General features: G+C 39.4%; 1 protein-coding gene across 3 annotated transcripts; it reads left to right on the forward strand.

The window, feature by feature from the left end:
- Positions 1–32419: 32419 nt before the first annotated feature.
- HERPUD2 (HERPUD family member 2) lies at positions 32420–74871 on the forward strand (the record flags this gene model as incomplete). Of its 3 annotated transcripts, none has more annotated exons than XM_082661478.1 (9): positions 32420–32741; positions 32951–33371; positions 55653–55730; positions 58307–58420; positions 60908–61062; positions 69507–69629; positions 72408–72731; positions 73438–73555; positions 74013–74871. In XM_082661478.1, the coding sequence occupies 8 exons, from the start codon at positions 33225–33227 to the stop codon at positions 74172–74174; spliced, it is 1221 nt and encodes a 406-aa protein (XP_082517604.1). In that variant the 3' UTR covers positions 74175–74871. The 3 variants fall into 3 exon arrangements, with proteins under 3 accessions (XP_082517604.1, XP_082517605.1, XP_082517603.1); XM_082661479.1 differs by having other exon boundaries at positions 72408–72668; XM_082661477.1 differs by lacking the exons at positions 32420–32741; positions 32951–33371 and adding an exon at positions 54552–54710.
- Between the last annotated feature and the right edge of the window lie 69308 nt (positions 74872–144179).

Here is a 144179-nt window from a genome sequence, read left to right on the forward strand (position 1 = left end):
AGATGTATAAGCATTTTAAAGAACCAGATTGTAGTAACTACATGTTATTTCTCTAAATTTGATAATATAGAAATCTATTTCTAATAAAATAATGACAATAGTGAGTGATTGTTTCCCTTCAGGGAAACTTTTAAAAAAGGCATGGCAAAGCTCTGGTCACTACAGGACAGGTTTAAAGTTCTACTAGGAGTTGGGGTTGTTAGATGTTGATGATGTTGACGGGTTGTTAGGTGCTATACTAAGACTCATGCTAGGTGATAAGAGACAGCACAGCACAGTGGTTAAGAGCATGATGCTGAAGTTCAGATCCCAGTGTTACCTTTTACTACCTTTGTGACCTTAGGCAAATTACTCAACCTGTCTGAACCTCAATTTACTATTCTGAAAAATGGGGAGAACATTACCTACTATTATGGATTGCATGTTTGTGTTACCCCCAAATTAACCTATTGAAGTCCTAACCCCCAGAGTGGTTGTATTTAGACATGGGGCCTCTAAGGACATAATTAAGGTTAAATGAAGTCCTAAGGATGTGGCCCTGATTGGACAGGATTAGTGTCTTTTAAGAAAAGACACCAGAAAGCTTGCTCCCTTTCCTTCTCTGCACAGGCACAGAGGAAAGGCCATGTGCGCACAGTGAGAAGGTGGCCGTCTGCCACCTAAGGGGAGAGCTCCCACCAGACACCAACCTTGCTGCTGGCACCTTGATCTTTGGACTTCCAGTCTCTAGAACTGTGAAAAAGTAAATGTCTGCTGTTTAAGCCAGTCTATAGTATTTTGTTATGGCAGCCAGAGCAGACGAAGACACTTACCTTGTAAGGTTGTTGAAGGATTAAATGAGTTGATACACTTAAAGAGCTTCCCACAGTGCCTAGCATGTGAGAAGTCCTGTGTGAGGGTTAACTAGAGTTGCTGGCCTCAGATCTGTGGGTTTGGGTTTTGAGAATGGTGATGTTGTGCACAAATGTGGCATACATAATTGTACATGGGCACACTCAGTTCTGAAAAACAAATTTGAGAAATTAATTTTAAATTAATTAAGTGGGAAGACATTTACATTCTAAAGTGAACTTAGGCAAAATTAAATGTGCCAGCCTAGGTTAGGGCCGATATCTCATGCCTTCCTCCACCCCTCCTCAAAAGTTTAGATTCATGTTAGTTTAAAACTTCTTGCCCCTCTCCCTCCCCAATAAAACCTCAAACCAACTATAAGTAAATTGTTATGGGTCTCTGGGGAAAAAGAAAACGGAACAGGAAATATCTGGATAGATAAGGGAAGCCTGTAAAACATAGATGATGGTTGTAATTTTAGGAATTCCAATATGAATGGCATCAAGTCAAATTTTCATTTTAAAATAATAGAGGCCAGAATGCTTAAATGTTAGTCTTTAAATATATTTTTCCTTTTAATGTACTAAATTCACATATATATGATTCTTTAGTCTTCAGGTAATTATTATGAAAGTCAACTTAGGATAGAAGAATCATTTTCTATGAAGGATCAGAAAACACTATGAAAAAGAAACAACTGCTTTCAATAAACATTAAAATATACTTTCAGTTCCAAAGTATCATTCTTTACAAGGGAGGAGGAAGAAGAGTTGGGAAAGCAGGAGAAAAAGAGGGAGGGACAAAGAGAAATAGAGAGGAAGGGAAAGGGAGAGAAGAAATGGAAAAACAAGAGAAAGGAGGAAAAGGAGCAAAGAGAAGGAGAGGAGTGAAGAGGACTGTAAAAAAAATTGGTTATGAAAAAAAATTGGTTCTGTAGCTTTGAGGGGGCTGTTTGTTAAGGTCCTTTGTAAAGTTCGGGGGTAGGCGGGGGTGGGCTGGGGAGGTGGAGAGGAACAACATTCTCTTCCAACCTTTTGAAATTTAGATGAGCTCATTAATCAGTTCTCTCAGCTTCCACTGCCCAGACCCTGGGAAGAACAACCTTTGGCCTGTGGACACCAGGCTCTCCAGGCTTGGAGATGTAGCACTCAGGTCTAATTTTAGCAGTAAGATTTAGACCAGTGAATAATAGTTGTACCCTCCAACCCCAGCCCCTCCACACTCATCCAAGCTTAAGGATGAAGAAGGCCTTTCCTGAGCTTGCCCACCATTTGCGGCCCTGGGACTGGAGTTCTGTGAGCTACTGTCTCCATAGGGCTTAGGTCCTGATAGAGGACCACACAGGTGGCGAGTATGACAGACAGAAAGAATGAGAGCGATATCTTCAGCTTCCTTCCTTTCTTCTTGAGGCTATGGTTCAGCAAGAATATACCCTTCTAGGTTTTTATAATTTGGGAGTAGAGACAGAAAATTTTAATTTACATGTACAAAGTGTTAAGCATTAGGGATACAGATAGGCACGGGAGAAATGTCAGAGTTCCTGCCTCCTTAGGTTGATATTACAGTGGGGGAGGCAGTAATAAGCCCCTCCTCTGCACCGTATTTTGCACCCCTCCATCCTAACCAGATATGTTCACACCTTCCAATACACACTCTTACTCTTGCTCCCTCCTGGACTCTCCCTCTCCTGGCACCAGGGCAAGAGGCTTTCCTTGTCCCTGGTCTGGTCTTCAAATCCCTAAATTGTAATTGTAGATTCATATGCAGTTGGAAGGTGGATCCTTTCGTGCTCATCACATGTCATGCAACAGGATTTGTGATGAATTCCATGAAATCTCATAGGCTTTAATGGAAAAATTTACAAAGCAAGAATGAACAAGAAAAGAGAAAAGATGGGCCAAGGTTCTCTGCTGGACACACCATGGGTGGACATTTCAGGGAAGAGAACTTGCCCCCTTGCTGTTCTCCTTATAGAGCAAGAGTGAGAACGTCTTAGTCAGCTGGGAGATAATCCGACTTCTTGTGTATCATCCAATCTGGGGTTAGATACCAGCTCTTAACTGGAGTCACCTAGCAAAGCCGACTGTCCAGCACCTGAGGACCTTGAGTTCTATGGAGGGGAGAAACTTGTCCCTCGAGAGGTTTGGGGGCAACCCCTCCTGCAGGGAAGAGGTGAAGAGCCCAGGTCCCAGCTGGCTTATTGTTCAGACAACCCAGAATAACCAACCTAGGTCAGTTTTGGCCAATCCTGACTGTGGCACCACGAATCTTTTTCATCTTTATACCTCTAGCACTTAGCATAGAGCCCGGCATATGAAAGGTACACGAGCAATGCCTGATGATCTAATAAGTAAATGTGCTTTTGTGCCAGCTGAAAACAAGTGATTTTGTTCTTGCTGATGAAATGATAGCAAGACTAATAATACACGTCGGTGCTTACATTTCTTGAATCTGTGGAAGTCTATGTGCATGCTCTGACTCTGTTTTGGTGAAATGTCTTTGAAGGATCCACAACTGTATGAGAAGTCACCCTGGCTTAAGCAAGAACTACTTTTACTGAATTTCTACCATTTCCTTGCAGCTCTGGCAAATAAGGCAGTGTCTGGGCTCTGAGACACTCAGTAAAGGAAGTCTCTGCAGGTGGCAGCTGCTCTGGAATTTCCCACAGCCAGTCCTCTAACAATCCTCTAAAATCTTTAGTACTTTGATTGAATTAGATGCAGGGTATAATGGGAAGTTAGCTACTGTTTGCAATTTTTTAATGAAAACAATTTGAAAAATTACATCCCTTAAACAATTTTCACGGGGACAGTGATTCCTAATCTCTTCCTCTCAGAAAACCCCTTTTAATATGATTTCCCCCACAAAAATCTCTGTTTTGAAATAATTTGTTTATAAGCAAACACATTTGTTAAATAATAATGAATTTATCTTCCCAAGAGGAGACCAAGGAGTCAAGTTTTGTTTTTTTTTCCTAACTAAAAGTCATCCTTGAGGCTTGATTTTGAGTAAACAATTACTTTAAGCTTCCTGACAAACTGAAAATAGCTAAAGAAATTCTCCCCTGCCCCCTTAGACGGTGGTTATTATTTTCCTAAACTGGTAGGATTCTAGGTTTGAAACTAGGTTCCAGAGGGCACCAAGAAAATATCACCCATTTAACAAAGGCCTGTGACTTCTCCTAGGTCTTTTGCTATCGATTTACCCTCCTTACTGGTAATAAATGCTCTACTGCGGCAGTTATTCCTGCCTAAGTCTAGGTGTCCTGCTGAGTGATGAGATTTTTGTCTGCCAGGCAGGTAGAGGCCAGACTTTAGTCCGAGCCTTCTGTTAAAAAGACATCGCTGGATGGTCAACAGGCAAGCTGGTCTATCCAGAGCCCTCACCTAGCCCTCACTGTCCCTTTGAGTTGTAGAAAAAGTCACATGTCTTCCTTGAACCTTTCCACCAGGGTTTTGCTTGATCTGTGGTATGAAGCTGTTACTTCAGGATGGGGAAAAAATTCTCAAGCAAGAGCATAATACAACTGTAAGTAACATTATTTTCTAAAAGGAAAAAAGAACATTTTCATTACTTTCATAAATTGCAATAGCACTTTTTTGGGGAAAGATTAGAATAAATAGGAGCTTGGAAATCTGACCTTGGCTGGTGTAAGAATAGAGAGAATCTGGTACTTCTTAATTTCCCATTCAGGTTCTCAGTGTTCCAGGAAGCAGTGTGTTCAAGTTTCTTTTCTCCATTTAGTTCTCCTGAATGCCCAGCTTCAGTGCCCAGGCATTGCTGCCAAAGATCCTGCTGGCACATTCAGCTGCCATTCAAGGAAACAGCCCTCCACACCGCCTCGCACTTGGAAGTCTGTCTTACAGCATAAAACAGGTGGAAGGACATTGTGCCTTTAGAGTTCTACAGGCATGTCTTGCTACTGCTATTGCCCAATGCCAAGAATGACAAAAATCTTTTGTGTATGTTTGGGGGTGGGAAAGACCAGATATTACTGTGAATAGCAGTTAACTTGCTATTTGGACAAGATTCCCCAGGGCAGCTGTTGTAACTCAGGCAGCAATAACTCTAACACTTGGCTCTGTTGCTAGGATGGATTGACAGAAACTGTGGACAAACCATTTAAAAAATTATGCTCCCATGACACAGTTGAATATATCACAGATCGACTTAAAGACTGAATATTTGCTAGTATCATAATAAGGAAGTACAATGAGCATATTACTCAACTAGGGTTATATTTACACTTCCATTTTCATTCTAATTATCTTGTGCTTTCAGTAAAGTCATTAGTATCTGTTGACAAAAATGTGAACTGACACAAGATTTTCACTCTATAGCTACAACTGAGACAGGATTACCTTTCTTATATGCTGACAATCTTATTTACACTAACAAGTTAGTCAACTTCACAATGGAATTATAAATTCTAACTTGTGAATTTGCCAATTATTTGTTCTTAGACAAAGACTTGAACCCATGTTTAATTTTCAGTCTTGACACATACATGTACACATACATAAATAATTTTTTTATGTTTTGTATAAAGAAAAAGATTATATTAGTATTGATATTTAAATGGTAGTTTTCATTAAATTAAATTTATACTTTAGTGGAAGATTAAAATGACCGTTTGAAATAAATTATTCCTAGAAAATGAATTCGCAACATAAAGTTACATAAATCTCAACATTGTCAGTTAGATCTCCTCAAGATTCCCTAGACCTTATTAATGTGTATCAGTTTTTAAAAAATAGTTGCGTGGTTTTGCCTTCATCCTTTCCTTTTTTGTTGAACATATCCACACCAATAATAGAGGATACGATTGCCCCCATTTCAAAATGCGTTTAGCATGGGCTAAACCCATTAACTGTATCAACCCATTATTGATACAGTTAATGATCCTGTATTACCAGTAAAGCATAGAATTAAAATTGACCTTGGCTTAAATGGACTTATTTTAATTTGGTTATTTGATCGCAGCTGGAAAGTTGGACACACAGTAAGAGCCATCTGGCCTGCCCTGTCTCTGTTCATCCTGACCACTCACTACTTTGGCTTATCTACTGCGTCTCTTCTACTTTCTCATAAGTGCCCCATCCTCCCTGAGTCAAAGCCCACATGGCCTCAGCTATGGTACTGGCCAATCTGGTCTGTCATGCCCAGCATCTGGCATTCACCTGTGCCAGCCTCTCTGTCAGTCCTGGTGCCTGATCAGGCCCAGCCGTCTCTGCCAGTTTTGTTGTCTACTTCCTAACCCATGCCTCAACAACTCCGGTGGTGTCTTCTTCTGCCATCATATTTTCCCCAGCACCCTTGCTTTCTGCCTCTCCTGGCAGCGATCGGCTTAGCTGATGGCACTGGCATACACCCACACACCGATAAAGCCGGAGCACAAGATAGACTCTTGACCCTACCGCACTGACTTTGGTCCTTCCTCTTTGGACATACCGCTGGAACTCCATCTTCCTGGGATTTCAATCTTGGCTTTCTACTTTTTCTTTGAGAATTCTTTCCCCCTTGGTGCCCAAGGAGGGGCACCCTCCTCGTTCCTGCTCTAGGAACTTACAGTAAAGGTGATGTCTCCTGCTTCATGTTGCCTTCTCGTTACTGCCTCTGAGCTGTGCCAGCTCAGTAGGTCCCCAGGCTTGGCCCAGATTCACTTGGATGCTCTTGTTACCACCTGCTTATCTACCCTCCACAACTGTTGTGTTCTTGGACAGGTTGACAGTGTTGCCTCTGTTCATCTGCCTAGGGTTTAAGGCAAAATACATCTACAGATCAGAGCAGATGTGACTAAATGTAAGTGGGAAAAATGAAACTTACTGTGAGGAAAGAGTTATGGGAAAGGAGGTGGGATGAGAGGATCTAAGTGGAGTTACTAGTAGGAGCAAGTAAGAACAAATAGTGAAATGAAAGACTTTGGTGGTGGGGAATGTGAGAACAAGATCGTGAGTATTAAGAAAGCTATACTTGATCATGAAATCCTACCTACTCAGAGCCCTGACATTTGACTAGTAACAAGCCTTACACAATTAATGGACATAGTTTAACAACACATCCTACTTAATGAATAAATTTCCTAGAAGAATTAATGAGAATAAAATTAAGAAAGGAAGTTCCCTAATTCCTTAAATATAATTTGCAAAGTCTGTGGGGATAGGGCTGTTATACAGAGCATTAATGGAAGTCTATAGCTTTAATGTGAGTTTTAAACATCATTTTATCATATCCCCAAGAGATGATATAATTGGTGCTTACAAGTTCAAAAATCTTGAGAAAAAAAGGACTAAAAGGTTACAGGATGAGGATGATTTTCCACAAAAGCAGATGGTTTTTTTCTGAAATAAGGCAAAATAGTGCAATTCCCCATAGCAATAAATTAGGGGAAAACAGGCTGTTCAAAGGCAAATCATAATAATAATTCATTATTCATGTAAATTTATATACATATATATATATATATATATATTTTTTTTTTTTTTTTCTTTTTGCAGTACGCGGGCCTCTCACTGTTGTGGCCTCTCCCGTTGCGGAGCAACAGGCTCCGGATGCGCAGGCTCAGCGGCCACGGCTCACGGGCCCAGCCGCTCTGCGGCATGTGGGATCTTCCCGGACCGGGGCACGAACCCACGTCCTCTGCATCGGCAAGCGGACTCTCAAACACTGTGCCACCAGAGAAGCCCTAAATTTATAATTTTTAAGCAGAGTATTGACACAAAAGCTACTAGATACTTGGGCAATCATCAAAATTTACTTTCACAGCTTTTAAGCACTTATATTGTTTCTATTCCTGATCACACTTTTAAGTTTACTTCTAGCTAAATGACGGTTTAAAAGGATTTTCTATTGCCTCCTTTGAATTGTGGACAGGAGTTAGTAGGAGGAGGAGGAGGAGGGAGGTAGAGGGGCAGCATCTCTGGTTACCACAAAACTTCCAATGTTATAAGGAAGACGATATTTTTGATTACACTCAGCCACTTTCCAAACCGATAGTTATTTATATCTGCAATTAGGAATTTAGAAATCCTCTAAAATAAATGTTTTTATTTTTCTGATAAAAAATCGAGGGAGGTTGCTTCCCTGGTGGCGCAGTGGTTGAGAGTCCGCCTGCCGATGCAGGGGACACGGGTTCGTGCCCCGGTCTGGGAAGATCCCACATGCAGCGGAGCGACTAGGCCCATGAGCCATGGCCACTGAGGCCACAACAGTGAGAGGCCCGCGTACCGAAAAAAAAAAAAAAAAAAAAAAATCGAGGGAGGATTCTGCAGATTGCAGCTTTAATAAAAGAGCCCTATCCTTGTATTTGAAGGGCCCAGGAATACTAAACGAAACTGCCAAACAATCTGAGGGTGATTCTAACACCATATGCTCACATCCATAGTCCTTATAATTTGCCTATGTAGAGAGTCCCTACAATGTGCTCCTGAATCCACATGATGAAATGGATCATGGAAGTGGATCCTATTTCCCCATAAGAGCAATGTCATAATTGGGGTAGGGGCTATCACCAAGGACTCAGAAATAAATAGATTATAGATGTGAACAAAATGTGTTATGAAGGCAAAATTATAACTATATACATATGTATGAATTTAAATAGTTAAATACAGTCCATGTCCTTAAAGAATGGGTATTCATACATTATGTACTTTCCTTATCAAAGTATTGTAATAAAAATTTGTTTCATACAGAAAATGAAATTCTAGTGAAGGATATGACTTAAATTTTAAGCCTTTATAATTTTTATTTAAATATTCCATAGATCATTGAAAATTAGCACCAAGATGCACTGGTCCAACTGATTCATTTTATATATGAGGAAAACTAGAGTCCAGAGAAGTTAAATAAATTGCCAAAAATACCAGAGTCAGGACTAGACTGGAGGACCACTCACTAACTCCTAGGATGAGATCTCTCCACCTTATCCAAGTCAAACAGCTCAGTGATATGTTTATTGGTCTTCATAGCAAATAGAAGAACTGTTGGGAAATTACTTGAATAGCTCAGGTCATCTTTAAAAACTACATGAGAAAGTGTGAAAATATACATTTTTTTCTTAGTCAGTTTCTCCACGGTAAACAGATGGGATTAAAATCATAGCTATGTTTCAAAAGATTTGTCTGTTTCAAAATATTCTTCCCTCTTTCCACTAGATGGTAAATTTCTATATGGACAAATTGTCCAACAATTTAAGCAAAAGCAGAGAAAACTGAGCTATGGCTCTAAATTAAAACAAGTAAAGATTGATGGTGAATGTACCAAAATGGATAAATCTTAAAAATATGAGATTAAGTAAAAAAAGCAAATTGTAGAAGGCACACACAGTGTGGTGCTATTTTTATAAAAGGTTAAAACATTCATTTATCTATATATTTTTTGTTTGTTTTGTTTAGGAATACATACTTACATTGCAAAATATAAGAACATACATGGGATGATAAACACCAAATTCATGGTAGTGGTTACTTTTAGGGCAGGATGATAGAGAGTGGGGTCGGGAGAGATGTTACAAGGGATTTCATTTGTACCTGAAATGTTTTAAATGTTTTTTTAAAAAATTCTAGGTAAAGAGATCAGGCAAATAAGGAAAATGTTAAAATTTGAAATGGCTGGGCTTCGCTGGTAGCACGGTGGTTGAGAATCCGCCTGCCAATGCAGAGACACAGGTTCGAGCCCTGGTCCAGGAAGATCCCACATGCCACAGAGCAAATAAGTCCATGCACCACAACTACTGAGCCCACGTGCCACAACTACTGAAGCCTGCACGCCTACAGCCCGTGCTCCACAACAAGAGAAGCCACAACAATGAGAAGCCCATGCACCGCAACGAAGAGTGGCCCCTGCTCAAGGGAACTAGAGAAAGTCTGTGCGCAGCAACGAAGACCCAATGCAGCCAAAAATAAATAAATATATAAAACGTCTTAAAAAAAAATGTGAAAGAAAAAAAAATTAACTTGGCTGGATACTGGGTACCTGGAAGTTCATTATATGATTCTTTATAGTTTTCTGTATTTTGGAAACATCTCATTCTTAAAATAAAAAGGAAAAAATGATGGACTCAAATGAAAGAGGGGATAACATATCTGTACCAATACATTAGACATTTAGGAATATTTAAATAAGTTTTTAATCTAAATCTTTATACAAGTCTAGTTATAGATGAAGAATATTAAGATTTAGCCCCATTCAAGAGTTATGTAACTCAAATATAAACTGGTGTTCCATGGAGCTCAGCCACTGCAGAGCCTGATTCAACAAAACCTAAGTCTAATCCCAGAAGCCTTGGGAGATAATGAAGCCTCTGGGGTGGAAGTGGCTGCTGCCATTTGGCTCCCACACTCTGTAAATACTCTTTTTTCAACAGGAGAGATAGTGCAATTGATGTATGTGATAGCCACAAAAGGGCTTTGACCCGTGACTGGGCTTGTAGGGTTTTGTGTGGATTTGTCTTCCAGTAGGAGGATAGCTGAGATTCATCCTCTCTCCCCGATCAGCAGTCAGATTCTTTACTCCTCTCCCCTTCTGCAGAGAACTCTGAATTCCATGATTTTAATTCTCTAACTTAGGATCCAAGACCCTACCTTACTTCTTACTCATCTATTTGAACATATTTTATTTTATTATTAAAAAAATATTTATTTATTTATTTGGCTGTGCCAAGTCTTAGTTGCAGCATGTGGGATCTTTGCTGCAGCTTGTGGAATTTTTAGTTGCAGCACATGGGATCTTTAGTTGCTTGCGGCATGTGGGATCTAGTTCCCTGACCAGGGATCAAACCCGGGCCTCCTGCATTGGGAGCGTAGAGTCTCAGCCACTGTACCACCAGGGAAGTTCCCTATTTGAATATATTCTAAATGATGTATTCTCTAACTCATGACTGTATTTTTTCCTGATAAGGTGAATTTGATACTTAAATTCTACTTTCCCACTTGGAGTTCTGTAATCTACACCAAGTTCTGTTTTTAGTTACTCTATTTATAGTTTAGAATCAAAAACATGTTCTCTCTCTAATTCACTGTTGTTTGAATTCAAATGTTTTTCATCTGATTCCACCATTCATTAGTTTCCCCCAAGGACATAAGGAAATTAGTTATACAGCTAATTTATTAAAAAACAGTGATTACTAGCTCAAGTATTTAATTGTATTCACATTTAGGGGCACCTCAATCTCTCAACCATTTGTTGGATTTCTGGAATTTCTTTCCTCTGATGGAATGATTCAGGGCTAAAGTAGAATTTTTAAAACAATGACTGTCATTCAGAAATTATACGTTCAACCTAGCAAATGAAAAGGGACAGGAAAAAAAAAAAGATAAAAATAGGGATAGGAGATTGCAAAAGGAACCCAAAACACAGAAGTAATAGGTATAGGGTAGAAAAATTAGAATAAAAGAAGTCAGGATGGAGAAAAAGTTTATCATAAATGCACAAAATGCAAATGTAATGGCATCTAGAAATACAAATTGAGGTCAAGTTTCTAAATTGTGATCAGTCCCAAGGTGTGGCTCTGTGACCCCAGGGAGAGTTAGCTTTAGAGATCCCTTATCCAGAATCCACTTCTATATCTTTGTGGGTTATTTTTATCTCTTTCTTCTATTCACCAGCCCTTACCAGAATACAATGACATCTCTTAGAGATAGAAGCTACCAGCAATGTAGCTTTCTACATTTCCAAAAGGCGAACATATGATATTCCTGACTAGTGGTAATTTCTTGTTTTTCCTCGAGTCATTTTATTAGAGGACTCTGAAAATAATAGCTATCAAAATAGACAAGATGTCATAAGTGAAGAATTTTTGGTTCTGATTAAAAAATTAGAATAGGAAATGATGTGATATAAAGGAAAAAAATACAGCTTTGCCTTCCCCTCCCTGGCAAGTCAAATGCCCAGTTATCAAAGAACACAAGAAAATATTCCATACATGAGCAGAACTGTTTCTAAATAAAATGTCTAGAATGTAAATGCTGCATCAGTTCCCAATTAAGCATTCTGTAAATAAAGCCTCCTTCATCTCCTGTTTTCATTGGAAACTTCCATCACCAGATAGTGAATGCAGTGAAAAGGTGGAGCCACCCAGTGGCTAACGTAGTTAACCACAGCAATAGTGCATTTCACGGAGCATTTTGTCCATTTCCTGTTTTACAGATGAGTGTATTTCCTCTTGAAAATATGACACTACGTATCTCTAAGAAAATTTAATAATGTAATAGTAAAGATGAAGTTCATAACTTGAATATCACTCCTAAATTAAGTCTTTGTCTAAAAGATTGAAGAATCTGTGAACAAGCAATTTTAAAAAATAGAGTAAAAGAAAAATATCATCCAATCCTGCCAAAATTAGTTTTTTTTAAACTATAGTTTTTAAAACCATCAAGTAGGTTTCTTTTTTTCAGTATCAATTTTCATTTCAGAAAATAGTCTTTAAAGAGATTAAAACTTAAAATATGGAGTTACCTTAACACTTGAAAATGTCTACTTCCACTCCAATTGTCAATAAATACATTAATATTTCAAAATATAAGGGCTTGTGAAGAGAACTGATCATCCTTGTAAAATGTATATTTTATTAAAAAAATAAAAAGATCAAAACTGAGATAATGCCAACAGGGATTTCTGCTGACTCAAGGATGAGATTTTAAAAATTAAAAATAATTTTTTTCATATCAAAATAGTAAAGTTCATTTAGAAAAATTAGAAAATACAAGTAAGCAAAAAGAAATAAAACCCTCACCAAAATTCCAATTCCACTATTTTTTTTGATTTTATTTTATTTTTTTATACAGCAGGTTCTTATTAGTTATCCATTTTATACATATTAGTGTATACATGTCAATCCCAATCTCCCAATTAATCACAGCACCACCCTCCCCCCCACCTGCCACTTTCCCCCCTTGGTGTCCGTACGTTTGTTCTCTACATCTGTGTCTCTATTTCTGTCCTACATACCAGTTCATCTGTACCATTTTTCTAGGTTCCACACATATGTGTTAATATATGATATTTTTCTCTTTCTGATTTACATCACTCTGTATCACAGTCTCCAGATCCATCCATGTCTCTACAAATGACCCAATTTCGTTCCTTTTTATGGCTGAGTAATATTCCATTGTATATATGTAGCACAACTTCTTTATCCATTTGTCTGTCGATGAGCATTTAGGTTGCTTCCATGATTTGGCTATTGTAAATAGTGCTGCAATGAACATTGGGGTGCATGTGTCTTTTTGAATTATGGTTTTCTCTGGGTATATGCCCAGTAGTGGGATTGCTGGGTCATATGGTAGTTCTAGTTTTAGTTTTTTAAGGAACCTCCATACTATTCTCCATAGTGGCTGTATCAATTTACATTCCCACCAACAGTGCAAGAGGGTTCCCTTTTCTCCACACCCTCTTCAGCATTTGTTGTTTGTAGATTTTCTGATGATGCCCATTCTAACTGGTGTGAGGTGATACCTCACTGTAGTTTTGATTTGCATTTCTCTAATAATTAGTGATGTTGAGCAGCTTTTCATGTGCTTCTTGGCCATCTGTATGTCTTCTTTGGAGAAATGCCTATTTAGGTCTTCTGCCCATTTTTGGATAGGGTTCTTTGTTTTTTTAATATTGAGCTGCATGAGCTGTTTATATATTTTGGACATTAATCCTTTGTCCGTTGATTAGTTTGCAAATATTTTCTCCTATTCTAAGGGTTGTCCTTTCGTCTTGTTTGTAGTTTCCTTCGCTTTGCAAAAGCTTTGAAGTTTCACTAGGTCCCATTTGTTTATTTTTGTTTTTATTTCCACTACTCTAGGAGGTGGATCAAAAAAGATCTTGCTGTGATTTATGTCAAAGAGTGTTCTTCCTATGTTTTCCCCTAAGAGTTTTATAGTGTCTGGTCTTACATTTAGTTCTTGAATCCATTTTGAGTATATTTTTGTGTATGGTGTTAGGAAGTGTTCTAATTTCATTCTTTTACATGTAGCTGTCCAGTTTTCCCAGCAACACTTATTGAAGAGACTGTCTTTTCTCCATTGTATATCCTTGCCTCCTTTGTCATAGATTAGTTGACCATAGGTGCATGGGTTTATCTCTGGGCTTTCTATCCTGTTCCATTGATCTAAATTTCTGTTTTTGTGCCAGTACCATACTGCCTTGATTATGGTAGCTTTGTAGTATACTCTGAAGTCAGGGAGCCTGATTCCTCCAGCTGTTTTTTCCCTCAAGACTGCTTTGGCTATTCGGGGTCTTTTGTTTCTCCATACAAATTTTAAGATATTTTATTCTAGTTCTTTAAAAAATGCCATTGGTAATTTGATGGGGATTGCATTGAATCTGTAGATTGCTTTGGGTAGTATAGTCATTTTCACAATATTGATTCTTCCAATCCAAGAATATGGTATATCTCTCCATCTGTTGGCATCATCTTCAATTTCTTTCATCAGTGTCTTATAGTTTCCTGAATACAGGTCTTTTGTCTTCCTAGGTAGGTTTATTCCCAGATATTTTCTTGTTTTTGTTGCAATAGTAAATGGGAGTGTTTCCTTAATTTCTCTTTCAGATTTTTTATCATTAGTGTATAGGAATGCAAGAGATTTCTGTGCATTAATTTTGTATCCTGCAACTTTACCAAATTCATTGATCAGCTCTAGTAGTTTTCTGGTGTCATCCTTAGGATTCTCTATGTATAGTATCATGTCATCTGCAAACAGTAACAGCTTTACTTCTTCTTTTCCAATTTGTATTCCTTTGATTTCTTTTTCTTAACTTATTGCCATGGCTAGGACTTCCAAAACTATGTTGAATAATAGTGGTGAGAGTGGACATCCTTGTCTTGTTCCTGATCTTAGAGAAAAGGCTTTCCGTTTTTCACCATTGAGAATGATGTTGGCTGTGGGTTGGTCATATATGGCCTTTACTATGTTGAGGTAGGTTCCCTCTATGCCCACTTTATGGAGAGTTTTTATCAGAAATGGGTGTTGAATTTTGTCAAAAGCTTTTTCTGCATCTATTGAGATGATCATATGGTTTTTCTTCTTCACTTTGTTAATATGGTGTATCACATTGATTGATTTGCATATATTGAAGAATCCTTGCATCCCTGGGATAAACCTCACTTGATCATGGTGTATGATCTTTTTAATGTGTTGTTGGATTCTGTTTGCTAGTATTTTGTTGAGGATTTTTGTATCTATAAGCATCAGTGATATTGGTGTGTAATTTTCTTTTTTTGTAGTATCTTTGTCTGGTTTTGGTATCAGGGTGATGATGGCCTCATAGAATGAGTTTGGGAGTGTTCCTTCCTCTGCAAATTTTTGGAAGAGTTTGAGAAGGATGGGTGTTAGCTCTTCTCTAAATGTTTGATAGAATTCACCTGTGAAGCCATCTGGTCCTGGACTTTTGTTTGTTGCAAGATTTTTAATCACAGTTTCAGTTTCATTACTTGTGATTGGTTTGTTCATATTTTCTATTTCTTCCTGGTTCAGTCTTGGAAGGTTATACCTTTCTAAGAATTTGTCCATTTCTTCCAGGTTGTCCATTTTATTGGCATAGAGTTGCTTGTAGTAGTGTCTTAGGATGCTTTGTATTTCTGCGGTGTCTGTTGTAACTTCTCCTTTTTCATTTCTAATTTTATTGATTTGAGTCCTCTCTTTCTTTTTCTTGATGGTTTGTCTAATGGTTGTCTAATGGTTTACCAATTTTGTTTATCTTGTCTAATGGTTTACCAATTTTATTTATCTTCTCAAAGAACCAGCTTCTAGTTTTATTGATCTTTGCTATTGTTTTCTTTGTTTCTATTTCACTTATTTCTGCTCTGATCTTTACGATTTCTTTCCTTCTACTAACTTTGGGTTTTGTTTGTTCTTCTTTCTCTAGTTCCTTTAGGTGTAAGGTTAGTTTGTTTATTTGAGATTTTTCTTTTCTTGACGTAGACTTGTACTGCTATAAACTTCCCTTTTAGAACTGCTTTTGCTGCATCCCATAGGTTTTGGATCATCGTGTTTTCACTGTCATTTGTCTGTAGGTATTTTTTGATTTCCTCTTTGATTTCTTCAGTGATCTCTTGGTTATTTAGTAACGTATTGTTTAGCCTCCATGTGTTTGTGTTTTTTTACAGTTTTTCCCTGTAATTCATTTCTAATCTCATAGTGTTGTGGTCAGAAAAGATGCTTGATATGATTTAAATTTTCTTAAATTTACTGAGACTTGATTTGTGACCCAATATGTGATCTCTTCTGGAGAATGTTCCGTGCGCACTTGAGAAGAAAGTGTAATCTGTTGTTTTTGGATGGAATGTGCTATAAATATCAATTAAATCTAACTGGTCTATTGTGTTATTTAAAGCTTGTGTTTCCTTAGTAATTTTCTGTTTGGATGATCTCGCCATTGTTGTAAGTGAGGTGTTAAAGTCCCCCCCTATTATTGTGTTACTGTCGATTTCCTCTTTTATAGCTGTTAGTATTTGCCTTATGTATTGAGGTGCTCCTATGTTGGCAGCATATATATTTATAATTGTTATATCGTCTTCTTGGATGATCCCTTGATCACTATGCAGTGTCCTTCCCTGTTTCTTGTGACATTTTTTATTTTAAAGTCTATTTTATCTGATATGTGTATTGCTACTCCAGTTTTCTTTTGATTTCCATTTGCATGGAATATCTTTTTCCATCCCCTCACTTTCAGTTTGTATGTGTCCCTAGGTCTGAAGTGGGTCTCTTGTAGACAGCATAAATATGGGTCCTGTTTTTGTATCCATTCATCGAGCCTGTGTCTTTTGGTTGGAGCATTTAATCCACTCACATTTAAGGTAATTATTGATATGTATGTTCCTGTTACCATTTTCTTAATTGTTATGGGTTTGTTTTTGTAGGTCGTTTTCTTCTCTTGTGTTTCCCACTTGGAGAAGTTCCTTTAGCTTTTGTTGTAGAGCTGGTTTGGTGGTGCTGAATTTTCTTAGCTTTTACTTGTCTGTAAGGCTTTTGACTTCTCCATCAAATCTGAATGAGATCCTTGCCGGGTAGAGTAATCTTGGTTGTAGGTTCTTCCCTTTCATCACTTTAAGTATATCATGCCACTCCCTTCTGGCCTGTAGAGTTTCTGCTGAGAAATCAGCTGTTAATCTTATGGGAGTTCCCTTGTATGTTATTTTTCATTTTTCCCTTGCTGTTTTCATAATTCTTCTTTGTCTTTAATTTTTGCCAGTTTGATTACTATGTGTCTCGGTGTGTTTCTCCTTGGGTTTATCCTGTATGGGACTCTCTGTGCTTCCTGGACTTGGGTGGCTATTTCCTTTCCCATGTTAGGGTAGTTTTCAACTATGATCTCTTCAAATATTTTCTTGGGTCCTTTCTCTCTCTCTTCTCCTTCTGGGACCCCTATAATGTGAATGTTGTTATGTTTAATGTTGTTTCAGAGGTCTCTTAGGCTGTCTTCATTTCTTTTCATTCTTTTTTCTTTATTCTGTTCCACAGCAGTGAATTCAACCATTCTGTGTTCCAGGTCACTTATCCATTCTTCTGCCTCAGTTATTCTGCTATTGATTCCTTCTAGTGTATTTTTCATTTCAGTTATTGCATTGTTCATCTGTTTGTTTGTTCTTTAATTCTTCCAGGTCTTTGTTAAACATTTCTTGCACCTTTTCAGTCTTTGCCTCCATTCTTTTTTCGACGCCCTGGATCATCTTCACTATCATTATTCTGAATTCTTTTTCTGGAAGGTTGCCTATCTCCACTTCATTTATTTGTTTTTCTGGGGTTTTATCTTGTTCCTTCATCTGGTACATAGCCCTCTGCCTTTTCATCTTGTCTATCTTTCTGTGAATGTGGTTTTTGTTCCACAGGCTGCAGGATTGTGGTTCTTCTTGCTTCTGCTGTCTGTCCTCTGGTGGATGAGGCTATCTAAGAGGCTTGAGCAAGTTTCCTCCAATTCCACTATTAATACTTTGGTTGGGACTTCCCTGGTGGGAAGCCCTGAAAATAGTTTTTGCAATTTGCCTTTCACCTTATGTATGAACAACTTCTATTTTAGTACTTATTTATCTATACATACTTTTCAAAAAGCTGCATAGTGTTCCAATGTATGTCTATACTATGCTTTATTTAACCAAACCTTCACTATCAGATTTTTAGTTTTCATTTTTTACTGTTATATACAATGAGCTAAAATCATTCCTATATCTTGTTTAAATTTGGGGGAAACTATTTAAAGTGCATAACTGAGTAGGTATATTTTGCAACAGTTCTGAAATTGTGCAATATACTTACATGAGTACTTTAACAGTTATAAAGTACAGTGTATCCACCACCCTCCAAGTCAAGAAATAAAACATTACTGACCCCCCAGAATACATCCTCATCCCTTCCCAATTACAGTCCTCTTTTAAGATTTTGACATGCATTATCAAATCGTCCCTTTCCCACAGGTGTCCTTCTGAGAGAAGGATCATGAAATAACTGAAATCTGTTGGTTCATGGACTTAATAACAAAATATCAAATTGAATTACATCAAATGACACGTTGGCAGTAGTAAAATTGTACCTTTTATTCCTAGACAGTAGTTGAAAATATAATTTAGTTTTGAATTTCAGTTCTCTGTGACTGATATTTCACACAGTTGTAGGCATTTTGGCCTATACTGCCATGTAAGGGAAGCCTCACCTGCCCAAGTAGGTGTCCAACACAAGTGAGACACTGTTTGTGTCTCATTAGTACCGGAATGGGTTGTTTTCTCAGTTTCTTGTCCTTGTCTTTGAGTTGATCATCTCAGTGTCAGATCGATACTGTGCTGGACTTTGATGCAGGTTTAAGAGGAAAGGGGGGAAAAAAGAGGAAAGGGGCCTGAGAGCCAAACGCAGTACAGCCTACTTTTATTGGTATGGGACTTGGTTCTCCAAACTATGAATGTATTGTCCAACTGACCCTTGAACAAGGTGGGAAGGTGGTTTAGGGTGTAGCCCCCCCCACCCCGGAGTGGAAAATCCATGTATAACTTTACAATTGGTCCTCAGTAACTGCACTTCCGCACCCTTGGATTCAACCAACCAGGGATTGGGGATCATGTATTATTGTAGTGCGCAGTTACTGAAAAAAATCCACGTGTGAGTGGACCTGCAGTCCAAACCCACGTTGTTCAAGGGTCAACTGTCTATAGATATGTGACGTATGTGTATGTGTGCATGTATATGTCATATACTCAGAATTCATTTCCCGTCATTAGCCTGTATACATCAATTAAAAAGGATATTAGTCTTTTTTTTTTTTTTTTTTTGGGTACGTGGGCCTCTCACTGCTGTGGCCTCTCCCATTGCGGAGCACAGGCTCCGGACGTGCAGGCTCAGTGGCCATGGCTCACGGGCCCAGCTGCTCCACGGCACGTGGCATCTTCCCGGACCGGGGCAGGAACCCATGTCCCCTGCATTGGCAGGTGGACTCTCAACCACTGCACCACCAGGGAAGCCCTAGTCCTTTTTCTATAGAAAAAATTATCTGATTGGCAATAAGGGCTGGCTTTGGTAATTAAATTAAGTAACAGATATGTGCCGCGAAATAAATGAGTGAAATCTGTAGCTCTGAGATTTTCATGACATTATATTTTAAGCATATGGTAATGGCAAAGGCGTATTAAAATTAACAAATTTAAAATTTCCCTCCCTGAGTCTAGTAGATTAAATAAGTTGCTTCCAAGTAAAAGAAAAAGAGGTGTAATTAATAATTATTTGTTATTTTGGTATAGGCTTGGGAACCCTGGACATTAAGAGAGTGAATGACACTAACAACTGGGTAGCTAAAAGTGACATAAAAATTGTATTTGAAAATGCCAGTATTTAAAATGCCAGGAATATCATTTCATAACTATTTAAATTCAGAATGAAAACCTTTAGACGTTAACTTAAAAATGCATGAGAGGGTTCATAGTTTAAAAAATTATTTTGGAGGTATAAGGACAGCAATTTTTGATGACCATTATTTTAGGTCCTAAGACCAACTTGCAGCCAAGTGAAAAGGAGGTTTCTATGTGCTTTGGCCTTTCAGGTAAGAAGGTGATGCCTTCTTCTTTCTCCTCCTCCTTCCTCTTTCTTCTGTTCTCTTCCCCCTCCCTTTCTTCTCCTCCTCCTCCTCCTCCTCTTCTTCCTCTTCCTCCTTCTCATCCTTCATCATCATCAACATCATCAAACGACTATCACTTATTAAGGGCTTAGGGCTTGGTGGCGCAGTGGTTGAGAGTCCGCCTGCCGATGCAGGGGACACGGGTTTGTGCCCCGGTCCGGGAAGATCCCACATGCCGCGGAGCGGCTGGGCCTGTGAGCCATGGCTGCTGAGCCTGCGCGTCCAGAGCCTGTGCTCCGCAGCGGGAGAGGCCACAGCAGTGAGAGGCCCGCATATCGCAAAAAAAAAAAAAAAAAGGTCAATATAAGGGCTTACTCTGTGCCAGGCACTGAACTAAGCAGTCTGTATGCATTATTTATTTATTTTTAATCCTCACAGCACCCCATAAGGTAGAAATTACTATCCCCATTTTATAGTCAAGGTACTAAGACTCCAGGTAATAAATGATAGAGCCACTTTTGAGCAAAGGTTGGGCTGATTCCAGAGCCTATGCTCTTGACCACTTTTGTCTGCTTTGTTAAATAGTGGGGTTTGGGCAAAAGCCTCACGGTAATAAAGAGCATGCACTGGCTAGCCTTGTCTTCTACATGTGTGTTTCCTCTGGGAATCTAGCTGAATGGACAGGATTCAAGTTAGTGATCCTGAGTTCTATTCATCTCTTACATTCTTTTCACTAAAGATATTACTAGCAATCTAAAGGGGGAAAAAATGAATTCCTAGTAGAAGGGGAGTATTTGAAGGTGCTCAAGTGTCCCCCTTCCCCTTCAAATTCTACCTTTCTTAGTCTTGTATGATTGTCCTCGATTAAAAACTAACCAACTCTATGGAGGAAAGTAATTTGAGTCCTGGGTCTTAATTTGATTTTTTTGGATTCTTTTCAACTCCTGTTAACTGAAAGTAGGTTTTGATAGAAAACAGATTAGCGAGAACATTAGGTCACTGGACAGTGGTGGTAGGTCTGGGAGAAAGGAGAAGGATGCAGAAAGGGCAGATAAGGGAGCAAGAAAGTAAAACTTCTTACTTCACAATCTTAAAGAGGGGCAAGTCTACGTTTACATTTATAGATATGAAGAAGTTTAGAAACAATATAAGAAATGGATATGTTGGTTTTGTCTGCCAATAGCCCCTCTAAGCCCCTCAGCTCTTTCCAAGTCCATGGTTCTAGTAGGGCTGTCAGTCATGGTGCCTTGCCCTCCACCTCCCCACCCCCCTAGGGTCAGTATTTGACCAAGATGGGCCAATCTGAGTACAGTACTACGTCTTCACGGACAAAATGATTAATAGGCATTAGAGTCAAGCAAGGGTAATCAGAATCCTTCAATGAGATCTGATATATGGAAGCCATAGTCTTAAATAACTAGGCTTGAGATCTCCAGTGGCCATTTTCCTACTATGAAGAAAGCCCAACAAGGAATGATACCAATAATATCATTGGGAAATAAATGAAGAATGAGAAAGAAAACTCCTGAATCCAGCCATGCCTTTTTGATGGTTAGCTGATTATCACTTGCAACAAAATAAACTAAATGACATATTTTCAGCATATTTTAAAATATTTGATGACATAATATATTAACAGCTGGACTAAAGCAAGTTAAAATAAATAATGCCAAATATTTAAATTTATTTTCAGTTGATTTAAAATATAATGGACAATGTATATCAAGAGTTCAGATCCTCTGACTTAGTAATCATTCTTCTGGGAATATATTTCAAGTATAAGGGCTAAGCAAACCAAGATGTTTATAGAAGCATTATTTTTAAAAATAAAAAACTGTGAACTCACATATCTAAGACTTGAGAAATGGTTAAATAAAATTATGGCATGTTGATATAGTATTTCATTTTGAAACTTCAGCACTGATAAATACGACTATGTAGAAATAAAAAATAACCAAAGAGAAATAAAAATAATTTATAAAAACACTTTTACGTGAAAAAAGGAATTTCTAAAATTGTGTGTGCATACTATTACAACATTATAAAACTATATACATATGAATTTCATTATAAATATGCATACAGATATAATGAAAATCAGAAGAAATAAAAAATAATGATAGTTGCTAACTTAGGATGGTTAGGCTATACAAATTAGACTAGAATTTCTTATGAAGTTAAAAATGTTTTAAATAAAAGAAAATCATAGCTGATAAAAAAATCCTATGAAATAATAAGAAAAATGGTTTCTATTGATAATAAGTCAAAATGAGACCCCCTATCCAAAACGGAGGTTTCTAAATGAATTTTGAAACAAAAAACCAAAAATACAAAAAAAACCCTGGAGAAGCAATACATAAATGGTGGGGAGCAAAGAAGACCATCTCTCACATGAATCTGAGAAAAAGTATTAATTTATGCTGAGCTTTCTTTTCCTTCTTTAAGCTTATTTTCTTTCATAGGTTTCTTGGCATCCTCACAAACACAGGTTGTTATAAGGAGAGTGCCTCAAATATTTCCCTTCCTGAAGTGTTACTCTATAAGCTGCAATTTGGGGTGAGAGTGAATAAGAGTGAATAAAAATGGTTGTGTTAACAAAGAATAACTTTCATAGACACAAAATAAAAAGCTGCAAGTGTATAATTATAGGAGATTCTAGTCATATGTGCAATAAAATATAATAGATTAAAATACTGAGTTTGGCAGAGGAGTCAGCAGGAAAATGCATGTGGTATAGCTAATCATTAAATGTCAGAGGAAAGTATATAAGAGATAAGAATTAGGTACAATGCTGAAATTCCTGTATTTTTTTTCCTCTGCTTTTCTGTGTAGTTAACGAGCAAGTTTATAGTTAATCAGGGATGTTGCTTTTGGCTACCTGAGATTCCTAGCAGATGTCTGAAGAGGGATGTCCCCCCATCACTTCTGAACTTCGTCCCTGTGACGCTTTTGCTGACCTCATGGTATTCCTCAATTTGGCCCAGATTTCTGTCCTGTAGTTTTCCCAGACACTCTACTGTCTGCTATTGCATACATGAAAGAGGACATAGATGGTTACCCCAAATCCTACAGGTACGGAAGTTAGAAGTGGTGTTAAACACAGACAAATAGGAAATGCCATAAAATTCAGAGGCTTTCGTATCAACAGCTCTATCAATTATTAACTGACTCACCTTGGGCAAATTACTTATCTCATTTACCTTCTCTGTAAAATGAGTATTATCATTTAGTCAATAATATTCATTGTTATTAAGAAAAAGGGATTGTCCTGGGCAACAGTGATAAAAAATTTGTTTAAGGTATGATATCTAGCCTCAGGGAGCTCACAGACTTATCAAGAGATAATTATCACATGGTAAATGAAATAGATTTCACATAGAAGTACAGACAAAACATCTAAGGATGGGGCAGGGAAAGTTTGCAAGTGAGGGCTCAGGGTTTATCTTGAAGGGATTCAAAGAGATCACTACATAAACACACCTAGCACACTCCACATCTGTAATAAGTACTCGATTAATGTTAAATTGCTTTGTCTTCATTCTGGAATGATCTTAGTTACGAATTCTTGCAACAGAGCTGAGCATTTTGCACTGGGCAACATCAAAGTTGTGAAACATAAATTCCTTCAGGGAGATAAAATCCTGCATTCTTTAAGAATGAGTGTTACAAATACTATACTCAAGAAGCTGTCCTATTACTCTCTAAAGCCTGGAATTTAACAAATTTTCTTAGTCAAAGCTAGTTTGCTGTTTCAAAGATTCAGCCTAGTTTACAAACCCTAGGGAGTCACGACACAAAGAAAGAAACTAAGAAGACAAGATTTTACTCAAGAACTTTGGCCTTTTCTATTGACCAGTTATGAAACTACTTAATTGTTATGCATGTTTTTGGCAATATTTTTCGAGATAAGATAGAAAGTACAAAACCTTTGAAATGTGAAATACTTTGAATGAATGAAGTGGGTTTCTAGTGCACGGTATTTGCAGCACTTGACTTAGTTGTCATTCCCTTTCCTTAATCCATGTCAGTTAAATCAATCAATTATCCTGCTGATCCCAGATCTGGCCTCAGAATCTTAACACAACTAATTAGGAAGCCACCACCAACATAAAGAAATTGCTGCAGTTACTGGAAGTGAAATGGGAGGGATGGTGGAGAGTGTAATAAAAAAGGATGAGGCTTGTCCTTAAGAATGGCACAGTGAAAAATAGGCCTTAAGAAGGGGGAGGTAGACATGCATGCCTGGTAGTGTGAGGTCCATCTTATCTCCTGTGGCATAGCTAGACCTCTCTGAACTTACAGTGTCGGCTGGGCTTGTGGAAAGGCAGTGGATTGGTTTTAATGAGCATATAATCTGGGGGAAATGTGAGAAAAAGTTGGAAAAAGCTGAGGAAAGGAAGAGTCAAGTCAAATTACTGTTTGCCTTTTGCAAATTGCCCCCAGTCCACTTCGATACAGCAGATCCCTCACTTTCCTCTTCTGCTTTTGGCTGAGACATAAACTGGCTGGGTTGCAGAAGGGCCTGGGATACTGCCCTTACTCTATTTTGTCTTACAGTCATTTGTGGGCTTGTCTTATTTTCTCCTAAGTTGGAAACCCCTTGAAGGCAAGTATATCTTACTGTTCTTTGTGTCCTCTGTTATAGTGAGTAGCACAAATATTATTATTGTAAATGGTGAACATTAAGTATTGTTGCAGTTGAGCTAAGAACTGACATTCCTCTGCATATAATGGTCTCTGATCCAAAGGATATATTGCATCCTATGAAACAGATTCTCATCCTTTCAGGGTGCTGTCTTCCAAATGGCACTATAACTAGGGAGTTTATCTCAGTGGCAGCATCCCCTTCAGTCATGCCTGGTCTACAAATGAGAGCAACACAGAGCTTTACAAGGATGTGGGAGCTCCCCTCACTCATGTATTTCTCAATGCCTTAGTGAAGTGAGTGTCTTCTGGGCCTTCTCATGGAACGTTGAAGGGGACAGGTGGGTGTGCAGGTAACACACAATACATTTAACATACCTATTTCCCTAGGCCCTTGGATTCCTTTATCTACATGATGTAGATAGCTCTGGTATCTCAGCTATATTAAATGTAGGCCACGGTTGAGTCCAAGTTTCAGTCGACCAATCAATCGTGAGAGCTACCTTCAGCTTCCTGAACTAACACATCAAGCCTGGAATCTACTAAGTGCACTATATCCATTAATTTGGCTCAATCTAGTGCTGTATTTCACCCTCCGAGGTCTAACACTCTTAGAATATACTTCCTATTTCTGCTGATATAGATTAGTAAAGTCTTGCAATTATCTTGGTGTGTAAGCTATTTCTTCCTGGGTCACTGTGTGTACCTGTCGCCGTGGAGAATGCTGAGATTTAACCCTAGTTTTAGGTCTAGGGGCAGTAGTGGGTGGTTATAGTGTGTCTTGTGGAGAATAAATATTCCCTTTTAAGGCATCTTCCCTGGTGAGGTTCTCACAGAGTTTTTAAGCAAAGGAAGGCTAGTCTCCAGAGGGCAAACTTCTTTCTTTAATAGAGGTAGCTTGGAGTGACTTGTAGTTTCAAGATGATTAGCTTCATCTGTGTTCAAGCAGCTGTCCCCATTCCAATTTTCAGGATCCCATTCTTTCTCATTCAATGCTTTAACTTTTATGTAAAAAATGAAAAAAAATTTAGCCATTTTATTTTAGAAATAATGATGATGATAATAATGTTTAAAAATGCAGGCTGCATCCTACTTTGGGTTTCCGTTTTTCTTTCTTGGCACACTTTTTCTTTTTGCCTAGTACACTTTGTTTTTTTCTGTAACCCTGGTCTTTCTTCTCTGCCCATTCTTTTCTGTTTTTTCCTTTTAAAAATGTTTAAAGGTTACACTCCATTTTTTAAAGGTTACACTCCATTTACAGTTATTACAAAACATTAGTTACATTCCCCATGTTGTATAATACATCCTTGTAGCCAATCTTATGCCCAATAGTTTGTACCTCTCACTCCCCCACCTGTATACCACTCGCCCCCGCCACTGATAACCGCTAGTTTGTTGTGTGAAAAATTTGATGGAACTGCGAATACAACTATTGCTACAATTCAGCAATCCATATAATAAAATTTTGTGCTTGATTTTTGACAATATCACCCCTGTGTCTGAAAGAACTAAAAGATTCTTTTATAGTTATCATGGAAGCTTTCTGGTCTTAGACTGTGGCTTGAGCTGAGAGTTGAAAGAAACAAGCTTGTGATTTCCTTTCGATAAGTGCTAAAGGACACTCAGAAGACTCTATGCCATACTATTGTCCTTAGAGACATCTTAACTGCCATAATGGTCAAGTGCAGCATGGAGCTGGGCAATCTCTTGCTTCAGCTGACATGTCATCACGATCAACCACAGATGACAGTTTGCTTACTTTAATGCCCTCATCTCACTTCTCAATGGGGAGGAACCCAGCCAAAGGGCATGACCAAGGCAATCCTCAAATTCTTTGTGTGTTTCTCTCCTGGGATCACTACTGATACCAATTCTGTATCAGTTAGGGTCCAATCAAGAGACAGAAATCAAACAATATTTTGAACATGGAAGGTTAAATATAAAGAATTACCATTTATAACAAGGAATTGGAGTGATAAGGAGATGGATAGCAAAGAACTAAGAAAATGCTAAAGAATATAGGAAAATCAGATATAGTGATCATCTACTGCCCTAAGGGCTCAGATAGACCCTCCTTGAAGAAGTCCAGTGACTGTGGCTCATTTGATGTCAGAGAAGTTTGCTGAGGGAGAAAAGCTGGCTAAGGGGTGTGAGGGGAAGCTATTCATGAACAGTGTTGTACTGGTGGTACTCCATGTGAAGCCATTTGATGGGGTTCCAGGGAAAGATGCTCATGGGTGTTGCCTGCAAAGTTGCCTGTTCACGGGAGGTGCTACACACTGCTGGACACTGGCCACTGCTGGAACTGAGAGCTGCAGAAGCCACATGTGCTGTAAGAGCCTGCCTAAGGGAGCACACTACATTACACAGGTAGAGAATTCTATTCTTCCTCTAGTGTCCCTCCAGTGCTCTTTACTGACAAAGCTTAATATCATGAAAGCTGGAAAAGGAGAAGTATTGATATTTACAGGATTTATTTCTATTATCACAAAGCAGGCAATGAACAGTGTTTTGGGGCCCTTGAGGCAGTAACTTGGTAAATGGCTCAAAAACCCATTTCCTTTAACTGGAAAAACCTTACAATGAGGACTAAATTTTGTTGCTGCTCTGAAAGGCATTACAAATGGCCCCTTCAAGAAGCTGATAAAGGGCTTCCCTGGTAGCGCAGTGGTTAAGAACCCGCCTGCCAACGCAGGGGACACGGGTTCAAGCCCTGGTCCAGAAAGATCCCACACGTCATGGAGCAACTAAGCCCGTGCACCACAACTACTGAGCCTGCGCTCTAGAGCCCACGAGCCACAACTACTGAAGCCCGTGCACCTAGAGCCCATGCTCCGCAACAAGAGAAGCCACCGCAATGAGAAGCCCGTGCACCGCAACGAAGAGTAGCCCCGGCTCGCTGCAACTAGAGAAAGCCCGCGCACAGCAACGAAGACCCAACGCAGCCAAAAATAAATAAATAAATAAATAGCTGATAAAAACCATGGACTCTCCCTCCAGATAAATGCACAGTCCTATAGATAATTCAGGGTATGTCTCTGGATCCAGATTAAGAACCCCTGAGTTAGGCCCATGACTACTCTCCATGTTCAATTTAGTGATTATTCTTACCTTTATTTGAATGCAGTGTAGCAAATTTAATATTCCCAAACTCAGCTAAACTATATTTACTTTTAGCAAAAAAGATAAACATTTATAAACATTTGAGAAATATAGCCAATAGAGTTAGATAGTTCTAATTTTGGGGGGAGGAACTTGGTGAAACAGCTCTGGGAAGAGAGGCTAAATGCCAGAGGAAGGGCATGCAGTTGTGAACCAACTGCAAGGTTACTATTGGGATTTGGACTTGGATAGCTGCATACAGAAGGAACAGGGTATCCATTATGACCTGCTATGCTTTGGTAAGGTACATTATGGTAACTGGCCTCCAGTATGACAGGAGGTCCTTACCTCCTAGTATTCATGCTCATACTACTCTCCTCCTACAATGACTCAGGGCTGGCCTATGTGACCAAAGAGCGCACCATGTAGGTGACAATGTAAGATTTCAGAAACTAAGTCATGAAAGGCATTGCTGCTTCAGCCTTGGTCTCTAGGATTCCCTCATTCTGGGGGAATCCAGCTGTCTGGTTGTAAGGACATTCAAAAGCAGTCCTGTGGAGGGACCCACATGGGGAGGAACAGAGACTTCACACCAACAACCAGCCCAACTTGCCAGCCTTAGGAGTAAGCCATCTTGGAAGTAGATCCTCCAGTTCCAATCAAGCCTTCCGATAACCAAATGCCAGCTGAAATCCTGACTGCAATTGCAAGAGAGACTCAAAACCAGAACCAACAGCAAAGACTCCCAAAATTCTGACCCAGTTTTAGGGGCAATTTGTTTTGCAGAAATAAATAACTAGTACATATATTTAGGTCAAAATTCTTTAGAGGATGAAAAATATAAGGGATTTCCCCTTCCCCCCCTTCCTCTGGTCACCTAAAGGAGGTCAGTGAGATGCTATTTGCTACAATTTTCTCCAAGTGTTATGATAAATAAGTCAGTGGATTAACTCATCAGAGAAATTAGACTTCTGTCTTACCCAAATGGTCGCTCTAAGAACTGACTAGATACATAGTTTCTGAAAAGCAGGAAATCCAACTGCTAAACTACCTTATGAAGATTTATATTAATACAGAAATAGAAATATAGACGTGTCCTTATGAAGACTATTCTAGGGAAATCATGTGTCGAAATGTTCATTATGGTCACCATAATTGAGGAGGGCTATGCAAAGTAGTGTGTTCAAAGGTGAGTCACTGTTTTGAGTGATCTGGAAACTATTCTTAAGAATGGTTGAAGAATCTGGGGATGTTTAGTTTGGATAAGATGTAGACAGCATTTAACCATTTGAAGGGCAGACGTGGAATAAAAGTAAACATATTTTGAATTAATCAAGAGGAGAAAAGTGGCCTAATGACAAATTATAGCAATGCAGATTTTAATTCACTTATAATAACCATGGCTGTTTAACAATAGGTCATGCTGTAGTGAAAACTATGGTGCTCCCTTTCCCTGGAAGAGTTTAAGCCAAAGTTGGCTGATTGCCTTTCAGAGATGTCCTAAGAGTGATTCTGGCAGTACTTGGAAAGCTGATCTAGATGACCTCTAAGATGTTGTTCCTGAAAGCCTTTTCCTCCTGAATGTGTCTTGTTATGAATGAATATCTTTAAGTTCAGTGTAGTGGAAAGAGTGTGTATTACAGAGGAATCAGAATTCTATTTGGAAGTTACTAGCTGTGTGACTTGGGGCAAGACATTTAGCCTTTCTGAGCTTCACTGACCTCACTACCTCTCAGGGCTGTTCTGAAAATTCATTAAATGACACATCACTTAAATCACCCACTTGGCACTCAATGCATGTGTGGTTTTCTTCATTCCATTTTCTACAATATGGTTTATAATCAAACATCTGGGACCAATTAAGATTTTGAAAGTGCAGTGTTGAAATGAGCTAATTTTCCTAGGCTTGAAATGTAGGATTTCACTTGTTTTTAAACAATAAATTTGATTGAGATTTGATTAGATGCTTTGTGGCACAGCATCTTAAAAAAAAAAGACAAGTTTGGTGTAAATAGAAATAGAAGGAATCAATCAGAAGCCAGATGGCTATCATCATCTTTGAAATTTGCAACTGCAAGATCATCACTTGACTAAAGTCTTTCTTCCCAAGAGAGTTATCATAAAAACAAAAACAAAAAACCCAAAACACTGAAAACTATATTATTCAACATCATAAAGTATTTTACCTTCCTGGAAGGTATTCCAAATTTTAGTAAGAAAAGCTCAGTAATAAGCACTTTATTTTCTTTAAAATTTTAAAAGAAACTGGAATCTCACAGAAGGAGTCAATATAAGCTTTTCTAGCTGTCCTCCTTCCCAATTAAAAGAATTAGAAGTAAATATCCCCCAAATACTGGAAATCAGTTTTATTATTTACAAATAATTTTCTTTACATATTTTACTTTGTCAACAAAGAAAGTTACTCCATTGGCAGAAATCACCCTGAATTACTGAACTAGCTACTAAAATTATGTGTATTGAACAGTTAATATTGTTAAAGTAGATTTGGCCTTAACAATCACAAATCCTTTATTATCTATTAGCATCCTCCCCTTAAGCATTCTCATTAGAGGCTGTCTTTAAGTAGCAAATGGTAACTGAGATGTGTAGTTGTTCTTTCACATTTCCCCTTCTTATGTGCAACACGGACAAAGAACAACAAACAGCTCACAGCAGCCTCTAAGTAACTATGCTATCTTGCATCCCCTCCATGCTGTTTTTCCTACTCCAAATTCCAAGTTAAACACTATCAATAGTCTAGGGACTACCCTTTCATACATTTTTCTATAAACACATACACGTAATTTAACAAAAATGGGATCATATTTACATACTGTTTTTATTGTGGGCAAGTTCCACAGCATCAAAAGCATTTTTAGGTTGTTAATTCAGGTGGCTGTAAAGCAAAAAAAAAAAAAAAAAATCATTTCTATCAGATACTCTATCATCTTTATACTCATATATTTCAAATTCTTGAATGTTCATTACATTTTAAAATGATTTTGTCCATGTTAGTGAACCTCTGATGAACTCTACTTTAAGTAGTGTCTATCCAGTGAAATGCACATTCTGTCAATATTAATTAATATATATCTCATTAATAATGTACATTTCAGAGTGCCAAGGGGGATGACCACATTACTCTAAGGGGTTCCCGGAAGTGTGAGTCACAGGCATAAGTGACAGGAGCCGCAGGCTTGGGTGGTGGTGCTTGTGGCAGTTGCGGTTGGGGAGACTTCCTCCTGCCTTAAACAGGAATTGGACATGAAAGAATTCTTAGAGCAGACAGCTTGGGACTTATATGGTGGCACACTTATGCTATAAAGGATTCAGCCTCTTTCAATTGTTCTGTTTTGCCATCCTTGTAATACAGGCCTTTGTTCTCCTGTTTGTTGCTTCAGGACTGAGCTGTGGCTGCCCCACTGCCAGCATCACATTCCTCCAGTAAGAAAGACAGGTGTAGAGGGCAAGGATGAGCTCTGGTCTGCAGAACATGTTCATCTGAAAGCTCCCCTGGAAGCCCCAGTAGCAACTTCACCTTTCATCTTATGGGCTACAGGTGTGTCGAATGGCTGCTGCTAGATGTAAGGGAGCTAGAAAAAGTACTTGTAGCTAGAATTAAGTTAAGGTTCTATTAAGATGACTAGATACTAGGTAGAAAAAGGGTCTGCTACAGGAAATCCAAGTCATAGTAAACTGTTCTCATTCCATGACAAGAAATAAAGGAAACTTCACTCTTATTTTAGAAGAGCATTGAGAGGGTATGGCTAAGATATGGTAGGTGTCCTATCACAATGAAAGAGGTGAAGGAGGAGAGGGTGTAAGGGATCCTGGGGCACTAGCTGTTGAGAGGAAGAATTTCCTCTTGGTCTCTAACTTTCACTAACTCCTCTGCAGCTGAGAGGGGAAGAGACCAGGTCTCCAAAGCCCCCTACATTATCTGCTTGTATTCACCTATAAGTGGAAGCCTGGACCTGTGCAAATGCACATCTCAACTTACTGCACTGACTCCTAAACCTGTGCAGAAAATGGAGAGTAAGTCGGCTTTGGGCAATAGCCTGAAACTTCGCGTTCCCACGTGTAAACCATAAACCAGAAAATAACACTGCCAACCGTCTTCATCTCCCACTGTGCTGAACACACAGTAGGTGCTCAGTAAACAAACACTTGCCAACTTTTGAGAAAACGGAGAGGAAATACATGGAAATTAATATTTAGTTGAGAGACTGATATACGCCAGAACTGTACCAGATGGCTTACCTACATAGCTCATTTAATCAACAGCACACAGTCAGGTGGCCATTACCGTCCCCATTTACAGAAGTAAACTGAGGCTCAGGAAGGTTAGCCAGGGTCACACGGAAAGTAGAGGTAGACTGAAAGCCTTCTCCTTATGCAATGTACCCCCAGTCTCTCCTTCCTCAAAGCTCCAGGTACCGTGCTTTGCAGACAGTCGACACAAGAAATTATGGTCAGAAGTCTGATTGAGCATCAGCAAGGACACTAACTTTTGAAGAGACAGCTCTAAGGATGAGGAACACTTCCCAAGTCTTCTGGGTGTGGTCAAAACAGAATGTGCTAACGCCAGCGAAGCGAGTGGAGGCCCGAGTACCGCTGGGGAGGCAATGCGGAGCGAACGGCCTGGCCTGGCGGGCTCGACACGCCCGACTAACTTCGAGGCGACGCAGAACTCGGCACCGGCCGCCCTGGGCCGCCAGGGGCGGTCGGCGGCGGGACCTGGAGGGCAGCGCGCGGGGGCGAGCCGCCCCTGACGCACTTCCGCCCTGCGTTTTCCGGCTTAAAGGGGACCCGGACTTTCTTCACAACAACAACAAAACAGGCGCGCTCGCGGCCGGCGCCCCTATTCTAGTCCCCGCCTTCCTGCCACCTGTCGCCGTCTCGGCCGCGCCCCGCCTTGCGCTCCAGCTGCCCTGCCGGAGGGGTCAGGCGGAGAGCCCTTCGGCCAACTTCTGCCGCTGCCGCCGCGCCGCCTCGCGAGATCCAGGGCCGGGCCGTGGGCGCCGCCGAGCAGTAGGAAGGGAGCGGCCGCCGCGGAGGACGCTCGGCCGTACTGTGTGATCGGTGGCCGTGCCCGGGGGAGGAGGGCGGCGGTGGCGGGCCCCGCAGCCATCTCTCAGGTAGCCCTGCCTGTCGCGGCTGGCCGCCCTGAGCGGCCCGTCCCTTTCTCCAGCCCGCGTGGCGGGGCCGTCGCGTCGGGGCCTTGTTGCGTTTCAGCTTAGGGGTCGCGGCGGGGCGGGGCGGGGCGGGGCGGTGGCTCGGGCTGTCGCGCCCTCACCCCTCTCTACCTTCTCACCGCTTTCTCTCTCCCCTTGGCTTCCCTCTGCAGTCCGGAGCCCGGCGGAGCCCGAACCTGGCGGGGAAAACTGCACCCCCGGCCGGGCCCCCAGACCCCGCCGCCGCCGCCGCCGCCTCCGCCCCTGGCCATCATCCTTGGCACCGGCAATGGCCTTTGTATCGCCCGATGCACTTGTGACTGACTTGGACAAGGAATAAGAACCCATTCGCTTCCGTCCCCATCCCAGCCGCGCCGGCAGTAACCACCTCGGCTCATTTGGGCTTAACTGCTGCTCCTCTTGACTCTGTTCGACCTTGGAGGCACCATGGACCAAAATGGGATGGAGATTCCTGTGACCCTCATCATTAAAGCACCGAATCAGAAATACAGTGACCAGACTATTAGCTGCTTCTTGAACTGGACCGTGGGGAAACTAAAAACGCATCTGTCTAACGTGTACCCTAGCAAACCAGTAAGTGTCTAAAACCTGGGCGCAGGTGCTCTGGCCAGATTTTCGTGTCATATACTCCCTTACTCCCTGCTTATCCCCACCCCTCTTGAGTCAGATAGGTCTCTTTGACTGCAAAGTATTTTGACTGCGAAGTATTTTGCGTTCGGAGGTTATGCGACTCTCTTGAGTGTCTGAACCATCATTAATATCTTCCTGATGAGGTCCAGTTAATTAGTAAGTGTAATTAGTAAGTGAAATATCAAGGCACATGAGAATTGGCAGGCATACAATAGGACCGTTTTCCTTGGACTCAAAGTCATCAACCTAAAATGGGAATGACAGGTGCATCCTTTAAAAAAAAGATAAACACTGCAATCCATACTCAAGCTTTTATTGCTTATTAGACTAAAATTCCTTTTTACTTTCAACATCTGGCCCAGAAATTTGCTCATTGCTGAAGAGCGAATTTTGAAATAAGTATGTGACCCCTATGAAAGTTATACTTTACACACTAGTATATATGTTTCAAGAAGCAAAGAGTTATACGTTTTAGATTCACTTTCTTCTGCCCCTTCCTCTCTCATTTTCCTCCTGTAGAGGACACAGAAATTTTCTTCATTTAGAGGAGAACAGTCCTTCCACACCCCCACCATTTGGTGCATCATTTTATTCCTTTCATAAAGCCATTTGTAAATTACTGCAGCAGTGTTTTTCATTCTGAATCACATCTGGATATTGCAAAGGTAATAAATAAAATAGACAGTATGGCTCTATCTGTCCCCAAAGTTAGATTTGAAAGTTATCAACACAGTTGATAACTAAATCTTGGAATAATTTAGAAAAGTATAATGTTGTGTAGTGTGTATGAAAGTTAGGCTTTCATGTTCTCCATTGTGTAAAAATTTCATTCCTGAATAAGTAGTTTTCAGTGATTACTAAACCTTTTTTTTTAATTAATGAAGAAGCTTGGATTTTTAGGGTGGGAAATATTTTTGGCATCTGGCAAATTTAAGCCAGCAGCAAGGATGTGTTGGAAGGCAACTGTGCTTTCTAGGTTTTACTTAACACTTGTTTTGTGCAAATAAGTAAGGAAGGCACTTGATCTATATTAAGGCAACTGTGCTTTCTAGGTTTTACTTAACACTTGTTTTATGCAAATAAGTAAGGAAGGCATTTGATCTATATTAAGATGTTAATGAATTAGGACTGTTTCAGTGTTACAGTATTAAGTTTAGTTAGGCATTTAGGCTTCTAGAATAGCTATAGAAATAGGGTGGTTATTGCAAAAACAGGTGGTTTAGAAAAACAACTCTTAGTCGGCAGTAGCTATGTTTGTCAGTACTTTTTGATTACAAATATTTTTAGTAGGAGAAATAAAAACCCTGAAGTATTTAAGTACTTGGAACAAAATAGTTGGAACTCTCATTCAAATCTTTTCTTGAAAGGTAAGATTTACACAGGGGTAACAATTTCTCTTTAAAACTTTCTGCTTTACAAAAGATTTCCTATTGCATATGACTCATTTTACACATTTTTAAAGTAGAAAATAGCTTTTCAGGATAGGCAGAATTGAAAGCTTTAGACTTCCATAGTAGTGTTCATAACATAGCCATTCCTAAGTACATTATTGAGCATATATCTAAGTACTTAGTTATATGTTCAAGTGTATACTTATGTGAGGATCTTTTACATTATATGATTAAACCAAAAGGGACTTGGTTCGCACTGTGATAGAACAAGAGTTATCACTTTTCTGAAACTTTTTCTTTTTTAAAAAGTAAGAGAGGAGTGTGAACCCTATTTGTCTTACCTGCTCCTGGGATAAGCCTGTTTTTGGCAGGAGTTCTGCCATCTTAGCACTTATCTCAGTGGAGTGCTATCAGTGCCCATGTGGATCAGTCAGCTGCTGGAGGACAGATCAGTTGCAAACTTCACTACACCCGGCCCTCCTAAGCTGCTTGCTTCTAGTACACACCGGAGGCACTTTTGGAAGGTATACCAAATAATTTGCAGCCTATTAATTACCTAACCTTGTGGCAAACCTTTTTTCCTCTTCCAGCAAGTTTTCTCCAAGTGAATTGTAATATCTGAAGTTTATTTCTAGGTTAATGAAGGTGGGGATGGTGTACATGTGTTTTTCTTTTCTTTTCTTTCTTTTAAAAATAAATTTATTTATTTATTTATTTAATTTTTGGCTGCATTGGGTCTTCGTTGCTGTGTGAGGGCTTTCTCTACTTGTGGCGAGCGGGGGCTACTGTTCGTTGCGGTGCGCAGGCTTCTCATTGCGGTGCCTTCTCTTGTTGCGGAGCACCGGCTCTAGGCGCACAGGCTTCAGTAGTTGTGGCTCGCGGGCTCTAGGGTGCGGGCTCAGTAGTTGTGTCGCACGGGCTTAGTTGCCCCGTGGCATGTGGGATCTTCCCAGGCTAGGGATCAAACCCATGTCCCCTGCATTGGCAGGCTGGTTCTTAACCACTGCGCCACCAGTGAAGCGCACATGTGTTTATTTTCATAGAACTTCACTGAAAACTTTGAAAGGTTATTCACACACTCACATTCTAGCTTTTTTTATCACTTAGAACTGATTTGAAGTATCACAGTTGTTTAACAGACCAACTGTTTACTGATACTCCAAAGCCATAGGTAGTCCTCAGCATAGGAATTGGAGTCCTTAAAGTTTACTTGTGAAGTTGTTATTTAGAATGGAGAAATTTAACAATATAAGCAATATTATATTGTTGATTTAATATAAAGGAAGCTTAGATTCTTATGACCCCCCACAATGACTACTTAACATTGATTCTGTTTTTAAGTGTCTCAAGTGCTGTTTGGTGTTTAACAGATCATTTCTTATGCCTGATTCCTTGCGCATAAGAAAGGTGGAGGTGGGTGGACTTGGGAGCAGAGAAGGGTTTAGTGCCTGGTAGAAGCAAGTGTTCCCCAGCGTGAAGTAGAACAGTTCGTAGACACTGCTCTTATTGCATCTGATGGGTCAGGGGAGGTAGAGGGCCTTGATCCCTGTGGACAGTGGCTTCTAGGAAAATAAATGAGAGCTGCTGGAGGGAGAAGAATGGAGATTTGAAGTTGTTCTTTTAGGATCTCTACAAGGATAGGTCACATGCCTACATGCTGTTAATGGAATTCTGGCTAAACTCTGCAACAGTGTGTAAAATCTTAAGATTTTAGCTTTATGGTCAGATATTGACTTCATTTAATCACAGATAATCTCCATTTGCATGGATATTTTAAATTCAACCTCCCCTCCCCTCAATAAACCCACCACAAATATACCCCTCCTTCCAAAGCACACTTTCTTGGGCTTCATTTATTTATTTAATTAGGAATTTATTGACCTGGCATTTGAAGGTCTATGTACATACTAAGCAAAAAGGTGGTAAGAGTCCTTTGCTCTTAAAAAGCTCAGGTCTAGTGGGGGATACAGACGTATAAGTAAATAACTACAATATTATGTACTAGTGTTATATAAGAGGGATATACTGAGTGCTGTAGGAGCACTGGAAGGGAATGGTCCACTCTCGAGTGAGGGTAAGGGAATGTGTAGCTGTTTTAAGAAGAGATTCACAGGGACATTCTTCTTAAAGAGTTAATAAGTTTTAATCAGATTAGATCATAGTTTCTTTTTCTTTTTTTTAACTGTTCTTTCACAGCTGTTGTTGCACTGATGATTCTAAATGCTTTATATTATTATAGTACTTAGTAGTATAGTACTATGTTAAAGGATTATAGCTCCATAATGGGCTAAAAGGGGAAAGTGTTTTCTAGTTAGGAAGCAAGGCAATTGCCACATTTACACAGAAGATTACAAAGTCATTATTAAAAACCTCAGGTGTGAAACTGAGCTCTGGTGGAGTTTTGTTTAACTTTGAATGGTATTGATAATTGGTTTGGTACTTGGTTTAAGAACTGGGGAGTGCACCAGTTCATGTTGATAGTGTATATAATTGTGAATCATATTCTAATATGACATTTGTCATCACTTCATGACTTTACGTTTTCAGTTCCTAAAATTGGCCTGTAGTGTGAAATAATTATTCTGAAATTTAGGTAATTACTGCTAGTGGGTGAAGATATCAAGAGGGCCACTTTTACTTGACTAGTTTCAGACTTTGGTCTAGTTTAGACTTATTTACTAGGTATGTAAAAATCAAAATGGTTGAACTTAATGTTATCCAGTAGAATGGACTATCTTAGAGAAAACTTTATAAATAAGAAATAAAATAAAAAATAAGGACCTCTAAATCCAGTTAGGCACCTTTTTCATTATCTTGTTTCTTACTATTTGTTCTTATACACAAACAATAACTACGATGGACCTGACTCACCCTGACTTCAGTTTTGAAGGCAAACCTTTCTGGGGCTTGTATCCTTTTGCTTCCCATTTTTGTCTTGAGGTCAAAATGACCGTTGAACATGTCCCTCAGTTCTGGATAGACCTCCTCTCTCTTGGCACCTTTTCAAATAGTGCCCTTGCTCTGAGATTTGTTAGAATTAAAGAAATAGGAATAGAACCAATTGCATAGATTCTATTCTGAGAATATAACATTCTATAACCAAATTGCCTACAGTTCAGATGGAAGTCTTACTTTCATTGTCAGTGGAAGTAGCTTTCATAATATAATTTGAGGTTTATATCTGTCTTATTTTTGTAATTCTCTATTACCTTATTTAGGAAGGTCATTTTTTAAAAATTTGTAAAATATTGGCTATATTCCCTGTGTTGTACAATATACCCGTTATAACTTATTTTATACCTAATAGTTTGTACCTCTTAATCTTCTACTTGTTTATTACCCCTCCCCCTTCCATCTCTTCACTAATAACCACAGTTTGTTTTCTGTATCTGTGAGTCTGCTTCTTTTTTGTTATATTCACTAGTTTTATTTTTTAGATTCCACATATAAGTGATATCATACAGTATTTATCTCTGTCTGACTTACTTCACTTAGCATAAGTAAGCAGGTCAGTTTTAAAATTTGCTTGCTTAACCACCTCAGAACTGTTGACTTAAAGGGGCTATAATCCACACACACAAATAATTTTTGTTTTATAAGACTCTTGTCAAAGGTTGATGGAGAGTTAAAATGAGTGCTGACTGAAATTTGTTTTGTTTAACTCCTTGCCTTTTTCTAATGTGTTTTTTGGAAAATAACAGTACTGCGAAGGTAATGTTTTGTTTAATCATGCATCAGTGCTTTTAAAAATAGGATTTTTTTAGAACTTTAAGTTTCTCTCCTTTACATAATAATTTTGTTTTTGGCTGCGCTGCGCTGCTTGTGGGAACTTAGTTCCCCCATCAGGGATTGAACTCAGGTCCTCAACAGTGAGAGCATGGAGTCCTAACCACTGGACCACCAGGGAATTCCCACACATAATAGATATTGATTTGATGGTCTTAAATGCTTTTTTTAAAAATGATTTTTTAAAAAAATTATTTATTTACTTTTGGCTGTGTTGGGTCTTTGTTGCTGCACATGGACTTTCTCTAGTTGCGGCGAGCGGGGGCTACTCTTCATTGCGGTGCGTGGGCTTCTCATTGCAGTGGCTTCTCTTGTTGCGGAGCACGGACTCTAGGCGCACGGGTTTCAGTAGTTGTGGCTCGCGGGCTCTAGAGCACAGGCTCAGTAGTTGTGGCTCGCGGGCTCTAGAGCACAGGCTCAGTAGTTGTGGCGCATGGACTTAGTTGCTCCGCGACAAGTGGGATCTTCCTGGACCAGGACTCGAACCCATGTTCCCTGCATTGGCAGGAGGATTCTCAACCACTCTGCCACCAGGGAAGCCCCTAAATGCTTTTACTTAACTGTCATATTTGGTGCTGTGATTTTAAACTGCCGTTTACTAAAAGGTTGCTATGTATACCAGGCATTCTGGTAAGCACTTTATATGTTTATCATACTTATTCTTCATAGACAGCTTACGCTGTGAGTTCTGTTATCAGCTCTGTTTTATAGATGAGGAAACTGAGGCTTGGTGATTTTTTTGCCCAAGGTCATAGAACTTTAGGTAGTAGAATCGGAATTTGTACCCAGGTTGGTCTGACTTGGCAAGCCTCAGGTCTTAACCATATGATGGTTATATATAATAAGATGAAGAAAGGCATTTAGGGATTTGGCCAGCTCAGTTATATACTTGCAAATTAAAAAGAAGTAAGTGGACTGTAAAAAGGCGTGTGTGTTTAGATGGGTTGTCATCTAAAGGCTACAGATGAATGGGTAACACAGTCTTAATACCATTCTAATGCATGTCAGCTTAGTGTGTGGTTATTTTTATTTTGATAAATTATAGGGAAGGTATGGGAACATAATATCTTAAGACTTCCAAGTACATTGCTTTGCCCTATCTTTTCACATTTCCTGCTTGTTTGTATGAACCATAGCAGTCATGTATTTTGGCATCTCTGTTGTATGTATACCTGATTTGGCCTGTCAGTAGAAACAGCTAAGCAGGGAATGTCCCTTTGGAGTTCCAGAGGAAATTGTTGTGTAAGCTCTGTAAGCTGGTTTTGTTTACTGTTGTTGCAAGGGCATAAGAGGTAGAGGCAGTCTGGGTAAGCTCTGCTTGCATTTACATGTTTCTGAATTTCCTGAGGCTTTAGATTGGGTGGATTTAGGTGGGAGTGGGAGGGAGATATGTTCAGTACAAATTCACTGGATTAATTTCCCACAGAAACGATATGTTGTGCACAGAACCAGGTCTTTAAAGCTGTTTGACACTTATGGCTGAACTGTATATAAGAACTGAAATGTTAATAATTACCACTTTAAAAGAAATTGGGCTGTAGTTCTTTGCACTAATATGTAAGTTAACCGTTGCTTTTACTGAGCTATTTAATTATGTTGAAGTTGGATATACTAAGGACATGATTTTTTTAAGCCATTCATAATTATGAAAGACCCATTTAGTCCTTCACGTAAAAAATCTAATCTTTTGATAACAACTAGGTGACTTTCCAGAAATATAAGAGTATTGTTCGGTTTGTAAACTCATCTATTAGACTCTTGTGAATATTTTAAGTGCATTAGGGATACATGGTATTTTATCTGTTTTTGCTGTCTAGTTAAATAAACATTAAAAAGTCAGACACTTTAGATAAAATATATGTAAACCTTTTAGAAAGAAAACATCTTTCCCCAGTTTAGGATTTATTTTTGCATATTATACTAGCAGGTGAGCTTTCCTCACCTTGGTTTTTAGCAACCTCTGTTAAGTGGGTAGCAGAGTTTTTGGGCCAGCTGGTTAAGCAGCTGTTTATTTGGAGTGGTATAGTTTTGTCTCTGGGCTACTCAGTGCCAACAGAATGTTTCCAACTTGGTAATTTAGCTGCCTCTGCTCTACCATATATCACCAGGCTTCGTCTAGGGTGGAGCAGGGGAGATGGTAAAGTACTGTACCTATTAAGATTTGCTGACTGGGCTTCCCTGGTGGCGCAGTGGTTGGGAGTCCGCCTGCCGATGCAGGGGACATGGGTTCGTGCCCCGGTCCGCGAGGATCCCACATGCCGCGGAGCGGCTGGGCCTGTGAACCGTGGCTGCTGGGCCTGCGTGTCCGGAGCCTGCGCTCCACAACGGGAGAGGCCACAGCAGTGAGAGGCCCTCGTACCGCAAGAAAAAAAAAAAAAAAAAAAAGATTTGCTGACTATTGGATGTAGGATGTGAGCAACAGGAAGAATGGTGGTGTTGTTAACAGAGGTAGTCAAGTATATTTATATGTTAATCTGTGTAGCCAGTATCTTAACAGAAGAAAATTTTCATTGACAATTTAATTAGTACTTCATTTTAGATTTTCCAATCCTGAGTCTTCTGAATTCTTATATTTAAAGGATACCATGTAACATTTTTTATTGAGAGAAAAATGAACTTTTATTGTGTTAAGCTACTGAGATCTTGAGGTTCATTATAGCAGCTAGCATTACTACCCTAACTAATACAGAAATGGATTTTTCATCAAGGTAAAAAATACTGTTAGGGGCTTCCCTGGTGGCGCAGTGGTTGAGAGTCCGCCTGCCGATGCAGGGGACACGGGTTCATGCCCTGGTCCGGGAAGATCCCACATGCCGCGGAGCGGCTGGGCCCGTGAGCCATGGCTGCTGACCCAGCGCATCCGGAGCCTGTGCTCCGCAACGGGAGAGGCCACAACAGTGAGAGGCCCGCGTACCGCAAAAAAATATAAAATAAAATACTGTTAGTAGGTCTGGATAAATAAAATTGTGTCACTTTTACAAGTTAAACTGAATTTGAATTTAGATCTCAAAATCTGTTATTTTCCTAATATTGTAGATTATAATCCAAACCACTTGAAAATTCAGTTGATTATTGTGTGGTTTGTTATCATGTCTAACCACTGGTTTTCCAGATATTTAAATTAAATTCACTGATATTTAAACTGAATTTTTTCACTAATTTTTTTAGTAGAAAAAATTTCAAATTTTCTTACTTAATTTATGCACATGAAAACTTTTTCTCTGTTTTCACCCAAAGTAAAATTAAAGAATTCTTTTTCCTTTTACTTCTGATTATCTGAAGATATTTGAATATTCAATTTAAAGCAACAATTTTTAAAATTAAGGTATAATTCACATACTATAAAGTTTGCCCTTTAATGTGTACAACTCAGTGGTTTTTAGTAGTTCACAAATTTGTACAATCATCACCACTGTCTAATTCCAGAACATTTTTATCACCCCATACTCATTAGCAGTCACTCCCCATTCTCTGTCCCCCAGTCCTTGGTAACCAGTGATCTACTTTTCGTCTATATGTATTCACCTATTCTGAAAATTTCACATAAATCTAACTGTAATATATATGGCCTTTTATGTCTGGCTTCTTTCACTTAGCATAATGTTTACAAGGTTCATTCGTGTTATAACATGTATCAGTTCGTCATTACTTTTTATGGCCCAATAATATTCCATTATATGTAAATGTCACATTTTGTTTATCCGTTCATCAAAGCATATGAGTTGTTTCGACTATTTGGCTATTATGAATAATGCTGCTGTGCACATTCCTTTACAGGTTTTTGTGTGGATTTGTTGTTTTCAGTTCTCTTTGGTATATACCTAGGAATGGAATTGGATGTATACTGAGTCATATGGTGGCTTTCTGAGGAACTCCCAAGCTTTTCCAGAGGCTGTTCCATTTTACATTCCCACCAGCAATGTATGAGAGTTCTACTTTCTTCACATCCTCATCCACACTTGTTTTTGCTTCACGTATTTTCGGGGAGTACCATGTAATTTTGTTATATTCTGCTTTTTTGAAAATTGATGTCCCCTTGCTGTGAAAAGATATAAGTTTACTTGAAGTTGACTATTAATTTAGAGTAAAGTTAATACTAAGATACTAACATATGATTGCTCCTTCAATAGTATAATAATATGCTAATATCAGTACCATTTGCAGAAATGAACCAAATGAATTTAGCACCAGCAAGTGTTTTAAACTAGTATTATGGTTCACAGACTAAATACTTCATTTCCATTCTTAATGATTACATGTAAAATAACTGATATAATGAACTTCAAGTAAGTGTGTCTTCCAAATCTGTGTAAGCCCTTTTGGACTCATAACACTTCATTTAATAAATTGGCATTTAGCATCTACTCTGCAGGACACAGTGCTAGGCTCCGGGAGTAAGGGGATGAGCTAGACAGATATGGACCCTCATTTATTCTTGGCACTCATATACCACTTAGGGAAATAAACGTGCAGGTAATTACAGATTATGGCTTGTGTTATGAAGGAAACTAACCGGGTGTGTGAAAGGAAATACTCTACTTTAAATTTGTAAATCAGATAAGACCTCTCTGAGGAGGTCACTTTAAAGCTAAGACCCAAAAGATGGTTAAGAGCTAGCCCTGCGAGAGCTGGGAGAGACTGTTGCAGGTAGGATGTCTGAGTTGGGGAGGAACTTGGCATATTTGGGGATCTAAGTGAATGCCAGTTTGGCTAGTGAGTGAGGAGGAAAGATTATGATCAGAGGAGGTTGGAAAGAGAGAGAAACCAGATCTGCTGGGACCATCTGGTTATGGTGTGGAATTAGAATTCAATCCAGAGTGGTGGGAATCCATTAGAGAGTCACAGGAGTGATTCACATTTTTAAAAGATCACTCTATTTACTGACTGTAGAACACAGTGTGAAGACCAGTTAAGAAGCTATTACAGAAGTTCAGGAAAGGTGGTGTTAGGTTAGGGTAATGGCAATAGAGATGGAAAGAAATGGACTGAGAGGGACTTCTGGAGATAGAGTCCGTAAGATTTGCTGGTGGTTAGATATGTTAGACAAGGTGAGAGAAAAATTGAGGATAATGCCCAGATTTTTGGCTTAAACAACTGGTGGCAAGTTGTTACGGAATAGGGAACAAGCAAGAGGAAAGATCTGGGTAACCAAGAATTGAGAACCACTGTAGATGTTTTGATATTGAGTTGCCTATTAAGATATCTGAAGGTGGAGATTCCCTGGTGGTCCAATGGTTAAGACTACGTGTTTCCACTGCAAGGGGCCTGGGTATGATCCCCGGTCCAAGAACTAAGATCCCGCATGCTGCCTGGCGCGGCCGAAAAAAAAAAAAAGATATTTGAAAGTGTAAGATATCTAACAAGCAGTTGGATATCTGGATCTGGGTCTGAGAGGGAGCGAAAGGCCTTGGATAGAAAAGCAAATTTGCATCTTAGCTGAAGAAGCTTCCTTAAATTCTAGAATTGGATGGAAAAGTTAGCAAAAGACACTGGAGAGGGACAGTGGCTAAAGATATGAATGAAATGTACAAATGCCTCTTAATGGATTTTCTAAACCTTGATTGCTCTTCCAGAGGTGCAAATGGTGAATGCTGTGGTCTTTTCTTCTTGCAAACCTTTTGCAGGGTGCTGTTGGTCATGCTGTTTCCTCATCCTGCTGAGGGACTTGCTTAGCCATTGCCCAGCTTTTCTGTTGAGTGGGTATAGGCTTTAAAAAACTAGGACATGGGGAAAAGGGATTATCAGCCTCTGGGCTTGTAGTAATGCTATTTCAATTGGCTATATTTTGGGTTAAATAGATTATGTGCTATTAGGTTTAAAGGTTTGATGAGTATTTGTATTTCTGAAACTGGGATTCATAGTTTTAGGACTAGGAATTTTCAAAATCTTTAATTTTTTTTAAAATTTATTTTCTTATACAGCAGGTTCTTATTAGTCATCCATTATATACACATCAGTGTATACATGTCAATCCCAATCTCCCAGTTCATCACACCACCCCTGCCACTTTCCCCCCTTGGTGTCCATACATTTGTTCTCTACATCTGTGTCTCTGTTTCTGCCCTGCAAACCGGTTCATCTGTACCATTTTTCTAGGTTCCACATATATGTGTTAATATACAATATTTGTTTTTCTCTTTCTGACTTACTTCACTCTGTATGACAGTCTCTAGATCCATCCACGTCTCTACAAATGACCTAATTTCGTTCCATTTTATGGCTGAGTAATATTCCATTGAATAATGTACCACATCTTCATTATCCATTCGTCTGTCGATGGGCATTTAGGTTGCTTCCATGACCTGGCTATTGTAAATAGTGCTGCAGTGAACACTGGGGTGCATGTGTCTTTTTGAATTATGGTTTTCTCTGGGTATATGCCCAGTAGTGGGATTGCTGGGTCATATGGTAGTTCTAGTTGTAGTTTTTTAAGGAACCTCCATACTATTCTCCATAGTGGCTGCATCAATTTACATTCCTGCCAACAGTGCAAGAGGGTTCCCTTTTCTCCACACCCCCTCCAGCATTTGTTGTTTGTAGATTTTCTGAGGATGCCCATTCTAACTGGTGTGAGGTGATACCTCACTGTAGTTTTTTTTTTTTTTTTTTTTTTTTAAATATGGAACACTTCACGAATTTGCGTGTCATCCTTGCGCAGGGGCCATGCTAATCTTCTCTGTATCGTTCCAATTTTAGTATATGTGCTGCCGAAGCGAGCACCTCACTGTAGTTTTGATTTGCTTTTCTCTAATAATTAGTGATGTTGAGCAGCTATTCATGTGCTTCTTGGCCATCTGTATGGCTTCTTTGGAGAAATGTGTATTTAGGTAGGTCTTTTGCCCATTTTTTGATTGGTTTGTTTGTTTTTTTAACACTGAGCTGCATGAACTGTTTATATATTTTGGAGATTAATCCTTTGTCCGTTGATTCATTTGCAAATATTTTCTCCCATTCTGAGGGCTGTCTTTTCCTCTTGTTTGTAGTTTCCTTGGCTTTGCAAAAGCTTTTAAGTTGCATAAGGTCCCATTTGTTTATTTTTGTTTTTATTTCCATCACTCTAGAGGGTGGATCAAGAAAGATCTTGCTGTGATTTATGTCAGAGTGTTCTTCCTATGTTATCCTCTAAGTTTTAGAGTGTCCTGTCTTACATTTAGGTCTCTAATCCATTTTGAGTTTATTTTTGTGTATGGTGTTAGGGAGTGTTCTAATTTCATTCTTTTACATATAGCAGTCCAGCTTTCCCAGCACCGCTTATTGAAGTGACTGTCTTTTCTCCATTGTATATCCTTGCCTCTTTTGTCATAGATTAGTTGACCATAGGTGCATGGGTTTATCTCTGGGCTTTCTATCCTGTTCCATTGACCTACATTTCTTTTTTTGTGCCAGTACCATACTGTCTTGATTACTGTAGCTTTGTAGTTTACTCTGAAGTCAGGGAGTCTGATTCCTCCAGCTACGTTTTTTTCCCTCAAGACTGCTTTGGCTATTCGGGGTCTTTTGTGACTCCATACAAATTTTAAGACTTTTTGTTCTAGTTCTGTAAAAATGCCATTGGTAATTTGATAGGGATTGCATTGAATCTGTAGATTGCTTTGAGTAGTAGAGTCATTTTCACAATATTGATTCTTCCAATCCAAGAACATGGTATATCTCTCCATCTGTTTGCATCATCTTCAATTTCTTTCATCAGTGTCTTATAGTTTTCTACATATAGGTCTTTTGTCTCCTTAGGTAGGTTTATTCCTAGGTATTTTATTGTTTTTGTTGCAGTGGTAAATGGGAGTGTATCCTTAATTTCTCTTTCAGATTTTTCGTCATTAGTGTATAGGAATGCAAGAGATTTCTGTGCATTAATTTTGTATCCTGCAACTTTACCAAATTCATTGATCAGCTCTAGTAGTTTTCTGGTGTCATCCTTAGGATTCTCTATGTATAGTATCATGTCATCTGCAAACACTGACAGTTTTTCTTCTTTTCCAATTTGTATTCCTTTTATTTCTTTTTCTTATCTGATTGCCGTGGCTAGGACTTCCAAAACTATGTTGAATAAGTGGCAAGAGTGGACATCCTTGTCTTGTTCCTGATCTTAGAGGAAATGCTTTCAGTTTTTCACCATTGAAAATGATGTTGGCAGTGGGTTGGTTGTATATGGCCTTTATTATGTTGAAGTAGGTTCCCTCTGTGCCCACTTTCTGGAGAGTTTTTATCATAAATGGGTGTTGAATTTTGTCAAAAGCTTTTTCTGCATCCATTGAGATGATCATATGGTTTTTCTTCTTCATTTTGTTAATATGGTGTATCACATTGATTGATTTGCATATATTGAAGAATCCTTGCATCCCTGGCACAAATCCTACTTGATCATGGTGTATGATCTTTTTAATGTGTGTTGAATTCTGTTTGCTAGTATTTTGTTGAGGATTTTTGATTCTATATTCATCAGTGATATTGGTCTGTAATTTTCTTTTTTGAGGTATCTTTGTCTGGTTTTGGTATCAGGGTGATAGTGACCTCATAGAATGAGTTTGGGAGTGTTCCTTCCTTTGCAATTTTTTGGAAGAGTTTGAGAAGGATGGGTGTTAACTCTTCTCTAAATGTTTGATAGAATTCACCTGTGAAGCCATCTGGTCCTGGACTTTTGTTTGTTGGAAGATTTTTAATCACAGTTTCAATTTCATTACTTGTGATTGGTCTGTTCATGTTTTCTATTTCTTCCTGGTTCAGTCTCGGAAGGTTATACCTTTCTAAGAATTTGTTCATTTCTTCCAGGTTGTCCATTTTATTGGCATAGAGTTGCTTGTAGTAGTCTCTTAGAATGCTTTGTATTTCTGCAGTGTCCATTGTAACTCTTCCTTTTTCATTTCTAATTTTATTGATTTGAGTCCTCTCCCTCTTTTTCTTGGTGAGACTGTCTAAAGGTTTATCAATTTTGTTTATCTACTCAAAGAACCAGCTTCTAGTTTTATTGATCTTCGATCTTTGCTCTTATTTTTTGGTTTCTATTTCATTTATTTCTGCTCTGATCTTTATGATTTCTTTCTTTCTACTAACTGTGGGTTTTGTTTGTTCTTTCTCTAGTTCCTTTAGGTGTAAGGTTAGATTGTTTGAGATTTTTCTTGTTTCTTTAGGCTTGTTGCTCTAAACTTCCCTCTTACAACTGCTTTTGCTGCATCCCATAGGTTTTGGATTGTCATGTTTTCGTTGTCATTTGTCTCTAGGTATTTTTTGGTTTCCTCTTTGATTTCTTCAGTGATTTCTTGGTTATTTAGTAACGTACTGTTTAGCCTCTACGTGTTTGTGTTTTTTACGTTTGTTTCTCCTGTAATTGATGTCTAATCTCATAGCGTGTGGTCGGTAAAGATGCTTGATATGATTTCAGTTTTCTTAAATTTACCGAGGCTTAATTTGTGACCCAAGATGTGTTCTATCTTGGAGAATGCTCCATGTGCACTTGAGAAGAAAGTGTAATCTGTTGTGTTTTGATGGAATGTCCTATAAATATCAATTAAATCTGTCTGGTCTGTTGTGTCATTTAAAGCTTGTGTTTTCTTAGTAATTTTCAGTTTCACTGATCTGTCCATTGGTTTTAAGTGAGGTGTTAAAAGTCCCCCACTATTATTGTGTTACTGTCGATTTCCTCTTTTATAGCTGTTAGCAGTTGCCTTATGTATTGAGGTGCTCCTATGTTGGGTGCATATATATTTGTTATATCTTCTTCTTGGATTGATCCCTTGATCATTATATAGTGTCCTTCCTTGTCTCTTGTAACATTCTTTTTTCTAAAGTCTATTTTACCTGATAGGAGTATTGCCACTCCAGCTTTCTTTTGATTTCCATTTGCATGGAATATCTTTTTCCATCCCCTCACTTTCAGTCTGTATGTGTCCCTAGGTCTGAAGTCGGTCTCTTGTAGACAGCTTATATATGGGTCTTGTTTTTGTATCCATTCAGCGAGACTGTGTCTTTTGGTTGGAGCATTTAATCCATTCACATTTAAGGTAATTATCGATATATATGTTCCTGTTACCATTTTCTTAATTGTTATGGGTTTGTTTTTGTAGGTCGTTTTCTTCTCTTGTGTTTCCCACTTAGAAAAGTTCCTTTAGCATTTGTTGTAGAGCTGGTTTGGTGGTGCTGAATTCTCTTAGCTTTTGCTTGTCAGTAAAGCTGTTGATTTCTCTGTTGACTGAATGAGATCCTTGCCGGTAGAGTGTTGTTGGTTGTAGGTTCTTCCCTTTCATCACTTTAAATATACTGTGCCACTCCCTTCCGGCTTGTAGAGTTTCTGCTGAGAAATAAGCTGTTAACCTTATGGGAGTTCCCTTGATGTTATTTGTCATTTTTCCCTTGTTGCTTTCAGTAATTTTTCTTTGTCTTTAATTTTTGTCAATTTGATTACTGTGTGTCTCAGCGTGTTTCTCCTTGGGTTTATCCTGCCTGGGACTCTCAGTGCCTCCTGAATTTGGCTGGCTATTTCCATTCCCATGTTAGGGAAGTTTTCGACTATAATCTCTTCAGATATTTTATCGCGTCCTTTCTCTTTCTCTTCTCCTTCTGGGACCCCTCTAATGTGAATGTTCTTGCGTTTAATGTAGTCCCAGAGGTCTCATAGGCTTTCTTCATTTCTTTTTATTCTTTTTTCTTTATTCTGTTCCATGGCAGTGAATTCCACCATTCTGTCTTCCAGGTCACTCATCCGTTCTTCCGCCTCAGTTATTCTGCTATTGATTCCTTCGAGTGTATTTTTCATTTCAGTTATTGTATTGTTCATCTCTGTTTGTTTGTTCTTTAATTCTTCTAGGTCTTTGTTAAACATTTCTTGCATCTTCTGGTCTTTGCCTCCATTCTTTTCCTGAGGTCCTGGATCATCTTCACTATCATTACTCTGAATTCTTTTTCTGGAAGGTTGCCTATCTCCACTTCATTTAGTTGTTTTTCTGGGGTTTTGTCTTGTTCCTTCATCTTTTTCCTTCATCTTGTTCCTTCATCATTGGTACAAAGTCCTCTGCCTTTTCATTTTGTTTATCTTTCTGTGCATGTGGTTTTGCTTCCACAGGCTGCAGAATTGTAGTTCTTCTTCTTTCTGCTGTCTGTCCTCTGGTGTCTGAGGCTATCTAAGAGGCTTATGCAAGCTTCCTGATGGGAGGGACTGGTGGTGGGTAGAGGTGATTGTTGCTTTGGTGGGCAGAGGTCAGTAAAACTTGTCTGTAAAGACAAGTAAAACTTGTCTGCTGATGGGTGGGGCTGGGTTCCCTCCCTGTTGGTTGTTTGGCTTGAGGCGACCCAGCCCTGGAGCCTTCCTGGCTCTTTGGTGGGGCTAATGGCAGACTCTGGGTGGGCTCACGCCAAGGAGTACTTCCCAGAACTTCTGCTGCCCATGTCCTTGTCTTCATGGCGAGCCACAGCCACCCCCACCTCTGCAGGAGACCCTCCTACACTAGCAGGTAGGTCTGGTTCTGTCTTCTCTGGGGTCACTGCCCCTTCCCCTGGGTCCCGATGCGCACACTATTTTGTGTGTGCCCTCCAAGAGTGGAGTCTTTGTTTCCCCCAGTCCTGTTAAGTCCTGCAATCAAATCCTCCTAGCCTTCAAAGTCTGATTCTGTAGGAATTCCTACCCCCATTGCCGGACCCTCAGCTTCGGAAGCCTGACATGGGACTCAGAACCTTCACTCCAGTGGGTGGACTTCTGTGTTTTAAGTGTTCTCCAGTCTGTGAGTCACCCACCCAGCAGTCACGGGGTTTGATTTTATTGTGGTTGCGCCCTTCCTACCATCTCATTGTGGCTTCTCCTTTGTCTTTGGATGTGGGGTGTCTTTTTTGGTGAGTTCCCAGTGTCTTCCTGTGGATGATTGTTCAGCAGTTAGTTGTGATTCCAGTGCTCTCGTAAGAGGGAGTGAGCATGCGTCCTTCTACTCTGCCATCCTGAACCAATCTCCAACATCTTTAATTTTATCTTGATGTAAAAATTATCAATATAAATAACAGGATGATTACTTTGTAGCTGACTCTCGTGAGATTTAGTACCTGCATTTTAAACTAAGTGATCATACTAAATATGTTTAATTTGTATGGTTAAGTTTTTCAAGCATGGGCTTCTGGAATCTGTGAGGTTGCTGACTGATGGTGATCTGTATTGTTTCTGTGAAAAAAAAATTGTTTTAAACTTACCTACTAAATAATTACGGGAGTAAACTGTCTAAGTTGATTGCCATTGTACTTAATTTATATATATATATATATATATATATATATATATATATATATATATATTTGTCAATAGTCCAAAATAATGAGTGTTATAGCATATTTTTATGCCCCATGTTGTTTAAAAGTGATACTTGTGATAAAGTACATGATTAATTCCATTACCATTACAGTTTAATAGTAAAATGGAAGTTACCTATGTAGAAAGCAGGTAATATATATAGATTTCTTACATTTTGAAGCAGTAGTTGGTAAATACTTCTTTCATCTTAGCACCCAATACATCCTTTCACTAAAAATCTGAAGGTAAGTAACTTATGTTTTGGACATGGACTTCTTTTTACCAATGTCAAATTACTTTTCTCTCTGTTTAGAGAAGCTAAAATTAATTAAAAGCTTTCCTTTTGTTATTTATAAATGTCATTTTAAACTGATTTTTGAAAGCTCTTCAAACATGGATTAGGGCTTGCTTTTTTAGTCATTAAAACTGATAGTTATTGCAACTTTAACCAAACCTATTTAGTAGTGTCCTAATCATGTTCTTATACATAATGAAGATAGTCTGCTATTAGTCATACAACTTATCAATACTTTCACATAATCTCTCATTAGATCCTCAGGAAACAGCATGATGTAAGAGAAGCAGGTATTAGAGATTAGTATCACATGCTAATTGAATGTTTACTAGGTGTTCTGCCCTGTTCTTAGAGGTTTGTGTGCATTTTCAGTGTTGTGAAAATTCATCCCTGTGAAATAGGTACTATTATTGCCCTCACTTTTCAGTTAAGAAAACTGAGACACAAACAGGTGGTAGTGGGATCATGTACAAGTTTCTCAACATTTCTTCACCTATCTGCCATATTCTTCTCTAAGTCCAGCTCCTTCACATGAGATTCTACCCCTTAATAGCTACTCAAGGACATTGCTCTTGAAATTCTCTATTTTTCTCTCCTGCATCTGCAGTTTTTCCTTTCTACTGGATTATTCCTGTTGGCATACAAACATGTTTTTTTTCTCTTCTTAAAAAAACAAAAACATGAAACAGTAAAACAAACAAGACCCTCTTTGATTCCACTTCCCTTCTAGCTGTTGCTTTATTTCTTTCCTGTCTTTAGTGCACAACTCCTTATAAATTATGAATATTCACTGTATCTGTACTCCTCTCCTGTTCTCTTGAATCCATTCCACTTAAGTTTTTACCCTACTCTTCCACCAAGATTGCTTTTATGAAGATCACCAGGGAGCTCCATGTTCCAGGATATAGTGGGGGAATAGAGAAATAAGTAGAATAGTATGAAAGAAGGACACTATGATTAATAACAAAAGCCTGGAAACACTCAAATATCCATATTGTAAACTTTAGTATTTCTGTGTAATGGAGCATTATGCATCTGTCAAAAAGAATGGGGAAGACATCTTTATACTGCTAAGGAGTAATCTCCAGGGCACAGTAAGTGAGAAAACAAGGTACAAAGGAGTATCTTGTACTATCTTTTATGTGAGAAAAGAAGGGAAATACAAGTGTATTTGTATTCAGGTTTGTTATGTTGTTAAAAAATGACAGAAGGGTAATTCAGAATTATAGAGAAAGAGGGTAGGGACAGAAGCTAAACCTCTTTGTACCTTGTTCTATAATTTTTACTTTGTTTCCATGTATGTTATATATAATTTTAAAAAGTTAAATAGAAAAAAATTCCTAAATGGTAACAAAACAGTTTAACAATGTCAGGATGGTGACAAAACTGTAAGAAGAATTATTCCAAGTAATTTCAAAACTGTATTTTGACTGCATATCCCTAATGGGATATATCTAAGGACGGAAAAAAGTGACAAGAAATCTTAAACCTCATCCAATATTGTTATTATTATTTGAGATTATACATAGTAGGATAAAGCATATAAATACTTTTGCTAATGGCATACGTTTGTTAATATCATTAGCACGAAAGATTTTCAGGGTGATAGAGATACAAATAAAAAACCATATACTGTTTAATTAAAATTGGAAATATGAATATATACTCAGGGTTTAAGTTTCTCTTTCTCAAAAATACATATTTTCTTGCTCTCCTCAATGAAGAATCTTAGAAATAATAGCAAGTAACAATAAGCACTCTTAGACCCCAGATTTTGTCTCTAGATGCCATTTCCCATTAAAAGGAATCAAGGCCCCTGGAACAGTGGCTGATTCCAGGCCTGGGGAAAGAAATGTGGAAGATGAACCTGGTGTGCCCGAAAGCAAGGAAGCTCTTAGAGGTCATGTCAAAGTGACATAGGATCCAACCTGAAGGGACTCCTACTGGCCAAAGATGGTGCAATTTGAGGATTAACAAAAACAACCAGGTGGCAGTACATTGAAAAACAAAATTCCACAAGCTCACAATGATACTTAAACCAAAACTTTTTGGTCACTTCTGGAGGTTGCTTGGGCACTCATTCTGAAAACTGATAAAGGGAATAAATTGAGCATTTTTGCTGTCTTTCTTGTGTAATCTAGGTAAGCAAATGGTCGATGAGGTAAAGTTCTTTTAGAAGAAGCACAGCTAATACAGAAAGAATTAGAGAATTAGAAAATATTTTCTACCCCTAATGAAATAATGGATCTAGGCAGTTGGACCTAGGTTGTTAATAAGGTGAATGTTTGATGGCAGACTTTATAAGGGATGAATTTGGCTGACAACATTTGAACCCACTGATCAAACTTAACATGACTAAAAGTAAGTCACTCAATCCAGTGTGCTAATAATATGATGCAACAGGAAGTTCTCTTGTCAAACAAAAAAGAACCTGAATTTAATCAACCCTCTAGATCTAACTTCATTATACAGAGAGTACAGGACATGCTGTACAATACCAGGAGGACATAGTCACCCAAATCCAGATTGCAACATGTTTTTTTCAACAAATAGCTAGGGAAAAATTTTAAAGAAGTGGAAGCTGTTAAAAAATTACAAGAGACATAAAAGCCCCATTCCATGTGTGAACCTTGTTTGTATTCTGATTTAGACAAACCATTCCTAAAAAGACATTTTTGAGCAAGTGGGAAAAATTGAGCTGTGCTGGATATCACATTATAAGGAATTAATATTTATTTTGTTGAATGTGGTAATATTGTGGGTAGTTGGAAAAAAAACTGTTACAGATACATTCTGTTTTTTACAGGCAAAAAGAAATATGTGGTATTTGCTTTAAAACTCTCTTCCTTGCCAAAAACAAAATGGGGGTAGGTGGGTAAATGAAACAGGAACAGCAGAATGTTGATAATTGTTGGAGCTGGATATTTGGGAATTCTTGAAGATGGTAAGGGGTTTCATTTTATTCTCTCCACTTTATGTATGTTTGAGAAGTTTCAAAATAAAGTAAAAAAAATTCGTAAGGAAAGAACTGATAATTTTTATACAGAATGATATGACAGAGAAGTATCTATTAAATGTTTGGGCTGGTGAAAGAATGATAGTTTATGATGACTGTAGTATTTATCAAAGAAGCTTCTTTAGGTTGCAGCTGAAGTAATAAGTATATTTTGGAAACTTACAAAGCATTACATAATTCATTTGTCCAGGGATTAAGTCAGTCATTATCTACTTAGCATTTAACTTATGTTATATAATTTACTGTTTGTGCTCCACTCAATATTTATATGTATTGATTGAAGTTTCAAGACTTGTGATATGTATTTTTAAAAAAATCCTTTGTTGTATTTGGTTGTTAATATAAGAATTTTTATATGTGCATTTTAGGAATGGTACACTCAAAAATACTTCCAGGGGAAGCTAAATTATGCCTAAAAGCTAAGTATCTTGGAAGGACAACTATATCTTCCCTTGATCTTTGGTACCTAAGGACCCCTGAATCACAGATATTACTCAGTATGACTCTTTCTACCATGGTTATTTTTAATGTAAGACTTTTTTTTAGTAGCCATGTTGCATATGTAGTCTGTTTGAAGATTGTTATAGTTATTGCTTGGATTTGGCATGTTTAGTAATTGTTGATATAGCTAATATTTAACTGTTTTAATAGAATTCAACGAACATTTGCCTGTTCCTCAGTTATGAAATAGGAGGTCTTATGGGGACTCTACATAAATGCTTTTATTTAAAATACTTAATACTTGTAGTGTGAGCACTTAGCAGATTTATTTTAAGTACAGAATAAGGCAGAGATAACCAGAACATATTTCCTATTTTGGGTTGCATATGGAGATGGCACTTGAATCTCCATGCACTTGAGTTGATTTTTCTTTAGTCTTGTGTTTTTGAAAAATGTACGAAGGTATTCATGAGAATGGCAGGAATAATAAAAACAAGAATAGTTACCTAAAGCTGTAACTAAATCCAAACGGCTTTGGAATTAAAACCAATAAATTGTCCTGCAAGATGTTAGTAAAGAGTAAACTAAATCTTATGTTTACTTTTGATTAAAAATACTGACAAACAATGCAAAGCAACACTGGTGACCTTGGAATTTTATCCCATTGTTGACTGTTAATAGAAAGTCAGCCACCTTCTCATTTAAAATCTTGAAGGTTTTTAATGACAGTCACACATGGATTGCATTATGGCTGAAAATACGAACTTCCAATTTACCTTGTTTTCCTCGTTTTAAAAATAATTTGGTAATTATCTGTATTTTATTATATCTACAGTAGATATGCTACCATATGCTGAACTTTTAATGTCTTAAGTGGAATTTGGAAAAACAAAATTCTTAATTATGTCAGTTTTCTGCTTATTTGTGCCTAAAGGGAGTTTTACTTTACCCATTGTAAGGCATCTTATTCCCAACCTTAAATTTGTATAATTAGAAAAAGTTGAATTCTTTTCTTTGTCCCATTTCTTAGTTGACAAAGGATCAGAGGTTGGTGTATTCTGGCAGACTGCTTCCCGATCACCTGCAGCTGAAAGACATTCTCAGAAAAGTAAGCTTTTCTACCACTATTTGATACCAGATACTCAGAGTGCTAGAGGAGATATGTTCTGAAGTTTTATTGATATCCAACCAGTTTAGTTTTTAGTTACTTAAGATCAACTCTTGGGTTTAGGTAACAGTTTTGTATATCCATCTGATAGCTAAATCTAAAATAGGATTATATATTTGTGTTCAGGGATTTGTTATCTTGTGTAAGAAAGCAGTACTGAGTTATCAGTAAACTGTGCAGGAGTAGAGTGCTCAAGTAGTGGTGAAGGATTTTCATTGGTAATAGTCTCCTCTCTTAAATACCCTTTTGACAAAACTATGTTTTAATACAAGTTAACTTCGGTTAGGAGTTTAATTTCAGGACAGAAAACAGAATGAAGCCCAATTGGTCCATCAGTTAGCAAACTTTGAATGCTGGTACTCAGAGTTAAATATATTTGAATATAGTTTTTTTGACAGATTGAATGCTAGTTATTTTAATGGCAGCTTTTTAGCTCCTGTTTATTTGTGGAATTTATACTTTTAGAACTTTTCAAATGTTTGAGATTCTTTTTGCTTGTGAGTGTAGCAGAATTGAATATATAGCTGTTAATGTTTTGCTTTAGATCTTTGACCTAACTCAGTGTTTTCTGGATATCCCTAATCTCTCTATCCTCTCCTGTATGTTTATTGATCACCTGTGGGAAACTTTAAAAAATCTTACACTGGTATGTTCCTTCTGTTAGATAGTTGACATTTTAGTTTTGCCACTGTGACTTCTTGCTGTCATTTTCATTTTAATCACGTAGTTTCAGGTTGCCAAAGTGGTTTAATAACCTCTCTGTCTCCCTCGCTCTCTTTCCCTCTCAAAAATAGTGGAATTTGCAGCAGATTCACCCCCCCCATTTCTTTTCTTAATAGACTTTTTTTTTTTTTTTTTTTGCGGTTCGCGGGCCTCTCACTGTTGCGGCCTCTCCTGTTGCGGAGCACAGGCTCCGGACGCGCAGGCTCAGCGGCCATGACTCACGCGCCCAGCCGCTCCGCGGCATGTGGGATCCTCCCGGACTGGGGCACGAGCCTGTGTCTCCTGCATCGGCAGACAGACTCTCAACCACTGCACCACCAGGGAAGCCCCTAGACTTTGTTTTTTAGAGTAGTTTTAGGTTCACAGCAAAATTGAGCAGAGAGTATAGAGATTTCCCATATACCTCCTGCCTCCACACATGCACAGCTACCCCCACTAACAACATCCACGTCAGAGTGGTATAGTAGTTACAGTTGATGCCTACATTGACATCATTATCACCCCAAACCCATAGTTTCCATTAGGGTTCACTCTTGGTGGTGTACATTCTGTAGATTTTAACAAATGTAAAATGACATGTATCCACCATTATAGTATTGTACGGAATATTTCACTACCCCCCAAATCCTCTGTGCTTCACCTCTTCATTCTTTCCCTGTCTTTATCCTTAAAAACCTTTTTGCTATATGCTCTTTGAAATATATATTTATTATTTTACCCAAGTATAGCTAGAGGCTGCATATGCATACATTTAAAAAGGCTTTTGCTGCCAGAAATCATTTGCAACCAGAAGACTTAAAAGAAGAATGCCTCAGGACTTCCCTGGTGGTCCAGTGGTTAAGACTCTGCGCTTCCGCTGCAGGGGGCACGGGTTCGATCCCTGGTCTGGGAACTAAGATCCCACATGCTTTTTTTCTTTTTTTTTAATTTTGGCTGCACCATGCTGCATGTGGGATCTTAGTTCCCCAACCAGGGATTGAACGCACGCCCCCTGCATTGGAAGGTGGAGTCTTAACCACTGGACTGTCAGGGAAGTCCCTTTTCTTTCTTTTTTAAAATTGCTGAGCCATCCTTTGTTCTTCTCTGCCCCCCTTTATTCTCTTTCCTTTCTCCATCTTATTTACTTGCTTTATGCCTAACTATAAATATACTCATGAAATCGCTAAGCTAAAATGCCAATTCTAATCATTTTTAGAACATTTTCCTTCAGTCGTAGTTGTAGATTTATGGCAACACATTTGGAATATTTACAGAATATAGTTCAAATATATGCTTTATGTCTGTGCATAAGTGTTATAGATAAAAACAGTTTTTGACTTAAAAAAATAAAACACTATTGCTAAAACTAAGACAAATGAGATTATAGTGAAGTTACTTGAGTTTCTTTATCGCTGTAAGGTCTCAAATAATGAAAACATTTCACTACTCAAAGTTTGTAGGCCTAAACTTCAGTGTGACTATCACAGTTCTGATATTAACATGCTAGATGTTTTTATACTGAAATAATAGATAGTGCTGACACAACTTTACAGCAGTGTTTGCTTCAAAACGGCTTGGTATACAAAATAATCATTTTTTTCATATAGCAATTCCTGAGTATTGAGACCATTTTCTAAGCATGGACAAAATATTGAATTCACAAGGGTCCTAATGACAGCAATTTATTACTAATAAAATGGCTGTGGTAGGAAGGAACTTAAGTTCTGAATTAAGTATTTCTGCTTAGCTACTGACATTTTTGAGCTGTGTATTTTCCAGTACTACTCTTTAAATGTAATCTTCTTTAATTTTAGCAAGATGAGTATCATATGGTTCATCTAGTATGTACTTCTCGGACTCCTCCCAGTTCTCCAAAATCCAGCACCAGTAGACAAAGTCATGAAGCATTGACATCCAGCAGCAATTCTGTGAGTTATTTTGGGCAGAGTAAATGTTGAAGTTTTCTGATTATCCTTTTTTGCCTTTAAAAACTAAGTGGAAAACAGAACAATTCGCTCTTGTGGGTTGTAAGACTGTGTTTTGAACAGCTCAAGTTAAGCATTTAAACTTCATTTTTAGAGATCCAATACACACTGTTATCCCCTGAAGCCTGTTCCCCATGAGTTATAATGTGCTATATGGCAGGTCAGTAATAGATCCAATCTTCAGGGGTTTAATTACTGAAATACTCAAAAAACAGAATTATGATATGGTTATATAATATAAACTCTAGGGCGAGTATTTCAGAAATATTTAAAGTATTTGATATAGTATATTTAATTAAGGTAGATTAAATTATTTAAACTTTAAGTTTGCTAAATCTTCTTGGTAGATTGCTTAGTCAAGAACTTTGTTTTTTAAAATGATTGCATTTGAGCCTATATTCCAACTGTGGGAGGAATAATTACTTAACCTACTCAGTTCTTTCAGACTTGAGTATTCATTTCTCCCTTCTTATTTTTCCATCTGCTTAAAACTGTTTTGGAAAATTTAAAAACTAGTTGAACTTTTCAACTTAGATATTGTCTACAAGTTTTAGAGACACCGTCTCAAATCTTTTATATTAAATTATTTTTGGTTTCCCGTAAAAGCTTTATGTGACACTTTTGGAGGTGAAAGAAAAGGACTGGATGAGTGGAAGCTTGCTTAAAACTTCCTGGGCAGGGAGCTTTTGTACTGCTAAGTGTACTTTCCTTCTTGCCAAGAATCTAGCCAAAACTTTAAGGAGGGGATGAATGGCATGGGTGATATAGATACTGCCAGTTAACTGCTTCTTTAAGAAACTACATCTTCTAGTTGCTGTATTTAATTAGCATAGCCTCAATAGTATTTTCTAGTACCAGCCATGGGAGTTTAGCTTACATTAAATTGAGATATGTTTTGTCAATAAACCTAAGGGTCTTTCTATGTTTCCTACCTTGCATAAGAAGGGACAAAACCCTGGCATTGGCATAGAGTTCTGTGTATAGTCTTTGGACACAGTTGTGTTGCTCCTCTTTTTGTTGACAAAGAACCTTCTCACTTTTCTAGTGGTTCCTCGTTCATGATTTCATGTCATTAGTATATATATTCAGTTTTTTTAAGGTGTGTTATAAAAATCTAAAAAGTATCAAAGGAGAATTAAGTTGAATTCCTCTTAATTTTTTATGGCAGATAAATTTCAGTGGGACTTGAAAATGTCTTAAAAATCTGTTCATGAAAGAGTTATCCAATAAGGCCAGAAGTAATTAGTTCTAGAAAAATTAGGCTGTGCTGCCAAATGGCTAGGCCTTTCTTCTATTAATTTTTTAATGAACACCATATTTTGATGGTCCCTTTAACAAGAAATCATGCCAAAAAAGAACACTTTCCAGGTCATGTGCCTAACAATCAGGCTCCCTAGTAAGGTTTCTGGTGTCTGTGTGGTGTGGAATAACATCTTAAAGCTTTTGTTAGTTTTGCAAAAGACCAGTGTGTCCTTGGGCCATTTCACATGGCAGGACTAAGGAAGGTAGAGAGGCAAAAAGACATGCTGTAAATAGGAAGGCAGTACAGGTAAATGCAATTTTAGTGAACTTGGAAGGATGTTGAAATTATTTTGTACCCAGCTTTTTAAAGTGGGGAATTTATATAAAATGTAATTGTGTTTTAAATTTACATAAAACACTTGACAAACTATTTTCAAGCAGTAGCAAATTGAGGTGGTCTTCAAGAGATTATATTGTTTGAGGTTATTGAATCTGTGAGTTACTGACATCACTGAAGCATGAGAATTTTAAAATCCTGTTTGGTATTTTGTTCATGTTGTAAAAAAACAATATTTGTTGGTGGTATCTATAAACTAATAGAATTTTACAACTGAAAGAAATCTTGAAAATCTAGTTCAATCTCATTTTTTATAGGAAAGCTGAGACTCAGGGGTTAAGTGAATTTTAAGGTTATGTTCCTTGTTAATGTCAGAGATAACACAAAATTCTAGCATGTTCCTCAATATTTTAAACGAGTATACTACTAATAGCATGTTATACAGTAGCTGTTATACAGTAGTAGTTCATAGTAACTGTTTAAGTGACACAGTTATGAGTACCATTTATCAAACACTTCCTATGTGTTAAGCATCATGAAAAGAGCTTTGTATGAATTTAATTTTCACAAATTTTGTATGCTATTTTTTTGTATATAATTACTACTCAGCCCTTTATAGTTGAGAAATGGACTAATGTGTAATTAAATGATTTTGATTTTCTAAACTCTTCAGTCTCATAAGAATTAAAATATCTACCTATTAAGCTGGGCACAGGAGTCAAATCAGTAAATTTCTAAAATTCACTCTTTGCAGAGGGATTTCATAAGTACCTTTTTAGCAATGTGTCTATAATATTGTGATTGTAATGAATTAAATCTCCTTGAAAAAATAATTACATTTTTGTTTGTAGAGTTCAGATCTGTCAGGATCATCAACTCCATCATCCAGTCAAGAAACCTTGTCTTTAGCTACCAGTTCGTCCTCAGAAGGATTGAGGCAACGAACCCTTCCACAAGCACAAACCGACCCAGCACAGAGTCATCAGTTCCCATATGTAATGCAAGGGTGAGTGAAACTGATAGCTGTGGGCCTCTTAAAAATCTGTGACTCCAGACTTTCATGGTAGCCCCCTTCAGTAATCAAAGTACGTTTGAAATTTACTCATATACCTAATTATATGTTTTGAGAATTAGAGGGTTAGGTGGAGCAGTGCTTTGTTTTTTTTTTTTTTTGGGCTGTCTCACACGGTTTGTGGGATTTTAGTTCACTGATCAGGAACTAAACCCCGGGCCCTCTGCAGTGAGAGCATGGAGTCCTAACCACTGGACCGCCAGGGAATTCCCAGGAGCAGTGCTTTTTTTTTTTTAAGTGAATGGTGTTTTGTTTTTTAATTTATTTATTTTATTTTTGGCTGTGCTGGGTCTTTGTTGCTGCACGTGGGCTTTTCTCTAGTTTAGGCTAGCGGGTGCTACTCTTCGTTGCAGTGCACGGGCTTCTCATTGCGGTGGCTTCTCTTTTTGTGGAGCACGGACTCTAGGCGTGAGGGCTCAGTAGTTGTGGCCCGCAGGCTCTAGAGTGCAGGCTTAGTAGATGTAGCGCACGGGCTTAGTTGTTCTGCGGCATGTGGGATCTTCCCGGACTCGGGCTCAAACCCATGTCCCCTGCGTTGGCAGGCAGATTCTTAACCACTGCACCACCAGGGAAGCCCAGGAGCAGTGCTTTTGAAAGCTGGTTGTACATTAGAATTGTCTAGGGCAGTACTTTTCAGTCTTTAATGTTAGTGCTAATCACCTGGGGATCTTATTAAGATGCTGGTTCTGATTCAGTAGGTCTTATGGGGCCTGAGATTCTGTATTTCCAGCAAGCTCCCCTGTGATGCTGATGCTTCTGATGCTTAGAACATACTTTGAATAACAAGGATCTAGGTAACTAAAATTTTTGTTTTTACTCAGTCTCACTATAGGTCTATGCAAATTAGTCTTCTGGGGAGCAGATGGGTGAATAAGAGTGTTCTTGGAAGAGTATAGGGCCCAGTAATATGCTTTTAAAAACTTCCACTGGTGTTTATGATCAGTAAGGTAACAACTGAGGTAGAATAAAACTGTGATGTATTATGAAGATATGCTAACCATTGCATGTTATCCAGAGTCTTTCTTGGAGGAGTTTACTCAAGAAGCTTGCTATGGCTACCTTATATTTAGCAATTACAGCAGGCCTCTTGGGTTAGGCAGTTCCAGGGGGGAATGCAGTCGACAGCCACAGCATATCTTTCAGACAGCTCAGAAAGGAGGATCTTGGAGAATACAGTTTAGACCTGGGTTATGTCTGAAACCAGAGTACTTTTGAAGTAAAGGAAACATGAATAATAGGTAACGATAGTTGTTTTGTGTTGCATATCATGCTGTGGGACTGCAGTGTGTGACAGTGCTCCAGATCCATGATGGTGAGGCTGGAAATAAGGAAATGGCTAGGACTCCTCAGAATGGTAGTAAGTGATATAACCAAGGAGTAGCCACTGATTGTTATGCCAAACAGGATGTAATAACATATAGGTACTTTCTACTTAGAACTTTAAACTTAATTCAATTCTTAATGCAGAAAAACAAAGCGGAGTATATAGCAAAATATTTAAAAGACTCATCTGTCTCATATTCTTGAGTTTTTCTTCTAAAAATAAGTGTTTAGATTAGGCTGATTGTAGACTTTTATGAAGCATCCTATGAAACTATCAATATTTTTGTTTTCAGAAAATGATTATTACAAAGCAAAATTTAGTTATTTATAAAAAACAGTGTTGTCACGGTTTACATTATAGAATAATGGCTTAAAATACTTTCTGTCTTATGACAGTGATTCCTTTCCTGTCTTTTTTGCAGAGTAAGACAGTTCAGTTCCTCTTAATTTATACAGAGTGATTTTACTAATATTTTACCAAATACGGTGGTAGTGATAGAAAGTGAGAAAATTATGGATATAATAAACCTGGAAGAATATGTAATGACATGTTAATAATAGTTATCTCTGCACAATAAGATTTTTAACTCTCTGCACAATAAGATTTTTAACTCTTTCTCATACTTACAGTGAATATATTTTGTAATAAACAAAATAAAGTATGTAAAGTTGCATATCTTCAGAATAAGACCATGGTTATCTTGGGAAAAGATTAATAATTTCTTTAGGCTGTTGAGAAAATCAACAAACTTTGGAGACAAAGGCATTTAGCTCTTAGAAGTATATAAAACAGATTAGAAAAATCTGAAATAGTGTTTATTTTGCTAAAAATGAGTATTAAGATGATAAGCAATAAAATCCTTAAAGATTTGAGCTTCACTTAGGGAATCTATTACTAGATGAATAATGTTTTAAATCAGGAGGGCAGTATAGCTTAGCGGATGTACAGATTCAGGAGCCAGCCTGCCTTGGTTTGAATCCTGGCCCTAACCACTGACTAACTTGGGCAAGTCTCTTCTCTACTTTGTTTCAGTTTGCTCATGATCTGGAGATAACGGTACTTATCATACAGGATTTCTGTGTGGATTAAGAGTTCATGTATGTAAAGTGTTTACTGATGTGTTAGCAGTTATTTATAAATTCATTCATATTTATAAATGAATGTTGTACATTCATTCAGCAAACAGATTTATAGTCATCTGTGAGTCTGATACACTGAACATTTGAATGAATGCCAGTGCTAGGTGCTGGAAAATGAATCTATATTTGGAAAGAGCACTTTGTGATTTACAAAACAATTTAAGTGAAAGTTCAGTAAATAGGTTATTCAGTTCAACAATGAACGTGATTTAATTTCATCTTATAGTTGTAATTTTTTACTAATGAAGACTTTACATCTGTCCTTAAGTAAATTTTATTGAACATAGCCTTAGCCTTAAATGTACAAGAGCAGTAATTTAGTGACCTTGAAGAATTCACCAACAAAATATAATCTCTGCACACCTTTTTTAGACTTCAGTACAGCTTATGTTTAACTAGTCACATGTGTTTTCCACCATGTAGGTCTCAATCTTTAGTGAACTTGTTAAAATTGCTAAATTGTGATCCCTACTCCCTGAGTTTTTGAATCACTAGGTTTAGGGTAGTGCTTAGGAATCTGCCAACTTAACAGCATTCTGGGAACCTCACTTTTTAAGAAGCTCTAATGCAGGTGATAATTTGCCCATCAAGATCCTGAGGAAACATGAGAAGACCAAACAGTACATGTATATCACCACATTGGCTATCCATTTATAATGTCACATTTATAAATCTTGACTGACTATTTTGGACTCAGTGTGCTGTGCTGTCATATTTATTTAACTCCAAAAACTGCTGACTGGTTTATAGAATACCCACTGTTATGTACACTCAATTTCCCCCCCGAAATAGTAACAACCTTGTTTTATAATTACTAAAACTGAAAACCTACTCATTGTACCCTTCTGTGTTATCCGATTTTTTAATAGTAAAAATCGCTTATAACCCACCACCCAGAAATAACTGTTGCTAACATTTTTGTAGTTTCCTTCCAAATAATTTTCTAAGTATGCTTTTTAAATAGAAATATCATATACTATTTTATTTTATAAACCATTTAAAAAAGCATAGTGTAGCCTGGACATAGTTCCAGATCAAATATAAATCTACAACATTCAAAGTCTGTATTAGCAATAAGTTTAGCCAAGGAGGTGAAAGAGCCATGCACTGAAAAGTATAAGACAATGATGAAAGAAATTGAAGACACAAATAAATGGAAAGATATTCCATGCTCATGGATTAGAAGAATTAGTGTTGTTAAAATGTCCATACTACTCAAAGCAATCTGTAGATTCAGTCAATCCCTATCATTATTCCAAATGATATTTTTCACAGAAATAAAACAAACAATCCTAAAGTTTGTGTGGAACCACAAAAGACCTCAAATAGCCAAAGCAATCTTGAGAAAGAAGAGCAAAGCTAAAGGCATCACACTCCCTGATTTCAAACTATACTATAAAGTAACAGTAATTAAAACAATATGGTATTGGCATAAAAACAGACACATAGATCAATGGAACAGAATAGAGAACCCAGAAATAAACCCATACATATATAGTCAATTAATTTATGACAAAGGAGGCAATAATATATAATGAGGAAAAGACAGTCTCTTCAATAAATGGTGTTGGTAAAACTGAACAGCCACATGCAAAAGAATGAATCTAGACTACTATTTTATACCATACTTAAAAATTAACTCAAAATGGGAATTCCTTGGCAGTCCAGTGGTTAGGACTCCGTGCTTCCACTGCCAAGAGCACAGGTTCAATCCCTGGTTGGGGAACTAAGATCCTGCAAGCTGTGGGGCATGGCCAAAAAAAAAAAAAGTTACCTCAAAATGAATTTGACTTGAATGTAAGACTTGAGATGCTTCTAGGAGCTTGACCAGGTCCTCACAGTAAATACCAGAGAGGAATTCCTTCGTGTTTCTAGCAAGCAGAGGAGAAAAGAAAATGATTTTGAAATAACGCCAGACCTTTCTGTTCTTCTTAACAAGGTCTGCCCTCAGGAGAAACAATTTTACCAGAACATCACATGCTAGGGTTTATCAGAGCCTAACCTACTTGGTGCTTCTCAGTATTCCTTCCCCTTAGGTGGACAGGATGGGCGGAGGGGATTGGAGTTGAGTGTTTCCCTTCCCCCAAGTATGGTTCTTTTTTGTCTTTAGAATTTATCCTATTACAGTTAAAATACTATGTTTTGAAGTCAGTAGAATAAATCTTCTCTGTGTGATATGCTGCAGACTTGATACACGAGTTCATTTGTTTCCGTATCTTTGAATTTTTTTTATGTCTTGTTATTTTTTCTTTAGCTTTTTTCTTAATTGCATAAAACATTTCTATGGTTCCAGTCTCAAATCTATAAAACAAGATACATTAAGAGCCCTGCTTTCGTTTTATTCCCTTTTCCTGTTCTCTCTCTCCCCATAATACGTAACTACTTTTATGACTTTTTGGTTTTGGTTTATCCTTCCACTGTTTCATAGTGAAAATTTAAGAAAGTGTGTATACACACACGTACACACAATGTGTATACACACATATAAATATATCCTTTTCATTCTAACATTAAAGATAGCATATTATACATATTCTGCACCTTGCTTTTTAACAAAATATCACATAACAGAATATACAGGAGGTCATTCTGTGGGAGGATATGGAGATTTTCATTCCTTTTTACATCTGCACACCAATTCACTGACTGCATAAATTGTGAAATCCACTCTCCTATTGATGAATATTTGAGTTATTTTCCATCTTTACTTTTACAAATAGTGTTGTAATGAATAGCTTTGTGCATATATCATTTCAGATTTTTGCCATTTATATTTAGGATAGACTCCTAGAAGTAGAAGTAGGTCAAAGTAGATAGATCAGAGAATAAATGCCTTCATAGGACTGGAATTAAAAACAGGTGACGTAAGCATGCTGATAAGTGCTATGATAAGGTTCTCTCTTTTCAATCATGAGCTACTGTCCTTGTTTTCAGTTTCTCTCTGTTATTAGGGGAAAGGAGGCCGGGAGTGGGAGTAGGCTGAGTGTGTGGTTCCTAAGAGGGATGAGTACGTACAAAGGCTTAAAAGGGCAGACATGTGAAAATTTTTTCCATATTTCATATTTCTTTAAGCAATTCTCAGGAGCAGAATTACTTGGGCAGTTGAGTATAAGTGAACATTTTTAAAGGTATTTAATTTTATGAAATTGTTTTTTAAAGCCTTATTCCAATTTATCCTCCTGGCGATGAAAGAGTTGGGTTTCACTTATACCCCTTGCCAACACTGGATATTGGCAGATAAAAAATCCCTATCTTTATTTTATTTGCATTTATTTGGTGTCCTAATGATTATTTCAATTTCTATGAGTTCTTTATATAGAAAAGATATTAACTAATATTTATTGTAAACATTTTTTTCTAAGCTCAGTATCTTTAAATTTTATGTTGTCAAATACGTTATCTTTTTTGTGCTTTCTTCTATTGTTTATAAGTTAGGAAAGTCTTCCTCCTTCCATAGTTTTGGTAAATAGTCAATTCTAATTGCATCTAGATTTTCTGTGGTTTAACTCAATACTTTATTTTAGTCTACTTGAAACTCATTTGAATATGGAATGAGGTGAACCTTTAAACTCCCTTCCCCCAACCACCAATTTGGTCATCACTTTTCCCAGCTCCAAATAATAATTCTCTATTGTGTTATTTAATGATGCATCCTCTAGAATATATTAAATTCTTATGTAATATGTTTCACTACTCTATTATTATGTGCTTTAACAGTAACTTTATAATTTCATATCAAATAAACTCTTTTTTCTTGTTTTCTGTAGAGTACCAAATATATAACATCTTGTCTGAAGGATAATTAACACAATGGAAAATTGTAGTATACCAACCTGGGCCTGGAATGTACCTTAGCAATTATACAGTCCACTAGTTTTTAACTTATTGTTGAGAAAGGGAAGAAGCATATGGGAATCATCTAGGGGAATTTATTAATTTATTTTCTTGACAACATAGTTTCAGTAATCACATTTATGTTTTTGGCTGCAGGAAGGTGAGGTGGGAAGCTATAGTAATTTTTTCTAAGTGATTGTTAGAGGCCTTTTCTTCCTTTGACCTTTAAAAACAGTGACAAAGTCCAGCCTTCACATTTAACAGTTGAAGTAATGGACTTGTGTGAGGTTATATTTCCTCTTAGTGGTAGAGATCGGTTGAGTTCTACTTTTAGGGGGATGAGTTTTTTCTTAGTTGGAAATACTAAGAAAATTTAAATATATACCTAGATACTGACTAATATTATGGCTAATACTTGATTTAGATAGTTTTCATTTTGCTCAGAGGCATCAGTTCACTGGGGGAAATGCTAACAGCATTTATACAAATGCCAAAACATTTATATAAATGTTTTATAATACGTCTCTGCTCCAGTGGTATGGCTTTCTCTCCAGATTTGATCACTAATTGATATCTTTTTAAATGTATAGGTGGGGTAAGATTCTTTTCCTCTTCTTATACAGGACTTGTTTATCAAGAGCTGGGAGGAACTCTCATGGAGGATTCTCTGCTTTTCCTTCTTCATTCAGTATGTGGGAAGGCTTGGGAAGTAGTGGGGAGGGCTGCATTCAGGAGGCAGGAGGATCTTCTGAGGATGGGAGCCACTGTATGGCTCCTATTATTCCTCCAAGGATGAGGAAATTTCAGGTTACATGCAGCAGAGTTGATGCCTTAATCTAGCACCAAGTTGCCTTTAGTACAGTTTGTTGATAAGTCTTAGCCTCCCAAGCTCTTCTAAATTAGGTTTCTATAATCAATTTTTACTAATTGTATGTTAACATTCTTTAGAATATAAAATTAAAGTTCATGAATTTGTTAATTATTCTTGTCTCACTCTGGATAGATCAAACTAATATTAGCTAAGATAAAATTCAAGTAATAGGAAGAAAAGGAGAGTTACAAAATTCACAAATTCTGCATTTACTTATATGTTTATCCCTGTAGTTGTCTTGAGGTATGCGAATTTCTGCAAACCTCACATTACACACTTTGAAGTCATATTCAGAGTTAGTGGTAGGGGAGAGTAAAAATAAAAACAGCTAACATTTACTGAGTACGGACTAGCAACCCTGTGAGGAAGATTCTATTATTAGCCCCATTTTAGAGATGAGAAAACTGAGGCATAGAAAAGTTAAATGTGGGCTTCCCTGGTGGCACAGTGGTTGAGGGTCCGTCTGCTGATGCAGGGGACACGGGTTCGTGCCCCGGTCCGGGATGATCCCACATGCCGTGGAGCGGCTGGGACCGTGAGCCATGGCCGCTGAGCCTGTGCGTCTGGAGCCTGTGCTCCGCAACTGGAGAGGCCACAACAGTGAGAGGCCCACGTACCACCAAAAAAAAAAAAAAAAAAGAAAGAAAAGTTAAATGTGACCACCCACAAATTTTACTGAATTAATAGAATTTTAATCTACTTTAGGAATGCATGTATAAATATGTCTGCTAATCTTGGTTATTTAACTAAAAAATATTTTACAGATTTTAATAATGTTCATTTTTTATTTTACAGTTGATAGGTGGTATGTTTTAAATAATATTTTATTACTAATGTAAAATATCCTTTTGCTAATTCCCCCAAATTTAGGGTTTTGGTTCTCAAGAAGAATGTACTAAAAATGTAATGAAAGTATTTTTTGACTTCTGTGCTGAAATGAGAAGATAGCAGATGTTTAATCTGGCCGCACATTTGCTTTATTTTTCCATTAAAATTGGGCTGTGATGTTACTTGTTCTGTATACTTGGGGTCAGGGTCATCTTACATAAGCTATAATGTCTTACTTGAGGAATGCTGAAAATAAGTATTTTTCATTAAGATTTAATACGTTTGTCAATGGATTACTTGTAGTTCAGAAATAAAAATGTAGAGAAATGCTTTCAACTTCTTCTGGAGCATTAAAAGACATTTCTTTATTACTCGATTTTAGAAATGTAGACAACCAGCTTCCTGGGCAGGCTGTTCCGGCTGGATTCCCTGTGTATCCCGCTTTCAGCCCACTGCAGATGCTATGGTGGCAACAGATGTATGCGCATCAGTATTATATGCAATAGTAAGTTAATTTGAGTTTATTTTTTTACTCATTGTGGTGTTTGCTTTATTTTCTTTCTGATTCTAAGTAAGTTGATTTGGGATTTCATTTACTGATGTGTTTCATTGGTTTTTAAAAATTATTTTAAAGTATTTGGCTAAAGGAAAAAGGGTTCACATCCTGTTCACATCAACTAAACCTATTCTTTGCTTCTCTCTCTCTCCCCTAATTATATTTAGCAGTATTCAGGTGCTTTCTTTAATAGAACATTTTATCTATTTAAGAGGAGAAAACTTAGGAAAGTTTCACTGGAAGGCAGCAAATCTACGTGAAGGTAGGATGTCGAATAAAAAAGGGAATAGAACCATATGCCAGGGAGGCTCATATTGATGTAGGGCTCATTGTGGCTAATATGCTCTCTGGACTGTTGGTATTTTAGTAAGTCTTGCTTCTGATCAGCATGGAACAATCTTAGTACCAAATACAGTTTCTCGGTTTTCTTTCTTCTGGACTTCCTGTGTGTTCATTTAACATTTCTAGCTTCTCTTTAATGTTTTCCTGTCCTGTTTCTGTGATTCTGTCATCCTCTTCATTCTTTTTCTCTTTCTGATCACTCATTTTGTGTCCTTTGTTTTTTCCCTTTTTCTAAATGGTAACATTTCTTGTTCAGTTAGGTATTTGTATACCTACCATGTGCCTTGTGATAGTCTGGTAGGGAAGATAGGATTCAGTCCTGGGCCAGTCATCTTGGATTTCCTTTTTCCATGGCCTTAGTTGTTAGCTCTCTGTGATGACTCCCGTTCTTCATCTTCTGTGCCTCCTCTTGTGTCTCCACTTAATTGTTGGAGATTTCCATAGAGAAATTTGCCTTTCCCTTAAATGCAGCATGTCTGAAATTTAACTGCACCATCCCCTTAAGTGCATTTTCCTTCTTGACTTCCTTGTCAGTGATACTGTCTCTTCTTAATCATCCTCCAAGCTCTTAGCCTTAGTCAGCTTTGATTCTGGCTTCTGTTATCCCTGAATCCAGCAACTTACCAAGATGAGTTAGTATGTTGTTTCTAGCTTCCGTCCTTCCCTATATCTTACTTTCAATATTTTGTGAAGATCTTTTCTAATGTTAGACCCACTTTACTGCAATCACTTTTTCTCCTTTTAGGCTCTTTACTATATTTCATTGTACTACTGCCAGGTTAATTTGCGTAACACATAATTGAGTCTGTCATTCTCCATCCCCTAAAACATCTGATGGCTCTCTTGCCTACAGTGTGAAGTCTGTATCCTTATCCTTCCTCTAGACCTTACCCCAGGAAGCTACCTGCTTTATTAACTTCATATCCTAATGCTCTCCTGTATAACCCCTTGGCTACAGGAAGGCTCTTTATACCTTACCTGTCGCCATAGTAATGGTTATCATTTGAGTGACTGCTTTGTCCTTAGTACTCCACTAGATGCTTTACACCCCTTGTCTTGTTTATAACCTCAAAAGAACTGTGTAAGATAAGTGGGGCTTATCGTAGTTTGCTACTGAATCATATAACCTTATGTACATCATTTAACTTCTGAGCCTCAAGTTTTCACATTTAATGAAATAACTCACCTATGAATCAGAATGTCCATGAGATAGGAAGTGTTTTGGAAATGAAAGACCCCTCTACATATACAATGTATTAGATAACTGGCTTAAATATAGGCTTTTGTACCCTAGAAAACTTCTATTTTATATTGCTATCTTGATTTTAAAACTTTATTGTAGAAAAATTTCAACATATAAAAAGATAGAAGAGTGAAATGAATCCGTGTTCTCATCACCCAGCTTTTCAACATTTATCAATTCATGACAGTCTGGTTCTACAACTTTCCCCCCTTTGCTAAATAATTTAAAGCAAATTTCAGATATATTATCATTTTACCGGGAGTCTTTTAAAGGAAAATTTATTCTGACTTTTAAGCAATCAAATTATAGGCAAACTTTAGGACCACAGTTCTTCATAACTTGATAAGGACCTACACCAGTGTTCTCCAGATGGAGTTCCCAAAAGTCAGGATTGGGGTTGAGGGATTGTTACCTGGATCTCGTTAATATTTTAAAATACTAATACAAATCATTTATCACTTAGAGTGGACACACAGGGTAATGATTAATGTCCTTTTTTTTTTTTTTTTGTGGTACACGGGCCTCTCACTGTTGTGGCCTCTCCCGTTGCGGAGCACAGGCTCCATATGCGCAGGCTCAGCGGCCATGGCTCACGGGCCCAGCCGCTCCGCAGTATGTGGGATCTTCCCGGACCGGGGCACGAACCCACGTCCCCTGCATCGGCAGACGGATTCTCAACCACTGTGCCACCAGGGAAGCCCTGATTAATGTACTTTTTTAGACAAATCTTTCAAAACACGGGTCTAAGGAACAGGTGGTGGGTGTGGGGGTCATTTATCCTCTGTAGAAGAGCAAAAGAGGCCATTAGTGAAAAGTTTTGGAAAAAGATCTGGTCATTACCTTATAATTTAGTGAAAGAGAGAAACAGTAGTGATCACATGGCTGTTCTTATCTCTTCCACCTCTCCCCTGCTAACCTAGACTACCAGGCTGGGAGAACATCCTTTCCTGAGCTACTCCTGCCATCCATGTTGGCTCCACTTTTCCACTGGGAGTTAGGCTTACCTAGGAAATGAGGTGCGGGAGTTGTGATATTCTATATTAGGTTTATGACAAATACATATGACTTCCCAGGAAGTTTTGAAAAATATAGTATATAAATGTTTGGGTTTTTTTTAATATTTATTTTGGTGAATATTTCAGTCAAGCTGCAGTTTCAGCTCAGGCCACATCAAATGCCAACCCAGCCCAGCCTGCTGCTTCACAGCCTCTAAATCTGGCACACGTTCCCGGAGAAGAACCCCCACCAGCTCCAAACCTAGTGGCCCAAGAAAATCGACCCATGAATGAGAATGTTCAAATGAATGCACAGGGAGGTCCAGTGCTAAACGAAGAAGACTTCAATCGAGACTGGCTAGACTGGATGTACACGTTCTCACGAGCTGCAATTCTCCTTAGCATTGTGTACTTCTATTCTTCTTTTAGTCGGTTTATCATGGTAATGGGAGCCATGCTACTGGTTTATTTGTGAGTGATGTTCATTCACTTTGTGTGGTTTCTTTTAATTACTTTCTAAAACTGTTCAGCACGGAATCTGGCATGTGGTAGTCTGTTGTGAATGCTGAGTCAAGGAATATCAATGTTGGCCTTCAGATATCTGGCATCAGAAGCAAAGCAGGTTATGTAACGTAAGAACATTTATCAGAATTGTCTAGAAGCAGATTTTTTCCTTTACTGTCTTTTATAAAAATTGTTAGTTCAGTTAGACATGCTCTATCAATTATTTAAAACTTGAGGTGTGTATGATGCAGTCTTGCAGAGGATATGCTTTTTAATTAATTATAGTTATCAATAGTAAGTCCTATAGGTATAGGTCAGATTTTTTTTCATAAGCAGACTAACTGTCCCTTGCCCCCCCTTTTTCCCAAGAGGCAAACAAATATCTAGTTGAATTTCATTTTGAAAAATACCAAAAAATGATTTTATGACTCCTGACTTGTCTTAATATCTAGCATAGAGTCAGTTAAGCTCATGATAAACTTTAGACTTAAATTGATTCCTGTTTTCCTGTCACTGCTTTGAGAGGGGTAGTTCTTGGCCTGAAGTAGGAGATTTGGTCTTTTCATTTATCATAGTTCTAATCATTTTTCTCTTGTGGGACACTAATGTTTGATAGTGTTACAAATAAAAACAGTTGTGACTTATTTTCTTTTCTCTTTATTTTACTGAGCAGACACCAAGCTGGATGGTTTCCTTTTAGGCAAGAAGGAGGTCAGCAACAGGCTCCCAACAATAATGCCGAAGTCAACAATGATGTGCAGAATGCAAACAATCTAGAACTTGAAGAAATGGTATGCTAATGAGGTTTTCATATACTTTAAATATAGATGTTTCTTCAGCACTGTATGAGATCAACATAATAAAAGACTCTTGGGGTATTCCATAGTATTGAAGGAAAGTTAACATGTAAATGTGTGGTTTCATCTAGGAGAACTTATAATACTGTCAGTCATATATTAGAATTAAGTGGAAAGAACTAATATCATTCTTCCCAAAAATAGTCTAAAAAGAAAATTATGCACACAGTGAGAATTTATTATATTAAACTGGCAGTTATCCCTTTGAACTTGAACGAGGAATTTATCAATTTTGGATTTAATGAAGATTTCTAATGACCATGAAGTTCCACTTCCTTATTATATGCTCATATTCCTCCTTTGGGAAGAATTTAGCTCTCTCCTTTTCTGTCATGAGTTAATGGTAGCTGTTCAGATCACTTAGGAACATGTTTCTTCTTTTGTTTGAAAGGAGCGTCTTATGGATGATGGGCTTGAAGATGAGAGTGGAGAAGATGCAGGTGAAGATGCCAGTGCAATTCAAAGGCCTGGATTAATGGCATCAGCTTGGTCTTTTATCACCACCTTCTTTACTTCACTAATACCAGAGGGGCCTCCCCAGGTTGCCAATTAGACCTGAAAAACTGTGCCAGTTGCAAAGGAGGGTCTGAATTTAGGAAAGTGTTCTAAATAACAGTGCAATTTCAAAAAAATTTATTACTTTCTTTTCATCATCATGTATAGAGGTGTTTTTTTTTTCTTTAAGCTTCTCATGCATATGAATATTTTAAGCACAAATGGACTACTAAATGTGTGATTTTTTTAAAAGATCTTAACAGAACATAGCATAATATTGGTCTTCCAGGTTTTATTAATTTCAATTATGTATATTATACCAAGACAGACCTGTTTGTGTGTCTTCTTTAAAGAGCTGCTTCACATATAAATGTCTAGCTAATATCTCAGCCCTTCAATGTATAATTTGAATACATATATCTATTTTCTGTGAATTATCCTGAAAGTTTTAAACAGAATGACCTCATAGTTTTTAACAAAGAATATTATTTACCTAAAATGTGCTAGTAGCATCTTGCCCAGCCATAAAGCAATAAACTTCTCAATAATCTTAATTTTGACATTTGAATAAATGGAAACTTTCTATTTTAAGGGCATATCCCATCGATTGGAATTAGTACCTTAAAAAAAAAAGGCAGCTCTTCAATGGAATTAATAGTGATATAAAATGTTTGATATAGGCAGTACTTTTATAAAATAAGATTCTGGAAATTGCTCCCTGTAATTTTTTAAAATAAAAGGTCAATTATGGTAAACTGTCTTATGGGCTATTTATTCAAACTCTTCCATAATGTACCCATTACATGCAAAAATCTATGTAAATTTCAGTAATTTTTTGGGTTGCTAAAGTCTTCAAGGTCATTTTCACCTCTTTCCATTCCAGATGGGTATCTTCTAGTTCTCAGGTAGTCTGAAACCTTATTAGTTTATTTAAAAATCCCTGTGAAAGTTAATTCAGTATTTCTTAAGAAAGGAGTAAGTCTCTTATAGGGTAGCTTAAAATTGAATAAATGAGGATAGGAGAGCTTACTATGGAAGAACTTTTATCTCACATGATATGTATTTTAAAGTAATATATGGTACTGGTACAGTAATATATGATTAGATAATGGAACAAAATATAAAATTAAGAAGACTCCATGAATTATTCTCTAAGTTTTTTACTTCCAGTGTTAAAGGTGACATTTCAAGGGTAACTGGTTAACCCTTTGAAAAGTAAAATCAGGTTTCTGTTTATAGATGTCAGTCAAAACATCATGATTGAATACGAGCAGTTCAACCATGAAATTACTAATAAAAAATATAGATGAATACTTATATAATATTGGGAGGAGAAAATACCTTTATGGCAGAATCCCTAAAAGAAAAGGTTGCTTATGTATATAATGTTTTGACATATAATTAAAAGGCAAACAGTTAGGAAAAAAATATTAAAAAGGTAATAAGCAAGTCTTAAATTTAGCTTAAAAAAAAGACAAAATCCCAGTAGGAAATGGGCAAGGGCAATCTCTTAGCTTGGGCTGCTATGCTAAATTACTGCAGGCTGGGGGCTTAAACAACAAGCATTTATTTTCCACAGTTCTGGAGGCTGAGAAATCCGAGACCAAGGTGCTGGCAGATTTAGTATCTGGTGAAGGCCTTCTTCCTGGCTTGTAGATGGCTGTCTTCATGTGTCCTTCATGGCAGAGAGTCGAAGCAAGCTCTCTGCTGTCTCTTTTTACAAGGGCTCCAGCTCTGTTCACGAAGGGTCTGCCCTCATGCCCTAATTATCTCCCAAAGCTTCACCTCCTAATTGGGGGGTTAGGATTTCAACATATGAATTTCGGGGGGACACAAGCGTTAAGTCCATAACAGGTACGAACATGGGCAATAAACGTGAAAAAAAATGTAATGTGGACAAGTTAAAACTAACAAATTGCTGAGATAATAATATTCAGTGTTGGTGAAGGTACAGAGGAATGTAAAATACTACATAGCCTTTCCAGCAAGTATCAGATTTTCAAAATGTGCACATAATTGCTGTTATCCTGTTGGTCGTAAAATAAAATCAGACTCCTACAAATGGCTTTACGACATCCTGAAAGGTTGAGTCCTTGCAACCTCTCAATCTGTGTTTTTCCTTAATACCTCTGTTCTAGCCAGGCTGGCTTTCCAATTCCGGCACTCTCCTTCCAGCCCCAGGACATTTAAAATGACAGTTCTTTTTGTTTGGAACACAGTCCCGTCCTTCTTTGCCTTGTTACTACTTACTAATCATCAGCTCTCAGCTAATGGCCTTTGCACTTAGCACCGTTGGTAGTTTACATTTATTTCCTTATTTGTCCTACAAAACATGAGAGCTATAAGGTTGGGGAGTGAATTTATGCTCATTAGTGTGTCCCCCATACCAGAAGAGTACCCAGGAGTTAGTTCAGTACTGCATGAGGGATTGAAAATGTACACACCCTTTGAATCAGAAAAGGTTTGGAAGGGTATCATGCATGTGTGATTCAGCTTTTAAGATTTTCTTTTTTTTAAAATAAATTTATTTTTATTTATTTATTTTTGGCTGTATTGGGTCTTTGTTGCCGCGCGCAGGCTTTCTCTAGTTGTGGCGACCAGGGGCTGCTCTTCGTTGCGGTGTGCAGGCTTCTCATTGCGGTGGCTTCTTTTGTTGTGGAGCATGGGCACTAGGTGCGCAGGTTTCAGTAGTTGTGGCTCGCGGGCCTTAGAGCGCAGGCTCAGTAGTTGTGGTACACTGACTTAGTTGCTCTGTGGTATGTGGGGTCTTCCCAAACCAGGGCTCGAACCCATGTCCCCTGCACTGGCAGGCAGATTCTTAACCACTGCACCACCAGGGAAGCCCACCTTTTAAGATTTTCACTGCATTGTTTATAATAGGACTGACAGATGTTCAACAGGGTGAGCTATGGTACATTTGTACATTTGTACACTGTTTGGGTCCATAGTTAGGGATGGCTTGTTTCAGGGCTGATGCAATCATTGCATCCAGAGGGAGGGTCTGGATTTTAACCTGGGAACTAAATAAATAAACTGTCAAAGCTGGAAGAAGTGTTCCATAGGTCACATGCTAAAATAGAGCAGGCGAGTAGAGTAAGAATCCAAAGATAATTATGAGATTGATCAGTCTCTTTTCTTCTGTTGGGAGTTGGACAGGGGAGAATTGGAGCCACAGAATTCATAGAGGGGAGCATTATTGTGGGAGACACCCATCTGAAGGAAATGAGCAGGTCTCTGCATCCTAATTGTAGGTTGGAGCCTAAGGAAAACGATGCTGGTCATAGACTCCCCCTCTGAAGGGCTGTGGCTAAAGGTTCTAAGAATAGTGGAATGTGTTACTCAATTTTAATTATTTTCCCTACATTGTTAATTCCCTCATGTTAGTCTTACTTTCAGTAAGTCTTTGTCAGAAACTACAGCCCAGTGTCAGCTGTGTTTTAGATGTTAAGGGAGGAGCTGTGTCCACTCTGGGGCCAGATGGTTCCTAGAGGGCAGTGGTAGCTTGGAGATGGTTTCCAGATGGCAAAAGAGCAGCACAGAAGCCCAGACACTGGTCTCTAGGCTAAATGGTGACTAGCAACAACCAGGATGGGATATAAATACTTCCCAGGACTTTTCCCATTTCTTACACATCACAATAAAGACTAGACTTTCTACAGTCAAAGCAGTATGGGTGAGAGGGTTGGATTTTGTTAGCTGGGTAAAAGGAAGGAGTGATCTGAGGGCTGAAGAATTGGAGATATTTTCACTATAGTTTGATGCTACCACCCATCATTATTCTAACTAGTTTCTCTGGCTCTGGCTCATCATCACTTGAAATTTGGCTTTTCAAATTAAGGGAGAAGAGGCCATATTTGGAGTCTCATTATTTTGGGAGCCCCATGGCAGTTTTTACTTCACTGAGAAAAGACTGAGGTGTGCTGATTTGTATGTCAGCTTTCTACAAGTCTGGTGTAAATCAGACCTTAAGGCCTGTTGTATCTGGAATTGTGTTGATGCATCTGCAAAACTCCACCAGGTTCTGGAATGTGGTATTCCCAACTACCAATCTTTCCTGGGAGCCCCAATGTGACTCACCTCCCCATGTGGCATCACATGCTCTCACTGCAACCTGGGAAACTGGCTGCACGGTGGGTACAAAGCATGTTTACTGTATTTTATATCTTACACATAAACAATATTTTGGATGTTTCAGTATTTAGACATTTAAAAATACTTAATTTTTTTTTAATTTAAAAAATTGTGGGGACTTCCTTGGTGGTGCAGTGGTTAAGAATCCACCTGCCAATGCAGGGGACACGGGTTTGAGCCCTGGTCCAGGAAGATCCCACATGCCATGGAGCAACTAAGCCCATGTGCCACAACTACTGAAGCCTGCGCACCTAGAGCCCGTGCTCTGCAACAACAGAAGCCACCACAATGAGAAGCCCGCGCACTGCAACAAACAGTAGCCCCCACTCGCCGCAGATAGAGAAAGCCCGTGAGAAGCAATGAAGACCCAACACAGCCATAAATAAATAAATAAATTTATAAAAAAAAGAATTGTGGTAAGAATGTTTAAAATGAGGTCCACTCTCAATAGATTTTTAAAGTGTATAATAACAGTAGCATTTAAAAACATTTAAATATTTAAAAATGAGGAATAAATGATGATGCTTCTTAAACGTAAGTGTTGTGGAGCAATGCAAGCCTTTTTTATTAAAACACTATAGAATCTTTTAAATAAAGGTTTTTCTTACAAAGAGAGCCCAGAATAATTAGGGTTTCTGGAGCTTCTCTACTGTCCAGGAGTCTTAGTAAGTAGATAGAAAGCTTTTCCCAGCACAATGAGGTCTCAGCCCTAATAGGGGGAGGGCCGCAAAAGATCTGACTCCTTCCAAAGCAAATCTTGGTGGTTACTGTCTCGCATCACACTTGGGGGATAAGCCTTGGAGGCCCCAGTCTAGGGTGTCAGTTTCATGAGTCTTCTTGCCAAAGCTTACTTCCTTGATCCTGCTGCTAAATTCTAACTCTCTTACTCCAGCTAATCTACTTTCCAAAATGAACATACTGATGCCTGCATAAACTATTTCATGTGGTACAGTAAGCCATTCCACTCAGGTATTCCAAAGCCATAGGAAAGTTGGAAAAATTAAGATCTGTATAGGGTCTTTACCAGTTACCACTCCTCACGGAGGGTGCGTAGGAGAGAGGCTGCCATTATGTGTTAATTTATATAATTAACAATAAAAACAATCATAATGCTTTAAAAATTGTTATTACTAACATATGAACATTAGTTATATTCCTGGCTCTGTGCTGAATACTATACCTGCATTTAAAAAAAATCCTTAAAACAATTCAAGGTAGGTGCTACTGTTACTTCCATTTTCCAGATAAGGAAACTAAGACTCAAAGAGGTTAAAGAGCTCACTTAAAGTCCTATAGGTAGTAAGTGACAGAATAAAGTCTATTTTACTTCAGAACTTGAATTCCTTAAAATTAATCATTCAAATAAAGCATGTAGAGACTTTAGCTTCCAGCAATGGGTGATTAACTCGTTTTGCACCAAGCCCTCTGCTGAGAAAACCAGAAAAATCAGAATATAGATATCTATTAAGGCGTCAGAAAGCTATCAACAAAGCAGGGACCAATATTCCACACAGATGAGACCTACATTTGGTGCCACATTTTACCCCTAAAAACACTTGCTAATTCAAGAACAAGTGAGAGAAGCTGAGCAAAATTTTTGGTAGACCCATAGGAAACAAAAATTAGAGTTCTGGTTGCACCAAGGAGAAATGTCCTTTAAACACCCTAGGCTTTTTATTTAATCTCCAAAGGGCTACCCCTTGACTGAACGTGAACTGGAAATGGATCTGTCGTCACAAGGACTGAAGCCCAGCCTCAAATCATCTCAGTCCCTAACTGAATGAGGCAACTGGCTCCAAACTTAGTGGACAGCCACAAGCAAAAATAAATCCCCTCTGAAGAAAGATAATATGCAATTTCTCAAATTTTCTCTATCATTTTTTCAAAGTCTATTCAGCAATAAAAAAAGAATAACTAGGAATACAAAAACATAAGATTTGACCAAAAAGGAGAAAGTAAAACAGATAACCCTCAGAAAATTAAGATATTTAGCATTGAGGAGAGGAACCAAGATGGCGGAGTAGAAGGATGTGCTCTCACGCCCTCTTGCGAGAACACCAGAATCACAACTAGCTGCTGGACAATCATTGACAGGAAGACGCTGGAACTCACCAGAAAAGATACCCCACATCCAAAGACAAATGAGAAGCCACAATGAGATGGTACGAGGGGCGCAATCACAGTAAAATCAAACCCCATAACGGCTGGGTGGGTGACTCACAGACTGGAGCACACTTATACCCAGAAGTCCACCCACTGGAGTGAAGGTTCTAAGCCCCATGCCAGGCTTCCCAAGCTGGAGGGTCCAGCAACGGGAGCAAGAATTCATAGAGAATCAGACTTTGAAGCCTAGTGGGAATTGATTGCAGGTCTTCGACAGGACTGGGGGAAACAGAGACTTCACTCTTGGAGGCACACACAAAGGAATGTGTGCATCGGGACCCAGGGGAAGGAGAAGTGACCCCAGGGGAGACTGAACCAGACCTACCTGCTAGTGTTGGAGGGTCTCCTGCAGAGGTGGGGGGGGTCTCTGGCTCACTGTGGGGACAAGGACACTGGCAGCAGAAGTTCTGGGAAGTACTCCTTGGCATGAGTCCTCCCAGGGTCTGTCATTAGCCCAACCAAAGAGCCCAGGTAGGCTCCATGTTGGGTTGCCTCAGGCCAAACAACCAATAGGGAGGGAACCCAGCCCCACCCATCAACAGTCAAGTGGATTAAAGTTTTACTGAGCTCTGCCCACCAGAGCAACAGTCAGCTCTACCCACCAGCAGTCTCTCCCATCAAGCCTCTTAGAGAGCCTCATCCAACAGAGGGCAGAGAGCAGAAGCAAGAAGAACTACAATCCTGCAGCCTGTGGAACAAAAACCACATTCACAGAAAGACAGACAAGATGAAAAGGCAGAGGGCTATGTACCAGATGAAGGAACAAGATAAAACCCCAGAAAAACAACTAAGTGAAGTGGAGATAGGGAACCTTCCAGAAAAAGAATTCAGAATAATGATAGTGAAGATGATCCAGGACCTTGGAAAAACAATGGAGGCAAAGATCAAGAAGATGCAAGAAATGATTAACAAAGACCTAGAAGAATTAAAGAACAAACAAACAGAGATGAACAATACAATAACTAAAATGAAAAATACACTAGAAGGAATCACTAGCAGAATAACTGAGCAGAAGAACGGATAAGTGACCTGGAACACAGAATGGTGGAATTCACTGCTGCAGAACAGAATAAAGAAAAAAGAATGAAAAGTAATGAAGACAGCCTAAGAGACCTCTGGGACAACATTAAAAACAACAACATTCCCATTATAGGGGTCCCAGAAGAACAGAGAGAAAGGACACGAGAAAATATTTGAAGAGATTATAGTCGAAAACTTCCCTAACATGGGAAAGGAAATAGCCACGCAGGTCCAGGAAGCGCAGAGAGTCCTGTACAAGATAAACCCAAGGAGAAACACGCCGAGACACATAGTAATCAAATTGACAAAAATTACAGACAAAGGAAAATTACTGAAAGCAAAGGAAAAATGAAAAATAACATACAAGGAAACTCCCATAAGGCTAACAGCTGATTTCTCATCAGAAACTCTACAAGCCAGAAGGGAGTGGCATGATATACTTAAAGTGATGAAAGGAAAGAACCTACAACCAAGATTACTCTACCTGGCAAGGATCTCATTCATATTCGATGGAGAAATCAAAAGCTTTACAGACAAGCAAAGACTAAGAGAATTCAGCACCACCAAACCAGCTCTACAACAAAAGCTAAAGGAACTTCTCTAAGTGGGAAACACAAGAGAAGAAAAGGATCTACAAAAACAAACCCAAAACAATCAAGAAAATGGTCATAGGAACATACATATCGATAATTACCTTAAACGTGAATGGATTAAATGCTCCAACCAAAAGACACAGACTGGCTGAATGGATACAAAAACAAGACCCATATATATGCTGTCTACAAGAGACCCGCTTCAGACCTAGGGACACATACAGACTGAAAGTGAGGGGATGGAAAAAGATATTCCATGCAAATGGAAATCAAAAGAAAGCTGGAGTAGCAATACTCATATCAGATAAAATAGACTTTAAAATAAAGAATGTTACAAGAGACAAGGAAGGACACTACATAATGATCAAAGGATCAATCCAAGAAGAAGATATAACAATTATAAATATATATGCACCCAACATAAGAGCACCTCAATATATAAGGCAATTGCTAACAGCTATAAAAAGACGAAACTGACAGTAACACAATAATAGTGGGAGACGTTAACACCTCACTTACACCAATGGACAGATCATCCAAAAGGAAAATAAATAAGGAAACAGAAACTTTATATGACACAACAGACCAGATAGATTTAATAGATATTTATACGACATTCCATCCAAAAACAGCAGATTACACTTTCTTCTCAAGTGCGCATGGAACATTCTCCAGGATAGATCACATCTTGGGTCACAAATCAAGCCTCAGTAAATTTAAGAAAATTAAAATCATATCAAGCATCTTTTCTGACCACAATGATATGAGATTAGAAATGAATTACAGGAAAAAACTGTAAAAAAGCACAAACACATGGAGGCTAAACAATACATTACTAAATAACCAGGAGATCACTGAAGAAATCAAAGAGGAAATCAAAACATACCTAGAGACAAATGACAATGAAAACACGATGATCCAAAACCTACGGGATGCAGCAAAAGTAGTTCTAAGAGGGAAATTTATAGCTATACGAGCCTACCTCAAGAAACAAGAAAAATCTCAAATAAACAATCTAACCTTACACCTAAAGGAACTAGAGAAAGAAGAACAAACAAAACCCAAAGTTAGCAGATGGAAAGAAATCATAAAGATCAAAGCAGAAATAAATGAAATAGAAACAAAAAAAAAAACAATAGCAAAGATCAATAAAACTAAAAGCTGGTTCTTTGAGATGATAAACAAAATTGATTAGCCAGACTCATCAAGGAAAAGAGGGAGAGGACTCAAATCAATAAAATTAGAAATGAAAAAGAAGAAGTTACAACAAACACTGCAGAAATACAAAGCATTCTAAGAGACTACTACAAGCAACTCTATGCCAATAAAATGGACAACCTGGAAGAAATGGAGAAATTCTTAGAAAGGTTTAACCTTCCAAGACTGAACCAGGAAAAAACAGAAAATATGAACAGACCAATCACAAGTAATGAAATTGAAACTGTGATTAAAAATCTTCCAACAAACAAAAGTCCAGGACCAGATGGCTTCACAGGTGAATTCTATCAAACATTTAGAGAAGAGCTAACACCCATCCTTCTCAAACTCTTCCAAAAAATTGCAAGGAAGGAACACTCCCAAACTCATTCTATGAGGCCATCATCACCCTGATACCAAAACCAGGCAAAGATACTAGAAAAAAAGAAAATTACAGACCAATATCACTGATGAATATAGATGAAAAAATCCTCAACAAAATACTAGCAAACAGAATCCAACAACACATTAAAACGATCATACACGATGATCAAGTGGGATTTATCCCAGGGATGCAAGGATTCTTCAATATATGCAAATCAATCAATGTGATACACCGTATTAACAAACTGAAGAATAAAAACCATATGATCATCTCAATAGATGCAGAAAAAGATTTTGAGAAAATTCAATACCCATTTATGATAAAAACTCTCCAGAAAGAGAGCAGAGAGGGAACGTACCTCAACCTAATAAAGGCCATATATGACAAACCGACAGCAAACATCATTCTCAATGGTGAAAAACTGAAAGCATTTCCTCTAAGATCAGGAACGAGACAAGGATGTCCACTCTCACCACTATTATTCAACATAGTTTTGGAAGTCCTAGCCACAGCAATCAGAGAAGAAAAAGAAATAAAAGGAATACAAACTGGAAAAGAAGAAGTAAAACTCACTGTTTGCAGATGACATGATACTACACATAGAGAATCCTAAAAATGCCACCAAAAAAGTACTAGAGCTATTCAATGAATTTGGTAAAGTTGCAGGATACAAAATTTTAAAAATGCAGAAGTCTCTTGCATTCCTATACACTAATGATGAAAAATCTGAAAGAGAAATTATGGAAACACTCCCATTTACCATTGCTACAAAAACAATAAAATACCTACGAATAAACCTACCTAGGGCAACAAAAGACCTGTATGCAGAAAACTATAAGACACGGATGAAAGAAATTAAAGATGATACCAACAGATGAAGAGATATACCATGTTCTTGCATTGGAAGAATCAATATTGGGAAAATGACTATACTACCCAAAGCAATCTACAGATTCAATGCAATCCCTATCAAATTACCAATGGCATTTTTTACAGAACTAGAACAAATCATCTCAAAATTTGTATGCAGACACAAAAGACCCCGAATAGCCAAAGCAGTCCTGAGGGGAAAAAACGGAGCCGGTGGAATCAGACTCCCTGACTTCAGAGTATACTACAAAGCTACAGTAATCAAGACAATATGGTTCTGGCACAAAATCAGAAACATAGATCAATGCAACAAGTTAGACAGCCCAGAGATAAACCCACGCACCTATGGTCAACTAATCTATGACAAAGGAGGCAAAGATATACAACGGAGAAACTACAGTCTCTTCAATAAGTGGTGCTGGGAAAACTGGACAGCTACATGTAAAATAATGAAATTAGAACACTCCCTAACACCATACACAAAAATAAACTCAAAATGGTTTCGAGACCTAAGTGTAAGACTGGACACTATAAAACTCTTAGAGGAAAACATAGGAAGAACACTCTTTGACATAAATCACAGCAAGACCTTTTTGATCCACCTCCTAGATTAAAGGAAATAAAAACAAAAATAAACAAATGGGACCTAATGAAAGTTCAAAGCTTTTGCACAGCAGAGGAAACCATAAACAAGATGAAAAGACAACCCTCAGAATGGGAGAACATATTTGCAAATGAATCAATGGACAAAGGATTAATCTCCAAAATATATAAACAGCTCATGCAGCTCATTATTAAAGAAACAAAGAACCCAATCCAAAAATGGGCAGAAGACCTAAATAGACATTTCTCCAAAGAAGACATACAGATGGCCAAGAAGCACATGAAAAGCTGCTCAACATTACTAATTATCAGAGAAATGCAAATCAAAACTACAATGAGGTATCACCTCACACCAGTTAGAATGGGCATCATCAGAACATCTACAAACAACAAATGCTGGAGACAGTGTGGAGAAAAGGGAACCCTCTTGCACTGTTGGTGGGAATGTAAACTGATACAGCCACTGTGGAGAACAGTATGGAGGCTCCTTAAAAAATGAAAAATAGAATTACCGTATGATCCAGCAATCCCACTACTGGGCATATACCCAGAGAATACCATAATTCAAAAAGACACATGCACCCCAATGTTCATTGCAGCACTATTTACAACAGCCAGGTCATGGAAGCAACCTAAATACCCATCGACAGACGAATGGATAAAGAAGTTGTGCTACATATATACAATAGAATATTAGTCAGCCATAAAAAAGAACGTAATTGAGTCATTTGTTGAGTCATGGATGGATCTAGAGACTGTCAGAGTGAAGTAAGTCAGAAAGAGAAAAACAAATATCATATACTAACGCACGTATGTGGAACCTAGAAAAATGGTACAGTTGAACCGGTTTTCAGGGCAGAAGTTGAGACACAGATGTAGAGAACAAACGTATGGACACGAAGGGGAGAAAACTGTGGTGGGGTGGGGATGGTGGTGTGCTGAATTGGGCGATTGGGATTGACATGTATACACTGATGTGTATAAAACTGATGACTGGGGCTTCCCTGGCGGTGCAGTGGTGGGGGGTCCGCTGGTGTGGGGGGCATGGGTTCGTGCCCTGGTTCAGGAGGGTCCCACGTAATGTGGCGCGGCTGGGTCCATGGGCCGTGGCCGCTGGGCCTGCGCATCAGGAGCCTGTGCTTCGTTGCAGGAGGGGCCGCAGCGGTGGGAGGCCCGCATACCACAAAAAAAACAAAAAAAAAACACAAAAAAACTGATGACTAATAAGAACCTGCAGTATAAACAAACGAACAAACAACAACAAAAAAACAACTAATACTAAACTTTCTTTGGGTTATTTGTATGGAAATATGTTAATATAATTGTTTCAGACATTACATGAAATTTCTAAAAATCTTATATATTCTGGTATAATGTTATAAGTCATAATTCTAGTTATTACTTTAAAATGTATATCTCAGAAATAACTAAATTTCCTTGCCAATTACATTATTATGAACTTTCATCAAATCTTTAACCGTGGTCATTTTTAAGTCTTTTGTCATTTACAGACAGCTCTGGGTGTACTCTGATGCTTTCGCAAAAATGTTCCTATAAAAGGGTTTCATCTTCAAGGAATTCATGGAAAAGACTCTGACAAGTACAGTTTTCTGGTAACTGACTATACTGCTGAACTGAATGAATAAGCATTTTCACAACTCTAATGGAAAACTGATGAATTCATAAAACTGCTAACAAAAGATTAAGATTAAAAAAAATTAATTACATGGGACTGAGTGAACTGATGAGGATGAGTATAATTTTTGTGACTTTCTGTTTGAATAAAAAAAAAAAATCCCACAAGGACTCAGAGGCAAAAAATATACAAATCAATTTTCACTGCAAAGTAAAGGAGCTGTTACAGTGGAGGATTATTGGACTGAATGTCAATATTATGACATAGTATGAGCGTGTTTCGTGTTTGGTAATTGCAATCATTGTTGCTTTTGTTGTGGTCATCCATTTACAATGCTTGGTGTCAGTTTATTTATCTCTTGTAAAAATAAAATACAGTGTGTGTGTGTGTGTGTGAGAGTTGTGAAAAAAAAACATTACCCTTAAATAAAATGTAAAAATTAAATTATATTGTAAAATTTAAAGCAAAGCAAAAAAAGATACTTAGCATTATCTGACAGAGAACTTATAATAACTGTGATTAAAATGATCAAGGATTTACATGACAAGATGGAGAAATTTCAGTAGAGAACTGGAAATTATATAAAAAGAAAATTCTAGAATTGAAATATAATATAGCTGAAATTAAGAAATCAGTAGATGGCATTGATAGGCACAGTTTAAGACAGAATTAGTAAACTGAAAGGTCAAAAAAAAATATCCAGAATGATGCTGGGGGAGAACAGGGCAGACATAATATTTGCAGAGATAATGGCTAAGAATTTTCCCAAACTGATGAAAGACATTGAGCCACAGATGTAGGAAATGTTCTTGGCTTCCAAGCAGGATAAATACAAAGAAAATCACAGCTAATTACTTCAGAGTAAAACTGCTGAAAAACAAATTTTAAAAGTAGCCAGAGGGAAATGTAGATCACTTTCAAAGGAGCAACAATAAGTAAGCCTAGTAGGTGATATTTTCAGAGAGCTTACAGAAAATAATAGCCAACATAGAAGATTATGTGCAGCAAAAATATCCTTCAAAAGACATTTTCAGGCAAATGAAAACAGATTTTATCACCACCGGAAAGTACTAGAAGTCCTAAAGGAAAATACTAATGGGTGTTTGGGCAGAAGGGAAATTATCACAGATCACAGCTTGGAGGTGCAGAAAGAAACTGAAAAGCAATGGAAAGGTAAATTTCTGCATAAATCTAAAAGAATATTGCCATAAAATAATACATTTATGCTTTATGGGGTCTTACATGTATAAAGAATTAAAATACATGACAAAAATAGCATATAAGTCTGATGAGAGGTAAATGGAATTGAGTATTCTGAGGTCCTTGAATTGTCTTGGAAATGGAAATGGTTAAGACACTAATTTATATTAGAAATGAATAAACGAGGGAGCATGTTTCAATTTCTATGCTAGTTAATAAAAGAATGTAAAACTAACAGGATAATAGAAAAGGAATATGGAAATTTAAAATCCAAATGAAGGCAAGAAAGGAGAAAAAAGAACAGATGGGAAAAAACAAAAAGTTAAGAAGGTAGATTTAAATCCAAATTTATCAATACATCAAGCATTAATGGACTAAATATTACAACTTAAAGACAACATTGTCAGCTTAAAAAACAAAACCTGGGAATTCCTTTGTATGTTATTTGTTGCTTTTAATATTTCTTGTCTTTAATTTTTGTCAATTTGATTACTATCTGTCTCAGCATGTTCCTCCTTGGGTTTATCCTGCTGGGACTCTGTACTTCCTAAACTGGGGTGACTGTTTCCTTTTCAGCTATTATATCTTCAAATATTTTCTCAGGTCCTTTCTCTCTCCTCCTGGGACCCCTATAATGCAAATGTTGGTGTGATTAATGTTGTCCCAGTGGTCTCTTAGACTGTCCTCATTTCTTTTCATTCTTTTTTCTTTATTCTGTCCTGCAGCAGTGATTTCCACCATTCTGTCTCCCAGCTCACTTATACATTTTTTTTTTTGCCAGAGTTATTCTGCTATTGATTCCTTCTAGTGTATTTTTCATTTCAGCTGTTGTACTGTTCATCTGTATTCTTTACTTCTTGTAGGTCTTTGTTAAACATTTCTTGTATCTTCTTGATGCCTCCATTCTTTTTCCAAGATCTTGGATCATCTTTACTATCATTACTCTGAATTCTTTTTTTGTGCTATGAGATTAGAAATCAACTACAAGAAGAACAAAACCTAATTCTGAGACTTAAAAGCAACATGCCTTAAGTATAAGGATACAAGAAGGTTGAAAGTAAAAAGATGGAAAAAGACTTCTCATGCAAATATGAACCAACAGGAAACTGGTATATTTAGTGTCCAAAGTCGAAGTTAAGGGAAGAAGCATTACTAGAGTAAGAGGGTATGCAGCTCACTCAGGCGTTTGAGCTGTTTGTGAAGTTCAGAAAGGCCCCACCTCAGCTTGGAGATGGACCAGGAAGCTAACTTAGTCAAGAGGCACCAGATTCAAAGTACTTGAAGATAGAATGTGTGTGCTTGTGTATGTTTAGGGGAAAACACAAGGGATAGAGTAGTAGTATTCAAAAGGAGGAGAAATGTAACATGTAACATTTTCTTTTTATGAGTCAAATAAATACTGGCTTGGAGCTTTCCCACCCTCACCTCTGTTTTTTTTGGGTCAGCATTATTAAGAAAAGTTATTAATAATAGGTTACAATTATCAAATGCTTACTGTTCTAAGTGCTTTGCAGGTATTAACTTATTTAATCCTCACAACAACCCTAGGAGGTAGGTATCTTTATTACCGTTTCTGTTTTACAGATGGAAAACCCAGCAACTGGCAGAGCTGGTATTCAAAACAAGGCGGCCCCCTGCCAGAGTCCCTGCTCTAAACTCTATGCAATCTGGCCTCTGAAATTTACAATCTGTCCGACTTTATGGATAAACATATCGAACCTCTCACAAACTATCCCTTCAATTTTGATGACTCTAGGTTGTCATGCAAATTGTGCACAAGGGGTTAGAGAGGAGTGTGAGAAGTAAAACATGTTCATTGGGGGTCTACTGTGAACCCAGTACTCATCAAGGTATAACAACTTTACATGTAGATATTATGAGCCCCATTTTAAATATGAGGAAAATAATGTTCAGGGACATGCAGAGACTTAACAAGTCACTTTAAGTAAGAACAGGAAAGGGATTCTCTCCTGGTCCATTTGACTCCATTGCCTCTTCCCAATAAACCACATTGGCTTGTTACACTATTAGAGTACATTGATTAAATCTTGGTGTGTTGCTTCTTCAAGGTTGTCAGCCTCTGCTAAATGACTTGTTATATCTTCAGAAGTGTGGGGATAGTGTTGTTGCACTGTACTACTTTTAGCACTAGATGGTGGTGTAACACCATAAATCTTTTCTGCTGTGGACCCAGAGGAAGGTGATTTCAGAGCCTGGGGGCACTGGAGGGCAGGATGCTACTTCAAAGTAGCATGAGAAAGCATGGAAAAAAGGAACCCCTCTCTTGGCCCTGAAATTCTGGTCCTTGATGCTAAACTCTGAGAAGGCTAGAGAGTGTGACCCTCAGTGAGCTTCAGGATGTGTAGTACTGACAGCCTGGGCCTTCCTCAGACAGTCTTGGGTTGAACTCCTGGCTTCACCAAGCCCTGGTGAGTGGACTTGGGCACACACTCATCCACAATGAGCTCCCCTATCTCAGAAGTTCCTGCGAGTGAGGTGAGGTTTCTAGGCATCTAGGAACTTGGCACTGCAGTAGGTATTCAGGAGACTGTAGATTTAAAAACTCAGTAAGCCTACTGGGGTATAGTCTGCCCCTGCTCAGTCACTTTCCTGTCCTCCTCCTGTCCCTTCTGGGGACTTCCTTGAGGTTATCAAGGCTCTTCCCTGATGTGCTGGCAATTATCTGAAGAGCTTCCTTTAATAAAATTGTTTTGGGGAGATAGTCATAAACTTGATGGATTTAACTGTATTATTTTGACTCTGCAAAAGTGTTAAGGGCATGAAAGACAAAGTCTAAGGAACTGCTTCACATTGGAGGCATGGCAACTAAATGCAATGTGGGATCCTGGACCAGAAAAAGGACATCAGTGGGACAACTGGTGACATTTGAATATAGTCTGTAGATCAGTTAATAGTATTGCTTCAAGTTAGTTTCTTGGTTTTGATTATCGTACTGTGGCTATATAAAATGTTAACATTTGGGGAAGGTGGGTGAAGAGTGTACATGAATTCTTGTATTATTTTGCACTGTTTGTCAAGTCTGAAATTATTGAGTCTGAAAACTCAATAGGAAAATAATTTATGAAAACATTACCTTAACATTATTATGGAATATTTCAAACATACAGAAAAATACAGAGAATAAAAATAACCACTTGTATAGGTGACTCAAGGGTGCTGTGTGTGGGGGGGCATTGGGGGGAAGAGAGAAGAGAGTGGCTCCTGAAGGAGTTAAGCACTGTTGTCTCACTGTCTTTCTATACCCAGAGTTTGCTCCTGATGACTGGATCAGACCACTATTTTTCAGGCAAGGGCCATTTAAATTTTTGACAGCCTCTACTTTAGGACAATTTAGCAGAAAATCCAGTGATGAGACCATGGTATTTGATAATGAGATGGCACCCTATGCCTTAAGCCTTACTTAGTAATTCTCTTGGGAAATAGTTTTCTTCAGTCCTCATTTTTTTATTACAGGGATATAATCATTAGTGGCTAAAACTAAAACATATATAGATAAAAATGGCCTCAGCTGCTTAATGTTTCATTGACCTTTTTCTTTAACTTTTAAAAAAATGAACTTTTAGAAGTTGTAGATTTACAGAAAAAATTTCAAAGAAAGTACAAAGAGTTCCCACATACACTGCAGCCAGTTTCCCTTATTATTAACATCTTAACACTGGTATGGTACATTTGTTGCAATTAATGAACCAATACTGATGTATTGTTATTAACTCAAGTGCATGCTTTATTTCCTTAGTCTTTATCCAATGTGCCTTTTCTGTTCCAGAATCCTCTCTAGGCTACCACAGTAAGTTTAGTTTTCATGTCTACTTAAACTACTCTGGGCTGTGACCATTTCTCAGACGATTTTTGTAACTTTTGATGACCTTGACAGTTTTGAGGAGTACTGGTCAGGTATTTTGTAGGATGTCCCTCCTTTGGGATTTGTCTGATATTTTTCTCATGATTAAACTGGGGTCATGTATTTTTTTTAGGGAAGAGCACAGAGGTAAAATGACATTTCCATCACATCATATCAAGAGCACCCACCATCAACATGACCTATCACTCTTGATGTTGACCTTGGTCACCCGACTGAGGTAGTGTTTGTCATACTTCTCCACCGTAAAGTCACTCTTATTTTCTCCCTATCTTGTGCTCTTTGGAGGGAAGTCATTGTGTGCAGTCCACATTTAAGGAGCTGGGAGTTCTGCTCTGCCACTTTGAGGGCAGAGTATCTACATAAACTATTTGGAATTTTTCTGCATGGGAGATTTGTCTCTTCTCTCCCTTTTATTTATTTTTTCAATCATTTATATGTCAGTATGAATTCATGAATACTTATTTATTCTATACTTCGGATTTTAATTCAGAACTTCTTTATTTTGTTGCTCAAATTGTTCCAGCCTTGGCCACTGGGAGCACTTTCAGTTGGCAAGACTGGAATTCAAGAGGTGGGTTGTGCAGGATGTAGATGTGGGGATATACACAGAAAAGTGTTAACTGATATTGGTGCCATAGTAAGATCATTGTAAATAATTTAAAAGATTTACTATTTAATGTCAAAACCATCAAAGATGAATATGTATTAAAATGCAAAACTGCATAGGTAATAATTAAGTTGGGATAAAGACTGCAGAGAAAGTTAGGTTTTGCAGTAGGCTGTTTTGTGCCTCAGACTCTTAGGGGCACAATCACTTGTCTCTTTATTAAGCACATGTATACACCCCTCTTCCCTTTGCTGCCTCCTCCTTGTTTTGTGCCCACTAGACTGTGTCTGACTCTCTCTACAAGTGCCCACGAGAGTACCTGGTCCACAGTAGGCATGCAGATGCAGAAAGATGCTCATTGCAGCACTGTTAATAGTAATAAAAATGGGAAAAAATATGAATGTCTAAAAAGGGCATGGTTTGGTAAACAAGGGCATATCCACTTAATGGAATGTTGTACAGTCTTTCTAAATGATTGTTGTAAAGACTATGTTGTAACCTCAAAAAAGCATATGGATTTTCTAAAAAAACTGACTTCTCCTGCATCCTTTCTGAAGAAGCTGCTGGAGGATGTGTTTCTGCAGAAAAAACAGAGAATTGGAAAGACCCTCAGGACGCCAGATATTGGAGTTAAGAGTTACAGACTTTAAATTAACTATACTTACTAAGTTCGAGGAATCAAAAAAAATAGAGTAAACAAACAAAAAAGAAGCCATGGGGTACTGGAATCAATAGCGGAGAGGGCAGATTCAATATCAGAGAGAGGTGAAGGGAATCCACTGGGTGATGATGAAGGAAGTTCCCAGGATGGCAGCCACTTGCAGACAGAGAAGGCAGCCACCATATGCTGAGAACTGTGAACTCCAAGATCTCTGCTGCCTTATGACCATCCTTGTGACCTTGGGACTGAATGTCTGGGCAAGACTGGCCCAGATTCTTAGCACTTGGCTTGTCCTGACTACATATCATTAAAGTGACATGCGTTCCCTCTTTGCCTTGATGCTTGGATTAGCTTTAAAATACTCCTGACAGCTGACAGAAGATGACTGTGAATTTAGGGAAAAAACTACAGAGTAGCCTCCTCCCTCTGAAGTGTCTATTGCTGATGGACATCTTAGTCCATGATCAAAATTATAGTTCTTTCAAATGCTCTAAACTTGCTGATCCTTATGATTTCCAAGACTCACTCATGACCTTGCCCACTGACATCCCCAGAAAGGGCTCTTGCAAATTCTCAAGGAAGCTGAAGCCAGATTATGACTCAGACACTTTGTTATCTTATTTTCTTTCAGGAGCCTTTATATAATAGTATCAATATTATTCTCTCCAACAGTTAGGTCTGTGCTTCCTAGTCAATTTTTTTAAACTACAAAGAAAAGGTAGGGCATGATTAATACAAAAGTCAGGAAGGGGTGATCTCTTGGGGAAGGGCACTGTGGCAGAGGCTATGTGTGATGGGCAGCACAGTTTGGATATAAAGGAAGACCACGTTGGCCAACCTCCTTTACAATAAAGTTCAGGCTATGTGGTAGTTTTCACCAAAGAAAGCTGAGATGTGTCACTTCTTGAGAAAGGCAGTTAAAGGCAGGTATGAATTCTCCATGCCCTCTCTGTTTTTTAAAATTTTTATTTTGTATTGGAGTATAGTCGATTTACAATGTTGTATTAGTTTCAGGTGTACAACAAAGTGATTCAGTTATACATATACATATATCTATTCTTTTTCAGACTATTGAGCAGAGTTCCCTGTGCTATACAGTAGGTCCTTTTTGATTATCTATTTTATATATAGTAGTGTGTATATGCTAAACCCAAACTCCTAACTTATCGCCCCTCCCTTTCCCCTTTGGTAACCATAAATTTGTTTTCTAAGTCTGTGAGTTTGTTTCTGTTTTGTAAATAAGTTCATTTGTATCATTTTTTAAAGATTCCACATATAAGTGGTACCATATGATATTTGTCTTTTTCTGTCTGACTTACTTCACTTAGTATGATAATCTCTAGGTCCATCCATGTTGCTGCAAATGGCATTACTTCATTCTTTTTTTATGGCTGAGTAATATCCCATTGTGTATATGTACCACATCTTCTTTATCCATCCATCTGTCAATGGACATTCAGGTTGCTTCCATGTCTTGGCTGTTATAAATAGTCATGCCCTCTCTCTTATTTGCCATACTTGACTAGGAGCAAAAATGTCCAAGATGGTAGAATTACAAGATGCAAGCAACCTAAAGTCTTAAATTACTGCTGGAGGTGTCAAGAAGAGCTCCTTAGCCTGCATGGACTGTGATGTGAACAAGGTATAAATGTGTGTGTGTGATGTGTGTGCATGTATTTTAAGCTAACGAAATTATGAGATCTGTCTGTAGTTGCTACAATATACTATGGGGGTTCTAAGGTATTCATAATATTCTATTTCTTGAACTGGGTAAATGGGTGTTTATTATTATTCATTAAACTGCATATATTTTATATACCTTTTGTACCTATGATACATTTCACAATAAACACAGTCACCCTCTTCTGTACATTATGACCACCTTAAATTGAAAGTTAATTAATCCTGTTAATTGAATAGGAGACGTAGGAATATAAATTGGAGCAGTGTTTTGGGAAAGTTTTCACACTATATCTCAACAACCTAAATATTATCCTTTGATTCAGTAGTTCCACTTCTAAGAGTTGAACCTATGGAAATAATCCTAAATATTAAAAAAGTTTTATGCAGAAAGATGCTCACTGCAGTATTATTAACAGTGGTTTGTTAAAGTTTAACCTCAAAAATGTATATGATAGGTTAGATTAAGAAAAGAGAATACATGGGCTTCCCTGGTGGCACAGTGGTTGAGAGTCCACCTGCCGATGCAGGGGACATGGGTCCGTGCCCCGGTCAGGGAAGATCCCACATGCCACGGAGCGGCTAGGCCCATGAGCCATGGCCGCTGAGCCTGCGTGTCCGGAGCCTGTGCTCCGCAACGGGAGAGGCCACAACAGTGAGAGGCCCACATACCAAAAAAAAAAAAGAGAGAGAATACAAAATTTTGTCTATTGGATGAGTATACCTATGTAAAAATATTGTGAAACAAAAAGCTCTGCACAGCATTTGCCAAGTTCATCCTATGCCTAAGTAGTCTTTAAAAAATTTTTGGTTGCGTTGGGTCTTCGTTGCTGCGCGCAGGCTTTCTCTAGTTGTGGCGAGCGGGGGCTACTCTTCATTGCGGTGCGCGGGCTTCTCAGTGCTGTGGCTTCTCTTATTGCAGAGCATGGGCTCTAGGCGCGCAGGCTCAGTAATTGTGGCACGTGGGCTCAGTAGTTGTGGCTAGCAGGTTCTAGAGTGCAGGCTCAGTAGTTGTGGCACACAGGCTTAGTTGCTCTGCAGCATGTGGGATCTTCCCAGACCAGGGATCAACCTGTGTCCCCTGCATTGGCGGGCAGATTCTTAACCACAGAGCCACCAGGGAAGTCCCTATGCCTAAGTATTCTTTAGCAATACAGCAATACAGTTGAAAGAATTGTACACATTTGTGGGTGAGGATGGAGGAGGTTAAGACTGAAAAGGCAGGGCTGTGAAGGGGAGAGGGACAAGGTTCATTTTGGTCCAGTGGCTGGAACTGTGACAGATAGGATTCAGTTATTTGTCAAATGAATGTGAGATGACACCTAAAATTCCTCCCATTGTGTCTAAGACCTTGCATTCCATCATCTGAAAAGAAGTTATAAGATGTTCTGTTATAATGTTCTTTATTCTCAAGACTTTCCAGTCATGAAGGCTTTCTCAGAAAGACAGAACACTCATAGATAAAAAGTCAGTTTCTAAGAAGGTGGACAAACATACCTTCCCTACTTTCCTCTCCTCTTTTCCCTCTGAAAGAACAAACCGCCCTTCCTTACCACAGTAAACTCAGTCCTTCACTTATTTACTCTCTCAATTAAGCCACCATGTTTTAAAGTAGCAAGACATGTTGCCACATCTCAAAGGTCTTTAACTGCCTTACAACTATTTCTCTTTGGAGGGCTGCCAGGATGATGGAATCTCAGATGACAGACACAGTTAAGATGGACAAAAAAAGAAAGATACAAAAAGGAGGTAAAAATGCCCATAATGAACTCACATATCTTGAGGAAACCTTTAATCTAATGAGAATGGATTTTGTGGAGAAGACTGTACATGAACAATTAATTATTCATGGAAGAGACATCATTAGGATTTCATTTTGTTTAAAGGCCTCTAAGTGACTTAGGCAATTGGGTTAAGCTGGAGAAGAATTTCAAGAAAGAGACAAGGGAATGCTTTTCATCATACTGACTTTTTCTAATATTTTCATGATAGTTATTATGACTTGGCACATTAATTACACTCCAACTAACAACCTCCAATGCTTTGCCTGGGCAAGAGTTTCCACAGGGGTGGGTCATGGACCAGTACGGTCAGATGGTAGCAGATTGACAGAAATTTCTGAAAGGATTGAAAGATTTATTTCAGAATTCTGTAATAATTCGATGTGGCTTTTTGGTTACTTTGAGAGTGTAAGGAGTCTCATTGAAATAACAATGGAATTTGTGGAACCTGTGACATTTGCACTCAGTGATCCTTTTCCCAGGGTCCTAGGGGAGGGGAGCACCTGCATTTGTAGGTGGTGTAAAGTAAGATACTTTAATATAAACCCCAGAGATCTGGAGTATTATAGGTCCTTATTGCCTGCATGTCTTAAAGGCAACCATCAAAAATTGGTGTCAGGTTGAAATTTCAAAGTGACATTTATTCTAAATGTAGAGAAATAGGGTAAATTTATAGAGAGGTATTGAATATGGGATCAATTTCAACGGACACTGAAGAAATGTTAGTTGAATTAATTCAGGAGTTTTTGTCTGTGCTTGTATCCCAAGCACCCAGGACAGTGCATGGCACACAGTAGGTGCCCAGTAAGTATTAGTTGTTGCAGAATTTTAAGGTTGAAATAGTAAATCAGGGCAAGTCTGTGTGGGCACCAAGTAGGGGTTGCAGTTGTGGGGTGGAGTCGGTAAAAGGGAGAACCTCTTCCCTGTTTGGGAACCAAACAGCCCTGTAACAGCTTTAGGATAATGAAGTGTTAGAGTTAGCACCCTAGGCCTGAGGTGGAGCGGTAGAGAGGAGACAGCTGCAGATGTGGAGGAGGAAACGCTGGGGGTGAAGTCTTAGCTGAGTCCTGGGCCAGCAGTCACAGCAGCGGCAGCAGCAGCCGCCATATGCAAAGACCTACATGTTGCAGTAGGACGGAGAGTCAATGAACAATAAAGGCAACAGGTAAGTAAATTACAGACCACGGTAGAAGGTGGTAAGTGCTATAAAAAACTTTTAGAATAGGGGCATGCCTAATACGGTTTCATTTACAAAAATCTACTTCACACGTTTTCAGAAACACATCTCATGGAAAAACAAGATACTCCTTTATCTATATACATTCCCAGGAACACATTTTTATCACCACTGCTTAACTGATGATGATATCAAGCCAACATTTAGGCAGTTTTTATACAATGGCAGCTCTAATTTTTCAGCAGCAAAGTTTTCCCAGCAGCTACCATATGTTAATATCGTAACTAACTACATATATATGTGTTTATCTGTCTCAGCCTCTCTGTACCTCCACGTTAGGTAGAGCGGTGAGATGGCATGTTGTTTTCTTAGCTTGACACATACCACAGCCAGAATTCCATGACATGGTTTACACATTTTACAGCTAAATGTTTAGGCCTTGAGAACAGGCCTTCCTCTCTTAAAATCAAATGCTTTGCTTTCAACACTGCTTCCTTCATGTGGTGCAAGGAGAATTCTCACCCCTGAGTTTGGCCCTGAGTGGGAAACACAAGCACTGGGATGAAGCAGAGAGCCGGGGCCGAAGGAAATGTTTTTTCTGTTAGCTTAGCTTGTGGCCAGACTAAAAGAATTTGATTTCATACCAACCAAACAGACGCTTCCGGGTAGGGAAACGGACACTAATGTTTCTGATTGAGTCTCAGGAAGGTTCCACCCTGCCCTGCTTTCTTTTAGCTTATTAATATCTTGTGGTTCTTGCCTCCTAAGGCCTAAAAATTTTAGGATTCGGGTACCCAGTAATAGTTTACAATAAAAATATGGGCTTTGTTTTCTGGATCCTTTTTGGGGAAAAATTGAATTTGCCGAGGTGCCTTTCTTCCTTTATCTCTATCCTATACAATCCTTCCCACCTTCCACATTTTAGTCTAAAGGTAGCTGTAGTTCCTTGTTTACTTTACTCATTCAAATCTAGGAAGCACATTGGTCAGAAGGCTGAACACTAAAGCTCTTTCCTCTTAGCCACAGAAGAATAAACTAGAGGTTTCATGCATCACTCTGATGGTATTCTGTTTCTTTCACCACTGTAATTCCATTATAACAGGAAAAAAGAAAAGATGATGATACTTGGATGGAAGGGGGTGAGTGCAATACAAATTCTTGGAAATGTGTGAGTGGTGTGCATTAAGATGTCGGGTTTCCACCTCATTTACGTTTGTTTTGTAGACACTACAAGCAGGTAACCTGCAAAGAAGCTGGGGGGTGGTGTGTGGAGGAGCCATAGCTCCAAATGCTACCTCCACATTATGATTACTATTACCATTTGGCATGGAGCCAAAGTTTCATCTTCTAACCACTGAGATTCTTCAGTTTGTGGGAAAAAAGGAAAATAAATCAAAACAATGGTATAGTTTTAATGTCTTCTCTGAGAAAAATGATGTCAGCCAAATCTGTACCTTTAAACCAGAATGACCTGCCCATGAGGGCAATTGGCAAAGAGTAACTGTGGGTGCTTTAGCTCAGTGGGCTTAATTTTTCAGTTTTAAATTCCAGTTTCATCCCTGTTATGCTTGGCTTCTGTCATTGGCTTGGTCTCACAGCATCAGCCTTACTTTTGCTGGATGGATTTTGTGTTGGAACTTTGTTTCCCCAACTTTGACTAGCACATGGCCAAAGAACTCAAGTACTGGCCCATTTCCCCTACTGACTGTTTCAAGTATATTCAACGTAGGGTCTGAGCATCAAATACCCACCTGGGCTCAGGTCAGGCCACCATAATTGCCTAAACATCTGGATTTCAAACAGTAAGAGCAGTGCTGATTCTCAACCACTAACCACCATGACTATGGTCATGATGAAGGTACTCTGGATGTGCTGAGAAGTCTTGTTCCCTATCTGTAGCCTGAGACTCCAGTCTCAAGCCTTCTTTTGAAGTTTGAAGACTCGCCTCTAGGTTGGAAGGGTCATCATTTGCTTAAGAGGGACACCAAATTTTTTTTTTAACATCTTTATTGGAGTATAATTGCTTTATAGTGGTGTGTTAGTTTCTGCTTTATAACAAAGTGAATCAGCTATACATATATCCCCATATCTCCTCCCTCTTGAGTCTCCCTCCCACCCTCCCTATCCCACCTCTCTAGGTGGTCACAAAACACTGAGCTGATCTCCCTGTGCTATGCGGCTGCTTCCCACTAGCTATCTATTTTACATTTGTTAGTGTATGTAAGTCCGTGCCACTCTTTCACTTTGTCCCAGCTTACCCTTGCCCCTCCCCACATCCTCAAGTCCATTCTCTACGTCTGCATCTTTATCCCTGTCGTGCCCCTAGGTTCTTCGGAATTTTTTTTTTTAGATACCATATATATGTGTTAGCATACGGTATTTATTTTTCTCTTTATGACTTACTTCATTCTGTATGACAGACTCTAGGTCCATCCACCTCACTGCAAATAACTCAATTTCGTTTCGTTTTATGGCTAATATTCCATTGCATATATGTGCCACATCTTCTTTATCCATTCATCTGTCGATAGACACTTAGGTTGCTTCCATGTCCTGGCTATTGTAAATAGAGCTGCAATGAACATTGTGGTACATGACTTTTTTTGAATTATGGTTTTCTCAGGGTATATGTCCAGTAGTGGGATTGCTGGGTCGTATGGTAGTTCTATTTGTAGTTTGTTTTTTTTTTTTTTTTTGCAGTACGCGGGCCTCTCACTGCTGTGGCCTCTTCCGTTGAGGAGCACAGGCTCTGGACACGCAGGCTCAGCGGCCATGGCTCACAGGCCCAGCCACTCCGCGGCATGTGGGATCTTCCCAGACCAGGGCATGAACCATGTCCCCTGCATCGGCAGTCGGACTCTCAACCACTGCGCCACCAGGGAAGCCCTATTTGTAGTTTTTTAAGGAACCTCCATACTGTTCTCCATAGTGGCTGTACCAATTCACATTCCCACCAGCAGTGCAAGAGTGTTCCCTTTTCTCCACACCCCCTCCAGCATTTATTGTTTGTAGATTTTTTGATGATGGCCATTCTGACTGGTGTGAGATGATATCTCATTGTAATTTCTCTAGTGATTAGTGACGTTGAGCATCCTTTCATGTGTTTGTTGGCAATCTGTATATCTTCTTTGGAGCAATGTCTATTTAGGTCTTCTGCCCATTTTTGGATTGGGTTGTTTGTTTTTTTGATATTGAGCTGCATGAGCTGCTTGTAACTTTTGGAGATTAATCTTTTGTCAGTTGCTCCATTTGCAAATATTTTCTCTCATTCTGAGGGTTGTCTTTTCGTCTTGTTTATGGTTTCCTTTGCTGTGCAAAAGCTTTTAAGTTGCATAAGGTCCCATTTGTTTATTTTTGTTTTTATTTCCATTTCTCTAGGAGGTGGGTCAAAAAGGATCTTGCTGTGATTTATGTCACAGAGTGTTCTGCCTATGTTTTCCTCAAAGAGTTTTATAGTGACTGGCCTTACATTTAGGTCTTTAATCCATTTTGAGTTTACTTTTGTGTAAGGTGTTAGGGAGTGTTCTAATTTCATTCTTTTACATGTAGCTGTCCAGTTTTCCCAGCACCACTTATTGAAGAGGCTGTCTTTTCTTCATTGTATATTCCTGCCTCCTTTATCAAGAATAAGGTGACCATATGTGCATGGGTTTATCTCTGGGCTTTCTATCCTGTTCCATTGATCTATATTTCTGTTTTAGTGCCAGTACCATACTGTCTTGATTACTGTACGTTTGTAGTATAGTCTGAAGTCAGGGAGCCTGATTCCTCCAGCTCCGTTTTTCTTTCTCAAGATTGCTTTGGCTATTCAGGGTCTTTTGTGTTTCCATACAAATTGTGACATTTTTTGTTCTAGTTTTGTGAAAAATGCCATGGGTAGTTTGATAGGGATTGCATTGAATCTGTAGATTGCTTTGGGTAGTGTAGTAATTTTCACAATGTTGATTCTTCCAATCCAAGAACATGGTGTACCTCTCCATCTGCTTGTATCATCTTTAATTTCTTTCATCAGTGTCTTATAATTTTCTGCATACAGGTCTTTTGTCTCCTTAGGTAGGTTTATTCCTAGGTATTTTATTCTTTTTGTTGCAATGGTAAATGGGAGTGCTTCCTTCATTTCTCTTTCAGATTTTTCATCATTAGTGTATAGGAATGCAAGAGATTTCTGTGCATTAATTTTGTATCCTGCTACTTTACCAAATTCATTGATTAGCTCTAGTAGTTTTCTGGTAGCATCTTTAGGATTCTCTATGTATAGTATCATGTCATCTGCAAACAGTGACAGTTTTACTTCTTCCTTTCCAATTTGGATTCCTTTTATTTCTTTTTCTTCTCCATTGCTGTGGCTAAAACTTCCAAAACTATTTTGAATAATAGTGGTGAGAGTGATCAGCCTTGTCTTGTTCCTGATCTTAGAGGAAATGGTTTCAGTTTTTCACCATTGAGAATGATGTTTGCTGTGGGTTTGTCATATATGGCCTTTATTAAGTTGAGGTAAGTTTCCTCTATGCCTACTTTCTGGAGGATTTTTTTTATCATAAATTGGTGTTGAATTTTGTCAAAAGCTTTTTCTGCATCTACTGAGATAATCATATGGTTTTTCTCCTTCAATTTGTTAATATGGTGTATCACATTGATTGATTTGCATATATTGAAGAATCCTTGCATCCTGGGATAAACCCCACTTGATCATGGTGTATGATCCTTTTAATGTGCTGTTGGATTCTGTTTGCTAATATTTTGTTGAGGATTTTTGCACCTATGTTCATCAGTGATATTGGCCGGTAGTTTTCTTTTTTTGTGACATCTTTTTCTGGTTTTGGTATCAGGGTGATGGAGGGACACCAAAATTTTTATATCCCATATGGTAGGCAGAATAATGCCAATACAAAAATTTTCACGTCAGAATCCCCAGAACCTCTGACTATGTTATGTTACATGGCAAGAGGGAATTAAAATTACAGAAAGAATTAAGCTACTTATCTGATCTTAAAATCAGGAAATTATTCTGGATTATAGAGGTGGGCCTAATGCAATTATAAGGGTCCTTTAAAGTGGAAGAGGGAGGCAGAAGAAGAGGTAAGAATTAGAGATCTGAAGATGATATGCTACTAGTTTTGAAGATAGAGAAAGAGGCTATGAGCCAAGAAATGTAGAAATGTAGGTATCATATGTGTAGGAGGCCTCTAGAAGCTAGAAAAGGCAAGGAAATGGATTCTTTCCTAGAGTCTCTGGCAGAAACACAGCCCTGCTGACAACTTGATTTTGGTCCAGTAAGACCCTTTTCTGACTTCTGACCTCCAGAACTGTAAGATAGTAAATTTGTGTTGTTTTAAGCCACTACTTTGTGGAAAACTGTTAAAGCAACAATAGGGAACAAATATACCCCTCAACAACAAAAAAGCCCCTGTCTATTCCATGATGAATTTTTATAGCCTAAAAAAGAAAAGTCCATTCTTAAACATGTAAGATTAAACTGCTACTTAATATGCCTGGACTACTGAATATAAATACAGCTTTGTGCACATCCTTAATTAAATCCTTAAATAAGAAATTTAAATATGAAAGTGTTTGCTCAAAGTATATGGACATTTCAGAGACTTTGGAGACAAATTTCCTGATAAAAAATGCACAATCTCTCCAGAAGTGTATAGAGTGCTGTTTCTGTGAGCTCTTGCCAATACTGTGAAATTTATTTTAAAATCTTTGCCAATTGTTAGATGAAAAATTGTTTTTCACATATACAATAAATATTCATCGAGTAGTCACTTTGTGCCAAGCACTACACTGTGCAATGTGTTATTTTAATTTGAAAATGTTTAGTTGCCTGTTGAGATTGAACATCTTTTCATAAACTCAGTATTACAGATACATATATATTTCCTGTTTGTAAAGCTCACTTTGGCTGTGGTGAGATGAATGGACAGTGGGAGGGGACTCGGGGCCAGAACTGAGGTCCAGCGATCCCTCCAGAGGCTATGGCAATAGTGCAAGTGGTGGCTGAGAATGGCTGGGCTGGGTGTATGCAGTGCAGAGGATGAGAAGTGGTCAGGTTTGGGGTGTCCTGTTGGGTAGAGCTCAGAGGGCTTGCCGATGGATTGCAATGGGGGCTGTGAGGGAAAGAGGGGAATCAGAAAGTCATTGTGTGAGATAAAGGCAACCTATAAAGGCATGTGAAAATGCCTTCCAGCATATGTCTAGTGAGCAATAATTGTTATTTCTATTTGTAATTTCTTCTGTTTTCCCTGGGAATTTGATCATTTCTGGATCAAATGACTCAGGTTAGTTCTTGGTGCTAATTAATGTTGACCATAGCCAGAACTCCCCAAGAGCACATCTGTAGTGGAACAAATTTGCCTGTGTTACTTGCTACAGCAAAGGAGACCATACTAGGAAGCAACTCAGGATTTAAACTTGTGTCACGTGATTCTGTGGAGTGTTTAAAGAAGCGGGGTACTTCTCTGGATTTGATACTGTCAGGAAATAAAATTAAACCTATGCTTAGATAACAATAATTTTTATCTGGGAGATGAGAGAGAAATGGAGTGGGACTAAAGATGTAATTAGCAAAAAGGCAGTGGTCACTCATGTTAGCTGAAAGAGGGAGACATTTGTTTATTTTCATGTTTTTCCCAGTATCCTTGTTTTTGTCTGTACTCAGACATAATTTGAGAGGAGTTTTACCTCTGTCTCACTCTATCATGATCCCAGAGTGACCTCATCTGATGTTGGTGTTCTGTGAAATTGTATCTTTAGTAGAACATCAGGGTCTTGATGTTAGTGCCAGCTGATGGCTTTCAGAGATTTTTTTTTCTAATTCTCACTTTTGGTCAAGGGCAGATAAAGTTAGGTCACAGGACATTAATCTGTGATGTTGAGATTTTCACCATTACTGAAATTCTGCTTGTCAGGAGGTTGTCCAGAGAATATCATTTGTACTCGAACAAGTTAGCACTTTGTGCTCCTTTGATTGCAGGATACATTGTTGAATGATCTGACGTGACAGTGGTTGTGCATTAGACAATGGTTGTCTCTGTACAGGATGTCCCAGTCAAGTGGGATATAGGCAATTATGAAAGACAAAATTAGTCTTCGTAGTAAGCTGTAAAGTCAGGGGCCAGATGACTAAACGCAGGCCAGGAAAACATGTCCTGAAGTCCAGGTGGGTCTCCTCTAGGGATGCAGGTCATGCCCCTTTCTTTTAGTCTAATCACAGACACTTCCATCTCTCCAATTGTACTTATGTTGACAAAGTAAGGAGTATTTACTATAGCATAAATTTGGCCTTAGCTAGTTTAGAACTGAACTAGTTTCTTGGGGCCTTCAGAGTAGAGGTAGTGTGTACATAAAAATAATACTGTAAGGAGCACAGATTCTATTGAAAATAGTCATTTTTTACAGAAAAGAAACGCTTTTCTAGTTTTACTCAATTTATATATTATTCATGTAGCAATTTTTAGTACATGAATTTTCAATTCATGTACTAATAACCCTCATGACTGTATTTAGACGTATACAGATATACAAATATAAGACATAATAAATATATTATAACTATAGATTTAAAATATAATTAACTTATTGATATATTTCAAAATACTATACATATTATATTGGACTTATCGTTAAAATTTTTTCCATCATTCACATATATTTAAATGATTATTTCATTAATGAGTGAAATGGCATGAAAGAACTTGATCCTTGAATGATAATACATATATTTCTGACACTTTATCAAATTAGAAAACATATTTCTAAATAAAACGAAAAGACAGTCCTCAGAAAGGGAGAAAATAATTGCAAATGATGTGACCGACAAGGGCTTAATTTCCAAAATATACAAATAGCTCATACAACTCAACATCAAAAAAACAAACAACCTAATTGAAAAATGGGCAGAAGACCTAAATACACATTTCTCCAAAGAAGAAATACAAATGGCCAATAGGCACATGAAAAGATGCTCGACATCACTAATCATTAGAGAAATGCAAATCAAAACTACAATGAGGTATCACCTCACACCAGTCAGAATGGGCATCATTAAAAAGTCTACAAATAACAAATGCTGGAGAGGGTGTGGAGAAAAGGGAACCCTCCTACACTGTTGGTGGAAATGTAAATTGGTACAGCCACTCTGGAAAACATTATGGAGGTTCCTCAGAAAACTAAAAATAGAATTACCATATGATCCAACAATCCCACTCCTGGGCATACACCAGACAAAACTCTAATTCAAAAAGATGCATGCACCCCTATGTTCATAGCAGCACTATTCACAATAGCCAAGATATGGAAACAACCTAAATGTCCATGAACAGATGAAGGGATAAAGAAGATGTGGTACATATATAAAATGGAATACTACTCAGCCATAAAAAAGAACAAAATAATGCCATTTGCAGCAACAAGCATGCCACTAGAGATTACCATACTAAGTGAAGTAAGTCAGAAAGAGAAAGACAAATATCATATGATATCACTTATATGTGGAATCTAAAATATGACACAAATGAACCTATCTATGAAACAGAAACAGAATCACGGACATAGAGAACAGACTGGTGGTTGCCAAGGGGGAGGGGGTTGGGGGAAGGATAGAGTAGGAGGTTGGGGTTAGCAGGTGTAAGCTTTTATATATAGAATGGATAAACAACTAGGTCCTACTGTACAGCACAGAGAACTATATTCAATACCCTATGATAAATAGAATACTAAAAAAAGAATGTATATATTTATATAAAAAAAGAAAACATATTTCTTTCATGCTTGGAAATAAGCCAGAAATCATTATAATTCTGGATTTATCATCAGAATACACTGATTTTAATAAGCAAACAATCAAATCACATCCATCTAGGAAACTCCAAAGGCCCCAAGAGAGGCAGCCAAGGACCCTAAATGAGGGCCCATATCTGAGTTACATGCTGATACAAAGAGGGGGCTGTAGAAGCCTAGTGTGAGCTGGAAGCGGGCAGCACTGTGAAGAGCCCAGGTGCACACGACCCTGAGATGGGCTCTGGTTGGAAACATGTAGAATTAGAAGACAGAATAAACAAAGGAAAGGGTTTGGATTTGATAAAAGTACATAAATCCAAGTGTAATTATGGAGGGACCTTCTGGGACCTCACAGTGTATCATTTCTCCTGCTGATGCTACTCAACTCATTGTAGGTGGAAAATCATGTAGCTCTAATTGTCTTTCCTCCATCACTCTAGGGAGGAGACCATGAACTGGCAGAAACAGACTCACTTTCTAGCGCCTTAGGTGAGCTGACCTTGAATAGCTGCCACACTGAAATTGTGTAATTCTTACAGCAACCTTAGTAGTAGATACTATGGTGATCTTCTTTTTCTAAAAAAAAGGTTTACATTTTAGAATTTAAAAAAATTATTTATTTTTATTTTTGGCTGGGTTGGGTCTTCGTTGCTGCACGCGGGCTCTTTCTAGTTGCGGTGAGCGGGGGCTACTCTTCGTTGCGGTGTGCAGCCTTCTCATTATGGTGGCTTCTCTTGTTGCAGAGCACGGGCTCTAGGTGCACGGGCTTCAGTAGTTGTGGCACGTGGGCTCAGCAGTCGTGGCGCATGGGCTTAGTTGCTCCACGGCATGTGGGATCTTCCCAGATCAGGGATTGAACCCGTGTCCCCTGCGTTGGTAGGCGGATTCTTAACCACTGCACCACCAGGGAAGTCCCCACTATGGTGATCTTGATGTTCCACAGGAGAAACCTGAAGGTTAGAGCAATTAGTATCTTGCCCACATGCACAAATCTCGTGAGTGAGCTAGCCAGCCGTGAACGCAGGTGGGCTGACTCTAGCGTCCACACTCCTAACCTCCATGCTCTCACGTCACCTCTTGTTGTGGGTCTTTCCCCCCAAATCACAGTCCTTTTGCAAGTGTCCCATGTTAGTGGGGAATCAGGGTTGACTTTGACTCTGAGGTTTTCATGCAGAACAACTGAGTGGGTTGTGGTGTTGCTTCCTAAGGTGAGGAAGACAGGAGTGGGCCAGGTCTGGGGAAGGGAGTGAATCAACATTTCTGTTAAGCTTAAGATGCTTATGAGACAGCCAAGTGGAGAGCTGAGTCAGCAGTTGGATTTATAAGACTGGAAAGACTAAGGACAGGGACTTACAAAATTTATTGTCCCCCACAAAAGCTCTTTTCTACTCCATCATGAATTTCAAGAGAGAGAGATACTGAGAGAGAGGAAGCATGGCAAAATGGTAGAACATTAACATTATTGAATATAAGAGATAGGTACACAGGTGTTCACTGTATTCTTTTTACTTTTGGTAATGTTTGAAATTTTTCCTAACAAGATGTTACCTGTGAATTCTTTATTGAATCTGTCCTCCTCTCTCCTTGTGCCCTCACGTTCTTTGCTGGTTTGGATTCCAGGCAGAACACTTGGGGAGGCTCTGCCGTGTGCTGTGTGGTGTTGCTGGTGGAGCCATGGTTACAGGGGAGCTCTTGAGGCTGGGCTTCAGGGCCGTGTTGGGCTGTGACCCTCTGTGACACTCTCCTTGGAGGCTGTCCTCAGGAAGGTGAGCAGGGAGGTGACTGTGACATCTGGTGGCCTGAGGCCAGGCTCTGACTTCCTTCAGTTCTCTGGGAGTTAGTGACATGTGCAGCCATGGTCAGATTTTTCATAGATCTCATACTTTTATATGGAAATCATTCAGAAATTTTTATTCAGCTAAAAGTTGGCTTTATGGCAGGAGATACAATTTTGTTGGTACAAAACTTGCCCCATTGATTCAGGAAAAATGTAAATCCACTGACAACCTTAGCTCTGATAAAAAGGAGTGTGGGAAGCTGTAGTCCCCTTCAGGGGACTCAGTAGGGCGCTCTGACCTCCAGAATCAGCCATCAGGAGCCACATGTAGGAAAGCCATGCTGAATTGAAGAGGACCCACTGATTGGTGTAGGGAACCATATGCCATAACTGAGGCCATACAGGTGGGCTAAGAGAGAGAGAAGGCAATGTGGTAGGAGTAGAGGACATACTTCCTCATGGAACACACTAGTGCCTTTGGGACCTACTGGAGCTCCATCTCAAATAGACTGCCTCCACTTGATGATGGGGAGCTGCAGCGCATTCAAGTGCCGTCCATGCTTGCGGGCACTGTGCCTGCATGGCAGCCTGGACCTATGGCAGAGCCTCCTCTTGTTCTGGAACCCACTCAAAACTGGGAGGGTGGGACTCCCCTGGTGGTGCTGTGGTTAAGAATCCGCCAATGGAGGGGACACGGGTTCGATCCCTGGTCTGGGAAGATCCCACATTCCATGCAGCAACTAAGCCCGTGCGCCACAACTACTGAGCCCACGTGCCACAACTACTGAAGCCCGCGCGCCTAGAGCCTGTGCTCCGCAACAAGAGAAGCCACCACAATGAGAAGGCTGCGCACCACAACGAAGAGTAGCCCCCGCTCGCCGCAACTAGAGAAAGCCCGTGTGCAGCAACGAAGACCCAACACAGCCAAAAATAAATAAATAAAATAAATAAATTTATTAAAAAAAACTTGGAGGCTTTCGGATCACTGGGTAAATGGGCTGGAATAACACTCCCAAATGAGGTATAAATTGCCTCCAAAATCCAAACAGACTCACTAGGGATTGCGTTTTATCTTTGTGGTAGGAGGGGCCAGATGCAGCAATATGCCCTTCACCTTGGAAGGGATATACCGACATGCCCCAGACCACTGGACCCCTCAATTTTTTACTGAGGTAGAAAGACCCTGATTTTTAGTGGGATTTATTTCCTATCTCTGGCAGGAAATATCAATGGGTCTAGAGTAGTCACTACTTCCTCTCAACAGATCCAGTTAACATAAATATTGTCAATGCAATGAACCAGAATGATGTTCTGCAGAGTGAAAACAGTGACCAAGATCCCTATAGACTAGGGCTGGAGAGTTGATACCCCTGAAATAGGAGAGCGAAAGAAAATTACTGGCCTTCTCAGCTGAAAGCAAACTACTTTTGATGGTCTTTATTAACAGGTGAAGAGAAAAAAGCATTTGCCAGATCAATGACAGCTTATCAGGTATGAAGGGATTTGTTGATTTGCTCCAGCAATGACACTATATTGGGAATAGCAGCTGCAACTGGAGTCACCACCTGATTAACTTTATGCTAATCCACTGTCATTCTGTTTACTGCACAGGCCAAATCAGCCAGCTGAATGGGGATGACTGGGGATGGATACGTGGGAATCACCATGGTGATACTGATCTCTGCAATACCTCTAGGAATGAGATGTTGCTTTTGGCTTACTATTTTCATGGGTAGAAGCAGTTCCATTAGCTTTCACCTGGATTTTCGTATCATAATAGTCTGAGCATAAAAATAAAAATGGCTGCTGCTTCATTTTAACCCTCCAAATCTCACATAAAAATGTCTTTTGAGGTGTACCTTAACCAAAAACATTTCTGGGAATTCTGGGAGACATGGTTCAGCCTAGCCAAGTTGAACTGTTTAAAAACATTTCAAAATAAACTACAGATATCTTTACACTTCAGCATGCTTTTTCAAATTACGACATTCTATTCTCTAATTATATGCCATTGTGGTACTTTGTTATGCCCATTTCACAGATGAAGAAACTAAAGCACAGAGAGAAGGGAATGTGTCCAAGTTACACAGTAAGTGGTGGGGCTGGAGTTTATATCCGGCTCCGTCTGGCTCCAAAATCTGTGCTCATTCTACTATTCTCATATTTGCCAAGCTGTAGGATGTGCATATCTGATGGTATTTAAAAGGACTTTGCATGGCACGTGGACATGATGTAAAATCACATAATAAAAAACTTATTCCCTTTTTAATTATGCTTATTATTATGCCAAAGAAAAAGTCTCAGGTTAATACCAGTGTGTTTCTAACACCTCTCATCTCTGTAACATTTTCTTTTTTTCGGCTGCATGGCATGTGGGATCTTAGTTCTCCGACCAGGGATCGAACCTGCACCCCCTGTAATGGAAGTGCAGAGTCTTAACCACTGGACCCCCAGGGAAGTCCCTGTAACATTTTCTTATCTCACTTTAAAAAAAGAAAAATCAGGCCTCAGGTTTAGAGCCTTGCAGATAACAGTATCCCTAATATAGATACATATAGAGAGTCCAAAGCTGGGGGGAGCTTGCTAAGGATATATATATATATATATATATATATATATATATATATATATAAAATATAATTTATTTATTTAAATTTGCAGATTTCCTTACTTAAGTAGAAAAGGAAAAAGAGTAAGTTTCCAAAAGGAAAACAATGAGTTCATTAATTTTATGCTAGTACAGGTAAAAATTGTAGCCCAAATTGTGCATTTGGTATGTGAATTACTAAAGTTTCAGGACACTCTTCTCAACTGTGCTGCTTTTCACTAGACAAATCACTTCCCTTGAGAAAACATGTTTTATCCATAGCCTCAGTGAATGAGCACCACTAAAATATTAATTATCTGAGCATTCTTAAGCATAACTGAATCAGCTTCAATTTGCCTAGACAGATAGACATTTTAGTGGTTCATAGCAAAATGTAATAAACTGAATAACTGTAGGCTTTAATGTAATCTCACACAATCCTATTACATCCCAATTACTTTTTTGACCTTTTTAGGATAGTTCTTGACTTAAAAACACACACAATCTGCAGTTCTGAATGTCTTCTTTCTGTGCTAAGCCATGAAATCAATAGATCAGAAAGAACTAATATCTTGCCATATCTTCCATTTGTAATAATGCTGTCCCAGGAAAGGCATAATGCATGCTTCCCAGGCATAATAAATGTTTACTGAGCATTGTTTGTGAAAAGCTCCTTGCTTTTCACTCTCATGAGTTTCAGGACCTTAATAACATATTTTATTTCCCTTAAATTAATAAACAAATTCAGGGTCAATCCCATTGCTGCAACAGAAAAGGTGGGAGAGTGGCTGAGTTAGACATAGATCTGCCGCTGGAAAGAAACTCCTCTTGAAAGTAGGTTTCTAACGTTTAGAGGTAAATGACAGTGTCAGTTATACAGCCCAGGTAGAATTATCAAGAATTATACCATCTCCACATAGAATGATCAGCATGAAGTCCAGTTGTCCCCAACCACTTCCACATAAACAATGAGTTTGCCAAATGATTATAATATTAATAAATTAATGCACTCATTCAAAATTAAATAACCAAACTACCATTTATTGAACATCTATTATGTACCAGGTTCAAAGCTATATTTGGGGTAAACAAAGCTGTGTAAGACATGCTAACCGCCCTCTGGAGACTCCTGGTTTAATAAGGATGAAAGCTAGACTAAATAAGTCCCGGTAAAATGAGATAGGGGCAAAAATAGAGGAGAGTGCCAGATATGGTGGAGGCACAGAGGAGGCTGTGGTCTGCTCTACTTGGAAGAGGCAGGGAGCACTTCATAGAGGGGGAGGGGGATGGGTAGGGTCCCAAAGGCTGAGGAGGGGTTACAGAAGCTCTAAACAAAGGCAAAGGAAAGTCATTTTGAAGTGGAAACTGATTCTAAGGAGGAGGATTAATTCTAAAGTTACTGAAATATGTTCTAAAATCATTACTCTTTGGGAATGATTATTTTTAAGGTTTATTATGACTGCATTCATTTGCGGCTTACAGAAAGCCCAATTAACAGTGCTCTAAATAGGTAAAGATTTATTTGTTTCAAGCAATAAGAAGCGTAATGTAGGCCAGGCTAGGTCTGGTACAATAGTTCAGGGATGCATCTGTAAATCAGGCTCTTTTCATCTTTTTCTTCCACTAGCACTAGTGTATAGCCTTTGTCCTTACATTTGTGCCTCATGGTCACATGTTGCAGCTTCAGGCTCATGTCCACATCACAAGCAGGAAGATAGAAGAGGGAATGAAAGGGGGAAGGGATATTACAGCTGAATCTATTCTTTTAAAAAAGCTTTTCTGAAAGTTCCTCCTAGAGACTTCAACTAACATCATAGGCCAGAACTTGCTTATATGACCATCTCATCTAAGTGCAAGACAGTATGAAAATGAAGAATATTAGCTTTCCAGTCCATGATTGAGGAAGGCAAGCAAGAAGGGAGCTGTGGACAGTTTGTGAATAGCTAATGTACAACATTTAGCACAAAGGTCTTGCAGGGGAAACAGTTCTAAACCAAAATCATGCAATTTTAGCCCTAAAATTAGTTCTAAAGGAGGTCTAACTAAACATCAAAAGGAGGAGAAAACATCTCCTTTAAGTTCTTCGTTTTGTAGATGAGACAACTCAGGCCCAGAGAGGCTAAAGGACTTGCTCAGGATCGCATAGGTAGCTAGTGATAGAGCTGAACTAGAACTCAGGTCACCTGGTTTCCGGTCCTAGGCCTTTTCTCGTGTACACTGAAATGATGTGCTGAACTTTGAGTATAGTTTACATGGATCTCAATTCAAACTGCAATTACAAAATATTGAAAGTGTCTCTAATTATTATAACCGGAAAAGAAAAACAACAGTTATAAGAAATAAAAAATCTCAAAGAAACTGAAAACTTAAGATACATGAGCAAATATTAATAAAATAGTTCAATGTGTACTTGGTATCTTTTTTTTTATTACGGTATAGTTGTTTTACAAATGTTGTGTTAGTTTCTACTGTACAGCGAAGTGAAGTAGAGTTTCTTGTGCTATACAGTGTACTTGGTATCTTACTTATCCCTGGAGAAGAGATGAAAGACCATGATTTATATTGTGCAAGAATAAAACCTCCCAACTTCTGAGGAAGAAAGATCTAAACCAAACCTGGTTTTTCCAAGCAGAATTCAACTAGCCTAGAAAGCGTTCGTCAAATCTTTCTCCTACCCCTTCTTCAGAGCTGTAAAAGCAAGATGATAGTCTTCTACAAGAAAGCTATTTTCAGTCCTGTGGAGCCTATTTCTGATGACAGCACTCCTGCTTAGCACAGAATGTCTACAGGCTTGTCAAACAGTAGTTTGAAGAGGGGAGGATAATGAATGAGAAAAGTATTCCACAAAGACATTTTTCTTCCTTTTGCAATGAGAAAAGCCTGTTGTCAGATTATTGCCTCTTACCTAAAGGAAGGCCACTGAACATCCACACTGCAATTTAAACCATGGAGAACACAGGTTGTCTTATTAAAACGTATGTAAACGCTGATTTGGAAAGAAAACTATACAAACATGTTGTAATGACTCAATAAGGAAGCAAGTATGCCAAATATTACCTTCCACTTCTAAACATTTTGAGAATGAAACATAAGAGATGCATGATTACACATTTCTATAAATTTTATCCATCAAGACGTTCATGCAAGTGGTTGCTCAGATAACCTCTGTCTAAAGTCTGTTGTTTTGATGTGAGTCAAGTATGTTGGTGGCTTATTCTTAAGTCTGTCTTTAGAGATTTTTCTCATTTTGTGATATTTTGTGTTTTCAAGTAATATTTTAAAATTTGTTCAAGTTATCTTAATGTCTGCTCTGAATGCCACCATCTTGAACCCATATGGCAATTAGTGGCCTCCTTAGTCGTATCACTAATGTGGGTGGAACGTTATTATAATTCTATAGTATAAAAAATCATATTTTCTTGTGCTTAGCATATGGTAAGCACCCAGATATCTACTAATTGAATCAATTTTTATGTGTCTTTTCATCATTCAAGCTATACATACATGGCAGTGAAATACTGTGCTTCATCTGACCTAACCCTATGTAGAATTCTTGGCCATCTTTGAGTGTGGCCACATTCTCCCCATCTCAGTGAAGTGAAGCCATTGAAGGAGTTCAAAGTATAAATGGGCTGTATATGTTATTTTTGTCATATGGATAACAGCAAGAATAAATGACCTCATCAATCACAATCATAGGATCCTGAGGATGCAGAGTATGGTAGACAATTAGTGGCTATTAGTAAGTTAAAAGTGCCTGAGTTTCAGCCCTCCAATTCACTAGTATGCATTTAAAAAACTCAGTTTATTAATCACTGTCATATCTTTATTATTTTTCTGTATGGTTTCCCAAGGCTCCATCAGCTTCTCTTTGCAGGAAGCAGTTTCTTCATGTCAAAACCTCCTCTATTTGGCTGTGCTGGGGTCATCTCGGTCCTATGGGTTCCAAGCCAGCCCAGACTCCCCTTGCCTCATGGAAAGGTGCCCTTTGCTGCCTATGGTCCTTGGCTGGGACCATTCCATGCCTTTTGAAGCTCTAAATAGACAGAGTCAGGTGTCCATCTCTTACTTTCCCCAGGAGGCATCTTGATACTTAGACAAAGAGGTCCATGGCCCAGAAAACCAGCTCTGCACAGCAACAGGGCTGGGGAAATGAGCCTTCCAGGCCACAGAGGTCCTGCCTGCTCTTCTCCCCACAGAGACCTCAGCTCCTTGTATTTACATATGGAAAAGAGGCCCCTTCAGTGTTCAGAGCTGCCAAATGAATACCTGTTACTAGGTGACTTCTGTTTATAGCCAGAAGCTTCTGACAGCTTTGAAAACAACAAAAGCACAAAACAAAACAAAAAACCCATTTCTAGAACTTTTGACTTCTTTCATTTAATCAAGAAATATTTACAGAACACCATGATGTACAGAACACTGTTCTATACCAATGTATTTCAAATCTTTTTAATGGAGAAAAATATTTTTCATTGAAACCCACTCCACACACACACACACACACACACACACACACACACAGTGAAACAAAGTTTCCTTTACTGAAACGTATCCTTAAAAGTGGGTATATCCTTAATATGCTGCTATTTGTTATTCCTTCCTATTTGCTTCTGTTTTATACTATTTCATTAATAAAAAGGTGGTCAGGCCACTAAGTTGATTTGTACTACTGATTGTGAACTGCAAATTGAATAACACAGCTATAGGGGACACAAAACCCTTCTGATGGGCTAACATAGCTCCAGCCACATAATAGATGCTCAATAAATATTAGTTGATGTACATGATCCCTTCTCCTAAGGGTTTTATAATCCCTATAAGACATTAAAAATAAGGATACCATATAAGAATTAATGAGCTGAACCTATTGTGGTAATCGTTTCGCAATGTATGTAAATCAAACCATCATGCTGTATACCTTAAACTTATACAGTGATGTATGTCAATTATTTTTCAAAAAAACTGGAAAAAAAATTAATGACCTAAATCAGCTAATGAATTTTGTCACAAGGAGGTAGTATAAGATTAAGAAAGGAAAAAGTGGGGGCTTCCCTGGTGGCGCAGTGGTTGAGAGTCCGCCTGCCGATGCAGGGGACACGGGTTTGTGCCCCGGTCCGGGAAGATCCCACATGCCGCGGAGCGGCTGGGCCTGTGAGCCATGGCTGCTGAGCCTGCGCGTCCGGAGCCTGTGCTCCGCAATGAGAGAGGCTACAACAGTGAGAGGCCTGCGTACCGCAAAAAAAAAAGGAAAAAGTGGTATAGATGGTAATTTGTGTTAAACTAATAAATGGTTATCCCTTGCAATATAAATATAATTTAGTTTTATGATTAAAAACCCAATTCTCGGTATCAATTTTCATTTGGTCTTTACTTGTGAAACATTTATGCCGTATCTAGACAAGTCAGTCAGTACAGTAAAGGGAGAAAAAGGAGCACAGTGATAAACTGTACTTTTATTTTGCCTCCAAATCCAATGGGTAATACGTTATTGAAATATGTTCGGCTTTAATTTTACTTATTTATTTATTTATTTGGCTGCATTGGGTTTTGTTGCTGCACGAGGGCTTTCTCTAGTTGTGGCGAGCGGGGGTGACTCTTCGTTGCAGTTCACAGGCTTCTAATTGCAGTGGCTCCTCCTTGTTGCGGACAGTGGGCTCTAGGCACGCAGGCTTCAGTAGCTGTGGCACACGGGCTCAGTAGTTGTGGCTCACTGGCTCTAGAGTGCAGGCTCAGTAGTCATGGCGCATGGGCTTAGCTGCTCCACGGCATGTGGGATCTTCCTGGACCAGGGATCAAACCCATGTGCCCTGCGTTGGCAGGCAGATTCTTAACCACTGAGCCACCAGGGAAGTCCCTGTTCTGCTTTAATTTTAGATCTTGGTAAATGAAGAGACATTTGAATTTTTCAAGTTCTTCACTGTATAACATGGGATAGCCCAGTAAATGAACTTTGATATGCAAATATCTCCAATCTGAGTAGGTTTCCTTAAAGTAGTTTAAAGATATAGAAAATTAATTTTGCTCACAGACCCACAAAGATTTAGCAGTAAAGCGTTAAGACGGTAGTTCCCAAACTTTGTTGCACATTGGAATTACCTGGGAAGTTTTTACAAATTGTACAAATGCCTGACTTCCACCCACAGTGATGCTGATTTAACTACATGGGGTGCAACCTGGCATAGGATTTTAATGTGAAATAAAGTGTGGGAATTGTGTTAAGGGGATTGCAGCCATCCCTCTAGCCCAAGAATCCTTCAATATCTTATGGTGATCATTTGTCCTTGCCTTGGCGAAGGTGTAAAAATGAAAATGTCTCAGTTACAAATATCTCTTTTTTAGGATAGATGAGATATTTGAGAGAAAGTATTGTTGTTGTTTTAAAATTTATCATATTTATTTATTTTTGACTGCATTGTGTCTTCGTTGCTGCACGCGGGCTTTCTCTAGTTGCAGCGAGCGGGGGTTACGCTTTGTTGTGGTGCATGGGCTTCTCATTGCAGTGACTTCTCTTGTTGCGGAGCATGGGCTGTAGGCGCGTGAGCTTCAGTAGTTGTGGCGCACGGGCTCAGTAGTTGTGGCTCACGCGCTCTAGAGTGCAGGCTCAGTAGTTGTGGCGCACGGGCTTTGTTGCTCCGTGGCATGTGGGATCTTCCTGGACAAGGGCTCAAACCCGTGTCCCCTGCATTGGCACGCGGATTCCTAACCACTGAGCCACCAGGGAAGCCCAAAAGTGGTGTTTTGATTTTTAGATTATCTGGCTAATCCCTCTCTTTGCTAACCTAGGAAAGTAAGAGTTGACCATGTGGGTATTAGAAAAGTATTTACTAAAAGCTATCATAAAATCCCAGAGCAGCAGAATTTTACATTTGCTCCAAGGTGATCTCATATTTTTGATACACTGGGAGGAATTTTATGGAGGGAAGTGAACATTGTGTGAAAAAAGGGGGCTTGGGAGATGCTTATGAAAAAATGTTTGTTAAAGTCACATAAAAGTGCAAAATAATTGGGTTTTTATTGAATCAGGTGGGCTGGTCCATTTAATAGAGATGGGAAAAACTACAAAAGGAAGGCAATCTAAAGTCAAAAATTGAGATTGATATTTTGAAAAATAGTAGTAAATTTTGAATATTGCCTGGGGGTTAATCACTCCAGATTCTTTTAATATGTTCATTTAGCCATTACAGAGTGGCATGCCTTAATGCATACACAGCGGGATCACTTATTTGGCAATGAAAATGAAGGGCTAAGTCAGTTGTTTTCAGAACTGGCTGAACATTAGAATGACGTGGGGAGTTTTGAAAAGTCCCCAGACCTCGGGCTGCACCCCAGATCAATCACATCAGCACCTCTGTGATGGGGCCAGGTCCCGGCACTGGTGACTGCAATGTACACCCATGGGTGAGAGCCCCTGTACCAAGTAAAGAACACCGTAGATGTTGAATACAGTCCTCTCCTCCTGTCATTAGAGAATAAATGGCATTACTGGGGTGTGTCTGCACAGTTACAGTGGAGTTCTGGAATTCGGAGGATTTTCTGAAAGTTAGAACACATGAGGCTTCCTAAAATAATTTCTTCCTAGAGCACTTTTGTGAGAGGGGTTCATTATTAAAAATCTTGTTTTACAGACAGTTCAAAAGGTGATCATCAAGATTAGGGACTCTAAGATAGCCAGAACCTACATACCTGTGGGGTTTTTTATATATAAGTATGGTTTGGGTGGGGAGGGACAGGGATGCAGTACATTTCTACTTGTGTGCTAACTCTGAATGATTTGGTGGTGATTTCCTGGAACATGGTGTGAGAGAGAGATCCTGAGGCCAAGTCGAGCTTCAGCAGAACAAGTACTTGGATGGCTTTTGAGGTCTATTACAGATGCGGAAGTGAGCTGTGGAAACATTTATGCTACGTTTTTCCTACCTTGGGTATCAGAAAAAGAGCTGGAGTTGTATGGTCAGAAAGGGATAAATGAGAATTCAAGTTCTGCCTTTGTGGTGATTTCAGAATACATCATAGATTCTTTGACACACTTCCTCTAAAAAAGTGGAGTCTCTTTCTCCCTCCATTGAATGTGGGTTGTACTCAGAGATTTGCTACTAACAAATAGAATGTGGTTGAAGTGACGCTGTGGGTAACCAAATGGATAACTTCCATTTCATTCTCTGTATTTTGGATCGCTAACTCTGAGGGAAACCAGATGCCATGTCATGAAGACACTCATCAGTCCATGAAGAGGCCCACACGGGGAGGAAGTAAGGCTTCCCACCAACAACTAGCACCAGTGTGTGAACCCCCTTGGAAACAAATCCTCCAGTCCCAGTCAAGCCTTCCAATAACTATAGTCCCAGCTGACAGCTTGACCAAAACCTCATGACAAATCCTAAGCCAGAAGTACCCATCCAAACCATTTCCCAACTCCTTACCTACAGAGACTGTGGGAGATAATTAATGTTTATCATTGTTTTAAGCTACTAAGTTTTGGGGGTAATTTAATATGTAGCAACCAATATAGCTATTTAGTTACTTTATTCTCCAAGTTTTGGTTTCCTCATCTGTAAAACGGAGATAACAAATATCTCATAATGTTTTGAAGATAAAGTGAGTTGACAGTAAAATCTATCATTTACTGAGTACATTTGAGTACTATTACATGATCTTGCACTGTATTAGCCCATGAATCCTTTCAGGGTGTAACAAACCAAAGCTTTTGGAATGTAGGCTGAGCCATACAAGCAATCCCTAAGCATTGTGAAAAGAGGGTATTTTCAGTGATATCTGTGCTCCTCTTGCATTGTATAAAGTCTGTTTTTAGCAACGTGTATTTCTTAATATCTTAAGTGGAGAGAACTCAGACCCAGGCATTAGATTTAAATGTTCTCTTCCACATGTGAGAAAGTCCCTGTATTGTGAGAGTTCAGAGGAGGCGGGAGTTGAGCATTTGGGGAAAGCTGATCACCCATCATTATGAGAACAAGGAACCACTACATGATGGCTGGGGATCTAGGGAGCTGCCTTGTCTACAGCTTTGAGGTTTTGCTGTCAGGAAGACCTGGATTCAAATATCAGCCTTTCCCTTAATGTCTATGTTATTTTGGTCAAATAATTCAAACTCTCTGAGCTTCTAGTATTTTATCTATGAAATGTGAATACTAATATCTACTTTATAAGATTGTTGTGAGATGTATTGAATTTAAGTACGAAAAAGTACCTAGTACAATCTTGGTACTTAATAGGTGGTCAATAGATGTAAATATTTTTTCTCTTGGGCCTCAAGTGGAGGTCAGTCCATGTAATATTCCTACGAGGTATTATTATCATCCCTATTTTATAAGTGAGGAAACTAAGGCCAGAGGCATCAACCCAAGGTCACATAGCTGATTAATGGGGTGGTCAGAATATGAACCCAGTCAGTCTTGCCCTTAAATAAAACACATATTTCCACCTCATTATTCCTTTCATGGAGCAAATATGTATGTGTATGTGACTTAAGTTTCTCTATTAGAAGAAAGTAAGATCTAAATAAATAGGCAAAGAGTAGTTTTAAAAATATATAGAAAGTATTTTTTCATATTTGCAGCTTCTGGGTGGTTTTGGTTTCCAACCATGTTTCTGATTTACTCATGTAGGATTTTCTCTTTCCTCCTCAGGTTTCTAGCTCTTTCCTGTGTTTTGGCCACTAGAAATTTCTTAGGGAATCTGCTTTGAAAGATTGGTGCATGAAAACTTGGGAACCCAGTGTACAGCAGTTAGAGGGAATTAGTATAAAAGGAAATGCATATCTGGGCTGAATTCCATGAGTGCCTCTCTGTACCCTGAGCTAAGAGCTGCAGACAAAGGTCTAGCTAGGGTGAGCTGTCTGGTTGAGGAGCTCAGTGAGGTTACAACTTGGCCACATGCTTTTGCTTCTGTGAAACAGATTTTTCTCCTAGACTTTTCCCCCTGAGGATAAGGGATAAGGTCACGGGGTTCTTTTCTAACTTCTTTAAGAAGAGAGCCCAGATTCCCCGCACTGACGCAGAAATGGCTTCCTGTTAGGGAAGTCTGTGTTCTTCAAACTAGGGATCTTGTTTGTTAACAAAGCGGAAGAGGAAGGCCAGCTGGCCACTCAGGTGGGCCTCCTCTCAGGTGGGGGTCAAGGTTTATAAATCTAGAAATGTCAATCTCCGGGCACACTGAAAAAATGTGTTCATTCATATACTTCAGCCAGTATTTATTGAGAGCCTACCATATGCCAGGCGTAGCACTGAGAACTGGGTAGAAGCCAAAGTGGTAAATTAGTAATATATGATGAAAAACATGATCTTCACCGGGCTAGAATGTGTCAGCGATGGTCTACTCATCCCATGTGTACTTGAAAAAGGTGAAATACATGTCACAAGGATGCAACTTTTCCTTCATCTGTTACTCTGAGACTACTTCCAGCCAGCTCTTAGCTCTCCTGGTTCCTCAGCTCCCCTCCCACATTTGGCTCTAGACGTTGGCTCCTGAGGCTCTCTGACCAAGAGGGTGGACTTAATTTTGGCCTCAGAACCTCCCCCAGGAAGCGTTTTGATACTCATCCTCCAAAACATGCAACCCTGTTCAAGGCCTGGTTGGCTCTGAGGATCGGTGGCAGGCTCCCATTGACGGTACATGATTTGAATTTGTTATACTTCAATAAAAAGTGCAAATGAATTATTAGGTATGAAGTGACTAGAACTGGTACTACAGCCTTGGTTGTAACTGTCCCATGTGACACTGGCATCAAAACACAGAACTGCCTAAACAGAATATGAATATAGAGTTCATCATGAAGGCAAGAATCCCAATAATCTAATAAAAGTCCAATTTTTGCCATAGTGACATGGTTATTTTAGGAGCAAAGAAATTTAACTCCCCTCTTTGCCCTGGAGGAATTCTTTTCAGCCCATTCAGCCCAGAATCATATTAGTTTGAGAGCTAGCTGTTACCCATGTGACCGTATCTGAGCTGCAGTTTCCTCACCTTTTTTTTGTTTTTTAAACATCTTTATTGGATTATAATTGCTTTACAGTGATGTGTTAGTTTCTGCTTTATAACAAAGTGTATCAGTTATACATATACATATGTTCCCATATCTCTTCCCTCTGGCGTCTCCCTCCCTCCCACACTCCCTATCACACCCCTCTAGGTGGTCACAAAGCACGGAGCTAATCTCCCTGTGCTATGCAGCTGCTTCCCACTAGCTATCGGTTTTACATTTGGTAGTGTATATATGTCCATGCCACTCTCTCGCTTTGTCCCAGCTTACCCTTGCCCCTCCCCATATCCTCAAGTCCATTCTCTACATCTGCATCTTTATTCCTGTCCTACCCCTAGGTTCATCAGAACCATTTAAAAAAAAATATTCCATATGTATGTGTTGGCATACGGAATTTGTTTTTCTCTTTCTGACTTACTTCATTCTGTATGACAGACTCTAGGTCCATCCACCTCACTACAAATAACTCAATTTCGTTTATTTTTACGGCTGAGTAATATTCCATTGTATATATGTGCCACATCTTCTTAAAGGGGAAGATTCATGCCTACTTTGCAGTTTGCAGAGTGGATGTGAGGAGAAATACTGTGATGCCTGTTCCTTGTCTAACACAGTACTGGAACATGCATGTCCACAGTAAGTAGTAGTTTGTTTTCCTCCCTCTCCCGGCCCTGCCTGCTCTTCTTCTCCCTCCTTCCCCTCCCACCGCACCCCCCACCCATTTGCATTCCTCTGTTTTTCCCTCTAAAGGCATCAATGAGTGTGCACTATGGGTTCACTGGAAGGGGTACCCCATTCCAGATAATGTGGGTAGGGTGCCAGACCAGTGCTCACTGTATAGTAAATGTCCAATGATGTAAAAAGGTTATGTCTTGGATTTTCTATAACAAAAAATGCATCCAAAAATAGTTGACTGTGTTTCAACAGCATCCCCTTTCTCTAGACAGTGACCATTCTCTCTCTCCCTCTCTCTTTCTTTCTCTGCTCCACCCCAACCTCTCTCTTTGTCTCTTTCAGTTTTTGAACGCTTTAACAACATTTAATGTTTTCTCTCAGACTTTTTTTTTCAAATCTCCCCTTCCATTTCGAGTCTAAACTGGACCTTGCACCTGTAATGCTGGGGTTACAACACAAGTCCCAGCAACGAAAATTGGGAGGGGGGCAGTCAATGAACAGGGCTGTGTGATGATGAGTCAGAGGAACCCTGTCACCTCCTGAGTTATGGGACGGGAGCCCAGTGAACCGATGCCGGCGCTGAAGGGCCCGGCTTCCTCCCGGGGGCTCTGATCTGTCACCAAGGCTGGACCCTGGCTCAGGGGCACCACCTCTGGTAATTGGCTGATTTGCTCTGATCTCTCCATCCTCCACTTTTTGGCAGCAACACATGTGCAGACAGAATCTAGCAGCTGAGTACTGAACGAAGCCAGGAAAGCAGGGACATCTATATCAACTTCTAAAGGCACTGCTCATTATTATCCTAGGGGGAAATGGAAAAGTCAGCAGCACCATCTTATTGTCTTAAGGGGCTAATTTTCTAATCAGCCAAGGGGAAAATAGTTATGTCCAAACAGATGAAGAGGCACTGGCATGACAGTATGTCTGTTCTTTGGTCATCGGCAAGGAAGGAGGATCTTAAACAAGTCAGCTGGGCAGAGTGACCAGGAAACAGCATGGGTGTTGGACATGGGCAAGTTGGGTTTAGACCCCAGGTCTGTTACTTGCCATCCACGTGTCTGTGACAGACCAGTTAGCCTCTCTGAGCTTCTCCTCTCTCATGTGTAATAAAATGAGGGGGATGGTCACTCATTCCCAGGCTGCAGTGAGGAGTAAGGAGAGGACAGTGAGAATGCCCAGCTCTGTGTCTGATACACGGTTGGGGCTCAAATGTGAGCTTCTGTTCCCTAGACCTAACCTGAACCTGTATTTCTTCTTTCCAGACCCCATGTCAGCATGTATTCAGAAAACAAAATCATTTGCTTAACCCTCCGAAAAATACTTCCTCTTTCTAAACTCTGTGAGGCTAGTCACAGCGAGTGTTAAGCTAAGTCAGGGGAATTAAGTGCGTGATCCTCATTCCTACCCAGAGCGGCTCTGGAACCACTCTTCTTCTCGGATAATTTCTGGGTAAAATCAAAACACAGCAGCTCCACCGTGTGCTCTGTAACCCGCAGAGAGGGCCTCGCTATTTCTGGAATGAAGGAAGTGGAAAGCAGGACAAATTCTGTTTGTGCAGGGCCAAAGCTCCCTTCCCCTTGTCTCTCGGCCACGCCCTGGGGGTGTTGTGAGCCAAGGCCGGTACCCCACCGAGGCAGGGCCCCTGGGTGTTGCTGGGCCTCTCCAGGCTGCCATGGGAGGTAGTGGCAAGGCTAGAAGTCACTTTAGTCTTTCCCATTTTGTGCGTTTTAGGACCAAAATGATTGCAGTAACATGATTTATAATCCCCTACATTTTACATTGCCTTTTAATTTCCAGAATATCTCACCCTGCACCATCTCATGATTGTCTCACCAAATTCTCAGACTTTTCAGAGATAGAAGAGGATTAGCCCCATTTTACAGATAAGGAAATAGAGTCAGAGCAGTTAAGAGATTTGCCTTAAATAAGGTTCTACAGCAGGTGATGCTCTTGGCATATCCTCATCTGAGCACAGTGGGTAAGAGCAGAGCTGGGCATCCGACAGAACCCTGCAGAACCATATTCCAGCCCAGCTCCACTGCTTGTTGGTCGTGTGACTTCCAGGTTAGTCATCTTTGCTGAGCCCAAGTTCCGGGAATGGGGAGTAATGATGGTGGCTGCTTCTTTTGGGTGTCCCCGAGGAAGACAGTATCTTTACTCCCCTGGGTCATCTCTGAGGAAGCTTTACAATCCTGGAATGTCTTCGGGGAGGGAGACATTCTCTCTCCTTATCATATGCACTCACTCTCTCCAGCTTCCAAGGCTTGTTTGCTATTTTAATCATCTCTGAACAGAGCTTGTCAATGCCTTTGCTCAGAAGACTTGGACCTTGCAGAAATGCCAAGAAATCTGAGGAAAATTGTCTCCCAATAGTGACAAAACCCGACCCACACTGAGAAAAGACTTTAGAGTCATTGTTTATGCTGTTTGAGGACCAGTACCAAATTTTGCTGCAGAAATATTCATGTTGTCTGATTAGCAGGTGTTGCCCTAACTTCTGTGGGGTGTATGTTATACACAGTGTGTGCACCATTTTGCCTCTCTAGCATCCAAAGGAAAATCTAAAACACATTTGTCCCCAAAGATTTCAGATAAGAGATTGTGGCCCTATATAAGAGGACGTTTTAATATTTTCTTCCTGTGCCCCAATATGTCTTTTTGCAAGAGCCCCATTTTGCAGACTGTTGCTCTAGAGAAGTACAATTCCAAGTATGGTACATCTGCTGCTGGTCTGTGATGGGGTGAATGTAAATCAATTCAGTCGTTATATCAGCTCACTTGTTGCCTAACCAGACTTAATAAAGGAATCAACAGGTTGCTTTTCTTGCGGAGAATGCTCCTTATCTCACTGACGATGTGCTTTGAGAAGCACTGCTCTAGAACATGAGCCCCTATAGGACAGGAGCCTTACCGTAACCATCTTTGCGTCCCAGTCCTAACCCAAGGCCTGAAACATTATAAATGCTGGACACTCTCTTCTTCTACTGTGTTGTGTGGCTTCCTGCCCCACGACGGACTCTCCCCAGCTTTTGCCTGCCTTCTGAGTCCTGCCCCCTCTCTCCCACTCTCCCACCCCCTTGCCCTCTCTTCAGACATCCATCCCCTTCTCTGACAGTCTTCCCAGTGTCTCCTCTGCAGGAGAAATTGCCCTGTTCTGAACCTCTAGCAACAGGTCCACAGTTCAGTTCTTACAGTCACGATGCTTCCTTTTCAGTTATTTTACTTCGTGATTCATGTCCTCTGCCAGCTGTAAATTCCTGGGGGCAGAGACTCTGTTCTACTCGGTGTGCTCAGGACCTAACCTGCAACCTTTCTCAAAATAGGTGCTTAAGAAATATTTATTCCATGAACAAATATAATGGTCAGTAATATGATCATTGCTAAATTCTCAACAGTCACCTATTGCCATGACACACGTCTAATGTGAGATTTTCAGAAATAACACTGCCTAAATTTACATCGATATGGAAGAAACTTTCATGCCCACAGAGACCATTTCTTCCAAATATTGCTCTAGTTGGCTTGACTTTGATTTACACTAAACTCTACAAGTTATAGCAAGTTAAGTACTGATTCCAATGCTTGGCACAGAGGAAGTGCTCAGTAACTATTGCTGTTATCACTTTTGTTGATGTTAATATTACCAGACACATACTTTTGTGTGTATTCTCTGGGATGGAGAAATGTTTTTTGTTGAGTGAGTCTGTAATGGTTGTAAACTCTAGGGTAGCCAGTCGGCTGGCAGAAATTTGCTCATCTGTCAGCCTGGCCATTTTCTAAAATATTCTTAGGCTGCATCACACTGTGTGGTGCTAATCCTTTCCAAGATTCACAGTTGGTGGCTAGCTGACACAGCTGGTGTGCCCGTGGCATGAGGAGTATATACTGTGCTGTTGGCCCTACAGGTTGTCACAAGGAAAACTTTCTGTAACTGTGGGGCAAGTGCAGAAAAGACAGATCTGAAACACAGGTACAAGTGTCACAGTCACTGAGCTCTTTGGTCTTTGGCAAATCATTCACTGGGTTTTCACTCCAGGAGCCACTGAGTTGCTGGATCATAGACGGAATCATAATCTTCTGGGGAGGAGGGGGAGTTTGTCTGTTCCTCCCATGTGCCTTTTCTTTGGTACTTCCTCTCTTTCTCTACAGCGACCCTGCCACCAGGCACTCAGTAAGCCTTTGGGATGTGACCCCTGGAAAGTACACACCATCAGGAAATTTATACTTCAGGGTGAAGCTGATTCTGAGTGGGCCTGTCCTAAGGTGCACTGATTCTCATTATTTACAGTGTTTATGTCTCATAAAGTTGCCGCAAATACTGAATTAATGAGTATGGAATCCTTGCTCCTAGAGAAAATACAGGGCAGGGCTCCTGCAAGCCTCTCATTGTAACACTTTCGTCAACTGTTCAATACATAACCTTGTTTTATGTGTGTTTCTGTCCAAAGACACCTGATTTAACATATTTCTTACAAACAGTTAATTAAATGCAGTGTTTCTTTATAATAAAACAATATTTCAATTACAAATTCCTTTGGCTTTTAGCCTCATGGCAATGCTGCCCACTGTGCTTTTTTAAAATTGGTTGTCATCTCATGCATCCACAAGTTTAGGTGCTTTTTCATCTTTTCCACAGCTCTATCATGCACTGTAGGCATTACTGTAATCCCTGTCAACTAGACACACCGTGTGAAATTCCAGTTCAGCAGTAATCAACAAGAGAAAGCAGGGCTGGCTAGACTCAATCTTTCGGTGAGGGTGGTGGCAAAGTACCTTTGGTGTGTATCTAGTGTCTTTGTTGCATTGTGGTTTGGGCACTGCTCCAGCTGCCTAGGCCTAAGAGTGACTCTCTGACTCCCCTGGAAATTCTGTGAGCTGCTTGATGGCCTTGAATAGATTCACTTCCCATTTAAACTAGGTAGAGTCGATTCTGTGGTTTGCAACTAAGAACCTGCATTGTAGAATGTTTAGCAGCATCCCTGGCCTTTACACACTAGATGCCAGTAGCACCCCACCCCCAAGCTGTAAGGGTAAAAATGGTCTCCAAACATTGCCAGATGTCCCCCAGGGAGCAATTATTGAGAACTAGTTTAGCCTAATCACACCTGGCAAAATTTCCTAGTGAAAAGGACTGGTAGATAATTTCAGAAGCATAATGTCATGAGACTTGTATACTATTTGAATTTGTAAATGCATGTATTTGTGCTTCAGTTAACCTACAATAACATAGCTAGACACATAGATAGATGATAAATACATAGTTAGGTAGTCGATAGATAGATAGACAAATATAGAGATAAATGTGTATATAGTTCATTGCATAGTGTGTGTTTGAGGTATCTTAATCAAGTTTAAAAAAACTTCTTTAGAAGAGAGATCTGAACTAGAAGACAAATTATACATCAGGTCTCACTGTCTCTGGCTCTCTTTGGGCACTAAATAATGAGAATTTGCACCTTTAGTGCCTTCACATGAACTCGTTACATTTACTCAACTCATCATTTGCAAAATGGTACCCAAACAGGGATCAGGTAGACATTTAGTGTCCAGTGGTTCCTGGGCATATTTCTTCAAGCAATACAGCTGTCTGATTCTCATCAGGCACATTGTGATTTTCTAAATTTTAAATGGGTAGAAGAAGCCAGCAGTTTAAGCCTCCCTTTAAGCATGAACTCTCAATTAACTCATGCTGTATCTTTGGAAAACTCAGTTACAGCTAATAAATGTATCAGGCTACTGCTTTAGGGTTACATATTTCCTGTCTAGTTTTTTTTTTTGTTGTTTTTTGGGTTTTTTTTTTTTTTTTGACATTCAGATAAACGGTTGCCTGGAAGGAGAGATTTATTGGTTTGCATTGACTGTCCCTTCCTTATCATCTCACTTTACTGAACTGGAGCTAACCAACAACAGCAGCTTCCACTGTGAAAAGAGCTTGACATTTCCAGCATTCTGCTACTGCTTCTTTCCACATTCAGCCTTAAAATGAACTCAACATTCTCCAGAGAGCAAACCAGCATCTTCGGGCATCTTTATCCCATGATGACAGGAACTCATTTCCTCTCAGCTATTTAATTGCCATTGTGTTACCTCAGTTTCTCTAAGATGGTTATGCTGGGGAGGCCAAAGACACAACAATTTGGAGAAACCACAGACTGAAGTGCGTGCACAGCGGGTAGGTAAAGCATAAGCATGAAAACCAAGCACATGGTATTGAGTGTATGGTAGGGGCGCAATAATTGCTAGTCTTCTTACTCCTCCTCCCCTGACCTTTGACACCTCTCTCAAACTGAACCCTTCCTGATATGACCTCCGGAGCTTGGTCCTGAGCTCAGAGAACCATACATCACATATCATGTAATCAGTCCAATTTGGCAACTGTTGTTGGCAACTGTATTTTTCTCTGGATTCTAGATTCTTGACTGGTCCTCAGTCAAGGGTATTCTGGTAATACCCTTGTTGCCAAAACTCTTTGATGGGGACAAAACACTGTCCCATCAGGAGAGACCAGGTTAAATTGTATTGAGCAATATCTACCAGCTTGGAGGAAAATTCTCATCTAGCCCAGACAAGAGATTCTTCTGGAAAACTACATAAAATCCAATCTTAAAATTTAATTATTTAAAAAAATGTGCCTCAGTTGTGCTTGTGCAGCAATATTTCTTAATGCAAGTCCTCTATCATCTGAGAGTGATAAACTTTCTTCCCCTTACCACTAACCAGTATTATTTTATTCCTAGTAATTGTTACACACATACACACACACACACACACAAAGGCATATAGAAGATTTGGTCAATTTATCCCTTTTTCTTCCTTTATTCTTGCTTTATTCTATCTATGAGATAGTTTCTTGTTACTGTAGTTGGCTTCCTGTGTTGTTAGAGAATCTTTGGTCTCTGAAAACCAACTGACTCCATGCTAATGGCCACTCCACGATGTCAGGGTGGCCTAAGTGAGAGAAAGTTCAGCTGCCATATTTGGGGGGTACTTTGCTATGCTCAAGAGCCTCCTCTTGAAATATGTGTATGTATGAAGGGAGTTGGTACATCGGTCCTATCATGATCTTTCCCCTTCTGTACCCACTGTAGACCAATGGAAAAATTGGGACCCCCAATTTTCTACAACAGTTTGGCTCCACAGGAAGCTGGGGCATTGGGAAAAGACTGGTGACATGTTCATCAACCCATTTTTACTTTCTAGAGACTCAGCTAAACAACATTCCCATGCTCCCTTGCATCTGGGCAGGGCCATGTGATTAGTTCTCACTAACAGAATGTGAGACATAAGTGTTATGTCTACTTAGGGTCAAAGCAGTTAATGGCGGGCATGGCTTCTCCACGGTCTTTCTTACATGCTGTGTTTCTGAATGTGGAAGAGCCAATGGAGAAGCCTGAGCTGGCTCAAGGAGTCATTTTGGGGTAAGGTGACCAAGTCATCCAGGTTTGCCTGGGGCTTTTCTGGTTTTAGGACAGAGTGTTCCGTGTCCTGTGAAACCCGTCAGTATGCAGAAAACTAGAATGGTTAGCCACCCTGTTCTTGGAAGACAGACATTAACCACTGGACTGAGCAGGAAGAAACTTTTATTGTATTTATCCTCTGATAATTTGAGGTTGTTGTTCTCAGATTAGCTTACCTTGACTAATACAGGTAATTTTATGCACTCTCCCCTTTACAACATCACTTCACTCTGGGATTTTCCTCCAATACCCTAGTGGTCCTTTTCTTGCCTTGACTTTCTTCACAAAATATCAGTAAAGCTTGGGATTGATTTTAATTATTTGTTTCCTGGACCATGTTTACTCAGATGAAAAATTGTGCAGAGCTTAAATCACTTGATGTATTAGCTATCTCTTGCTTTGTAACAAATCACCCCAAAACTTGGTGAGCTTAAAACAACATATTTATCAACTTACGGTTTCTGCAGGTCAGGAATCTGGGCATGGCTATCTGGGTCCTCCAGTTCAGGGTATCTCATGAGGTTTCAAACAATTGTCCCCAAAGCTGCAGTTCTCTCAAGGCCCAAGTGGGGCAGGGTGCCCTTCCCAGCTCACCCACACGCTTGATGGTGGGATTTGATTCCTTACTGGATGTTGGATTGAGGACTTCAGTTTGTCCCTGGTTGTTGGCTGGAGGGCCACGCTTAGTTCCTTGATTTATAAACCTGTTGAAAGAAGGAATGGGCTGGTCAGCAAGGAGGCAATGGCCCTGAGGAGGGGATGCAGAAGGATGGCATGATGGAAGAACAACAAGAGGCCAGATTGTCTGGAGCACATGTACAAAGGTGTTGCAGGTGTTAGGGAATGAGGTCAGAGACTGAGGTAGAATCCAGATCCAGACTTGCAGTGGCAAAGACTTTGAATTTAATACATTTGAAGGTTTTTTTAAATTTTTATTTATTTTTGGCTGTGTTGGGTCTTCGTTGCGGTGCACGGGCTTCTCATTGCAGTGGCTTCTCTTGTTGCGGAGCACGGGCTCTAGCCGTGCGGGCTTTAGTATTTGCAGCATGCAGGCCCTAGAGCACGTGGGCTTCAGTAGGTGTGGTGCGCGGGCTCAGCAGTTGTGGCTTGCGGGGTCTAAAGCACTGGCTCAGTAGTTGTGGTGCATGGGTTTAGTTGCTCCACGGCATGTGGGACCTTTCCGGACCAGGGATTAAACCCATGTCCCCTGCATTGGCAGGCGGATTCTTAACCACTACGCCACCAGGGAATTCCTCATTTGAAGGTTTCGAGCAGGGACATTTTATTTACTTGAAGAGGATCAACCTGGCTCATGGAAGTTATTAACCAGAGTTTAAGAAATGGACTTTTCTGTTTTTATACCTCTGTCTCTTGAGCTTAGTTTATGTGTGTTGCTTGAGAGGATAAACCTTCCTAGTGCCCTGAAAAAGCAATAGGTTTCTGAACCCACGTCAAACCCCAGACTGTGGTATATCCCCTGAATTAGTGGATGTCACCTGTGAGACCTCTTGGGGCCATGTGGAACCCACCTCCACACACACATGACCTGCCTCAGCAGTTGAATTTCTTCCTAGGAGACACCTAACTGCTTCTCCTTGGGCTTCCCTGCCATAGGTTCATCGTCCAGCCTGGAGCCCTGCACAATTCCTCAGTGCCTCCGTCAGTTACTCTCAGTACATTTCACCACAAAAAATTGCCAATAAAAGTAGCTGGTACATAAGTGGACATTGCCAGCCAGAGAGTGTGGTATGTCTTCTGCTTGTCTCTTGAAGGTGGAGCTGTGAATCCATGTGTGCATTTTATAATTTATTTGTCTAACTTCTTACGATTGGTAACTTTATGTGTCCACTTGGCTGGGCCATGGTGCCCAGCTGTGTAGTCAGACTTTATTCTGGATGTTTCTGTGAGTGTTTTTGGATGAAATTAACATTTAAAATCAGTGGACTTTGAGTGAAGCAGACTGTCCTCCATAATGTGGGTGGGCTGCATCCAATCGGCTGAAACCTCGATAGAACAAAAGACTGTTCTCCTCTGAGCAAAAATTCTGCCAGCAGATGGCCTTGGGACTGGAGCTGCAGCAGTGGCTCTTCCTGGGGCCCCAGCCTGCTGGTCCATCCTGTAGATTTTCAACTCGCCTGTCTCCATAATTGTGTGAGCCAATTTCTTAAAATAGATCTCTTTCCATACACACAGACACACATTCTGTTGGTTCTGTTTTTCTGGAGAGCCCTAATACACTTCCTCAACAGATGTCATCTACCTTATATAAGAGGCTTGTAGAGGATTTCCCAAGAATGAGCACAGAATAGGTACTGTATTTGTCAAATGCTTACTCGCAGACAGGCACCGTACCAGCCCTGACAGGGACATGAAGCTGAATGTGACCCATCCTGTTCCCCACGGCTGACACCCTCACAGGGAGTTCTTGTTCTATGGCAGAAGGTGCACATGGCTTTAATAGGCCAATGTAGGGATAAAGCCCATGGGTTCTGCCACCAGGACCATGTGGGTGTGAATCCCTGCTCTGCCACTTAGCGGTCATCAACATTTAACTTCTCTGAGCCTCTGTTTCCTCCTCCGTTATGTGGAGTCAGCAGCCCCCAGCATAAGGATGAGGCTGCTGAAAATATTAAAAGAGCTAATGTATGCAGAGTATTTGGCAAAAATATGTATGCAACAGATACGTTATTATAAATACCTTATTATATGCTTGGGAATAGCGTCAGCAAATTACTTAACCTCTGAAATACTCAGTTTGCTCACCTGTAAAATGGCCATAATGATAACAAATTATTTTTGATATATTAAATTTCATATTAGTAGGGACTTCCCTGGAGGCTCAGTGGTTAAGACTTTGCCTTCCAATGTGGGGGTGTGTGGGTTCGATCCCTGCTAGGGGAGCTAAGATCCCACATGCCTCGTGGCCAAAAAACCAAAACATTAAAAAAAAAAACAGAAGCAATACTGTAACAAATTCAATAAAGACTTTAAAAATGGTCCACATCAAAAAAAAATCTTAAAAAATTTCACATTGGTAGACCAGACTGTAAAAATACTGTTCTTTTGTGCTACATATTCTGATGCTCTCTGTCCACTGGAAATGGTGTCTGACAGCACACACAACCATAAAGATGTGTTTTTATGGTTAATTTTATGTCCATGATCGCTTATGCAATATTCTCTTCCTCATTCATCAATTTAAGTCTATGGGTATTGAGTGGCTACTCTATGCCAGGAACCATGTTAGGGGCTCTAGGTGCATAACTTACAATGTTCTCTGCAGTTTCTAGTGTGTAGGTATTATCACCCCCCTCGCAGAGGTTAGAAAATTTTGGCTTAGCTGAAAACAGAGCACTTTAGAATATGTTCAGAGATAAAGGATAACATTCTCGTCCTCACAGAGCTCACCGACTTGTTAAAAATTACCGAGAGAATCCTTGTTTGAACCCAAAGTGGTGGCATTTAGGGTACCTAATGGCAGTGTCCTCTCTGCAGACACTCCTCAGGATGTGCCTTAATGCAGCGGAAGCCCCTCCCATTCTCAGCAGTTAAGAGCTTCTTTGCTGCCCCAAGGCTGTCCTTTAGGGCAAGATAAGCACTGCAATGAAAGTAATGGAGTTAGCTAATTTACAGCGGTCTTCTTGGCTAAAATGAGCGATTTAATTTCCTGCCCTTGAAAGGGCATCTTCTTCGGGGAGATAGTGACTCTCACAGCCTGTCAGGGTATACTCAGAGCTATCTGAATGCCCCAAATGTGCCTGTAGCAAATTTCCGACCAGACACTGGCTTGCAAGACCTTGAGAAATTCTGTCTTGGTAGAACTTGGCATTCTTCCTGCCTGAGACATTTTTAATAATTTGGCTGTAGGATAAAACCCTTACTTAATTCATGGGTATGTAAAACAACTCTAGCTCAAAAGTATCTATAAGTCCACCCTTTCCAAATATAACTACAAATGGAAAGAGAAACTGTAAAATGTTTTCAGTGGAAAATTTCACTCCAGAGGGTCTAATCGCTCCAGACATGGTGGTTGACGCTCCCAGATCGTCCACTGGCAGCTGTTACTTCTCTAAGGATCTGATGCTCTTTTAAGCAGAAGCCCACAAGCCATGGAGTTTGTGCTTGTTTGGGGAGCAGCCCAAGCCCATCGCCGGGTATGACAGGGTCAAATATTCATCCTGAGTGTTCGCTGTCTCCCCTACACCCCACCCTCTAAGGCAAATGCTGTCTTTGCCTGCCCTATCCACGAGCTTTGCTAGGGCCAGGAGAGGCAAAACTGGAGAGATAGTGGTGGTTTGTGCCTGACATGGCCAAGATATATTTGCCAAAGAGACGAAGGAATAGACATTGAAGGAAAGGGAAAATGAAAGGCAAGAAATGGAAGTCGCAGTTTTTTAACCTAATCTCAGAAATGACATCCTATTGCTCTTGCTGTTTGCTATTCATTAGTGAGTACCAAGTCCAGCCCATACTTGAGGGGAGAGGATTACACAAGGGTATGAATACCTGGAGATGGGGATCACTGGGGCCCATCTCAGAAGACTGTCTACCATGCTTGCTGCCTCCAGTGAGGGTTGGGGTCTGTAGATTTTCCTGAGTAGTTGATGAGGAACTGATTCTCAATGGGATGTGAGCCCCCATGAAAAGAAGCCTGGCTCTAGTTCCTCTGAACAGTTTTGAATTGTTAGTATCATCTCTTAACTTCTGGTTTTGGGATGCAGTCTCTATCACTGTGATCGCTTCCTGCAATTTTCTTAAATTGAAGCAAGGAAGAGAACCAACATTTATAAAGGCAGACTATAGTATATAGCATGTAGGTATGCTATAGCTTATAGATATACTATAGCATGTAGATATATACTACAGCATGTAGGTATTCTATATATTTTATCTCTTTCAATGCTATCTATGAAGCAACTGTCATCAGCCCCATTTTCTAGATGAGGAAACTGAGGCTCTGAGGTACAGCATCTTGCTTAATGTCACTCAGCGAATAAGAGGCAGGGCTAGGATTCTAACTCAGGCCCGTCTTTCTCAAAGCCCGTGCCCCTGCCACCTCCCTAAGCAGCAACAGCTTTGATCTCAGGAAATTCTTCCCTAGATAGAGCAGTAGATAAAAGTCTCCTACCGGATCCTACAAATTTTCTGAACCCCAAGCAAAAACTCAAACATTTCTGCTATTCCTAGACAATGGGCTCTCTGCTCTGACATAGGGCTGAAATTATAAACAAATAGAAAATGCAGCAAATTACTTGCCATGTGGCAGTGCGGTCGACTGGTTGAGTGGTTGAGCTTTGGAATTCGACAGACCTGAGGTGTTCAAATGCCAGCTCTGCCGCTTTTCATCTGTGCCATCACGGCAAACTGCCTAATCCCTCTGACACTGTTTCCCTAACTGTCAAATGGAATTATTGTGAAGATGAGACGGTCTTAATGTATATAAACCTGAAAGGCCTGAATACCTTCTGAATATTCCCCCTGCTCCCTCAGTATTCCACACTTAATGTGGGTACCTTTGTTTTTGTCAGTCTCTTCTGGGCAAAACCAAGTCCCAGGCACATCAGGGTATTTGTCAATGGAAGTTAATTCTTGGTGCATGTCAAGACCCACATTGTTAACTTATTTCGTGCCAAGTGGAGCCCATCTAGCTGCCTCACAGCAATTGTCACTCAGTGCTGTTTCTCCACCTATTTCTACAGGAAACCCAGAAGAGCAGCAGTGTCTTCTGCTGGTGGAGACTTCTTTGAGGCTACAGCTCTTGGACAACAGATGCAGTCTCAGACGAGTGTTTGCTCCCAAATAAACAAGCCAATAGTTCACTCCTCTTCTTGGGGTGGTGGTGGGGGGCAGAGGAGGGCTGAGGGAGTGGCCAAGAGAGTCATGTCCTTCACATGGAAACATGAAGCCAGAGGGCAGGCTACTCTCCCAGCCCAATACCCGGGTTTGCCATCCTTGTACTTGGCTATGCTATAATGCATCATTTCCTCATTCTTAACCCCTCTCTTCTCTTACCATGCTCTTCAGCAGTCGTACATGGGATCATTAGTGATGGCTCCAGGAAGAAGGGGGAAGTGCTTACAGACCTTGATTATGTGACAAGAACCCAGAGTCAAATCTCTAGTTAAAATGTCTCCCCGTTGTTCTACTGGCTTAAGCAAGGTCCTTGCCTCGTCCTGCCTGTGTCATCTTGTCTCCTGGTCCACCACACGGAGACAATGTGTAACTTTGTCTTAGAATATTCATATTTTATTCTCTCCCCAACTGACCTGTAGGACCAACGTGATTTCAAACCCCCTCTGTTCTCTTGATGCTGGACATAGAGAAGGGGCCCAAGAGTCAAGGCAGTCAGTACGTGACAGATGCTCACAGCTGACAGGGAGAAGACAGACATGGCCAAGGTAAGGTGAAGGTCACTGTGGCTGGCAAATGTCTCCCATTTCTCTTGATAATGCTCTCCCTACCCCTGTCATAGGATGTGGGTTGTTAAGTGTAGGGAAGGAGCTGAAAATGGGAGTGGATCATGATATGGGATATGGGATAATATGTGATGAAAAAAGAGTTTCCTCTTTTTTTAATTAAAATTTTTTTTATTTCTTATTTTATTTTTTTGGCCACGCTGCACAGCTTGTGGGATCTTAGTTCCCTGACCAGGGAGTGAACCCGGGGTGCCACAGTGAAAGCGCTGAGTCCTAACCACTGGACCGTCAGGGAATTTCGCCCAATTAAAAAAATTTTAAAAGCCTGTTCAGAATGTCTGGGAGCTTGGGCTTTACATATCTTGCCTCAGTTACCCTGGGCTCCAGCCAGAAATTAAGGCATCAACAAAATTTCCTATGATTTGGTGAGTTTCCTATGATTTTGTGACTCTTGGTCTTACTTTAAGTGACTCGAAGAACCCCAAAGTGCCATGCCTGCTTAATAATGCTAACATCACCCCCATTTTTGACGCTGGCTTCTTGTCATCTGTGTGGCCTTCCATGCATGCAGCTCATTCACCACTGTGAAGTTTGACACCTCTCCCATTACTCACGCCCCACATTGTGTGGTCCTTTCCCCTGGCTAAAGAAGCATGACTCAGATCTCCCTGGGAAACTGCTCTGTGTGTCTGTAATCTGGTCACTGTCTTGGTTGTTTTACTACTTCTCTGACTGTTGTCATCCTCATTGGTTTTTCTTGTTCTTTCTGGGTCTTAATATTTTTGCTCCTTAGTAGCTATGGCAACCACTTTTTCTTTTCATTCATTTTCTCCCTGGGCCAAAAAGCTTATTCACTATCAGCGCTTAAACCACTATCATGTGATGAAGCTTAGAAGTTTGTGTCTCCAGGTAGAACTTTCTCTGGAGCTCCATATTCTATGTCCATCCAAAGTTTTCCTTGCATGTCCTAAAGGATCCTCAAACTCATCCTGTCTAAAGCTAAGTCAATTCCCTACCCCAGCCGGCAAGCTCCTCTCTTGAATTTCCTAGTTACTAGGAGGTGTCACCACTTCCCCAGATTCCAAAGCCAGACCTTCCACCCCTGCATTCCTCCTTGATTCTTGCTCTTTCTCATCCCACATCCAATATGTCCTAAAGATTTTACCTCCTAAATGTCTCTTTCATGTGTCCCTTCCCACCTCACCTTCCATTTACAGCCCTAGCCTCATCTCTTCTTACCTGGGCCATTGTTTTCATTAGCTTTCTAGTCTCCTTGCCTCCATCTGATGCCTTCCATTCCCATTCCTTAGTCACCAGAATGGTCTCTATAAAATGAAAACCTGACCATGACACTTTTCTTTCCACACAGCTGTTGCAATATAATCTAACTCCTTTTCACGGTATACACAGCTCACTGTGCTTTGGCTCCTGCCTCCCCACCCCTCTCACTCCCCTCCCATGGGGTCCCTCACCCTCTACACTAGCACATCTCATACATCACGTGATTTAATACATAACAACCTTTGCACGTGCTGCTCCTTTTGCTGGAAATGCCCTTTACTTCTTATATCCATTGGGCAACTGCATGCTCATTATTAAAAACTCAACTTGGATGTTACCCCAGTGAATCCTTCCCTGAACCCCCTCCCAAAGTCAACCATTCACCCCTCAGCACCATGCCACATCTGGCATGCACTTTTATTCAGACCCGTATGACACTGTACTGTCCTCTTGGTTTATGTGCTTAGCTACTTCCCAAACTGTGAGATGCTGTATCTTTAGCAACCACCGCAGTGTCTTATAAGAGATATATGCCCAATAAAAGTTTGTTGACATCAACTTAATGTGTGCCTTCTTATGTTTTCCCTATAGGATCTTTCACATATAAAATAATACAGTTTGAAAATTTTCCTTTTTTTTAACCTTTATAAAGCTTTTCTCATATGAAAAGAGCAAAGAATATTTATACCAGTGACTCATTACATTATTTGAAATAAAAACATCTGAGTAGATCTTTGGAAAGGTGAATTTCCAACAAAATAAAAACATGGTAAAATTTGTTGTCGCATGTCGGATTACATGGAATCCAGTTATCAGTGATGTATCTGCTCCAAAGTTTTCAGTCTGAGGCTCGGACGAAGCCCTGGACGGAAGCCCAGAGCCTCGAGTCCTGCCTGGCACACTTCAGACTCTTGGCAAATCTTTATTAAATGAATGAACCTCTCTGGGCCTTAGCTTCCTCCAGAGTGAAGGGAGGGATGAGAGTAGATTGCATCTGAGTCTTCTCTCTGCTCCCACGTTTTATGATTCTGATTTAATTATAAATACAGAGCAACTTAGAAGGAATGGTACAACTGCTTGTCATTGGAGAGATGGCTCTATCTATGAATGGACATTCTCTAATGGGGTTTCTATCTTTAAAAAATCTTTATGATTATTATTTTTGCTTACAAAGGTAAATGCATGCTCCCTAGATACCCTTAGTAGTTTGGTGTATAATATTTCAGATGAGTTCTTATGCATGTACAGGCATACTTTGTTTTATTGAGGTTTGCTTTATTGTGCTTCAAAAGTATTGCATGTTTTACAAATTGAAGGTTTGTGGCAACTTCATGTTGTCAGATGATAGAAATAAAATATTTTTTTAAAATTAAGGTATATATATTGCTTTTTTAGACATAATGCTATTGCACACTTAATAGACTACAGGATATTGTAAACATAACTTTTATATGCACACACACACAAATTTGGTTGACTCGCTTTATTGCAGTATTCACTTTATTGTGGTGGTCTGTAACTGAATCTGCTATATCTCCGAGGTATGCCTGTACCTGTACATAATTAAAATCAGATTTTTTTGGCCATTGATTACTTTTTTAAAAAAAACTCATCAAAATATCATGAACATCTTTCAGAGACAATTTTCTTTATGGAAAAAGGCAGTGAAATTCTTTGGTGGTTGATGTCAGTGGCTTCTGTTAAAAATATAAATAATATTCTCCTCTTTCTACCACACTCTTGACCAGACATCTGAGGGAGGGGGAGTCCCTAACCTGGAATTTTGTTTAAAATACAAATTCCCATCTCACATTCCATATAATACCTGGCAATCCCTTGAAAGTTCTGCTCACTTTTAGCCCTGGAATGCCTTCATTAGCACCTTTTGACTGCTGTCATTGAACAAAAAAACTGGGCTTTTGGCACCTATGGGAAATGCCATGAAGGGGTGCCAGGGAACCCACATCCCTAAGACTTACAAGATTCATCTTCGTTTGTAGTTCTTGTTCTCCCTCCTCCACCCCCTGCTTTGAGGCTACAGCTCTTCCAGGGGCAGCCCAGCTAAGTAGCCTGAATCCCTCCTCCTCTCTGCCCTCCGCCTCCCACATCTCACTCTGGGGGCTGCTTAATATGCAGCCAGCATCCACTCAACATAATGTGCCTTTACCTGCCAATGTGCTTTAAGGGATATTGTGAGCATTAAATTTGCCATTTACATTTTCATGTCTGACATAATTGAGGAATGAATGCTCTTATGAAAATTAAACTTGTGGTTCTCCGGGGCTGCTGTAACCCTGTTAAAATGTAATGTGATTTTTGATGCTTCTTCTTGAGGTTTTTATTAAATAGAATATCAGGATGACTAATTCCCTGGGCCTAAATGCAGGCTGGGAAGCAGCATTATTGATGGGGCCGTGTCCAAATGGTCCTCCGTGCTCAGCCTCTAATGGCCTAATAATGCATTATACTTGAATCAGAAATACTTTGAGTCGTAGTGCTTATTGCCATTATTGAAAACACCTGGATGCTCCATTCATCAAGGTTACATCCAAAGGGGCCCATTTGTTTATTAGGCTGTCAGTAAACATCTCTATTTGTTCTGGGTTCAGTCACATTTGGCCACACTGGAGAGAGAGCTCAGATCCAGCCTGGGGATCTCTTGTGGTTTCTCCTGATTTGTTTTCTTGTTAAGAAAAAAGCAAGCTAATGAGAAGTTGGGAGTGGCTTTATAAAGAACGCATTTTACCTCACGTAATCTGCCGTGATGGAAGCAGAGATCGGGGAGGTGGGCTCCTGCAGAGGCCCCTGGAGGCTCTGTCATTCAGCACCTGCCAGAATGGCCGCTCTGCTTCACTGGTCCTCTCACCCGGTGCCCACACCCACCAGCTCGGACACTCTGCAGCCCTGCAGCCCTCGGGATGGATGCCCGGGGCCTACACACCCTGGAAGGGCATATCTCCCCTGTCTGCCTCCTCCCACAGAACAAAATCAAATTCCTCTCTTTTTGGGGGGCCAGAGAGTGACATTTCCCTTTCACAGACATTTCCTGACTTACGCCCCTGTCAGAAGAACTTGGCCACAATATTGTGATTAAACTGGAAATGCTTCAGGATGCCTTTTTAAAAGGCCATGTTTCGAAGAAATAAAATGCAACGAACATCCCCGCTGCATGAAACAGAAGTATATTTATGACCTTTTGTTCATGACTTAATGACTTTTTGTTAAGTAAAAGGATGCCTGTGTAACCCCATCTGGGTCAAGATCTAAAACACCGCCGCACCCAGGAGCCCTCCGCCAGTGTCCCACCCAGACTCCTCCTGCTGCTGTGGTAATCACCTTGCAGCCTCATCTCCCAGCTGAGTCGGCCGCCATGATATTTCACTCTGTAGACCACACAGGACCAGCCACCAGATCCATTCAACTTTCCCTTTCAAAGACATCTTTGAACAGGCACCTAGCTTTTGCTTTCCAGTCCTGGCTAGAAGGCATTAAGGAGTGAGGGAGAGAGGGGACAGACAATGCAAATAGCAAAGTGGATGCAGAGGAACTCTACCCAGTAAGAAAAGCCTGAGACCGAAACTGAAAAGCTTCCCCCCATGGGTGCTCGTCTCTGCTGGGGTGCTGTCTTGGCATCTATTCAAGCATGGGAGGCAAATGTTTCCACACTCCCTACAACTGTGTTTTCTGTCTCATGAAACAAAGCAGGAAGGGCTGAATTTGCATCAGTTAAGAACTACATACTCGGCGAGTATTCCATAATTGCCACCCCAAAAAGGGAACAAAATCCATCCAAGATGGTCGTGTGTTGGTCTTCAAAAAGCAGGTTCCCCTCAGCTTTCACTGCCTCTCTGGGGACTGCTCCGTGATCTTTTCAGCTTCCCTCGCTATGGGGGTCAGAGGAGGCCTGAGCTGTAAGCCCTGGGGGCTGTGGGGCAGGATGGGGCAGGGCTCAGGTTGCCTGGTCTGTGGGCCCACCGGAGGGAAAGGTCATTCTGCTGAGAGGGACAGTCTGGCGACTTAGGTCACAGGTGGGTGGACTGACACAAGTGATCTCTGTTAGCAGGGTTTGTTTTTGAAGCCTCTGGGGCCAAGAGGGGAGTCGTATAGGAAAATTTGTTCTCTCCTGCAAGTAGGAATTACCTGAGCACCATTCTTTTCCCTGAAGCCCTCAGAATCTCTCCTTTGTTCACAGTTATACCACCGGGGGATGCATCTGGCTGGGGTGAGGCAAAGGCTTTTATACCTGCTGCTTTGAACCCCCTTCTTGCTTTTGTAAAACATAAACAGAAATCTCAATTCAATAGAGTTGGGAGACCAGCAGGGGGAGCTCTGATACTCTGCCTCATACCCGAATCCAGGAAGAAGAAACATTCTTTTTCTTTCCTCCAAAGTGTAGGCTTTTAGGGTACTAAGCAAAATAGTTTAAAGCAGTCTTATTTGTGCATCTGAATGACATGAAGGCCTGTTAAAATACAAACTGCTGCCCAACCCCAGATTTCTGATTCAGTAGGTCTGTAGGGGCCCAAGAATTTGCACTTCTAACAAGCTCCTGCTGCTGCTGGTGGTGGTGCTGGTGGTCCTGGGACCACACTCTGAAAACCACTAATATAAAGGCAAGGACATGGGCACCCAGAAAGCCTAAAGGAGAACAACAAAATAAAAATAGAGTATCTTAAGTCTCCAGGGTACAAACTTCTAAAGCCACATCCAAGAGAACAGAATACAACAAACGCTTTGTAAAAGAAAATACGTTTATGATATGGAAAGCTGACAGGATTGATGGAAATAAATCCATCCCCAAACAAATCCACTTATTTAGTAAATGAGTAAAGTAAATGAGGTTAAAAAAAAAAAGTAAAGTAAATGAGGGCCATCCTATGAAATGAATTTACTGTAAGAAACTGTAATCATTCATCCTGTTTCTAGCTTCTGATGGCAAGTGCGGGGATTCCGCGGAAGAGGAAGCCATTTCTCCTAAATGGCCCTGGCTCCAGTGAAGATGGAAAAGATGTGGCTTCCTCCCTCCTTCCCTTATCCTGGCCTCATCAGAATCACAGCTTCTTGAGGTCAGAGCTGCCAAAGATAGCTTTTCTTCGAGAAACGTGAAGCCCTTAGAACATGTGTCTTCTCTGACCTTAACTGGTGGCTGTGTGTGTGTGAGGGACACCTGGTGTGACGTGATTAGCCCACCCGGGTGGTTGTCACCCGTGCCACACACTAAAGTCCCCTGGGGAGACTAATAAGAGTACAGGTGCCTGAGTTCTCTCTCCACGCAGAGCCTCCTCTAAGGGAGGTTGTTTCTGTTTTTCTTTCTTTTTTTTTTTTGGCCGCACCACAAGGCTTGTGGGAATTTAGTTCCCCGACCAGGGATTGAACCTGGGCCCTCAGCAGTGAGAGCGCAGAGTCCTAACCATTGGACCACCAGGAAATTCCCCCTCTGTTTTCAAGTTCTGCAGTGGATTTTGATGTGCATTCAGGGCTGGGGATCCCTACCAGCAGTCCTGGTACAACAGCCCCCTTGATTTGTCCTGCTGCTCCTTTGCCTCCTCTTCTGTGTTTTTTCTGTATTTTCCCCTTATGTTTTTTCAGAGCCTGGCACAGGGGTTCAGCTGATGGTTTGCTGACAGAGTCTCTCCTTGACCAAACTTTAGTCAGGCTCCTCTGAGCCTTCTTCCCAAATAGGCCTTGACTTTTGGGCTTTTGTCCGTCCTTGCACCATCTAAATGTAGCAAGAATCCTGCTAAGTTGGTTTAGCCAGAAGCTCCCCGCGTCAATATCTATCTGATTTGGTTTCTCATCTTCCACCGTATGCCGCAGGGGGTGGCTGATCACCCTGCTCTGCCTTCAGCAAGAATCCTATTAGGTCGGTTTAGTCAGAATCCCCCTCATACCCCTGATGCTTCCCCTTACTAATTTTCCATCCACTGACCCCCACTGGGCTCCTTAAATTCTCACTCTTTCTTGTTGTATTCAGTTGAGCACAATCTCTCTCCCCTACTGCAAAACCCCACTGCAGTAGTCCCTATACTTATCTCAATGTCTTGAATAAAGTCAGCCTTGCTGTTTTAACAAGTGTCATGAATCGTGTTTTCTTTAACATCACTCAGCTGAGAGGCCTATCTGTCTTGAGAGTTCACCCCTTGGATGCAGCATTTTCAATTCTGTGGTCCTAGAGATACTCGTGTCCCTGATAGGTTAAGAGAAGTTCTCTGAGAGAGAGAAAAGGGAGGGAGGGAGGGAAGGAAGGAAGGAAGGAAGGAAGGAAGGAAGGAAGGAAGGAAGGAAGGAAGGAAGGAAGAAGGAAGAAAAAGAGGGGGATGGGGAGCAGAAGGGGGAGAGGGAGAGAGTTCTGTGGTCAACTAGTTTTGGAGGACATTGGAGAAAAGAAATTCAAAAGTTCTTTTTCTGTGGGATTTTTATCAGATTCTTTATTCTACTAATATGAATTCCCACTTTATTTTTCAGGGAATACCATTAACATCTCAGAGGATAGATTTATACCA

Source organism: Grampus griseus (assembly GCF_964374135.1).
Source record: "Grampus griseus genome assembly, chromosome: 9".
Lineage (NCBI taxonomy): Eukaryota > Metazoa > Chordata > Mammalia > Artiodactyla > Delphinidae > Grampus > Grampus griseus.